The following is a 119,010-nucleotide window of genomic DNA, read 5'->3' on the forward strand; positions in this document are numbered from 1 at the left end:
AAACAAATGGAGGTCTTTTAATGCTGTAAAATAATTATAGTTGTTTGTTGGGGAAAACGAGAGACCCCTACTTAATACTTGTAACTGAGTAGGTGTCAGTACATGATCAGACAGGTTACCTGCAGTAGTCTTGTGGGTAGTTGGGACGGGATGTTATCGGTGAAGCACAATAAACAAATATTACCAGGAGCTGGTGCCGCTTAAACATCGGTGTTAGGTGATGAGTCTTATGATTTATTAATGGTACCATTTCGGTGCAGATACGATCTTTTGATGAATTTGTATTGCAGCACAAGCTTCCGGATGCTAAAAATAATAAACTCAGTAATACTCGGCCTCCCCAGATTCAGCGATGGCTCTCAGACGCTCGGACCTTTGTTGACTTGTTGCAGGGGTTAGGTCAGGCTGCCATAGTACATGTCACTATTACCGCCAATAACTGGGCTAGCAGTAATCCTGAAGTAGACACAAACTTGTGCCCACCAACTGGTAGAACAGGCCAGTGCCCTGTAGTTGTGACATTTCCACTGCAAACCATCAACAAACACTGGAGCTCCAGTGGAGAGTAATCACTGGACCCAGGTAGGGTGAGTATTACTGTAGTTATTCTCAATATTTTTAAGCTTATGCTGCAATTAAAATATATCCTAGACAATCTGTTTAAACCATTCTTTTTAAAAATGTCAGGGTTTTTTGATCCCACTGTAGGACATAACTGTGCAATGGTTTGTTCGCTAATATACATTGCAATACTTGTATAGTGTATTTTTATCTGATGTTTCTTCCTGCTATGTGCAGATGCCTGTGATAACCCCTTAGGGACCACCAATATCACTTAAATCTGACCTGAGATATAAGTGAATGACATCCCCAAATGGGTGAAAATGCAGCCGCTGTCAGTTGTACACTAGAACGAAAAAGGAGAAAAAAGGAGCGTTACAAAAGCGATAAGCACAGCTGTATACAGGTATAACAATTTTATTTGGGACAATATATACACAACATTTAAAACCCAAGTTTGCCTCGAACACTGACATAGAAAGGCTACAATAATGCCCGTATACTTTTGGCATTATTATAGCCCTCATATCTTGGGGTTTCAGGCAAATTTTGGTTTTAAAGGTGGTATCTGAGACTTTTGAAAAAAAGTAAGCACTAACAGGCAGGCAATGGCAGCTTACCTGTCTGTTGTGCATGGTGCCGTTCTCTCCCGGCACAGAGTGGTCACAGACCACTCCTGCCGGGGATTCAGCTGCCTCTGCTGACGCGAAGGGTGCAAGACTTCCAAGGTCATTTTGATTGACAGCCGACTCCACCAGTTAGGCAGCGGGGAACTAGCTGTCAATCAGAATGACCTTGGAATTCATGCCCCATCTACAGAGCTGAGCAGAAAATAAGCCTCCGTTCTGTAGATGTGAAGTCAGCAGAGGCTTCTGAATACCCAGCAGGATTGGTGTGTGAGAAGAACAGCTCCATGCACAACAGTAAGTTGCAATTACCTGCCTGTTAGTGCTTGGATACATTTTTTGTAAAGTCCCGGATATCCTTTTTAAATGTTGTACATATATTGTTCCAAATAAAATTGTTGTACCCATATACAGCTGTGCTTAGCGCTTTTGTAACACTCCTTTTTCTCCCTTTTCATTATGCATGCATTTTTCTTACTAATTAAACACCCATTTTATTGTGGCTGTGCAACTTTGTCATTTGTCAGCTGTACACTATAACTGACACCCTGCTGCATCAGCCACATGGAGTGATGGCACCGACCATGGCCATTTAACCCCTTAGATGCTGCTGTCACTAGTGACAACAGCATATAGATGGTGAACAAAGTGTGAGTTCCTTCTACAACCCCAACGACACCCCGAGATCATGATTGTGTTGTGCTGATTGTTGTCATCGCAATCAATGGACAATTTCAGAGAATAGTAACACTTAGGGCTCTATCACTTTTACGATAATCGGATTGTACTTAGCTCAGTGTTACTTTATAGGGCAGCTCACATCTGCGATAGTCTTTACATGCTTAATCGGCATGAAAAAATAATCGCAGCATGCTGCAATTGGCAGGGAGAATCGGATAGCATGCACCCATATAAGTCTATGGGTGCATGTGAAACATCACACTGCACTCGGATATCCGCACCCCTGTGCTCTGATTCTCAGGGAAGAAGATATCTGAAAGTTGGTGATATAATAATCTTTAAAAAGACCTAACACAACCCACAACCAGCTCCTAATATGAGCTCATCAAGTGGCATGTGGGTGTAACCGATAATAAAAAACAGAGTTTGGATTTTTTTACTTTGTCAGTCCTGGAAGGTACAGTTTGCTGTTCGTATTCTTAAGGAGTACCTCCCTCCGCTAAGCTCTGAGCCATTTCCGTGACACAAGTTTAGTACCTTTTTTGTTATCAGTTTTATTTTATCTAATTGGATATAACGTATTTGTGGGGGCACAGCATTCTATCTTAATTAACCAGGCATTATTTTCAGCAAGCCAGGGGGAATAGACTTATCTATATGTTGACTTTTGAATGTAAGCGTTTTTTTCTTCAATTGGGCAAGAGTCTGAAATGTTGGCTCTTCTTTCATACAGGGTCATTAAACAATGATGTTTGCTGATATGTTAATTACACATTGTCCAGGCCAACTAGTTTGTTAACTTGCAAAACAGAGGGGGGAAAAACAAACAGATTACCATTTTTCCCCTTTACCTGTGATCTACTGGATGAAGGACAGTTGTTAACTATAAAAATAAGTTATATGCCTCTGTAACATGAGACATACAGAGATACCTCCAGCCAGCCATGAGATCCAGACATCTAAAGAACCAGAGACACTCTACAGGACAGCAGCCAAGACATCATGGCTCCATCATGAAGGACACAGATTTGTCATTCTACAGAATGTCAGCCTATGAGACCACGGCCCCAGCTGGAAGAATATATATCTGCTTCATTGACCATCACTGAACCATGGATATGTTTGTGAAAGACAGAAATGAGACACACCGGTCACCTGGCTCCATGGAGATGTTCTGAGAAGCCAGGTTATGACCCTCCGCTCAACTGGCCTTGTATCTGAATGGACTGTCATCTTCCTAAGCTTGTTATCTTTGCTCTGTGCGTGCCACAGGTAGGTAGTCGGTCCTGGAAGCTCTGAAATAAAAGCTCCAGGGAATCATAAGAATTTTTTTTTTCTTACAACCCAACCCTAACTTATACTTCACATCAACTTTGTCCTTGACTTGTTTGGAGAGCTCCTTGGTCTTTGTGGTGTAGTTTGGTTAGTGGGGGCCTGTCTTAAAGCGAACCTGTCAGCAGGGTTTTGCTAAGTAAATTACCACAAAGTGTGGTTGGCAGTATTACACTGATAAAAATATCTGGGCTGAAGAAATCCGTCTTCTGGTTCTTGTGTAATCAGTGTTAGAAGTTTTCAGTTAGGACAGCGTTACACTTAATGTATGGAAAATCGGTCCGAGCATCCCTGCCGAGAGCCGCACGAGTGTAATGCAAGTGTCATGGAAGTACAATCCGATTTCTCACACCTAGCATCCGATTTGCATCCGAATGCAGTGCGATTGCTATCCAATTGCAATGCGATTTTAACATGAGCTTACATACAGCAATTCTGTATGTCATTTACACATAGTTTGCAAAGGAAACACCAAGGTTACTTACCGGTAGCTGTTTTTTCTGGAACCCATCACAGCACACCTGAGAGAGGGGGATCCACCCAGTCAGGACAGGAACCCTACTGAAAATAAAAGGGCGGTACCTCTTCCTCCCTTCTGTTGGTTTACAGAGCATGAGAGGCCCCCCTGGTTAGTACACATGGCAAAACCATCACCACATATCAACTAAAAACACCCAAACTATAGTGCACACCAAAGGAGTGATAAAGGGGGGGAATATACGGGTGCAGTCATGGGTTCCAGAAAAAAAAACGGCTACCGGTAAGTAACCTTGGTGTTTTCCTATCCCCCATGACAGCACACCTAAGAGACTTTTGTAGAATGAAACACCTTAGGGAGGGACCACCACTTGCAGCACCCTTCTACCAAAGGTTAGGTCAACAGAGGAGGATAGATCTAGCCGGTAGTGTTTGAAGAAGGTTGAGGGTGAGAACCAGGTCTAGGCCTTACAAATCTGATCAATTGATACCTCAGCCTTCTCTGCCCAGGAGGTAGCCACGGCTCTGGTGGAGTGAGCCTTGATGCCTTCAGAAACCGGAGCACCACTCGCAGAGTAGGATAAACTAATGGCCTCCCTGTTCCATCTGGCAATGGTACTTTCAGCTACCCCGTACCCCTTTTTGCTACCCTGGAAGGCTACAAATAGGGACTGATCTTTCTTCTACTGATTAGTTATGGACATGTATTGTTATATGGACCTCCTCACGTCTAACGTATGGAACCTGCCTGTAGAAATTGTAGGATAGGCCCCTCCGGCGCAACATCCCCTAATGGTTCCCCCAGGATGTCTAGGAACTTCTTCTATGTTCTACCGTATATTCTGGATGTGATAGGTTTTCTACTTTTCAACAGGGTGGAGACTAACCCTGGTGAGAATCCGTGGCGACTCAGTAGTGCCCTCTCAAATTCCAGGCTGCCAGATGGAAGCCCTTCACTTGAGAACGGCTCACTGGTCCCTGGGTCCCTGGGTAAGCAGGTCCGGAACTTCTGGCAAAATCCATGAACCTGTAATTGTATTAGAAGGGAGAACCATGGCCTCTTCAGCCAAAACGGAGCTATGAGGATTACCCTCGCTTGATCCTCTCTGATCTTCATGACTTCTGTCGGAATCATTGCCAATGGGGGGGAAACACGTAGGCCAGGGAGAATTTCCAGGGTATTTGTAGGGCAGCTACAGTGAATGGATGTTCCCTTGGATTTAGGAAGCAGAACTTCCTGACGTTTTTGTTGTGTGAGGTTTGCCCCAAGTCTGCACTATTTGTTAGAAAACCTGAGGATTTCAGAACCATTCCCCCTGTCTCAAATCTCTGCGACTCAGGAAGTCTGCTTGTGTATTTTCGACGCCCCTTATATGTAGTGCCATGAGAGATAACAGGTATTGTTCCGCTAATTGAAATAGTAGATCTGACTAGTGATAAGCAAATATACTCGTTGCTCGGGTAATCTCTGAGTATTTGTTAGTGTTCGGAGATTTAGTTTTCATCGCGGCAGCTGAATGATTTATTTCTATTAGCCAGCTTGATTACATGTGGGGATTCCCTAGCAACCAGGCAACCCCCACATGTACTCAGCCTGGCTAGTAGCTGTAAATCATTCAGCTGAGGCGATGAAAACTAAATCTCTGAACACTAACAAATACTCGGAGACCACCCGAGCGTGCTCGGGAAAACCCGAGCAACGAGCATACTCGCTCATCACCAGATCTGACACCTCCATGAGACCCCGGTACCTCGTCTCTCTTGGTGGTTGATTATAAGCCACCACTGCTCAATTGTCCGACATGACTCGAGTATGGCGACCCCGAAGCAAGGGGAGAAAATGTCTCAAGGCCTGTTCCACTGCCCAGTTCTTTCACATTCGATCCGTGACTCCTTTCTAGTGAGGACCAGGTTCCTTGTACGGAGTGGAATCGCAGGTGTGCTCCCCAACCTGTACCACTTGCATCGGTTGTAATAATGTCCTCGACTGGTTTTTGCCAAAGGACCCCCAATGTCAGATGCTCCTTTACAGTCCACCAGATTAGGGAATCTCTTACACCCAAGTAAAAAGATATAGTTTTCCTTCTAAATGTCCTTTCAATCATTTCTGCGCTGACAGAACTTCCCACCGCAGCTGTCTTAGGTGAAACTGTGCCAACCCTACAGCTGGTATGCATGATGTTACTGAGCCTAGTAGGGACATTACATTCCTTTTCTTGATTACCTTGTTCTCTGGCAGGAGGCAGAGCTGTCGCTCGAAGTCCAGTATTAAAGGGAATCTGTCACCCCATTTTAGGCCTATAAGCTAAGGCCACCGCCATCAGGGTCTTATCTACAGCATTCTATAATGCTGTAGATAAGCCCCCGATGTATCCTGAAAGACGAGAAAAAGAGGTTATATTATACTCACCCAGGGGCGATCCCGCTGCGGTCCGGTCCGATGGGCGTCGCGGTCCGGTCCGGGGCCTCCCATCTTCTTACGATGACTTCCTATTCTTGTCTTTACGCTTCGGCGCAGGTGTACTTTGTCTGCCCTGTTGAGGGCAGAGCAAAGAACTGCAGTGCGCAGGCGCCGGGCCTCTCTGACCTTTCCCGGCGGGCTTTCATATGTCTTGCACTGAGGAGAGGCTTCCATCTGACCACTCTGCCATAAAGGCAGAAAGATAACAAAAACAAGTTAGTTAGATTATACTCACCCAGGGGTGGTCCCGGTTCGGTCCGATGGGCGTCGCAGTCCGGTGCCTCCCAACTTCGTATGATGATGTCCTCTTCTTTGCTTCCTGCCACTGCTCCTGCACAGGCATACTTTGTCTGCCCTGCTGAGGGCAGAGCAAAGTACTGCAGTGCACAGGCGCCAGGCCTCTCTGACCTTTCCCGGCGCCTGCGCACTGCCGTACTTTGCTCTGCCCTCAACAGAGCAGACAAAGTAGGAGCCGTGGCAGGAAGCAAAAAAGAAGACATCATTGTATGAAGATGGGAGGTGCCGAACCCAGACCGCGACGCCCATCATACCAGACCGCACCGGAACCTGTCATGATCTCCATGGCCAGAGAACTAGCATAAGCCTCAATAGGAACAAGCTCTTGGAAGATGTAACTATACTGACCATGAACTAAACCTACCGCATCATCTAGAAGTAGCCAGGTAGCATGTCCTACTTTTTATCCCTATATGCCCAGCGCCGGCCGGAGAACTAAATAATGCTAGCAGAGGGAAATATAAGACCTGACTCACCTCTAGAGAAATGCCCAAAAAGGAGACAGAAGCCCCCCACATATATTGGCGGTGATATGAGATGAAACAACAAACGCAGCAGGAAAATAGTTTTAGCAAATTTGAGGTCCGCTTTCTAGATAGCAGAAGACAGAAAGCATACTTTCATGGTCAGTAGAAAACCCTAACAAAACACATCCAGAAATTACTTTAGGACTCTGGCATTAACTCATAATACCAGAGTGGCAATTCCTGATCAACAAGAGCTTTCCAGACACAGTAACGAAACTGCAGCTGTGAACTGGAACCAAAATACAAAAACAAAACATGGACGAATGTCCAACTTATCTAGTAGATGTCTGGGAGCAGGAACAAGCACAGAGAGGCTTCTGATAACATTGTTGACCGGCAAGCATCTAACAGAGAAGCCAGGTTATATAGCGACACCCAGATCTAATCAGAACAGGTGAACAGGGAAGATGATGTCACAAGTTCAATTCCACCAGTAGCCACCGGGGGAGCCCAGAATCCAAATTCACAACAGTACCCCCCCCTCAAGGAGGGGGCACCGAACCCTCACCAGAACCACCAGGGCGATCAGGATGGGCCCTATGAAAGGCACGAACCAGATCAGAGGCATGAACATCAGATGCAGTGACCCAAGAATTATCCTCCTGGCCGTATCCCTTCCACTTGACCAGATACTGGAGTCTCCGTCTGGAAACACGGGAGTCTAGGATTTTTTCCACAACGTACTCCAACTCACCCTCAACCAACACCGGAGCAGGAGGCTCAACGGAAGGCACAACCGGTGCCTCATACCTGCGCAATAACGACCGATGAAAAACGTTATGAATAGAAAAGGATGCAGGGAGGTCCAAACGGAAGGAAACAGGGTTAAGAATCTCCAATATTTTATACGGACCGATGAACCGAGGCTTAAACTTAGGAGATGAGACCCTCATAGGGACAAAACGAGAAGACAACCACACCAAATCTCCAACACAAAGCCGAGGACCAACACGACGGCGACGGTTGGCAAAAAGCTGAGTCTTCTCCTGGGACAACTTTAAATTGTCCATCACCTGCCCCCAGATATGATGCAATCTCTCCACCACCGCATCCACTCCAGGACAATCCGAGGATTCCATCTGACCGGAGGAAAATCGAGGGTGGAACCCCGAATTACAGAAAAACGGGGACACCAAAGTGGCAGAGCTGGCCCGATTATTGAGGGCGAACTCCGCCAATGGCAAAAAAGCAACCCAATCATCCTGGTCAGCAGACACAAAACACCTCAGATATGTCTCCAGGGTCTGATTAGTCCGCTCGGTCTGGCCATTAGTCTGAGGGTGAAAAGCAGACGAAAAAGACAAATCTATGCCCATCCTAGCACAGAATGCCCGCCAAAATCTAGACACAAATTGGGTTCCTCTGTCAGAAACGATATTCTCAGGAATACCATGCAAACGAACAACATTTTGAAAAAACAGGGGCACCAACTCGGAAGAAGAAGGCAATTTGGGCAGGGGAACCAAATGGACCATCTTAGAAAAACGGTCACACACCACCCAGACGACAGACATCTTCTGAGAAACAGGCAGATCTGAAATAAAATCCATCGAGATGTGTGTCCAAGGCCTCTTAGGAATAGGCAAGGGCAACAACAATCCACTAGCCCGAGAACAACAAGGCTTGGCCCGAGCACAAACGTCACAAGACTGCACAAAGCCTCGCACATCTCGTGACAGGGAAGGCCACCAGAAGGATCTTGCCACCAAATCCCTGGTACCAAAAATTCCAGGATGACCTGCCAATGCAGAAGAATGTACCTCAGAGATGACTCTACTGGTCCAATCATCAGGAACAAACAACCTATCAGGCGGACAACGATCCGGTCTATCCGCCTGAAACTCCTGCAAGGCCCGCCGCAGGTCTGGAGAAACGGCTGACAAGATAACTCCCTCCTTAAGAATACCTGTGGGGTCAGAGTTGCCGGGTGAATCAGGCTCAAAACTCCTAGAAAGGGCATCCGCCTTAACATTCTTAGAACCCGGTAGGTACGATACCACAAAATTAAACCGAGAGAAAAATAATGACCAGCGCGCCTGTCTAGGATTCAGGCGCCTGGCGGTCTCAAGATAGATCAAATTTTTGTGGTCAGTCAATACCACCACCTGATGTCTGGCCCCCTCGAGCCAATGGCGCCACTCCTCAAACGCCCACTTCATGGCCAAAAGCTCCCGATTCCCAACATCATAATTCCGCTCAGCGGGCGAAAATTTACGGGAAAAGAAGGCACAAGGCCTCATCACGGCGCAGTCAGAACTTTTCTGCGACAACACTGCCCCAGCCCCGATCTCAGAAGCGTCGACCTCAACCTGAAAAGGAAGAGTCACATCAGGCTGACGCAACACAGGGGCAGAAGAAAAACGGCGCTTAAGCTCCTGAAAGGCCTCCACAGCATCAGGGGACCAATTAGCAACATCAGCACCCTGTCTAGTCAAATCGGTCAATGGCTTAACGACATCCGAAAAACCAGAAATAAATCGACGATAAAAGTTGGCAAAGCCCAAAAATTTCTGAAGACTTTTAAGAGAAGAGGGCTGCGTCCAATCACAAATAGCTTGAACCTTGACAGGATCCATCTCAATGGAAGAGGGAGAAAAAATATATCCCAAAAAGGAAATTCTCTGAACCCCAAAAACGCACTTAGAACCCTTGACACACAGAGAATTAGACCGCAAAACCTGAAAAACCCTCTTAACTTGCCGGACATGAGAGTCCCAATCATCCGAAAAAATCAGAATATCATCCAGATACACTATCATAAATTTATCCAAAAAATCGCGGAAAATATCATGCATAAAGGACTGGAAGACTGAAGGGGCATTAGAAAGACCAAAAGGCATCACCAAATACTCAAAGTGGCCCTCGGGCGTATTAAATGCGGTTTTCCACTCATCCCCCTGCCTGATCCGCACCAAATTATACGCCCCACGGAGATCAATCTTAGAGAACCACTTGGCCCCCTTTATGCGAGCAAACAAATCAGTCAGCAACGGCAATGGGTATTGATATTTAACCGTGATTTTATTCAAAAGCCGATAATCAATACATGGTCTCAAAGAGCCGTCTTTTTTTGACACAAAGAAAAAACCGGCTCCTAAGGGAGATGACGATGGACGAATATGTCCCTTTTCCAAGGACTCCTTTATATATTCTCGCATAGCAGTATGTTCAGGCACAGACAGATTAAATAAACGACCCTTTGGGTATTTACTACCCGGAATTAAATCTATAGCACAATCGCACTCACGGTGCGGAGGTAGTGAACCCAGCTTGGGTTCTTCAAAGACGTCACGATAATCAGACAGGAACTCAGGGATTTCAGAGGGAATAGATGATGAAATGGAAACCACAGGTACATCCCCATGAGCCCCCTTACATCCCCAGCTCAACACAGACATAGCTCTCCAGTCGAGGACTGGGTTGTGAGACTGCAGCCATGGCAATCCCAGCACCAAATCATCATGTAGATTATACAGCACCAGAAAACGAATAGTCTCCTGGTGATCCGGATTAATACACATAGTCACTTGTGTCCAGTATTGTGGTTTATTATTAGCCAATGGGGTGGAGTCAATCCCCTTCAGAGGAATAAGAGTCTCCAAAGGCTCTAAATCATACCCACAACGATTGGCAAAGGACCAATCCATAAGACTCAAAGCGGCGCCAGAGTCGATATAGGCGTCCGTAGTAATAGATGACAAAGAGCAAATCAGGGTCACAGACAAAATAAATTTAGACTGTAAAGTGCCAATGGGAACGGATTTATCAAGCTTTTTAGTACGCTTAAAGCATGCTGATATAACATGAGTAGAATCCCCACAATAGAAACACAACCCATTTTTCCGTCTAAAATTCTGCCGCTCGCTTCTGGACAGAATTCTATCACACTGCATGTTTTCTGGCGTCTTCTCAGTGGACACCGCCAGATGGTGCACTGGTTTGCGCTCCCGCAGACGCCTATCGATCTGAATGGCCATTGTCATGGACTCATTCAGACTTGCAGGCACAGGGAACCCCACCATAACATCCTTAATGGCATCAGAAAGACCCTCTCTGAAAGTAGCCGCCAAGGCACACTCATTCCACTGAGTAAGCACAGACCATTTACGGAATTTTTGGCAGTAAATTTCAGCTTCATCTTGCCCCTGCGATAGGGACATCAAAGTTTTTTCTGCCTGAAGTTCCAAATGAGGTTCCTCATACAGCAAGCCCAAGGCCAGAAAAAACGCATCCACATTGCGCAACGCAGGATCCCCTGGTGCCAATGCAAAAGCCCAATCTTGAGGGTCGCCGCGGAGCAAGGAAATCACAATCCCAACCTGCTGTGCAGGGTCTCCAGCAGAACGAGATTTCAGGGACAAAAATAACTTACAATTATTTCTAAAATTCTGAAAGCTAGATCTATTCCCTGAGAAGAATTCCGGCAAAGGAATTCTCGGCTCTGATACCGGAGCATGAACAACAAAATCTTGCAAACTTTGTACTTTCGTGGCGAGATTATTCAAACCTGCAGTTACACTCTGTAGATCCATTATAGACAGGTGAACATAGAGCCATTCAAAGATTAGAAGGAGAGAGAAAAAAAAGAAAGACTGCAGCATAGACAGACTGGCAAGTGATCCAATTAAGAGCACACTAACTACTAGAGAAAAAAAAAAAAAAAAAAAAATTTTCAGCAGACTTCTTATTTCTCTCCTTTCTCAGCCAAGGATTTTAACCCTTTAGTGGGCCGGTCAAACTGTCATGATCTCCATGGCCAGAGAACTAGCATAAGCCTCAATAGGAACAAGCTCTTGGAAGATGTAACTATACTGACCATGAACTAAACCTACCGCATCATCTAGAAGTAGCCAGGTAGCATGTCCTACTTTTTATCCCTATATGCCCAGCGCCGGCCGGAGAACTAAATAATGCTAGCAGAGGGAAATATAAGACCTGACTCACCTCTAGAGAAATGCCCAAAAAGGAGACAGAAGCCCCCCACATATATTGGCGGTGATATGAGATGAAACAACAAACGCAGCAGGAAAATAGTTTTAGCAAATTTGAGGTCCGCTTTCTAGATAGCAGAAGACAGAAAGCATACTTTCATGGTCAGTAGAAAACCCTAACAAAACACATCCAGAAATTACTTTAGGACTCTGGCATTAACTCATAATACCAGAGTGGCAATTCCTGATCAACAAGAGCTTTCCAGACACAGTAACGAAACTGCAGCTGTGAACTGGAACCAAAATACAAAAACAAAACATGGACGAATGTCCAACTTATCTAGTAGATGTCTGGGAGCAGGAACAAGCACAGAGAGGCTTCTGATAACATTGTTGACCGGCAAGCATCTAACAGAGAAGCCAGGTTATATAGCGACACCCAGATCTAATCAGAACAGGTGAACAGGGAAGATGATGTCACAAGTTCAATTCCACCAGTAGCCACCGGGGGAGCCCAGAATCCAAATTCACAACAGGAACCGCCCCTGAGTGAGTATAATCTAACTTGTTTTTCTTATCTTTCAGGTTACATTGGGGGCTTATCTACAGCATTATAGAATGCTGTAGATAAACCCCTGATGGCGGTGGCCTGAGCTTATAAGTGCAGCGCCCCAGAGTCCTGGTCGTTGCAGTACTGTTGCTCCGCCACTAAGGGGAGTGATGGTATGTCTGATGGCACTTAAGGAGTTCACCTGACCAGGTATCACAGTCACACTTTACACTTCACATTCTGGCCACCAGGGGGAGCAAAGGGTTCTATGTATTAGGCCACTCCTCACAATCTGGTAAAACTGGGGGCTGGATTGGAAGTTAGTCAGAAGCTGACTGGGTTGGAACCAAGCAACATCCTGTGACAGGGGGTGTTGCAGGGGAAGATTCAGGGGGGTCTCTGTCAGGGGTGGGATCCTGACAGTGGCCTAGCGAACTGAACAGAACGTTACGGAGCCGCGCCTGCACCTGTTGCAGCGGCATCCTAAGAAAGGAAAAGAAGCAAGGTTTACTGTGGAGAAGTGAGAAACAAGATCGCAGCAAAAAGGAGATAAAGCCAGTAAGAGTCGTGCCGTAAGATCGAGGCAACATCCTACTGAGGCGGGTAGCCGGTGGCCGGAACGCCGAGGAAGTATTAGGCTCCAAGCAATACTTTAAACAGCGGCAGGACAGTTAATATTAGGTTGGCTGTCTCACCTAAAAAGACATAGGGGGCAATTGTGGGAGAGGGGCGATGCTAGGGTCCCGGAAGAACTCCAGGCCTACCCGTCATACGGGTGCGTCCTATCCATATCATCTGGGGGATGGAGAAGAACATCAGAATAGATACGAGTTGTGAGAGAAGAACATCAGAAACAGACACAACAGTTGTGAGGACTATCCCATGATGCTCAGCAGGGAGGTACTACAACACACAGGCGCTAGAAGGTAGGCACTGATTTCCACCTGCAAAGGGAACTCTGGATGTGCCTTCGGACCGGCCGGTCTCAGCCAGCCCTGTTAGCAGTACTCTGGATTGAGGATCCTGAAGCCTTCATTAAAGAGGTAAAGAGACTGCAACCCTGTGTCCTCATTATTCATCGTGACCTGCACCACGCACCATCATCTCATCTTTCATTGGACGCCCCTTAGCAGGGTCACGGACCGGGTCTAGCCACCGTGACAACCCCAGGACTGAGACCGAGAGGCCCGGTACCGAGTACCCCGCGGCCCTGCGTCTGGGGGCGCTCCAACTTGGCGTCATGAACAGGATCTACTTAAGCCTGAAGAATCAGGTCATGTGTGCCTTGGAACTGTGTCTGAATTGTGTTTGAACTGTGATTTATTGCAAAGACTGTGTATTGCCATTTCCCACCAAAACCGCCAACATTACAGCGCTAAGAGGAGCGCAGGAGAAGAAGGGCGTGGAAGTGGGCGTAGACAAGCTGAAGAGCGTGAAAGACAATGGCCACCCAGTCTAAGTATTGCTGTATCTTGAGGACGTGTCCGTCAGCGGCTGAGGTCCGCCTTCTCATTCTCTTCGGAGTGTGGAGACCATGGAGACGGGGCCGCCCACAAAAGAGAACGCGGGAAGACGACCTAAAAAAAGGGACAGACATGGCGGCCTCCAAGCAGCCATGTGGGGACGACCCGACCCAGCACCAGCCCGCATCGGTGGGAGCAAGCCAGGACTCACCGTTACAGCAGGCGCTGACAGCTGCGGAACTGCTCGCGAGAGGAGGACCCAGCAGCCGCTCACCGGACGAATGGGTGGCTGCGGCCGAGGCCCGGCAGGAGAAGCGGTGCCGAGAAGCCCACGCCCGGGTGAGTTCCTGGCTGGTCCACTCTGCGGAGATTCGCCTGTCCCCTGCGTTCCCTTCTTCACCCGACCCGACCGCAGAGGACTCACGGACCCCGTCACCGGGCCGTGAACCGCAGGAGCAGGATCTGAAGCTGATGCCATGGATGGAGCACCGGCGGCGCCTGGTGGCCGCGTGGCGGAAGGAAAAGGAGAGCGAAGCCCAACCTGTGGCCGTGATCGACTTGAGAGCCGAAGTGCAGGATCCTCCGCCAAAGTGGGGTGTAGTGATCACCTTCAACTCCCAGGAAGGACGAGGAGTTATTCAGGAGATCGGGGAGCCGCTGAAGGTACATGTCGCCCGGGGCGAGGTGGTACCCTGCCATGGAGAGATTGACGCAGACCACGATCTGCAGCCTGGAGATGCCGTAGTCTACACCCGGTGGCAGCGAGGGACTGGTTGGAGGGCTCAGGATGTCCAGCGGTGCTCAGCTCTTCCGGCCGCCCCTGAGGCCCAGGAGACCGGACCCCTCGTTGAAGGGCCGATTACCGCCTGCGTTATGGATCATCCGGCGGTCTTGACCCAACGTGTGACCTTGAGTCCCACCCGTCCTCGGCTGAGAGGGGTGGACTTGGGGCCAAGCTTACCTAAGCCCCAGAGGGCTACCTGTGAGGTAAGGCCCTGGTGGAAGCCACCTCCTGATTTATGAGCCTAAGCTGCTGAAACTGTAAATAGTTAACTGTTCGTCTTCTGTGTCTTTTGCTACTGATACCCGATCAGGGTTGTTCTTAAAGGGATCCCTTCGTTTACCCGGGATCCCTATTGCTTTTTTTATTTTTGATTTTGTTTTTATTTTTGCTTTTGTTCCACAATGTTACAAAGACTGCCGAATCATGGACGGTGAATGGTTCACAAACTGTATTGTAAATAGTTCGCACCTTCTTAAAGGTGCCTCTTACTGGTTTTACAAGAAGGGGAGCTTTGTGAAGAGACTGTTCCTGAGTACAGCATGGAAGCTCTTACCTTAACTCGACTTGCAGATGAAGGGAGTCTGCATTACCTCAAAGAGACTTAGTTCCCTCTTAAAGGGAACGTTCACTAGTTGCACTTGAAGTATAATGTTGTCTTAAAAGAGAGTAGATGGTAATAATGTTTTACATAGGAGTAATATGTAGTTAGCTAGATAGTTATGGAGAATGTTTAATAATGTTACTAGAGAATGAGGACAGGAAACAGTTGAAAGCCGAGTTTCAATAGAGTAAACCCGTAGGGGTTAGTTAGTGAAGTCCTCCTGAGAGCCATAGAGAGATGGTTAAATGATCCTGTACTAAGAAAAGAGGCAGTAGGCCTGGGCAGATAGACAGGCGGTCCTGCATATGAAAAATCAGAGAGTAAAAAGAAAATGTTGCACTTAGAAGAGAAAAATAAAGAAAGACTTAATTTATATTTTAGAGTTTTATAGTAAGCCTTTAGTGGGTTCAGCCTATACGCCCTTAAAGGAAAAGTTAAATTATTGTTCAGAATTTGCACTTAGTAGAATACCCAGCTGGGTAATAGAAGTTATCTATAGAATGTTATTTAAAATATTTAACCATGTTTTGTTTGTAACGTTCAAGAGTCCTCACCTCCCATAAAGGGAAGCACTGTTATAATTACTTGTTCATTGCATTTTCAAAATTTGTATGTCTTTTGCTGACATGTATTGTTGTTTTCTTCCCAGTTCGGGAGTACTGGATTTAACCGGGGGGGGGGGGGGAGTGCAGTGCCCCAGAGTCCTGGTCGTTGCAGTACTGTTGCTCTGCCACTAAGGGGAGTGATGGTATGTCTGATGGCACTTAAGGAGTTCACCTGACCAGGTATCACAGTCACACTTTACACTTCACATTCTGGTCAGTAGGGGGAGCAAAGGGTTCTATGTATTAGGCCACTCCTCACAATCTGGTAAAACTGGGGGCTGGATAGGAAGTTAGTCAGAAGCTGACTGGGTTGGAACCAGGCAACATCCTGTGGCAGGGGGTGTTGCAGGGGAAGATTCAAGGGGGTCTGTCAGGGGTGGGATCCTGACAGTGGCCTAGCGAACAGAACAGAACGTTACGGAGCCGCGCCTGTACCCGTTGCGGCGGCATCCTAAGAAAGGAAAAGAAGCGAGGTTTACTGTGGAGAAGTGAGAAATGACATCGCAGCAAAAAGGAGATAAAGCCAGTAGGAGTTGTGCTGTAAGATCGAGGCAACATCCTACTGAGGCGCGTAGCCGGTGGCCGGAATGCCGAGGAAGTATTAGGCTCCAGGCAATACTTTAAACAGCGGCAGGACAGTTAATTTTAGGTTGGCTGTCTCACCTAAATCACCTAAGAAGACATAGGGGGCAATTGTGGGAGAGGGGCGACGCTAGGGTCCCGGAAGAACTCCAGGCCTACCCGTCATACGGGTGCGTCCTATCCATATCATCTGGGGGACGGAGAAGAACATCAGAATAGATACGAGTTGTGAGAGAAGAACATCAGAAACAGACACAACAGTTGTGAGGACTATCCCGTGGTGCTCAGCAGGGAGGTACTACAACACACAGGTGCTAGAAGGTAGGCACTGATTTCCACCTGCAAAGGGAACTCTGGATGTGCCTTTGGACCGGCCGGTCTCAGCCAGCCCTGTTAGCAGTACTCTGGATTGAGGATCCTGAAGCCTTCAGTAAAGAGGTAAAGAGACTGCAACCCTGTGTCCTCGTTATTCATCGCGACCTGCACCACGCACCATCATCTCATCTTTCATTGGACGCCCCTTAGCAGGGTCACGGACCAGGTCTAGCCACTGTGACAACCCCAGGACTGAGACCGAGAGGCCCGGTACCGAGTACCCCGCGGCCCTGCGTCTCGGGGCGCTCCATAGGCCTAAAATGGGGTGACATTCCCTCTAACCCTAGGAAGGACTGCACTTTTTCTGGTGCCAATCTTGACTTGGGGGTATTTATTATCCATCCTAACTCAGAGGTGACGTCACTTCTCTTACTTGGTGGGTGCAGTGGGTCTCCGACCTCCGTACCACAAGGAAGTCGTCCAGGTAAGGGACAATCATTATGTTCCAGGATCGAAGGTAGGACATTACTTCGGCCATTACTTTAGTGAAGACCCTGGGAGCTGCAGACAGGCCAAATGGAAGGGCTGTATACTGGTAATGTTTGACCTGACCTTGGACAGAGTGCTACACTCAGGTACTTCTGATACTCCCGATGTATTGGGATATGGTAATAGGCATCTTTTAAGTCTATCACTGCCATGAAGCAGTGTTGGAACAAGAATTTTGCGGTCGTGTTGATATACTCCATCTTGAAGGAGCAATTCTCTACCGACTGATTGAGCTTCTTCAGGTTGACTATGGTTCTCCAGGAACCATCCGGTTTTTATATCAAAAAGAGGGGGAAGTAAAATCCCCTTCCTTCCTCTTGAATCGGGACTTCCTGTAGAACTTGTTTCAGAACAAGTCCCAAGACCTCTGTTTCCAGAGCCGATTGTTCCTGCTGGGACTTCCTTTGGGGTGTCAATATAAAACTTTAGCTGGGTGGATGGATTAATTTTATTTTTAAATTGTCTTTGATTATGTTTAATACCCACAAACTCTGGGAGATGTTTACCCAGGCAGGGAGGAAGAGAGCCTTCCCCTTACCTCCGCCCTTTGAACATGTAGCCCGACCCTCTTTTTTCTTTAAAGTTCCAATTTCTCCTATCTCCTGGGGACAACCTCTATTAATTCTTTCCTCCTAAAGGAAGGCTTTTTGGACTCTACAGGAAAACGGGGAAAGCAATTCTTTCAATCCCCTGCTTGATCCAAAATTTCTTCCAATTTTTTTGGAATTGTCCATCAGACGGGATGGAGCACAGTCTATGTTTGTATGGTAAATCCCCCGGACACCCTTTGAGCCACAGGGCTCATCTTGCCGCATTGCACAAGCCCGCTGCTCTGGCTGTTAATCTTCCAGAATCCACTGAGGAATCCGCTAAGAAAGCTGCTGCTCCATGCACTAAGGTCATATTTGCTAGGATATCGTCTCTTGGCACTTTATTCCTCAGCTGATCCTCTATCTGCTGTAGCCAGATCATGAGAGCACGGGCCGTACATGTTCCAGCTATTGCTGGTTTTAATCCCCCTGCAATTGCTTCCCAAGACGTATCTTAAAAAGCCGTCAGCCTTTTTATCTAGTGGGTCCTTTAGTACGCCCAAGTCCTCTAATGGTAGGGATGATTTTTTTTAAGGATCTAGCCACGACACCATAGATTTTAGGGATTTTTTCCCAAGCTTCGGAGTCAATTTCCTCAAACGGGTACCTCCTTTTTGATGAAGAAGGTAAAGTACCGATTCTCTCAGGCCTTTTCCATTCTTTATCAATGCCTTTATTTTCGCATTGACAGGGAACGTGCATTTCCTTTTTTCCTCCAACCCACCAAACATGACATCCTCTAAAGGCCTAGGTGTTTTCTCTCCCTTTAGGCCCATTGGAGACCTGACTGCTTTGACCAGTCTTTCTACATCCTCACGGGAAACATGGTCGGCCCCCTATATCACAGTTCGAGGAGGATTCTGAGAACTGGGGAGAGGAGGCGGCAGAGGGAGACAGGGAACTTTCCCAACATTCCTGCTCTAAAGAGGCCTCCGAATCCGTAGGCACCTTACGGCTTTTTCCCGCTATTTTAAGGGCTGCTTTTAAGGAGCCTTTTACCTCTTCCTGAATTATATCCCTAAGGCTAGTGGCGAAATCAGAGGTCTCTTCCTGTATGGTCTTATTAATACAGTAAGCACATAGATTTTTCTGCCACTGAACTGCCAGTGGTCTTTTGCAAAGGGCACATTCTCTGTTCTTTGTTTTACCGCTAGACTTTCTCGACCCCTAGTGATCAAGCAGAAAAAAAAATGGACCCTGTTACCATAAGGACGCTATTCACGAAGATCACTCACCACCAGTCAAGGGTACCGGTTTCGGAGGCTGGTCAGATGCACGTACGTCCCTTCTGGACATCAAGGAGTCTTGCCTGACAGGATAACTGCCACTTCTACCACTTGAGCGGCTACTCTTCCTGGTATGCTGGTGGCTCGGCAAGGCATCTGGTGAGAGCTCCTGCTGTAATGGCAGCGGCTGCTGCCCTTGCCCTACTTCTATGATGAAGTTCTGGGCATGAGTGCATCTTCTGTGGTCATACCTCTTTCTGACGTCAGCTCGAGTGCCATGGGATATTTTCCCATGGCACTCGCGCCAACGTCACATAGGTAGGGCCGGCGTTAGGGGCAGGCAGACCAGGCCCTCGCTCCCCCAGCTAGCGGCAAAGCACGCAGCCGTTATGGGGCCCCTGTGAGGCAGGAGGGCCCGCCTGCGCTGACTCCCCCGCCACATTGAATTATACCGGCATCTGCTGGTACAGTTCAATGCAATGATAGAGGAGAGAGCGTCACTTGACGCTACCTCTCCCATCATTCCCAGCTCTGCCTCTGACACTGCGGTTGCGGGTGCACTCACTGTGTCCCAGGCAGTGCAGCGGCAGCCGCCGAGACAGGAGCAGGGAGCACCGCGGGCACCTGTGGAGAGGTGAGGAGCTTGTGTTTTTTTTTTATTTACTGGACTGTGGAGCCATTCTCGGGAGGGTAGGGGGATGTGGGCTGTGCCTGTGCTGTATACTACTGTGTGGGCAGTGCTGTATACTACTGTGTGGGCAGTGCTGTATACTACTGTGTAGGCTGTGCAGTATACTACTGTGTGGGCTGTGCTGTATACTACTGTGTGCACAGTGCTGTATACTACTGTGTGGGCAGTGCTTTATACTACTGTGTGGGCTGTTCTATATACTGTGTGGGCTGTGCTATATACTACTGTGTGGGCTGTTCTATATACTACTGTGTGGGCTGTGCTATATACTACTGTATGGGCTGTGCTATATACTACGTGAGAGAAACCAAAGCTCCCAGCATAAAAGACCCGAACCAATGAGAAGGTAGGTAGGAATAGATATAATTAAACATAATGAGAGAAGTGGGAAGGTAAGTACATCTCTAGCACAGCTGGAAACAAAATGGATTTGGCTATTGGATACAGTGTCACCTAATGGCCTTAATGAAAATCTAAGTTTTGCTCCATTTTTATGATACTATTTTTAGTAACTTTTACGTAATTCTTCTAGTATTGTATACCTTTTAAAATTAATTTTTATTAATTTAATCATTTTTTAATCTATTTTTATTGGTATGGTTATCTATTTAATATTATCTTGCTTTTATAGATAGTTACATATATCTACTTAATATGTGATCATTGTATGACCAATATTGATAAATGATGTATTTAATTTGTATTAATTATTGTGCTTATACCATCTTAGGCATTCTTTAATAACGTACCTTTGTGGATGTATACTGCATGTTGGGTCTTCACGTGAAGTCAGGAACCAGGGACCAGCCTTCTTTATTTTGGGTTCCCCTTATATTCCGGTTCTATTTGAAGTGAACATCTGCCCACATTGGACCCAGGAGGACTAGATAAAGAAAAAACATCATATATATTATAACTATTCTTTGCTATATGCTGTTTATCTCCTCTGCATAAGCTGTATTCAGCCCCCTCTTAAGGGATTTAATGTGGGTTTGCGATATATACTGTCCAAAATATTATATACTTTGTACTATTGTATTGGGATACTATTATTTTTCTCTAGTATAGTTTTCTGATGTCGTACTCACACTGATCTGACCCAAAATATTTACTTATTTATTTATTTTTTCTTTATTACTATTATTATTAGTTATTATTATCATTTTTATAATATTTTATTATATATATATATTTTTTCACTAATAATCTTCCTTACACCTTCCATTCACATTTTTATCACATAGTTAGCATAAACATTTCCTTATAATTATTGTTCACCACACAGCACATAGCCATTGTTAATATATGACATGAATATTCAGACACAATGTCTGTAATGTCGCGGCGTTACATTATACAGCATCAATGGCAATTTCTACATTGGCACTATAGTATTTAATTATTATTTTCATCACTTTGCCCTATTTCACGAGCACAATTAGAGATCCTCTTTTCTTCGCTCATGTAGTCCCTGCTGTTGTGCGCATGAGCGCTCGGCGGTCTGGTGTCGGGGCCACGGCGTCTTTGTGTCCTTGGCAACGCCATGATCTTACCATGTGCGTCCGGTCACGTGACGCTGTGTCCCGGACTTCCGGTCTGTACGAGCGGCGCATGCGCCGCACAAGCGGCGGGGATTCACATCAGCGTCCCCTGATACGGATAGTATATAAACACCTTTGGTCATGCTATGATACATTCCCCCTGACGAAGGACTGCGGGTCTGAAACGCGCGTCGGGGTGCACATTATTCAGCCGCAGGCAGCCCGGGACCATTCACCCGATTCCCTATAGTAAGTAATTGGCATTCCCATTGCATTGGCACTTAGCACTTTTCAATCAACTAGCCTCTTTGGCTGTTTCTTCTGCACTAGATGCTCTCTGGTGGTAACTAACTTGTTGCACGTAGCACTTTATACATTGTTTTATATTGTCACCATGATTCTTTGAGATTGATTTTTTACTGATTTTCTATCAATTTTGCGATTTTTTTAGTGATTTTTTTCACTGGCACATATGGATTTTTGTTCTTTTATATATATATATCTAGTGTACATATGGGATAAATTGCCATGTGTAGTATATGTTGAGGATTTGGCAAACTTATAATTCTGCGGCTTTTTACTGTGCACATATTTTGGAATTCATTTATATATGTATTTTTATAATAATTTTTAAACAGTAATCTTTTTATGTTTGTCACTATTGCTATTAATAAATGAATAAATAAAATAATTTAATACTACCAATATTCCCTGTCATGTTCTCATTGGTTCGGGTCTTTTATGCTGGGAGCTTTGGTTTCTCTCTCTAGTGGTTCCCCACTAAAACTGTTGCACAGGTGTGATCTATCAACTACAAGTGTATATTTATTTTAATAATATAAATTTATTTTCAATATTTATTATCCTAATATCACTACTGTGTTTTCTTACTTATATACTACGTGGCAGTGCTATATACTACTATGTGGGGCTGGAGATTTTTAACTTCTGTGAACGGCACACTTTCCTTTCTGCTGGTAATCAGGTAAATTGCATCTTTGGATGTGCATTTTAAATGATCATATATTTCCCTTAATCTATCAAGCCATAATTTAGTGCGTTATTATGATGTGACACTTGACACGTCTGAAGATATGATGTAAATTAGGTATGGTCGGTGTATGAGGACAGATATAAAAGGGAACAATTGAATCATTAGATATTCGTTAAAGTGTATGCCGGTCCTGGTATTTCAAGCTTTATTTTTCTAATTTGGCTAACTATATAAATAATGTGATAGCACCATCTAGTGGATATGTAAAAAATTACACAGATCGTACTTTATTTATTTATTTCTCTTTTCTGTGTATATAAATATTAATAAACACTTTTACTATTATATAGCCTTAATATTAGATTTGTAGTATGTTATTGAAACAAAAATACAGATAATGGTTCAAGTAATCTCCATTTTTTCCAGTATCATTGTTCCTGTAAAGAAGTTTTTATTGAATTTGAAAGAATTAATAAAGTATTTTTTATAATTATTTATCTGGTCACTTCAACTTTTTTGTGTCAAAAAACAAAAGAAAGGGGATTTCTGGAGGGACATACAAAGAAACTATGTGGCATACTACTATGTGGGCTGTGCTATATACTATGGGGTATATTATATTCTATGGTGAGGCTGTTATATACTATGTGACTGTTATATATTTGGGGGGTACATTATACATTATATTCTATGGGGGGGCTGTATTATATTTATATTCTATGAGGGGCGATTGCATCATACTCTGAGGGGGCTACAATATACTATATGGGGGGCTGCATTATATTCTGTGGGGGTTGCATTATACTCTGTGGGGTGGCTGCATTATACTCTGTGGGGTGGCTGCATTATACTCTATGTGGGCTGCATTATACTGTATCGAGGACTATGGGGAATACATTATACTATATGAAGAACTATGGGGTGCATTATACTATGGGAAGTAAATTGTACTACATGGATGACTATAGCGGTGCATTATACTATATGGAGCACGTGAGGAGTGTATTATGCTATATGGAGGACTGAGGAGTGTATTTTAATATATGGAGGACTATGAGGAGTGTATTATACTATATGGAGGACTATGGGAAGTGTATAATACTATGTGGAGAATTATGAGGAGTGTATTATACTATATGGAGGACTATGGGGCACATTATATTATATGGAGGACTATGGGGTGTGCATTTTACAATATGGAGGACTGTGATGCACATTATAATATATGGAGGAGTATGTGGTGTATTATATTAAACAAGCAAAATGCTGCATATTCATTGGGTGATTGGATTATTTATGCCGGAATAAAAATCATTGTTCTCAGCAGGACATCGCCGGTGTAAACTGTAGATGTGCTGCTGACAACATGATACTGTATGGTGATCTGTTACTGAACTATTAGTGATGGTTCTGTCCCATCATTCTTTCTCAGACGGTGGAAAGAGGCCGGGAAACAAGCGTCCAACGACTTCAGTATTGTCAATCACACTCGTTTAGCGGCCTGAACTCAGGGAATGTAAATACAACCGAAATGCTTCTGTGTGATGTGCAATGTTAGCATTTGGGGCCCCATTTTAAACTTTGCCTAGGGCCCCACTTTGCCTAAAACCGGCCCTGCACATAGGTGAAGTGAGTTCATTGGCCGTGAACTCGCAGGACCTGTCAGACGGCACCGTGCGCAGGAGAACGTTCTCACGCTCGCAGTGCCAGATAGGCAATACATAGCAATATATCCTGGACTTCCTGCTAAAAGGTTTTGACAAAGGTCTCCATCTGAATACTATAAGAGCCCAGATATCTGCCCTGTCACCAGCACAGGGGAAAAAAATGTCCAAAGATCCACTTATCTAGAGTTTATGAAAATCGTCCAAAGAATTTGGCCTACTCTCAGACAGTCCCGAAATGGGATCTGAACCTTGTCTTGGAGCAACTACACTCCTTTTGAACCTCAGGAATCATTAGATATAAATTATTTATCCCTCAAAACATGTTTTCTTGTGGCCATTATGTCTGCAAGGAGTGCGAGATTCAAGCTCTGGCTTCCAGAAAGCCATATCTTTTGTTTCTAAAGCTTTCAGTCCTTTTTAGAACACTCCCTCTTCCTTTCCCCCTTATCTAATATAAACTAGTAAATAAAGATGCCTGTCTTTTCCCTGGATCCCTCTTCTGATGGAGAGAATCGTACACTACCTGGATGTTGGCAAGCCTCTAAAAAAGGCGTATGTGGGCCACAATAAACAGTATAGCAAGTAGGAACATCTCTTCCTTTGCTTCTCAGAGAAGAACAGGGGTCAGAAGGTATCAACGGTCTCCTCATCCAGATGTTGGGGCAAACTATTACTATTCCCTATGCACAAGTGAAGCTTCGCAGACTATAAAAGCCCACTCACCTAGGGCTATGTCCACATCATGGGCAGAAAGAAGCTGCATACCAATTAATCAGATCTGCTTATTGAAGCTCGGACTGGACTTTTGTGAAACATTAAAGGGAACCTGTCACCCCCAAAATCGATGGTGAGGTAATCCCACAGTCATTAGGGGCTTATCTACAGCATTCGGTAATGCTGTAGATAAGCCCCTGATGTTACCTAAAAGAGGAGAAAAAGAGGTTAGATTATACTCACCCAGGGGCGGGCCCGCTGCGGTCCGGTCCGATGGGCGTCTCAGGTCCGGTCCGGAGCCTCCCCCCTTCATTCCATGACGTCCTCTTCTGGTTTTCACACCGCGGCGCAGGCGTACTTTGTCTGCCCTGTTGAGGGCAGAGCAAAGTACTGCAGTGCGCAGGCGTCGGGACTAGGGTTGAGCGAAACGGGTCGTTCATTTTCAAAAGTCGCCGACTTTTGGCAAAGTCGGGTTTCATGAAACCCGATCCGACCCCTGTGCGGGGTCGGCCATGCGGTACGCGACTTTCGCGCCAAAGTCGCGTTTCAATGACGCGAAAAGCGCCATTTCTCAGCCAATGAAGGTGAACGCAGAGTGTGGGCAGCGTGATGACATAGGTCCTGGTCCCCACCATCTTAGAGAAGGGCATTGCAGTGATTGGCTTGCTGTCTGCGGCGTCACAGGGGCTATAAAGGGGCGTTCCCGCCGACCGCCATCTCACTGCTGCTGATCTGAGCTTAGGGAGAGGTTGCTGCCGCTTCGTCAGAAGCAGGGAGAGTGTTAGGCAGGGTCCATTAACCACCAAACCGCTTGTGCTGTAGCGATTTCCACTGTCCAACACCACCTTCGGTGTGCAGGGACAGTGGAAGCTACATTTTTTTTTTTTTCTCTCAGCGCTGTAGCTCATTGGGCTGCCCTAGAAGGCTCCCTGATAGCTGTATTGCTGTGTGTACGCCACTGTGCAAACCAACTGCTTTTTTCAAAGCACATATCCTCTTGTTCCTTCCTTTCTGCACAGCTATCTTTTTTGTTTGTCCACACTTTTTATTTAATTTGTGCATCAGTCCACTCCTTATTGCTGCCTGCCATACCTGGCTGAGATTACTGCAGGGAGATAGTAATTGTAGGACAGTCCCTGTTTTTTTTTTTTTTGTTGGAGATTAAGATTGGCATTTCTGCTAGAGTGCCATCCCTGTGTGTGCCATCTCTCACTCAGTGGGCCATAGAAAGCCTATTTATTTTTTTGCTTGATTTGGGTTCTAAAATCTACCTGAAAAAAAATCACTACATCAATCAGTGGGAGAAAAATATTGGCCTCAGTCAGGGCTTGTGTGCCACTCCTGACTCCTGTGTGTGCCATCTCTCACTCAGTGGGCCATAGAAAGCCTATTTATTTTTTTGCTTGATTTGGGTTCTAAAATCTACCTTAAAAAAAATCACTACATCAATCAGTGGGAGAAAAATATTGGCCTCAGTCAGGGCTTGTGTGCCACTCCTGACTCCTGTGTGTGCCATCTCTCACTCAGTGGGCCATAGAACGCCTTTTTTTTTTTTTTAATTATTATTTGGTTTCTAAATTGTCCCTGAAAAAATCATTTTATCTTATTTGGTTTCTAAAGTCTCCCTGAGAAAAAAAAAAAAAATAGGTGGGAGATTAATATTGACATTTGTGCTTGAGTGACAGTCCTGCGTGTGTGGCATCTCTGTGATTTGGTGCCACAGAAAACAGAGTGTGTAACATTGTGCCTGATTTTCCTTGTGGTCTCACCAACCTGTTAAGGGATATTGAAATCATACTGAAGTTATAGCTCACCGTGTAAGTTGTTTGACAGCAACAAATAAAGTTACTTTGGTTAAGTTTTTAAAACAATGAGGAAGTCTGGTGCAAGAGGTCGTGGCCGTGGGCGTTCATTGTCAGCTGGTAATGATGGTAGTGGTAGTGGAGCATCAGGTGGTCGTGGGGATAAAAATATTCCACCTAAGTCTGGAGCTGTGGAGCCAGTTTCGTCGTCTGGCTACACAAGGCCTCGAAAGCTCTCTTTTCTGGGAGTAGGAAAACCGCTTTTAAAGCCGGAGCAGCAACAGCCAGTTTTGGCTTACATTGCAGACTCAGCCTCTAGCTCTTTTGCCTCCTCTTCTGAAACTGGTAAATGTAAAAGCAGCGCGTCGCTTGTGGATGTTCACGGTCAGGGACAAGTCGCTTCCTTGTCCTCTTCAGCAAAAACTACAACAAGAGAGAAGGATGCAGCAGGCGACACAATGGGTTACTCCATGGAGCTCTTTACACATACCGTCCCTGGCTTAGAAAGTGAAACACTTAACAGGCCATGCCCATTACAAGTAGATTCTGACGTGGAGTGCACTGATGCACAGCCACAGCCAGAGTACTATGCTGCTCCTTTGACTCAGACCACAACATTGCCCTCTCAGGGTACTGATCCACAATCAGACCCTGATGAGACTATGTTGCCCCGCCACGAACGCTATACCACCGACCGACACAGTGACACAGACGAAGTTGCACACGAGCTCGAAGAGCAGGTAATAGATGACCCAGTTGTTGACCCCGATTGGCAGCCATTGGGGGAACAGGGTGCCGGCGGCAGTAGTTCAGAAGCGGAGGTGGAGGAGGGGCCGCAGCAGGCATCAACATCGCAACAGGTTCCATCTGCCGGGCCCGTATCTGGCCCAAAACGCGTGTCAAAGCCAAAACCTGTTGGAGGACAGCGTGGCCATCCGGTTAAAGCTCAGTCTGCCATCCCTGAAAAGGGATCCAATGCTAGGAAGAGTGCAGTCTGGCATTTTTTTAAACAACATCCAATTGATCAGCGCAAAGTCATCTGTCAAAAATGTTCAACTAGCTTAAGCAGAGGTCAGAATCTGAAAAGTCTCAATACTAGTTGCATGCATAGACACTTAACCACCATGCATTTTCAAGCCTGGACTAACTACCAAACGTCCCTTAAGGTTGTAGCACCCTCGGCCAATGAAGCTAGTCAGCAACGCAACATCCCTTCCGTCACTGTAAAGCCACCATTTTCCCCACCACCGATAGTATCTGTGCAGGTTTCTTTGCCAGCCAAAAGCAGTCAGGGTCAGGGAATCACCAGTTTTGTAGGAGGAAATATTGCATCTAGGGCACCGGCAGAAACAATACCGTCTCCAACCGTCTCTCAGTCTGCCATGTCCACCGGCACACCCGAAAGTTCCACGATCTCCAGCTCTCCAGTCCAGCTCACACTACATGAGACTCTGGTTAGAAAAAGGAAGTACTTATCCTCGCATCCGCGTACACAGGGTTTTAACGCCCACATAGCTAGACTAATCTCGTTAGAGATGATGCCCTACCGGTTAGTTGAAAGTGAAGCTTTCAAAGCCCTGATGGAGTACGCTGAACCACGATACGAGCTACCCAGTCGACACTTTTGTTTTCCAGAAAAGCCATCCCAGCCCTGCACCAGCATGTTAAACAGCGCATCATCCATGCACTCAGGCAATCTGTGAGTACAAAGGTGCACCTGACTACAGATGCATGGACCAGTAGGCATGGCCAGGGACGTTACATGTCCATCACGGCACACTGGGTGAATGTGGTGGATGCAGGGTCCACAGGGGACATCAATTTCGGGACAGTTGTGCCTAGCCCACGGTCTAGGAAACAGTTGGCTGTAGGCGTTCGCACCCCCTCCTCCTCGTCCTCCTGCAGAAGCTACAGCTCTTCCACAGACCGCAGTCGGCCAACCACTCCATCGGCAGATGACACTGTTGCACACCAGTTGTCCCATTATGGGCCAGCTACTGGCAAGCGTCAGCAGGCTGTATTGGCTATGAAGTGTTTGGGCGACAACAGACACACCGCGGAAGTTCTGTCCAAGTTCTTGCAACAAGAAATGCAGTCGTGGCTGGGCACAGTAGATCTTGAGGCAGGCAAGGTAGTGAGTGATAACGGAAGGAATTTCATGGCTGCCATCTCCCTTTCCCAACTGAAACACATTCCTTGCCTGGCTCACACCTTAAACCTGGTGGTGCAGTGCTTATTGAAAACTTATCCTGGGTTCTCCGACCTGCTCCTCAAAGTGCGTGGACTTTGCTCACATATCCGACGTTTGCCTGTACACTCCAGCCGTATGCAGACCTATCAGCGGTCTTTGAACCTTCCCCAGCATCGCCTAATCATAGACGTTGCAACGAGGTGGAACTCAACACTGCACATGCTTCAGAGACTGTGCCAACAGAGGCGGGCTGTTATGTTTTTGTGGGAGGATACACATACACGGGCAGGCAGTAGGATGGCAGACATGGAGTTGTCAGGTGTGCAGCGGTCGAAGATACAAGACATGTGTCAAGTCCTTCAGTGTTTTGAGGAATGCACACGGCTGGTTAGTGCAGACAACGCCATAATAAGCATGAGCATCCCCCTAATGTGTCTGCTGATGCAAAGTTTGACGCACATAAAGGATCAGGCGTCTGCACCAGAGGAAAAGGAAAGCCTTGATGACAGTCAGCCATTGTCTGGTCAGGGCAGTGTACAGGACGAGGTAGCGGGCGAAGAGGAGGTGGAGGATGAGGAGGATGATGGGGATGAGTATATTTTTAATGCGGAAGCTTTCCCGGGGGCACTGGAAATTGGTTGCGTGGCAAGGCCGGGTTCTGGTTTTTTGAGGGACACAAGTGACGTAGATTTGCCTGAAACTGCCCCTGAACCAATCACAACCGGAGATTTGACAACTGGAACTTTGGCCCACATGGCGGATTATGCCTTACGTATCCTAAAAAGGGACACACGCATTACGAAAATGATGAACGATGACGATTACTGGTTGGCCTGCCTCCTTGATCCACGCTATAAAGGCAAATTGCAAAATATTATGCCACATGAGAACTTGGAACTAATATTAGCAACCAAACAATCAACTCTTGTTGACCGTTTGCTTCAGGCATTCCCAGCACACAGCGCACGTGATCGTTCTCACACGAGCTCCAGGGGGCAGCAGACTAGGAGTGTTAGGGGTGCACACATCAGAAGTGGCGTTGGACAGAGGGGTTTTCTGACCAGGTTGTGGAGTGATTTTGCTATGACCGCAGACAGGACAGGTACTGCTGCATCAATTGAAAGTGACAGGAGACAACATTTGTCCAGTATGGTTACTAACTATTTTTCATCCCTTATCGATGTTCTCCCTCAACCGTCATTCCCATTTGATTACTGGGCATCAAAATTAGACACCTGGCCAGAATTGGCAGAATATGCATTGCAGGAGCTTGCTTGCCCGGCAGCAAGTGTCCTATCAGAAAGAGTATTCAGTGCTGCAGGTTCAATATTAACCGAAAAAAGGACTCGTCTGGCTACCCAAAATGTTGACGATCTAACATTCATTAAAATGAACCACAACTGGATTTCGAAATCTTTTGCCCCACCTTGCCCGGCCGACACCTAGCTTTCCTATGAAAAGCTCTTGCCTGTGGACTACTGTGAATTACTTTTCTAATGTCTAATTTGCTGCAGCTGATTGTCCAGCATACGACATGTTTACACCTCCCTAAATGGCCAAACTCCCCACACGGGGCCGTGGTATCGCGACTTGGCGCAAGCACCCATGAGACTGCTGTTTGTCTGAAGAGGTGGGTGTGCTCGCTTTTGGTCGACGGCATTGCTACTGGGTCCCTCATAGTACAATAAAGTGTCTCTGGCGGTGGTGGTGCGCACCCAACGTCAGACACACTGTTGTAACATGAGGGGCCCTGGGCCTGTACCGCCGGCCACAAGAGAGTTCACCCACCCCCAGGTCAAACATTGCTCTACCACTTCCACAGTTATCTCTCACACTTCCACCAATGTTTAGTCTATGCGCTGACATCCTTCCATACCTGCCACTGACAATACCATTGTGTTGACATGTATGATGGTACTTAACATAGTCAGGGGCAGTGTCCTCTATTTACCACAGTAAATACTTTGCGCTAAATTAGTAGGTCTGAAAAAACGCAGAGGATCCCACCCCTGAACCTAATGATTGCACCCTTTAGTGTTTTTGTTTTGTTTTAATGCGAGACATTCACATTTATTTGTTGTTTTTGACTACTAACTGGCAGACACTCATTACAATCGGCCTCCGTTGACCAGACCACTGCTGCCCGTGTACCCCTGGAACCTATTTTACAGTGCCTACAGCCAGCCCATTTTATTATGTTAGGCCTTCGAAGCCTGTCTGCGGTCCCTCCTTCCACTAGGCCTCCACTGACCAGACCACTGCTGCCCGTGTACCCCTGGAACCAATTATAAAGTGCCTACAGCCAGCCCATTTTATAATGTTAGGCCTTCGAAGCCTGTCTGCGGTCCCTCCTTCCACTAGGCCTCCACTGACCAGACCACTGCTGCCCGTGTACCCCTGGAACCAATTATAAAGTGCCTACAGCCAGCCCATTTTATAATGTTAGGCCTTCGAAGCCTGTCTGCGGTCCCTCCTTCCACTAGGCCTCCACTGACCAGACCACTGCTGCCCGTGTACCCCTGGAACCAATTATAAAGTGCCTACAGCCAGCCCATTTTATGTTAGGCCTTCGAAGCCTGTCTGCGGTCCCTCCTTCCACTAGGCCTCCACTGACCAGACCACTGCTGCCCGTGTACCCCTGGAACCAATTATAAAGTGCCTACAGCCAGCCCATTTTATAATGTTAGGCCTTCGAAGCCTGTCTGCGGTCCCTCCTTCCACTAGGCCTCCACTGACCAGACCACTGCTGCCCGTGTACCCCTGGAACCAATTATAAAGTGCCTACAGCCAGCCCATTTTATTATGTTAGGCCTTCGAAGCCTGTCTGCGGTCCCTCCTTCCACTAGGCCTCCACTGACCAGACCACTGCTGCCCGTGTACCCCTGGAACCAATTATAAAGTGCCTACAGCCAGCCCATTTCATAATGTTAGGCCTTCGAAGCCTGTCTGCGGTCCCTCCTTCCACTAGGCCTCCACTGACCAGACCACTGCTGCCCGTGTACCCCTGGAACCAATTATAAAGTGCCTACAGCCAGCCCATTTTGTAATGTTAGGCCTTCGAAGCCTGTCTGCGGTCCCTCCTTCCACTAGGCCTCCACTGACCAGACCACTGCTGCCCATGTACCCCTGGAACCAATTATAAAGTGCCTACAGCCAGCCCATTTTATAATGTTAGGCCTTCGAAGCCTGTCTGCAGTCCCTCCTTCCACTAGGCCTCCACTGACCAGACCACTGCTGCCCGTGTACCCCTGGAACCAATTATAAAGTGCCTACAGCCAGCCCATTTTATAATGTTAGGCCTTCGAAGCCTGTCTGCGGTCCTTCCTTCCACTAGGCCTCCACTGACCAGACCACTGCTGCCCGTGTACCCCTGGAACCTATTTTACAGTGCATAGAGCCTATTTTTTAATTTTATTTAATATTAATAAAGCCATGATGGACTACGCTGTACCACGCTATGAGCTACCCAGTTGACAATTCTTTTGCGAGAAAAGCCATCCCACCCCTCCACCAGCATGTTAAAGACCACATTGTCCTTTCATTCTGTCAATCTGTGAGTCCAAAGGTACACCTGACAACAGACACATGGAGCGGTAGGCATGGCCACGGAAGGTTACGTGTCCTTTGTGGCGCAATGGGTTAATGTATTGGATGCATGGTCCACACAGGGGACAGCCTGGTAAGTCTGTCTGCAGTCCCTAATTCAAGTTGTCCTCAAATGAATAAATATGAGCTTCCACCTTCTGGCTCTGATTAACTGCTGTTTTTTAAAGAATTGGTGGTTCCGGCCTACTAACGGTGTCTGCCCCTCCCTGGTGTTGTCCTCAACTAAATAAAGCTGAGCTTCTACCTTCTGGCTCTGATTAACTGCTGTTTTTAAAAAAATTGGTGGTTCCGGTCTACTAACGGTGTCTGCCCCTCCCTGGTGTTGTCCTCAACTGAATAAAGCTGAGCTTCTACCTTCTGGCTCTGATTAACTGCTGTTTTTTAAAAAATTGGTGGTTCCGGCCTACTAACGGTGTCTGCCCCTCCCTGGTGTTGTCCTCAACTGAATAAAGCTGAGCTTCTACCTTCTGGCTCTGATTAACTGCTGTTTTTTAAAAAATTGGTGGTTCCGGCCTACTAACGGTGTCTGCCCCTGCCTGGTGTTGTCCTCAACTGAATAAAGCTGAGCTTCTACCTTCTGGCTCTGATTAACTGCTGTTTTTAAAAAAAATTGATGGTTCCGGCCTACTAACGGTGTCTGCCCCTCCCTGGTGTTGTCCTCAACTGAACAAAGCTGAGCTTCCACCTTCTGGCTCTGATTAACTGCTGTTTTTTAAAAAATTGGTGGTTCCGGCCTACTAACGGTGTCTGCCCCTGCCTGGTGTTGTCCTCAACTGAATAAAGCTGAGCTTCTACCTTCTGGCTCTGATTAACTGCTGTTTTTTAAAAAATTGGTGGTTCCGGCCTACTAACGGTGTCTGCCCCTGCCTGGTGTTGTCCTCAACTGAATAAAGCTGAGCTTCTACCTTCTGGCTCTGATTAACTGCTGTTTTTTAAAAAATTGGTGGTTCCGGCCTACTAACGGTGTCTGCCCCTCCCTGGTGTTGTCCTCAACTGAACAAAGCTGAGCTTCCACCTTCTGGCTTTCGGCCTATACTATTAGATATTAAACTGCATTTGGCCTACTAGTGTGGTTAGGCCCTTGAAACAGTGTCTGCTGCTCTTGGGTTTGCTACTCCACTGAACAAAGCAATGCCGCCTGTTTAGTCCTGTTACTAATTTTGAACTGCATTTAGCCTACTTTATTCTTTGGCCCTATATCTGTTTCCTCCTCATCCTGCCCATTGCCCAGCCACTGCTAGATGAGTCTGCTGGTACATTGATCTAGACCACTACATTCCCCTTGCACTCTACACAGCCAGAATCTGACCCTGCTGAAAGTAAGGTTCCCCTTCCCGCATGTTATACCACCTTACACAGGGACAAAGAGGAAGGTGCAGATGAAAGTGCAGGTTCCTTCATCAGGTGGGGGGGGGGAATACTCGTTGGCGACGTCACTGGCACAGGGCCCCTCAGAGTACGCAAAAGTGTCGCTGCTGGTGGGAGGCGCCCCCCGCCATGCAAACACACCGCCGTACTTTGAGGGGCCCTGTGCCAGTGCCAATGCGAACGAGTGGACCCCCCCTGCTTGCTCAGGATCACAGCACTTGCAACGTTGAAATACTTACCTCTCCCTGCTCCACCGCCGTGACGTAGTCCGCATTTCCTGGGCCCACGAAAAACTTGAGCCAGCCTTACTCCCCCCACAACTTTTGCCAAATGACCCCCAATTTCCTATGCCCAACTATTATTATAAAGTTAATTAAGATTGACAAGCTTCAGAAACAAGAATGGATGTTTTTGGCATTAAAATGGGCACTGTAGGTGTTTTCCTGGCCTCCACTCACTGCCGACTATGCTTCCCCATTGACTTGCATTGGGTTTCGTGTTTCGGTCGATCCCCGACTTTTAGCGATAATCGGCCGACTGCACTCGACTCAACTCTGGACAAAATCGGGTCTCCCAAAACCCGACTCGATATTAAAAAAATGAAAGTCGCTCAACCCTAGTCGGGACAGGTCAAAGAGGCCTGGCGCCTGCGCACTGCAGTACTTTGCTCTGCCCACAACAGGGCAGACAAAGTACGCCTGCGCCGCGGTGTGAAAACCAGAAGAGGACGTCATGGAATGAAGGGGGGGGAGGCACCCCCTCACACAATAAAACTATTTTTCTGCAGTTTTTGATGTAAAGTCACATGAATTTCACAACATTCACAAATTCACAACAATTAGTCAAGTTAATTTTTTTTTGCCAACACCTGTCCTTTGTTCCAAGACGATAAATCTCCATTGGTGCTGCTGCTTCGAACTAAAGTAAAGAAAATTTACGTTTAGGCTACATTCAGATGTTCAGCGTTAATAAAAAAAAAAAATAAATCAATTTAAATCAACTTTTGTCGAGGTTAAAAAAAAAAAACTGTCTGCACAACTTTTTTATCACTGAATTCTATCGAAAACAGATCCGTTAATTAGCCATTCGTTTTGTTCCATTTGAAACTGATCTAATATGCAGAAAACAGTTCCTTTTCAAGTGAAAAAAAAAACAAATGGCTAGTTAACAGATCCACTTTCCAAAGACTTCAATGTAAAAAAAATATATATATATCCAGTTGAAATTTGTTTTTCTCTTTTAGCTGGACAACTTTTTGGCTAACGGATTGCTGCAGGATTCGTTCCAACTGATGATTACTGGACATAGCCTAAGATATTACACCCTTTTCCACAGTACTGTATGATATACATACATACATACATATACACACATGCATTCATCCGTGAGATGAGCTCCACTTCAGGAAAAAGAATTTTATTTTATAAGAATGAAAAAAAAAAAAAATGCAACTCAACCACTCTCTATGTTACAATGTATGCTATTCATTGCACAGCATACATTCTGCACGGTTGCTGCATATTAGAGTGTGGGCCCACCACTACATACAATTACTTCATGGTGCACAAAGGAATTAAAATCTGAATTCTTTCATGAAATCTCAGCTCAGGAATATCAGTGTGGTAGAAGATCAGATAAATATGTATGCAGGAACCAGAAGGGCTTTAATTAACATATTATTGGTATAGATAGCATAGTCAAATAAAAGAAAGACCAAACTCAATTCTACATGTGTCCAAATGTCATTTAATCTTTCTGAATGAAAGATTTTCACAGTATAAAAAAAGTAAATAATAAAAAACTAAAAACAAAAAAAGAAAAAAAAAAAACACAGCAAAGCCAATATACACTTGGCAAACAGAACATTAATAAAATCCAATGTCGAATCCGGAGGACCTGCTTATCCAACAAGGCCAAAGTCCTACAGTTTATTCGAGCATAGCACCAGCTGTCGGGTAAAAATAACGTGATAGAAAACAAATACAGAGGGGGAAAAAATACATTATTTGTGTTTCATTCTACTGAAGCTAGATACATTATTTTGGTTGGTAGAAAGAGATGCAAGGGGAATACACATAGCAAAGGATTAGGGGCTGTCAAAGGGGTGCTCTAGTGAGTCAAGTACATCCCTTACATCCTTTTGAAGGTGTCACACAAGATGCAAAGTGAGGGGGGAAAAAGGTGATACAAGTGCTTGAGAAAGAGATACTTTAGTGTTTATGGAAAGCCATACCGCACAGTTGTGGCTTCCGAGAATTCTATTATTTTAACTTTAAAAACAGGATCATTACTAATTCCTAACCAGAGATCTCATCTTGCCTTGGTAACTTTATTAAGTCCGATTACATGACCTCTGAGACAAGGCAGGATGGGGAGAAAAGATCACCAGTACTGCGATCCTGCTTGTGAGGAGGAGGCAGGTACATTAATCCGTAACAGTTCCCAGTACATCGAGGTTTATTATCTGATCGATGTTATAAAATAGAACATCACATGCTGGTAATGGGCATGTGCCAATTTACACTTATTTACACAATGGAAATCAAGTCAATGAATTAAAAAAGTAGACATAAAAAAGGCTGATTAAAAACGGAACGGTTGACACTTTGCGTCCAATACCGATCTGTAGTTACTAAGAGTTCCTTGGCTGTGTTCTTGGGTTACCAGAAAAATATAATGATTGGAAGTTTAAAGAACTTGATTTGAAATCGAACTTCTACATAATCGGTCAGTCTGTACACATTATATTATTGCCTAGGTCCTAGGATGATCTACGTTAGAATTCTGGTGACTCAGAAGTAAAAGAATGTAGGTAAGAAAGTGGTTAGAAACAGTCGTGGCAAAAAAGAAGTGTGAAAAGGTAAAGTTCATTACTTGCATCCCAAGAATGAAAAAATAAAATAAAAGAGTAAAAGCACGGGAAAGGTTACTTCTCTTTTTCAATAAGAAAATTGCCGAAGACTGTTACATCATTAAAATCCCTCAAACGTTTGTGACAGTGCAAAATAGAGAAGCGGGGAACTAGAAGTCAGTTATATGGGCTAAAAGTTTATTGGCGAGTCAGAGAAGAAGGAAAACGTTGGAAAGTGCAGGCATCACTGTGCCACATTGAAAGTGGTTTTCTTCAGGCTAAAATTGGTCCAATTTACGGCCACTTTCTGACGTGTTTGTTTGGCAGAATCCAGACAGAACCTGAAAGGGAACAAGAATTCGTGAGGACAAAAAATAATTTACCTCTTCCCATAGTCTGGAAGAGCTCATTTACATAAAGTGATTAAGGATGACTTCTCAACGAGACATCTGATATAGGCTCACAGGTAGGACTTTTCCCAGCAGTATATAGCCTGTATGGTCATATTAATGTGGAGACCGATTCCCTTTAAACATCCCCCCCACCCCAAACCTGTTTTCTCCTTCCTGACCAGGCCAATTTTTACAATTCTGACCACTGTCACTTTATGTGGTTATAACACAAATGCTTCAACAGATCCCACTGATTCGGAGACTGTTTTTTCACGACATTGTACTCCATATCAAACTAATTTTACCACTATCATGACTTGCATTTGTGAAAAAAATGGAATTTTGGCAAAAACGTTTAAGTTTTTAAACATAATGTTTATGCCCTTAAATCAGAGTTATGTCAAACAAAATAGTTAAAAGGAACCTGTCACCCCCAAAATCAAAGATGAGCTAAGCCCACCAGCATCAGGGGCTTAGCTACAGCATTCTGTAATGCTGTAGATAAGCCCCCGATGCATCCTGGAAGATGAGAGAAAGAGATTAGATTATACTCACCCAGGGGCGGTCCCGCTGCGGTCCAGTCCGATGGGCATCGCGGTCCGGGGCCTCCCATCTTCTTACGATGACGGCCTCTTCTTGTCTTCGTGCTGCGGCTCCGGCGTACTTTGTCTGCCCTGTTGAGGGCAGAGCAAAGTACTGCAGTGCACAGGGAAAGGTCAGAGAGGCCCAGCGCCTGCGCACTGCAGTACTTTGCTCTGCCCTCAACAGGGAGATAAAGTACGCCTGCGCCGGAGCCACAGCGTGAAGACAAGAAGACAATGTTATCCTATGAAGATAGGAGGCCCTGGACCGGACCGCCCCTGGGTGAGTATAATCCAACGTCTTTTTCTCATCTTTCAGGATACATCGGGGGCTTATATACAGCATTACAGAATGCTGTAGATAAGCCCCTGATGCTGGTGGGCTTAGTTCATCTTCGATTTTGGGGGTGACAGGTTCCCTTTAATAAATAACATTTCCCACATGCCAACTTTCTTTACATAAGCACAATTTTTAAAACTTTTTTTGGTTAGGAAGTTAGAAAGGTTAAAAGTTGACCAGTGACTTCACATTTTTCCAACAAAATTTCCAAAGCCTTTTTTATGGTATTACAGAAAATACCTAAAAGTGACAACATTATAGAAACTGCACTCTTCAAGGTGCTCAAAACCACACCAAAGAAGTTTATTAACCCTTCAGGTGCTTCACAGAACTGAAGCAATGTGGAAGGAAAAAAAAGTACACAACTTTTTTTTCTTAAGGGTAACAGGAGAAAACGAACCTCAAAATTTGTTGTGCAATTTTTCCTGAGTATGCCGATACCCCAACTAATAGGTACGTCCAAGGTTGTGAAGGGGTTAACAGGCATACGTGTGACACAGCTCTGGCCAGGCAGTTTGCAGGAAGGGAGCACAGCATAGCGGACAGTGCTATGAAAGGAAGAGAGCTGATAGAAGGGTTTGTAATGTGACACAGAAACTCAACTGTGCTGCCCCTTCCCCACATAGACCCTAATTGAAAGGTGTTACATCAGTGCTCCAATCTCCCAGTACTTTCTAATCATGTACGATGTTAGACCATGAAAATAGAGCTGTATTACATCTCACACACTGAGAAACCTAAGCTATTGTGGGGGAGAGGGGTGGGGTTCTTTTTTGCTGTCTTGTTGCCTGCTTATGATTGGGCAACCCATACAGGAGGAAAAAGTACACGCCCCCAGTAAAAAAAAAATTATATCAATAATATTTGTCAAATCCAAGTGGGTGTTAAATTATTTGGCACCTAAAGAGTTGATTGCTAATATCTCGCAACGAAATGTAAAAAAAACCCAAAGCAAATAGAAATGTTTTATTCTGCTTTGCAACCACTATTACATTGTGTGGCCAAGTTCAACAGAAAAAAATGGTGAAAGGTCCTCTTTAAGAATGTCTTTAAAGATAGTGTTTAGATCAATAAAGCAAAGTTGTTGTTTTTTTAGGTCAAGACCTTGCCCAGACGATCCTTAAAGTCAATATGGAACCATTATCACTTTACAAAAGACAGTGATATTTTTCATATTTGCTTTTGTTGTGATTTTGGTCCAATGCATCTTTTTCAAAATGCAGCATATGCAGCATACTTTGGGTCTGGCATTATTTCATAGGATAAAAATGATAGTAATTCATAGTGGTTGGTTTGTTTACAAGCAAATAAAGTGTATGTCTGTGTGTTTAGAATAAAAGGGTTGTCCCAACACCTATTTGGAGAGGAGGGAATGACCCATTTCTAATAGCCAGAGTGAAAAAAGCATAGCCTAGAGTGACCATGCGCTCTGCCAGTGTGACCTCAACTCGCTTTATGTTAATAGGATTTTCTAATTCTTTGACACACAGTGATACTCACCTTTTAAAATACTCTACTTCTCTGTCAATTTCATCCATTTCCTTGCCATCTAAATCTTTTGGAAGAAACACGTCGTCTACAAGAAAAGGAAGAATAATTAACAGTTAATTCACACTGAGTTTTCTACTGCATTTCTCCTTCCTACTCTCTTCATGTAATCTAAAAGAAACTGACACTAAAGAACTAGCGGGAACAATACAGCGAACATATTAAAGAAATATCAAATAAAAAAATGAAAACAATGCACATCCTTTACTTTCAATCTCTAGGCCACAGATGAAGCCTAACCTGTCCTGGACCATATAGAAGCCAACAGGATATTGCCGCTGACAGGTGAACTATTTCATTTGTGTTTGCCAACTGGCTCATCCTGGCATTACTCTGTAACCAAGTTGTCAAGGGCAAACCGCTCTTTTGTTACCACCTAGATAACAAGCATAAATTACGCTTAAAGAAGCACTCCGGCAGTTTTTTGCACATACAATGCTCACCATAACTATTATCTCATTTTCATTGATTTCAGTTAAATCTATACATCCCCACCTTCATTATAAGGTCATGTGATCCCCAGTCTGACAACCCATCCAGTACGTGCAATAATGTGTAGACAGGAAGTCAGTCTGACTTCCTGTGAACTACAGGATGACATCATCATCTGGCTGTTCTCAGACGGGTCCTCTCGTCACAAAGCTGTGCCCTACTTGTCCCTATGTCCTTCCAAGCAGCAACAGATATAGGTGAAGAAATGGTCTAAGGCTGGAGTCTCACGAGCATGTAACATCTGATCTGAGAGCATCCTACCCAATATGCTATTGACCCCCGGCTCCTGCTCTGCTGCGAGCATGTAACATCTGATCTGAGAGCATCCTACCCAATATGCTATTGACCCCCGGCTCCTGCTCTGCTGCGAGCATGTAACATCTGATCTGAGAGCATCCTACCCAATATGCTATTGACCCCCGGCTCCTGCTCTGCTGCGAGCATGTAACATCTGATCTGAGAGCATCCTACCCAATATGCTATTGACCCCCGGGCTCCTGCTCTGCTGCGAGCATGTAACATCTGATCTGAGAGCATCCTACCCAATATGCTATTGACCCCCGGGCTCCTGCTCTGCTGCGAGCATGTAACATCTGATCTGAGAGCATCCTACCCAATATGCTATTGACCCCCGGCTCCTGCTCTGCTGCGAGCATGTAACATCTGATCTGAGAGCATCCTACCCAATATGCTATTGACCCCCGGCTCCTGCTCTGCTGCGAGCATGTAACATCTGATCTGAGAGCATCCTACCCAATATGCTATTGACCCCCAGGCTCCTGCTCTGCTGCGAGCGTGTAACATCTGATCTGAGAGCATCCTACCCAATATGCTATTGACCCCCAGGCTCCTGCTCTGCTGCGAGCATGTAACATCTGATCTGAGAGCATCCTACCCAATATGCTATTGACCCCCGGCTCCTGCTCTGCTGCGAGCGTGTAACATCTGATCTGAGAGCATCCTACCCAATATGCTATTGACCCCCAGGCTCCTGCTCTGCTGCGAGCATGTAACATCTGATCTGAGAGCATCCTACCCAATATGCTATTGACCCCCAGGCTCCTGCTCTGCTGCGAGCATGTAACATCTGATCTGAGAGCATCCTACCCAATATGCTATTGACCCCCGGGCTCCTGCTCTGCTGCGAGCGTGTAACATCTGATCTGAGAGCATCCTACCCAATATGCTATTGACCCCCGGCTCCTGCTCTGCTGCGAGCATGTAACATCTGATCTGAGAGCATCCTACCCAATATGCTATTGACCCCCGGCTCCTGCTCTGCTGCGAGCATGTAACATCTGATCTGAGAGCATCCTACCCAATATGCTATTGACCCCCGGGCTCCTGCTCTGCTGCGAGCATGTAACATCTGATCTGAGAGCATCCTACCCAATATGCTATTGACCCCCAGGCTCCTGCTCTGCTGCGAGCATGTAACATCTGATCTGAGAGCATCCTACCCAATATGCTATTGACCCCCAGGCTCCTGCTCTGCTGCGAGCATGTAACATCTGATCTGAGAGCATCCTATCCAATATGCTATTGACCCCCGGCTCCTGCTCTGCTGCGAGCATGTAACATCTGATCTGAGAGCATCCTATCCAATATGCTATTGACCCCCGGGCTCCTGCTCTGCTGCGAGCGTGTAACATCTGATCTGAGAGCATCCTATCCAATATGCTATTGACCCCCGGCTCCTGCTCTGCTGCGAGCATGTAACATCTGATCTGAGAGCATCCTACCCAATATGCTATTGACCCCCAGGCTCCTGCTCTGCTGCGAGCATGTAACATCTGATCTGAGAGCATCCTACCCAATATGCTATTGACCCCCGGCTCCTGCTCTGCTGCGAGCATGTAACATCTGATCTGAGAGCATCCTATCCAATATGCTATTGACCCCCGGGCTCCTGCTCTGCTGCGAGCGTGTAACATCTGATCTGAGAGCATCCTACCCAATATGCTATTGACCCCCGGCTCCTACTCTGCTGCGAGCATGTAACATCTGATCTGAGAGCATCCTACCCAATATGCTATTGACCCCCGGCTCCTGCTCTGCTGCGAGCGTGTAACATCTGATCTGAGAGCATCCTACCCAATATGCTATTGACCCCCGGCTCCTGCTCTGCTGCGAGCGTGTAACATCTGATCTGAGAGCATCCTACCCAATATGCTATTGACCCCCGGCTCCTGCTCTGCTGCGAGCGTGTAACATCTGATCTGAGAGCATCCTACCCAATATGCTATTGACCCCCGGCTCCTGCTCTGCTGCGAGCGTGTAACATCTGATCTGAGAGCATCCTACCCAACATGCTACTGACCAGGAATGCCACAGCTCATCATGAATTAGACAAGCTGGGGTGTCATACCCCAGTTCCAGCACCGCACATTTTGGCAGAGCTGGCCAAAACCGACGTAAAGACGCCAAAAGGCACAACATTTTTGCACAATTCCGCACTGTGCAAGAGTTATTCAAATTTTCTAAGCGATCTATGCCAGAATTCGGTCACAATCACATTGATAAATTAGGGTGTAAATGATCAGAATTTTCAACTCCCCCACAAAAATTAAATTATCAGAAATAAAGAACATAAAATATTAACCCCTTCATGACCTTGGGATTTTTCGTTTTTCCGTGTTCGTTTTTCACTCCCCTCCTTTCCAGAGCCATAACTTTTTTATTTTTCCGTCAATTTGGCCATGTGAGGGCTTATTTTTTGCGGGACGAGTTGTACTTTTGAACGATATCATTGGTTTTACCATGTCGTGTACTAGAAAACGGGAAAAAAATTCCAAGTGCGGTGAAATTGCAAAAAAAGTGCAATCCCACACTTGTTTTTTGCTTGGCTTTTTTGCTCGGTTCACTAAATGCTAAAACTGACCTGCCATTATGATTCTCCAGGTCAGTACGAGTTCATAGACACCTAACATGACTAGGTTAATTTTTACCTAAGTGGTGAAAAAAATTCCAAACTTTGCTAAAAAAAATAAATAAAATTGCGCCATTTTCCGATACCCGTAGCGTCTCCGTTTTTCATGATCTGAGGTCGGTTGAGAGCTTATTTTTTGCGTGCCGAGCTGGCGTTATTAATGATAGCATTTTGGTGCAGATACGTTCTTTTGATCGCCCGTTATTGCATTTTAATAGAAATGTCGCGGCGACAAAAAAAAGTAATTCTGGCGTTTCGAATTTTTTTCCCGCTACGCCGTTTAGCGATCAGGTTAATGCTTTTTTTTATTGATAGATCGGGCGATTCAGAACGCGGCGATACCAAATATGTGTAGATTTGATTTTTTTTTAATTGATTTATTTTGAATGGGGCGAAAGGGGGGTGATTTAAACTTTTATATTTTTTTTTTTATTTTTTTCACATTTTTTTAACTTTTTTATTTTTTACCTTTGCCATGCTTCTATAGCCTCCATAGGAGGCTAGAAGAAGGCACAACCCGATCGCCTCTGCTACATAGCAGCGATCTAATGTTCGCTGCTATGCAGCAGAATTGCAGGTGTGCTGTGAGCGCCAGCCACAGGGTGGCGCTCACAGCTACCGGCGATCAGTAACCATAGAGGTCTCAAGGACCTCTATGGTTACTATTCTGAAGCATCGCCGACCTCCTATCATGTGACGGGGGTCGGCGATGCGCTCATATCCGGCCGCCCGGCCGAATGCGGTAGTTAAATGCCACTGTCTGCATTTGACAGCGGCATTTAACTAGTTAATAGCGGCGGGTGAATCGCGATTTCACCCGCCGCTATTGCGGGCACATGTCAGCTGTTCAAAACAGCTGACATGTCCCGGCTTTGATGCGGGCTCACCGCGGAGCCCTGCATCAAAGCAGGGGAGCTGACCTCGGACGTACTATCCCGTCCGAGGTCAGTAAGGGGTCAACATATTGAAAAAAAAAAAGTTTTTTTAAAAATACATTAAATCTGAAAGATCAATAAATGGGAAAATACTACAACGCACCAACTAAGCTACCGGGTTTATCTGCCTTGTTTCTGCTTCTTCTGGCTTTGCTTTTATGACTACTACTGGATTTGACATCAGTCCTCTCACATCCACTTGGTTCAATCTTATCTTTTTCAGGCCTAAAATTAACACAGTTCACAGTGTCTGGTCCTTGTCTTGAAATGTCCTCATTTTTTTCAAGGAGGAACGTTTGTTGGGCTTTTGCTCCTTGTGCAGGTGTCTTGGCCTCTTCACTCTGAGACTCACATTTTCGTGTCTGGAGGCTTTGCTTTTTGCTCTTCTTCACACGACTTCCAGTTACTGACTGACCCTGAAGTCTCTGATTCTCGGAGCTGGAAAGAACCGTGTCTTGAGAAGATCCAGATGTTTTGTCCGGACTTTGTACCAATGCAGAGTTCATTTGAGACTGAACCCAGATCATGCGGGAAAGATTCGGTACAGCACTTAATCTCTTAACTATACCATTTTCTGCAGGTTGTGAAGAAAGGTTGTCTTCTTCTTCTGACAGTTTTGCTTCTTTTCCCTTTGAGACACTGAGCGTAAGAGGTGTCAGATCCAGGTCAATCTCTTGGAAATCAGAAGAACCATTAAGGTGTGACAGCAGGTTTTTCTGCTCCAGCACAGCTGCTTTTTTTGGGAAGTCATTGACATCAAGGTTCAGATCATAGACACTAAAGCTGGCTCTAATAGAATCTTTGATGGTATTCTTGATCTCTTCAAGACGACTGGTCAGAAAGCTGTTCACCCTTTCCAACTCAAGCTGAGGCCATTGGAGTAACTTTTCCCCAGAGGATGGAGCATCTGCTTCTTCAACATTCGAACAATGAAGATCAGTTGATTTCTGGCCACTAGCCTCCTGAAGGGCTTTCGCCTATAAAAAGTGTAGAGAATCAGTAAATAGATTTTTATTAAATGTCACCAATGGCCTTCAATTACCCAAAAACAGACCCCCACTCACTTCACAAATGCTTCTGGGGTATGTAGTGAATGCCCATAGTGAGAAGAACTCTCACCAGTGAGAGGAGATCTATTCACTGGTAGCTTTCTTGCATTATACATAATTACTATCCACAATACATCAGATGGGTATAATAGACTACCACTACCACTACTACTACTACTATACACTATATATATATATACTATATACTATATATACTACTATACACTACCACTAGTTCATTTAGACAGCCCTTATAACACTGAATTTTTCATTCTGTTAAATGCAAACACTGGAAATACTCCTAATGTGTATACTTAACACATTATATACACATATTATATATGTATACATACATACACACACATACATACACAGACACACCCCTACACGCAGAGAAACAAACGTTTCCATATAACAGTCATAGCAGCTTGCACCTGTTCACAGCTGCTTTACTCTTTTGGAGATGCTGGGCAGAGAGAGATCTCCCTGTCTCTATACACACACTTTGATACTAGATGACACATTATGGAATAGTGCAATCAGAAAGTGTTTCCATACCGCCAAAAAAAACCCCAAAGACCCCATGGCAGGACTCCATCATATTAATGGGGGAGGGTGTGAGTCGATCAATCCATTTAACCCCTTAGTGACGGAGTTAATTTTGACCTTAAATAATGACCAGGCCAATTAATTTTTTTTTTTTTTAAATCTGACCAGAGTCACTTTCTGTGGTAACTCTGGAACGCTTAACCGGTTCCCAGTGTTTCTGACGGATTTCTTGTGACATATTGTACTTTGTGTTAGTGGAAAATTTGGTCGATATGATTTGCGTAAATTTAAGAAAATATTGAACATTTGACAAAAAAAAAAAAAAATTGGCAAATTTGAAACTTTAAAGAGGTTGTCCACTACTTGGAAAAGTTCTTCCCGTACCCCTCGCTTGGCCCCGATAACATAATAAAGCTTAAACCCATCTAACTTGAGATTCAGTTGAAAATATTTATTCATTAAATAAAACATAAAAATGATCATTCTAAATCAAAATTAATATCCAACAGAGATCTGGATTTAGAATGATACTTAAAATCAAAATGGAAAACTAAATTACAGGCTGATCCAACTACAGAGAAAATGTCTCAAGACATTTGGCCTCCACATGCCTATATGACCTACCTACAACGCCTGGGCATGCTCCTGATGAGGCGGCGGATGTTCTGAGCGATCTCCTCCCAGACCTGGACTAAAGAATCAGGCAACTTCTGGACAGTCTGTGGTGCAAATTGGCATTGGAAGAAGAAACAAGACATGATGTCCCAGATGCGTTCAATCAGATTCAGGTCTGAGGAACGGGTGGCCCAGTCCATAGCTTCAATGCCTTCATCATGCAGGAACTGATGCCACACTTCAGCCACATGAGGCCTAGCATGGTCATGCATCAGAAGGAACCCAGAGACTGCGTCTGGTCTCACGATGGGTCTAAAGATCTCTTCCTGGTACCTAATGGCAGTCAGGGTACCTATGGTTAGCACACGGATGGCTGTGCGGCCCTCCAAACAAATGCCTCCCATACCATTACTGAACCACTTCCAAACCGGCCACGCTGGGGAATGTTGTAGGCAGCAGAACGTTCTTCACTGCGTCTCCAGACTCTGTCACGTCTGTCACATGTGCTCAGTGTGAACCTGTTCTCATCCGTAAACAGCACATGCCACCAATGTTGAATATGGCAATCTTGTTATTCTCTGGCAAATGTCATTCGCCCTGAACAGTGTTGGGCTATAAGCAGAACACCCACTTGTGGATGTTGGTCCCTCATACCACCCTCATGGAGTGTTTCTGATAGTTTGATACAGGAAAGATATAGATCTTGATACAGTGTTAGCCAGTGGATAGTAAAATATTTAGAATGAAGAGTCCTCAGTAGTTGATACCTTTTAATGGCTAACTGAAAAGATGGTAACAAATTGCAAGCTTTCGAGATTACACAGGTCTCTATCAGGCATAGACTAAAAGAAATTCTGAATAATCACATTTATGCACAACACATCACAGAAAAAAAAAAAACTGAAAAAAACATGGATAAGACAGGTGACATGAAGCAGAATTACCATGAGTGATAAACAGTTATGTCCATAAATATTGGACCAGTTCTTAGATAAGGAGTGTTTTATTGTCCTCTGATTGGGGTCTGGTTCTGTTGTGATGACCCCACATGGTCTGAGGGGCAAATTCCTTAGTTCCTTAGTTGATGTAAAAAGACAAATCCATGCGACACATTCATTCCTGAACTAAGGTCATTATCAGTTTATATTCCCATATTCTTCTGTATCTGAGATTTGAAGCTACCTTTTAATACAAGTAATTTCATGTCCATAATGTTATGATCTGGGAGACAGAAATGGGAGACAGAAATGTATTGCCACAGGTAGGCCCATTCTTTTTTCTTTTATTGTATGGCGATGAGAGTTCATCCTTGTTCTCAGTTTCTGCCCTATCTCCCCTACATACAGACCCCCAGATGGACATTTAGTACAAATGATTAGGTACACCATATTAGAAGTGAAGCAGCTGAAAGTAGCTGGTATCTTGTAGTCCTGATGTGAATTGGGGATCTTTATCTTGTCCGTGGTCATTCTAAATGGACAGATTTTAAATTTTTTGTCATTGCAAGGAAAAATGATAATTACTTACGGGTAATTTGATTTTCCAGAACCATGACAGCACCGTACGTGAGAGACGGCATCCGCCCCAGGAACAGGAAACCTGCAGCAGGGATAAAAGAATGGGGCGGCCCCTCTCTCCTCATTTTTTTTTTTCAGAGTATGGCAGATGACCGCTTTGTTAGTACACACTTGTATATTATATTCATTTTGTATAGCTCCTTCATTAGTTTCTATATACACATATATCCTTTATATATATTTTTACTCATATGTGTTAAAGGGGTTTTGTTTTTTTGTGTGTGTCACACAACCATCACCAAGATAGGGCGGGAATTAATGCGGTGCTGTCATGGTTCTGGAAAATCAAATTACCCGTAAGTAATTATCATTTTTTCCCTTCACTATGACAGCACAGTACGTGAGAGGAAGAAATAGAAAGACTCCTAGGGTGGGACAACAGCAGATAGAACCTTTCTCCCGAAAGACAAGTTTGATAGACCCAAGTCTAACCTATAATATCGGAAGAAGGTGGAGGGTGAAGACCATACTGCCGCCCTACAAATCTGTTCCACCGAAGCGTTAGCCCTTTCCGCCCAGGATGTGGCAACCGCACGCGTGGAGCGAGCCTTAACACCCTGTGGGGGAACTTGGCCAGAAGAGGAATATGAAAGTGAAATAGCACGCAACCACCGTGCAATAGTTGCCTTTGAGGCCTTTTTTCCCCGGTTTGTCCCCTGGAAGGCGACAAAAAGGGCTGATGACTAACGCCAAGATTTTGTAGCTTCTACAGGTCCTTCTCAAAAAATTAGCATATAGTGTTAAATTTCATTATTTACCATAATGTAATGATTACAATTAAACTTTCATATATTATAGATTCATTATCCACCAACTGAAATTTGTCAGGTCTTTTATTGTTTTAATACTGATGATTTTGGCATACAACTCCTGATAACCCAAAAAACCTGTCTCAATAAATTAGCATATCAAGAAAAGGTTCTCTAAATGACCTATTACCCTAATCAACTAATTAACTCTAAACACATGCAAAAGATACCTGAGGCTTTTAAAAACTCCCTGCCTGGTTCATTACTCAAAACCCCCATCATGGGTAAGACTAGCGACCTGACAGATGTCAAGAAGGCCATCATTGACACCCTCAAGCAAGAGGGTAAGACCCAGAAAGAAATTTCTCAACAAATAGGCTGTTCCCAGAGTGCTGTATCAAGGCACCTCAATGGTAAGTCTGTTGGAAGGAAACAATGTGGCAGAAAACGCTGTACAACAAGAAGAGGTGACCGGACCCTGAGGAAGATTGTGGAGAAGGACCGATTCCAGACCTTGGGGAACCTGAGGAAGCAGTGGACTGAGTCTGGTGTGGAAACATCCAGAGCCACCGTGCACAGGCGTGTGCAGGAAATGGGCTACAGGTGCCGCATTCCCCAGGTAAAGCCACTTTTGAACCATAAACGGCGGCAGAAGCGCCTGACCTGGGCTACAGAGAAGCAGCACTGGACTGTTGCCAAGTGGTCCCAAGTACTTTTTTCTGATGAAAGCAAATTTTGCATGTCATTCGGAAATCAAGGTGCCAGAGTCTGGAGGAAGACTGGGCAGAAGGAAATGCCAAAATGCCTGAAGTCCAGTGTCAAGTACCCACAGTCAGTGATGGTGTGGGGTGCCATGTCAGCTGCTGGTGTTGGTCCACTGTGTTTCATCAAGGGCAGGGTCAATGCAGCTAGCTATCAGGAGATTTTGGAGCACTTCATGCTTCCATCGGCTGAAATGCTTTATGGAGATGAAGATTACATTTTTCAGCACGACCTGGCACATGCTCAAAGTGCCAAAACCACTGGTAAATGGTTTACTGACCATGGTATTACTGTGCTCAATTGGCCTGCCAACTCTCCTGACCTGAACCCCATAGAGAATCTGTGGGATATTGTGAAGAGAAAGTTGAGAGACGCAAGACCCAACACTCTGGATGAGCTTAAGGCCGCTATTGAAGCATCCTGGGCCTCCATAACATCTCAGCAGTGTCACAGGCTGATTGCCTCCATGCCACGCCGCATTGAAGCAGTCATTTCTGCCAAAGGATTCCCGACCAAGTATTGAGTGCATAACTGAACATTATTATTTGATGGTTTTTTTGTTTGTTATTAAAAAACACTTTTTTGATTGGACGGGTGAAATATGCTAATTTATTGAGACAGGTTTTTTGGGTTATCAGGAGTTGTATGCCAAAATCATCAGTATTAAAACAATAAAAGACCTGACAAATTTCAGTTGGTGGATAATGAATCTATAATATATGAAAGTTTAATTGTAATCATTACATTATGGTAAATAATGAAATTTAACACTATATGCTAATTTTTTGAGAAGGACCTGTATGTATTGAAGCAGGCAGCGTCTGACATCAAGACAATGGAAGGTTTGTTCTCCCTGGGATTTTGGTTGAGGAAAAAATTAGGGCAAAATTATTTCCTGGTCTCTATGAAATTTTGAGTTGACCTTTGGAAGGAAGGCCGGGTCAGTTTTAATAACCACTTTATCATCCTGAAAGGTAGTGTAAGGGGGGTTCACTGAAATAGCTTGCAGCTCGCAGGTATGTCTGGCTGAAGTTAAAGCAACCAGGAGGACCGTTTTCAGGGTTAAGGCTTTTATTGAAATGGAAGCCAGAGGCTCAAAGGGGGAAACAGTTAGGGCATTTAAAACTAGATTAAGATCCCAGGGAGCCACCTTAGGTAACAATTTTGAGGGTCTGGATGTAAAGGAGGCTCGGATGAACCTATAGACCCAAGGGTGATCAGCAAGGTTTTGATCAAACAGCGCACTCAGGGCGGAGACTTGCACCTTTAAGGTGCTAGTAGAGAGCCCCCTCTCTAACCCTTTTTGAAGAAATTCTAGAATTTCTTTTACCGCAATTTCTTGGCTCAATTCAGACAATTGTCGCCCCGAGAATTCCAGGAATTTCTGCCAGATTTTTGGGTATTTTTGTGAAGTGACCTTTTTTCTGCTAGCGAGCAATGTGGTCACTATAGGGTTTGAGAATCCTTTTGCTAACAGGAGCCCCCTCTCAAGTTCCAGGCGGTGAGATGTAGCCTGTGTACTTGGGGGTGTTGCACTGGTCCCTGGTGTAGGAGATCCAACGTATCCGGAAGGATCCACGGGTCCGAGATAGACATGCGTCTGAGCCACGTGAACCATGCCCTTTTTGGCCAAAAGGGCGCTTATAAGGATTACTCGTGCCTTGTATTCCCGAATTTTCTTGAGGACTGTCGGGATTAACGGTATCGGGGGAAATGCATATGCTAGATGAAAGTTCCATCGGTACAGAAGCGCATCTACTCCCTCCGGGTTTTCCCTTGGGTTCAGAGAATAGAACTTTTTCACCTTCCGATTTTCTTTTGTGGCAAATAAGTCTATTTCTGGAATGCCCCAGCTGGCACAGATTTTCCCAAATATTCCCTGGTTCAGGGACCACTCTCCTTGGTGTAATATGGGACGGCTTAAGAAATCGGCTATTTGATTCTCTGACCCTCTTAAGTATGTTCCTGCTAAGGAAAGAAGGTTGTTCTCGGCCCACATGAACAGTTCTTTGGCCTCTGCCGTAAGGGATGCTGATCTTGTGCCCCCTTGCCGATTTATGTAAGCTATTGCTGTGTTGTCGGACAACACTACCACATGTCTTCCTCGTATCCTTTCTCCTATGTGTAGAAGTGCTTGCCTCACTGCCGTCAGTTCTTTTAGATTTGAAGATGCTGCTCTCATTGAGGCCCCCCATTGACCTTGTAGGACCTGACCCTCCAGATGTGCTGCCCACCCCCATGGGCTCGCATCGGTAGTTAGGATTACTGGATTCCGTACTAACCAAGGCACCGCTTTGCTTAAATTTTCCACTCTCAGCCACCATTCTAATGAGTCTTGAACCCTTGAAGATAGAAGAATTTTCCGATTCAGGTTGTATGGATTCTTCGTTTGCTCGGCTAGTATCTGCCATTGTAATTCTCTTGTGTGGCTTTGTGCCCACCGGGTCGCCAGAATCGTTGACGTTAGGACACCTAAGAGCGACATTGCATTCCGCAGTGAAATGGGCTGTCCTAGTTAGAACAGCTGTATCTTCTGTTGTATAGCTTGGATTTTCCTCTGTGGGAGGATTTTCCTCCTGCTTGACCGAATCCAATAGAATCCCCAGGAATTCTTGAGTTTGAGCTGGGATCAGTTTTGATTTCTTTAGGTTTATAATCCAGCCTAGCTTGGTCAGTACCTCCAGTACTCTTGCGACTGCTTTTTTGCAATTTTCTTCGCTGTTTGCCACTACCAAAAAATCGTCCAGATTGGGTACTAGTATTATGTCTTCCTTTCTGATGAAAGATGCTACTTCGGAAAATGATTATTGTAAAAATACAGGGAGCTATAATTACCCCGAAGGGAAGGCATTGATATAGCAGATAGGTGGGAACTTTTGCAATGTTCACTAGTCTTAGGTATTGTTGGTGTTGGCCAGCAATTGGCACACGGTAGTAAGCATCTGTTAGATCTATTACTGCCATGTAACAGTCCGGGTCGAGAACTTTTATTGCCGTTCTTAGAGTCTCCATTTTGAAACTTTCCACTTGAATATAGCGGTTTAGTGCTTTCAAGTTGAAAATTGTTCTTAACGAGCCATCTGGCTTTGGCATAAGGAACAAGGTGCTGTAGAAACCTTTCTCTATGTCCTGATGGGGTACTCTTATTAGGACTCCTTTTTGCATGAGGAGATGAATCTCTCTCTCTAGTTTGGCCTGATTTTTTCCCAACACTTGGGTCATTTTCATGAGATTCAGTGGGGGGCTGGAGAATTTGAAATTTAGGCCTTCCGATACTAGGCTGATTACCCAATGAGACGCTGGTAATGCTGCCCAGTGATGGACAAACCATCGGAGTCTTCCCCCCACTGGGATCCTGGCGTCATTGATGTTTGGGGTCAGGTGTGGGGGGAGGTTTATTGAAGAGGAATCCTCTCTCTTTACAAGGTCTACCCCGTACCGACCTATCTTCTGAACGGCCACGGCCTCCTCTGTATCCGTACCTACGAAAGGATGAACGAGAGGTCTCCCATCGGCGCCTAGGAAAGGAAGGAGGCGGAAAACGTTTTTTTCTTATCCAATGCTTTTTCTAGAATCTCATCCAAGGATTTACCAAACAGATATTGTCCTTCACAGGGTACTCCACAGAGTTTAACTTTAGATTGGAAGTCAGCCATCCAATTCTTCAGCCATAATGCTCTACGTCCTGAATTGGATAAAGCACATGCACGGACGGCACCTCTGACAGAATCAATCGAAGCATCGGCTAGGAATCTTGCTGCGCCCTGTAGGGAGGGTAATGCTTCAAGTAGTCTCTCTCTCTCGGGCATTTGTTTATATTCTGAACACTCAGTTCCTCCAACCACGTAACCATAGCACGTGCTGTGCAAGTGGTGGCCACCCCGGGTTTAAACGACCATATCGCTGCCTCCCAAGCAGACTTCAGGAAAGCATCCGCTTTCTTGTCAAGGGGATCTTTTAGGGGTCCCATGTCCTCAAATGGTAACGCCACTCCCTTAGAGGTGCTAGCAATGGCTGCATCCAATTTAGGAGCCTTTTCCCACTTCTCACAGACCTCTTCATCAAAGGGATATTTGCGCTTCAATGCCTGAGGGATAGATATCTTTTTATTGGGTTTTTTCCATTCTCTTTTGATTAGATTTAAGCTATCATGGAAAGGAAAAAAAATTACGCTTTTTCCCTTCCAAATTGCTGAACATAGTGTCCTGGATTGATCGCGGATCTTTAGGGGTTTCTACCCCCATGGTCGCCCTAACAAGTTTAAGCAGTTTCCCGATATCTTCAGATTGAAAATAGGAGTGGCCATACTCCTCATCCGAGGAGTCCAGATTAGAGGCATCAGAAGGGGTTAATTCTCCCGGTTCTTCTGCTGAATCTATATCGGACCCTTGTACACTTGTTGGGGAAGGGGGGAGGCGGGACTCCTTTTGTATGGTGTTTTAACTGTTCTTTAACAGTTGTTTTATCTTCCTCCCGTATAATCAATTTTATATTTTGTAACAGGGAAGAAGACTCCTCTGCCATCGTTTTATCAATACAGGGCTGGCAGATTTTTCTTGCTGTACAGCCTAGGGAGAGTTTCTTTGCATAGCGCACAAACCCTATTCTTCTGTTTGGAGGTGGCTTTTCTTCCCTAAAAGACATAGTGTAAAGGACATCAGAATGTGTGGTTCGCCTTACAAAGGCACTCACCCCTCCAGGACCCTGGGTACCCCGGTAGCTTGTGCCTCCTCACTCATCCTGGGTGCAGGCACCGCTGGCGTATCAGGATCCACCGGCTCAGCCATTTCAGCAGGCAGTGTTTAGAGGGCACACCGATGTCCAGCAGTAAAGGCTTTGCTACAGCGGTGGGACTTTCACTTTCCGCTTGTTATATGGTAGGAGCGGTGTGCACGCCTCTGGAGCAACTTCCGCCCGGAAGTGTCCAGCACACCGGCTCCCCCGGCGTGTGACGTCACTCCCGAGCGACCGGAAGTCGTCACCTTCCACTTCGGCGCCAGCGTCAGTGAAGGACACGCCCCTTTTTCCCCCGCACCAGCCTCCTGCCCAGAGCAGACGCCGGGGAGTCCAGCAGGGGGATGAGGCGCGGCACGCAGCAGCCTTCACCCCGACAGCACCGTACGAGATGCCGCCGAGTACGGCCACCCCCCGCCGCGGACCTCAGCCTCCGGACTGGTAATCATCAGAGGGAGATCCCTCCGCAGGTAAGAGCTCTGCCGCAGGCATCCACCTGCAGGAACAGGAAACCAAAAACTGAGGAGAGAGGGGCCGCCCCATTCTTTTATCTCAAAATGCAGGTTTCCTGTTCCTGGGGCGGATGCCATCTCTCAAGTACGGTGCTGTCATGGTGAAGGGAAAAGGTACCTGCAGGTGTTGGAGAGGACAGGGAGCTTTTGACAATGATGCTTGTTAGATTTGGGGGCTGCCTAAAACACAGTAGTGGGGGGTCTGGAAAAATGTATTGTAAGCGGGCATCTTTTTGTAGTAAAGGTTGTAATTTCTGTGCAGCTCCCCTTAGCACCTCCAGATTTGGATTGTAGGTGACCACTAGAGGCACCCGGTTGTTTTCTTCTTTAGCTTTGTAATGTAGGAGGTGATTCCTTGATATTCTGGTGGCTCTTGTAATCTTGTTTTGAATTGTTCTTGGATGGTAGCCCTGATTCAAAAAGGTCTTTCTAAGGAGACCAAGGTGTTCATCTCTATCCATTGGGTTGGAACATATACGATTGTATCTGATGGCTTGGCTGTAGACAATGGAGTTTTTTATGTGTTTTGGATGGAAACTGCCCCATTTAAGGTATGTTGGATAGTCGATTGGCTTCTGATACAGGGATGTTTCTATTTCATTGTTCTGCAGCTTAATGATGGTGTCCAAAAAGTTAATTTCAGTGCAGGTGTAGTTGAGTGTCAAGTTGATGGTAGGATGAAATTGATTAAACTGTTCATGGAACGTCTTTAGCTGTGGCTCAGACTCCATCCAGATGATTAAAATATCATCAATGTAGCGGTAGTAGGCCAGGGGCCTGATGGGACATGAGGACAAAAAGTCGCTTTCAAGTTTGGCCATGAAAAGATTTGCATACTGTGGCGTTATTTTACTTCCCATTTCTGTGCCGGTCTTCTGTAGATATATCTTGTTGTCAAATTCAAAGTAATTGAGGGTGGAGATTAATTTTATGAGTTTCAGCACAGGATCAGCATCAGTCCCTGTTTTCCAGGAAGAATTTGCAGGCATTTAATTCATCCTGGTGTGGGATATTGGAGTACAAAGATTCCACATCCATGGTGGCCAGGATGGTTCCTTCTGGTAGAGGACCTATTGCTGATAGTTTATTCAGTAGGTCAGTTGTGTCCTGAATGAAGCTGGGTGTATCTCTTACCAGTGGTTTAAGAATACCTTCTACACATCCAGATACCTGCTCAGTAAGGGTGCCCACACATGAAATAATTGGTCTTCCTGGATTTCCAGATTTGTGGATTTTGGGAAGCATGTAGAATGTCCCTGTTCTTGGACTTCCTGGTATCAGGTCATCGGCTCTTATGGATTCTTCGGGCAGACAAGATACTAACTTGTTTAGTTCCTTGTAATAATCCTGTGTAGGATCCAACTCCAATTTTTTGTAGTAGCGTGACCATAAGTTGTCTGTTTGCTTCCTTCATGTATAGTCTGATGTGTTCATGAATACATTTCTGTCTACCGGATCATAACATTAAAACAGAACCAGACCCCAATCAGAGGACAATAAAACACTCCTTATCTAAGAACTGGTCCAATATTTATGGACACAACTGTTTATCACTCATGGTAATTCTGCTTCATGCCACCTGTCTTATCCATGTTTTTTTCAGTTTTTTTTTGTGTGATGTGTTGTGCATAAATATGTGATTCTCCAGAATTTCTTTTAGTCTGTGCCTGATGAAGAGACCTGTGTAGCCTCGAAAGCTTGCAATTTGTTACCATCTTTTCAGTTAGCCATTAAATGGTATCAACTACTGAGGACTCAATTCTAAATATTTTTCTGATAGTTTGAGCAGACACATGGATGTTAGTGGCCTGCTGAAGGCCATTTTGCAGTGTGCTGGTCCTGAAGCTGGGTTGTTGCCCTCCTACGGCCCCCTCCACGTCTCCTAGTATCTGCTCCATGCTCTGGACCCTGTGCTGAAAAACAGCTACCCTTCTTGCCACAGCTCGCATTATTGTGCCATCCTGGATGAGCTGCACTACCTGAGCAACTTGTGGGTTGTAGACGCCACCTCACGCTACTGTACCTTTAGGGGTGAGAGCAATGCCAAAATGCAAAAGTGACCAAAACAAAAGTCAAAAAGGATGAGAACAGAGGAATTGTCTGTGGTCACCACCTGCTGAACCACCGCTTTATAGGGATGTCTTGCTAATTGCCTATCATTTCTCCCTGTTGTCTGTTTGATTTGCACAACAACATGATACATTGATTCACAATCAGTGTTGCTTCCTAAATGGATAGGTTGATTTCACAGATGTGTGATTGACAGGTACATTGTGTTGTTTAAGTGTTCCCTTTATTTTTTGAGCAGTGTAGATTTAAAGGGCCCCTAAGGCGCCTAAACAGCAACTGTCCCCATTTTGGAAACTACACCCCCTCAAGGATTTTGTTCAGGGGTATAGTGAGCATTTTGAACCCAAAAGGTACTACATAATTTGATAACATTAGGTCGTCATATTGAATATTTCATTAGGTGTTGAGCGCAAGTGCTTGGTACTTGAGTTGGCACTGGGTGCTCCGCTATTCACAGAGTATCGTGGGTGCTCGAGCGACATGCTTGTGTCTCCGCCCCGCATGTTTTGCAGCCGTTAGACACCCAAAAAAACATGTGGGGATTGCCTGTGTAAGGCAGGCAACACCCGCATGTTTTTTCAGCTGTCTAACAGCCACAAATATGCGGGGCGGAGACTCGAGCACCTGCGACACTTGGTGCATGCACTAGCACCTGATGTAAACTCGAGTAGCAAGCACTTGCGCTTAACACTAGTCATAGTCATTTTTTTACTTTTGAAAACTCCCAAGCCCCAACCCTAATGGCAAAGAAGGAAAGAGATAAAAATTATAAAATCAATTTAAAAAAAAAATAATCTGACTAAGGGGATGACACACTAATTATTGGCTTTTGATCACCGATAGACCCTATCATAGTGATCAAAAGAAACAAATAGGAAAAATATCTGCTGCTGCCGGCCAATCGCAGCAGGCGCACTACGCCTGCCATCTTTTTCCAGGAAGAGGAAGCGGAGAGCCGGGAGGATGTAGCAGAAGGGCCCGTGGGATAGCAGAGCTTGGGGACATCATTTCTCTCTCCTCTGACATATATATCATGTCAGAAGAGAGAAAAAATTATTTTAATAGCAGACAATTTAAAAAAAAAAAAAACGTGATCACAGTTATTCATGGAATACATGATCAGGAACGGAAAAATCTGGTCCTAATCATGTCCTCCAAAGTCTCAGCTACCCCGGTAGCTGAGACCCCAGAGATTTTTGGACTCTGTAGGGTGTTGTACACTTATTCCCGATCACAGTTTAAAAAAAAACGATGACTGAATGAGGCCCCTTAGCAGCTGTCATTTTAATGCACATCGGTGATCATTAAAAGGTTAATGTATGTGCAGTGAAAAATAAAAAAGATGCAGTGTGAAGTTACCATATACTTTTTTTTTTCCTTTTTACAAGACAACCATTTGGAATCTTTAAAAAGGGAACCTGCCAGCAAGTTTTTGCCACCTAGTCTGAGAGAAGCATAATGTAGGGACAGAGACCCCCCGATTCCAGTGATGTATTATTTATTGGTCTACTCAGTGTGGCTTTGATAAAATCGCTGATTTATCAGCAGGAGATCATCATTAGAGGACTAGTAAACCTGCTGACAGGTAATACTTTATATTCATGAGCTCTGTGTAACCGCACCCACACCACCGATTGGCAGCTTTGTGTGTACACTGTGCATAGGCAGAAATCTGCCAGTGATGAGGGTGGGGTTATACAGCGCTCCGCATTAGAGAATTGCGAGATCTGAAGCAGATAAAACAGGGCTTTTCTTAAAAAAAAAAAAAAAAAAAAACCAGCCCAGTAAGAGACATCACTGCAATCAGGGTCTCTTTCTACATTATGCTCCTACCAACCGGGGACAATGTTCTAGTCATTGTCCCTACAGTGCAAGTAGCATGCTGAAGACCATTTGTTGAGAGCTGAGGGTTAACATCCAAATGCATACAGATCTCTAAGAACAGGACATAACTAGTACACCAGTCAATAAAAGGGCAGAAGTCAAGTCATTGGTTTCCAGTTCTAAGAATGTTAAGTAACGCTGCGCTCTTATATGAGCCCTTCTTCGCTCCTTTACCTTTTTCTTTAACTTGTGTCGCGCTCTCTTGGCTGCTTTGTTGCTGCTAACGTTCTTCGGTTCGGTGCGGTTGATAAAATCTAGGAGTTCATCTACGTCACGATGGTCCACGGCCTGCTCCCCAGCAAGATGCCTTTTCTGTGGTACCTCTTCTTTCCTCTTGGTTAGACGGGATCGAAGTTTCTCACGCATCTCTGGGTAATTTCGACTAGTTGGGGCTGGAGGAGGCTTAAAAGGACAGCAAGAAATTAATACATTAATAGGATTTTCAGTTTGTACATCTTTTCACATTTACAGCTCACCCAGGTCACTAGGTTCACTTCAAACTGTATATATTCAAAGAAATGGTGAAAGCAAGGGTCCTGTCTAACTTTGGCGGGAGATCGTAGCAAGCTGCAGGTGTAGGTTGCATCCACAGACTATTAATTTTGTTTTCTGAAGACTGGTTTGTGGGTCTTTAACCTTAACCCCTTCTTGACTGTCAGGTATGGGTGTATGGAGCGGGCCCAGGAACAGAGCCTGCACTATACCCAGTAGATGCCAGCTTAGCCAAATAGTCGACAACTGCCTGTATCAGCAGCGACAAGAGATAGCTTCAATCGCTGCCGTTCAACCATCTCAACGGTAATCGCGGTTTTCATTTTTTACTTCCTAAATCAATAGCACTCGTGAAAATAAGAAACCGAGCAAAATATCGTATTAGAGAAATCTGCTTCTCTCTCAGTCAGGACTGATCTCATTCATTATCAAAATTATCAATGTTCGGAAAAAAATAATCTGTATTCAGTGAACACAAAGTTACCTTACTGACATAGGACCTTATCAGCACCAACTGCCTTCTCATGTGGGAGGGGGAGGAGGAAGGAGGAGCCTGGCCTCTAGCCCCTCCCCCTCATCTTCCTCTTTAGACAGAACTTTATGAGCAGCAACAGCCATGTTCGATCTCAGTGATGGGAAAGTCGGTCTTCACTGAATAGATTTTACCTGAGAATTCTGCAAGCAAATGATCAATCCTGACTAAGAAAGAAGCAGAAATATCTGATAAGATTCATTACAAAGTGGCTTATTTTCAGATATACTATTGATTTATGAAATAAAAGTTAAAATGATGGTTACTCTTTAACCCTTTCCCGACTTTGGACGTACTCAGTACGTCATGGTCTGGTAATTACGGACCTTGGAAGTACTGAGTACGTCCAAGCGATTCTGCACGCACAGAAGCAGTGCGCATGCGATTGCCGCTGGGTCAGCTGATTCTGACACTTTAACAGTCATTGTGTGGGCCAAATTGATGCCATGACATCATCAGTCACCAGGCTACGGCAAGCCCCTCAGTCCATGCGCAGAGCACAGTCTAAGGGGCTTGTGCCTGGGAAAGACCCATAGTAGGATAGTAGGACAAAGTAAAGAATTTAAAAAAAAAAAAAAAGTAATATAAACTTGTGTATGAGAGATCTATCTAACTGATGTACTTTATTCTTATGTAACAAATAAAAGTTTATGTGTGGGACGACCTGCCACATTAAACTGTCTGTCCCACTAGTTAACCCCTTTAGTGAACACCGTAACAAAAAAAAAATTTAAAAACAGGGCAAGAAATTATGCTTTTTCATCATATCACTGAACAAACAGTGGACTAAAAACACAAAAAGAGTGCCATACAGCTCCATCAGCAGGAAAAAAGTTTTATCTTTCAGAATAAGGAGATGAAAAAAATAATTATTTTTGCTATAAAATAGTTTATACTGTGTTAAAGTGCCAAAACATTAAAACATTATATAAATGAGGTTTCGCTCATATATTGCTGATTTTTGTTCATTCTGCCACCCGAAAAACAGAATAGAAAGATCAAGAAAACGCAATGTAACCGAAAATGCTACCAAGAAAAAAAAATCGTCAACTCGTCCAGCAAAAAGTAAGCAGTCACAAGGTTTTCGGCAGAAAATAGGTATTAAGCTTACCGTTAATTATGTTTCCAGGAGTCCATCCTGACAGCACTATGGAGGACGTCCTCCTCCCCCTTGCTGGGACAGGAAACACACGAGAGTTCAAAAGGTCCGGTCCCACCCCCATTCCTCAGTGTTGTAACAAGAACCGCCTCAAGGGAGATGCAAAAAAATAATATTTTAATGGTAAAGAAACATAACACCATATATTAGGAACATATTACATCATATGTTAGAAACATACTACAGGCATGTCAGGTTCATATTACAAAGCATAGTTATATTAACAGGGAGGGAATTACCCGTGCTGTCAGGATGGACTCCTGGAAACATAATTAACGGTAAGCTTAATACCTATTTTCCAGGACGTCAGCCTGACAGCACTATGGAGAGTACCAAAGCACCTCCTCAGGGTGGGATTACCGCTTGGAGAACTTTTCTCCCGAATGCAGTATGCTGACCGGACATCGAGTTTATAATGCCTACAGAAGGTATTTGCACTAGCCCATGTAGCGGCCTTACAAATCTGCTCTAGAGAGGCGCCTGCCCTCTCAGCCCAAGAAGTAGCCATCCCTCTAGTAGAGTGTGCATGAAGACCCTTTGGAGGAGGGATGCCCTCCGACTGATAGGCCTCGGAGATCACAGATGTGATCCATCGAGCAATGGAGGCCTTAGAGGCCTTTTTTCCCCTATTTTTACCACCAAACAAAATAAACAAATTTGGATCAATGCGCCATGAGTTGGTGGCTGACAGGTAGTCAATGACCGCCTGTCTGACATCAAGGGAATGCAGAGCTTCCTCTTTAGAATTAGAAGGGTTACAGCAAAAGGATGGTAACACTATCTCCTGGTTTCTATTTTTTAGAGTTCCCACTTTTGGAATGAACGAGGGATCTAGTTTAAGGACCACGCTATCGTCCCTAATCTGGAGGTACGGGTCCCTTGTGCACAGGGCTTGGATTACCCCACCCTCTTAGCCGTGGTGATCGCCACCAGGAATTCCGTTTTACGTGTCAGGGCCGAAATGGACATGTTATCTGACGATGCGTAATTATTTTTGCAGAGGAATTTCAGGACCAGGTTAAGGTCCCAGGGAGGAGATAACTGTCTAATGGTGGGGCGCAATCTTTGGGTGGCTCTAATAAATTTAACTATCCAAGGGTGAGTTGCCAGAGGATAGTCTAGGAAGGAGCTAAGTGCCGAGATCTGCACCTTCAAGGTGCTTGGCCTGAGCCCCTTATCGAACCCAGCTTGCAGAAAATGCAGAATTCTGGGTAAGTCGGGAGTGCCTGCCGCAACCTCAGACCTGCCACCCTCCAGACAGAAACGCCTCCAGATCTTCAAGTAGATTGTTGACGTGACCGGCTTCCTGCTAGCCTTGATAGTGGTTATGACCATGTCAGACAGGCCTCTTGCCTTCAGGATGTTCCTTTCAGGATCCAGGCTGAGAGATGTAGCTTCTCTGGGTCCGGATGGTACACTGGGCCCTGGTGGATTACGTCTGGTCTGTGAGGGAGCTCCACTGGACTCTCGATCGCCAGGTCTACCAGAAGGGAGAACCAACTCCTTGGCCAGTATGGAACTACCAAAATTACTCGAGCCTGTTCTTCCTTGATCTTCCTGAGAACAGCCGGGATTAATGCTAGAGGAGGGAATGCATATGAGAGGGGCTCCGTCCAAGCTTGACTTAGACCATCTATCTCTTCTGGCAGATCCCGCGGGTTCAGCGAGAAGAACCTTGAGACCTTCGAGTTTCTCCTGTTTGCGAAGAGGTCTATACTGGGGGTGCCCCAACGCCGGCACAGTTCCTGGAAGATGTCCTGGTTGAGCTCCCACTCTGTTGCAAACACTCTTCTCCTGCTCAAGTAATCTGCTATGACATTCTGGGAGCCTTCTAGATGGACTGCAGAGATGGAAAGGACCGACCTTTCTGCCCAGCGAAATATTCTCCCCGCCAGCTCCTGGAGAAGATGGTGCCTTGGGCCTCCTTGGTGTTTTAGGAAGGAAACAGTTGTCACGTTGTCGGACAATATCCTGACATGATGATTCTCCAGAGTGTGACGATTCCTTCTCAGGGCTTCCCAGACAGCATACAGCTCTCTTAAGTTGGATGAGTTGCCGGCGATGTCTGGAGGCCATCGTCCCTGGAGGAACCTTCCTTCTAAGTGAGCTCCCCAGCCCCAGGCGCTGGCGTCTGTAGTAACTACTACATAGGGAACGATAGTCCATAGTACCCCAATTCTTAGATTCTTTGGGTCTGTCCACCAAAGGAGAGATCTTCGCACTGGATCTGGTAGATATAAAGTACTGTCCAGAGAAGATTGACGACGGTCCCACCTGGAGAGGATTAAGCTCTGCAGTGGTCTTGAATGGAACTGTGCCCATCTCACGCATGGTATGCATGCCGTCATTAGGCCTAGCACTCTCATGGCCATCCTTATTGAGACTCTGCGTTCTAGTAGGAGTGTGATCTGAATCTGTAGTGTCTCCAGCTTGGATTCGGGAAGTAGGGATATTCTGTTTGCAGAATCCAGACAGACACCCAGGAAGACCTTTTTGTGTTCCGGAATCAGGTCGGATTTCTGCCAGTTGATGATCCATCCCAAGTGTTCCATTACCGTGATGGTCCGGTTCCTGTGATCCGATAGGATCTCTGGCGTTCTTGCTATCAGAAGAAAGTCGTCGAGATAAGGGACTATTATAATCCCTTGGTTTCTTAGGAAAGCCACTATCTCTGACACCAGCTTTGTAAACAAGCGAGGTGCTGAGGCAAGTCCAAACGGCAGGCACTGGAACTGGTAGTGACAGGTCCCGGACGGCAGAACTACCGCGAACCTCAGAAGCCTCTGAGATAGATGGTGGATAGGGACCTGGTAATAGGCACTCTTCAAATCGAGAGTGCACATTACCGCGTTCTGATCTATGAGGAGGATTGCAGAACGGATCGACACCATACGAAACCTCTTGTATTTGACCCAGGCATTCAGAGGTTTCAAATTTATGATTGTGCGTGAGTCGCCTGACGGTTTTGCTATGGAGAACAGGGAGGAGTAGTGACCCTGGCCTACTTCTATCGGTGGTACTGGTATTATGACTTTTGAGGAAAGCATGTCCATTGAGTCTTTTAACATGGGAGAGTCTTGCATGAACACCGTGGGTACGATGTACCTGTCTGGTGGAGGGGAGTAGAACTCTATACTGTAGCCCTCTGACACCGTGCGAAGGACCCATTGATTCTGCGTGACTCTGCTCCAGTTTACCGCGAAGTGGCGAAGCCTTCCCCCTATAAGAGTGGCGTCATTGTGATTTAGACTTAGAGGAGGGGCTGAAGAAGAAACTTTTGTTCTTACTGCCGTGGAACCCCTATTAAAGCCTCTATTGGACCTCCCCCCTCTGAAGTCGGACCTGTAGTCGGACTGTCTTCTAAAGGGAAACCCTCTCTGAAAGGACTGAGGCCTCTTAGGCTTGTCCTCTGGGAACCCTTTTTTCTCATCCGAAGCCGACTCTAATATAGTGTCGAGGGAAGGCCCAAACACCCTTGCGCCTGAGAAGGGAATTGAGCATAATTTAGTTTTGGACGCGTTATCCCCCGACCAAGACCTTAGCCAGACTGCCCTTCTAGCCGCATTAGACAATGATCCGTTTCTGGCTGAAAATCTGACTGACTCAGCAGTCATGTCAGATAGAAAGGCAGTAGCCGATTTCATTATGGGGAGGGAGTTTAGGATCTCTGACCTTGGGGTCTTATTAGAAAGATGCTCCTCTAATTGACCCATCCAAAGGTGCATAGACCGGGCTACCGAGGTAGCCGCAATGTTGGTCTTAATTAGAGCCGCCGAGGACTCCCAGGCTCTTTTTAGCAATATGTCCGCCTTTCTATCCATCGGATCGCGCAAGCTTGATGAGTCCTCGAATGGAATAGCTGTCTTCTTTGCGACCTTTGCCACCGGGACATCCACCTTGGGTATCTCATCCCATAGTTTTACATCATCCGGCTCAAAGGGTAGGCGCGCCTTAAAGTCTTTAGACAGAGTCAGCCGACATTCTGCCTCCTTCCATTCTTCAAGTACCATACCCTTGATATGTTCGCTCACTGGGAAGACGGTCTGCCGACGCGACATAAGTCCCCCAAACATCAGGTCCTGCCTGGATTGCGGCTTAGATGACTCCTCTACTTGCATGGTGCATCGCACCGCCTGCACCAGCTCGTTCGTGTCCTCCGCCTGGAACAGGTACTTCCTTTGATGCTCCTGGCTTCCAGATGGAAGCTCGCCCTCCTCTTCAGAGACAAGGTCTTCAGAGTCAGACCTGTCGACAGAACTATAATCCAGCTCCCGTCTGGCCCTTTTTCGGCTGGGCATAGGGCTGGACTTTTCCACCATGGTGGCCAGAGAAGCTTGGACCTCTTCTCTTATTAAGGACCTCATCTCAGACAATAGGGAGGGCTGCTCTTCTCTCATAACCTTAGATGTGCAATCTGCACATAAGGTCTTGCCATGAGTGTCCGGGAGCTTTGTACTGCATAACGGACATCTACTGGACTTCCCAGAAGCCTTTCCAGACTTCTTAACTTGACAAGGGGGGACCGCTGGAGTTCCCTTATCCTTAAACAATATAAGATAGGGAAAATAACAGGGTGGTTCTTACTACCAGGGTGCAGGGTGAGTTTGCGCTCTGCGCACTTACCCCATCCTCAGGTGGCATGCCTTCCATGGCTCCGGATTATCGGTGCTCCTTGCGGCTGTCAGCGTTCTGCTGAGCGCTGCAATTCCTGAGTTCCTGCTGGAGCGCACGCCTCCCCTGTATCTCCAGTGTTACCGGAAGTGCCGGCAACGAATGGCGCAAACCGGAAGTGACGCGGACCCCGGAACTTCCGCCGGAAGAGTCAGAGCCCGGCGTACCACGCCGTATGGAGGCTGCCGACCTCGGGGACCGCGTCCGCAGCCGAGAGCCCTCCCACCGGGAGGAGCGGCCGCTGGTCTTTGGAGCAGAGGGACCCCCCTCTGGAGGGTTTCTGCCCTGAGCCTCTTGACAGGGGGAAGGATCTGGCAAGCCGCACGATCCCCCTGAGCTCCGGTAAGCCGCGCAGCTTCTCTCATGTGTCCCTTGCAGGGACAGGAAAAACACTGAGGAATGGGGGTGGGACCGGACCTTTTGAACTCTCGTGTGTTTCCTGTCCCAGCAAGGGGGAGGAGGACGTCCTCCATAGTGCTGTCAGGATGACGTCCTGGAAATATGGAAAAATTATAGCTCTCAAAATATGGTGAAGCAAAAACTAGTTGTTGCAATAAAGAGAGTCTTAGTGTGTGACAGCAGCCACATATAAAAACCCAATATAAATCTGATATTTCTGTGATAGAACCGATCCGAAGCATAAAGTCGTATAATCACTTATACCGCACAAGAAAAGGCGTAAAAACTAACTAAAATAAATCCAATTCTTCAACTGTTGTTGATTTTTTCATTCTGCCTCCTAAAGATTGCAGTAAGGCTCAGCTCACACTTATCCTGCACTTTATGATGAGCGCTTACACCGGGGTTTCCGTGTAAGGCCTCATTAACACTTCCGTCTTTCTTTTTCCGTCACAATCCGTCGTTTTGTGAAAAAAAAACAGATCCAGCAAATGGTGCTGCTGGATCGTTTTTTTCTCATAGACTTGTATTAGTGACGGATTGCCACATGTTTCATCCGTCGTGCGCTGGATCAGTCGTAAAATTGCTGTCCGTTGGGCAGAGAAAACGTACAGAGGAACGTTTTTTTCTGCACGTAGGAAAATCGCTCAGCGACGGATCCGGCGCTGCCCTTCGTTGGCTATATTGGAAGCCTATGGGCGAAGGATCCGTCGCTGTGAAAAGCAGGAATCCAGCAACGGATGCAGTCTTTTCAAACTGAGCATGTGCTCTCTCTCGCTCTTTTTACTATTGATGCTGCCTATGCAGCATCAATAGTAAAAAGATATAATGTTAAAAATAATTTTAAAAAAGAAATAAAAAAATCGTGATATTCTTACCTTCCAGTGTCCCGCGCGGCCCCCGCAGCCTTCCCGCCCCCCCCCCTGATGCTCGCGATGCTGCCGGCAGCTCCTGTTCCCAGTGACACGAGACCGCTACATCGTCACAGGTCATTGTCACGCTATGCATCACTGGGAACTGGAGCTGCCGGCGGCATCACGATCATTGGGAAGGCTGCAGGGGCTGCGCGGGATACCGGAAGGTAAGAATATCACGATTTTTTTTTTTTTATCATGGGTTGTGTTGTGTATGCGTTTTGGCAGCGAAAAACCGCGGCGAAGACGCATACACAATGTGTGCACATAGCCTTCTTGGATGCACTGGAATCGTCAAAAAAACTGCTCCAGTGCATCCGTTTTTTACAATCAGCACAGGATCAGTCTTTTCAACATTTTGACGGATCCGGTGGAGATTGTATAAACGGAAGTGAGACAGAGGCCTAAATCTCTGAAATAGGTGATTCAGAAGGAACCCTCGGTGGAAGATTCCTTATAATGAGACAGATGGAGACACTGGACTGTTTGGCCTATCTGGCGTTGTCTGTCTTTTTAGAAGTGCATAAAAGCGAGGTCTGCTACAGTTTTATGCACCTCTGAAAAGAAGAAAACTGCTGAACAGAGGCCAGAGGGAGTCCAGAGTAACTCTGCTGCCTCATTATAGTGAATGAATCCATCGGGGGTTTCATCTGTCATGTCACTCGGAGATTTAGATGGAAAGCCCAAACTAAGTGCTCAGATACACTCTTGACACACTGATAGCAACGCCGCAGAAGACATGCTAGCACAGGCTTCCAGTATCCATTGTTTCAGATGAAGGGGTCATCTGAAGGCAATTGTCTATGCTGCGAAGGTGCGAGATGTGCAGCATCTGAAACAACGGATACTGTAAGCCTGCGCTAGCATTTCTTCTGCAGTGTTGCTATCAGTGTCTCAAGAGTAGGAGAAGAGGGTTGCACTGACACTCCAACACAATGAGCAGCATTTTGAACACATTTTATAAGTGGTCATAAACATGTAAATAACTCATGAAAGAATAAAGTTACGTTAAAACCAAGCACACCATTGTTTTTCTTGTGAAATTCTTAATAAGTTTGATGTGTCACATGACCCTCTTCCCATTGAAAAAAATAAAGTTGGATCCAAAATGGCCAACTTCAAAATGGCCGCCATGGTCACCACCCATCTTGAAAAGTTTCCCCCCCATCCATATACTAATGTGCCACAAACAGGAAGTTGATATCACCAACCATTCCCATTTTATTTAGGTGTATCCATATAAATGGCCCACCCTGTAGAATAATTGGTTTATTTCTTAAATCTCTATTTTTAAAGGGGTGAAAAAAAATGATGGATTTGAGTTTTGTGTTTTTCTTTTAATACTTTGAAAAATTAAAATGTTTTAAATACTTATTTGAGAATAAGTAATAAGATGCTGCAACATCTGGCCGCTGCGGGCTTGACGCTGCGGATGAACGCAGCGTCAAACCCGCAGAGTTTTCAGAATTTGGAAACAAACCCTTAGCCATAAGGCGAGACTCAAGAGGGACGGAGAGCTATTTGCCTCCTGGCGCACATATTTTCTTAGAATAGTTTGCAGACTCCATAAACGGGGCAAATCTGCTATGGCAGTGCCAATACATTGTAGGGCCCAGTACGTTATGTCTGGCTCGTGCTTCTGGGGACATGCACCCATAAATTAGGTGGGCTCTCAATGCTACAGAAATGCCAAACATGTGAACTCTAAATGTGATTTAGACACACTGTGCGGCGAGAAGCCATAGCACTTTTCCAGAGCCTTTGTACAACCAGTAACGTGAACGCCCCCTATATTTCTGTTAACACATGACGGACCTGAGTGGGGGACTTGCTTTTGTTGCTGGGAACATTTAACATAATAACTGGGATCACATTTATCCGATACTCTACACCGGGGTTTCCATCTAAATCTCAGAGTGACGTGATTGAGATAAAACCCTCAAGGAATCAACTCACTATAATGAGGCAGCATAGTTACTCTGGACTCCGTCTGGCCTCTGTTCAGCATTCTCCTTTTCAGAAATGCACAAAACTAAGGTTGACAGCACTTTACGCACACCTAATAAGACAGAAACTGCAGGATCATTGGCCGGATGGAGTCTACAGTGCCTCAATCTGCCTCATTACAGGGAATCTTCCATCACGTATTTCAAAGATTTAAATGGAAACCCTGGTATAAGCAATCAGCGCTGGATAAATGTGAGCCGAGCCTTAATGCTATTTTTGGGAGGCAGAATGAACAAATCAACAGCAGGTGAGGAATTGGTTTTATTTTTTAAGCCATTCCTCGCACGGTATAAGTGACTTTATTCCGATTGGTGCAGTTACAGATTTATATTGTTTATGTTTGGCAGCGGTCACACACTACAAGATGCTTTTTTTGAGAGCTATAATTTTTTATACCTCTGCTGATAGTCATGTGAGGGCTTGGTTTTTGCAGGACGATGTGACGTTTTTATGAGTACATTTTCGAGCACATGACTTTTTATCGCTTTCTATTACAATTTCTGGGAGGCAGAATGAACAAAAAATGGCAATTCAGGGATCTTTTTATGCTGCTGTGTGTAAGGTAAAATTTATGAGGCAGCTTAATTCTTTGGGTTAATTACAGCGATACACATTTATATTTTTGTGTTTTGGCACTTTTACAGAATAAAAAACTTTCATAGGAAAAATAATTGTTTTTGCATTGCTTTACTAGAGGTTTTTTTGAGGGACAACATGCCGTTTTCAGCGGTACCACTTACTTGCATTTGTCTCTGTGATCGCGTTCTGTTCTAACTTTTTGTTTGGTGGTGTGATGGAAAAACATCACTTTTTGCCCAGTTTTTTTTTTTTTTTTTTTTTTTTTACGGTGTTCACTTAAGAGGTTAACTAGTAAGACAGTCATAGGTAACGTGTACTTTTTGTTAAATAAGTTTATGGAAAAATAAAAATGTATGGTTACAAATATTTTATTAGATTTAAAAAAATATGTACTGTATATTTTAACAATTTTTGGGGACTTTTTCTTTCAGCACTCTGCAGCTATAAAAACATAGATATGCAGGAGCATTGCACTGTGCATGATCTAACTAACTTGTTCACCCTGGTGACTCAATGTCGTCAAGACAACGTTGGGTCACCAGGGCAACAATTGGCCCCTCGCGATGGCGTCGCGCTCCCTTGATCAGAGGGCAGAAGGAGCGCCCTCTCCTTGCCTTCTAAATGCGGAGATAGTCATATCAACCTAGTGGAGATCGCACAGCACTTGTGCGTGCAAAAATGCGTCACACTCATATGTCCAAGGTCAGGAAGTACCTCCCAACCTAACGTATGGATACTTCTAAGGTCGTGAAGAAGTTTAACATGTCAATTTTTCTTGTGGGCACGCCGTAAATTTTTGGACTCTGGGGAGCGCTATACACTTATTCCTGATAGCGGTTTTAAAATGACGATTAGGGAATAAGGCCGTCGTTTTAATGCATATTGGTGGTCGTTAAGGGGGTTAAAACAGGACATACTAACAAGAAACAGCTTCAAAAGCTAAATGTAAAAACACAAGTACCTTTATTCACTTAATAGCTGAAGAAAATCTACTACATCAAAAACGCACCAAATACTCATGAGCACGAATACAAATTAACAATTTTATTTCCAGTACTTATAACAAGAATGAAAGAAAAGTGTGTATTTTTGTGATAAGACTTTTGGCAATACTTTTTTTTTGTGAAATATCTATAGAAACCATATTACCAAATAAGCAATATAAAAGTTTCAATTTGGGGAAAAATTGTATGCAAATACTTAATGTACATACAGAACAACGGTTTCTCGATTAAAACAGGCAAAAAAAACCCACAAGAAAACCCCCCAAAACTACAACAAAGCGACCCAGCGTCATGATGCCAATTTGGACCGATTCTATCTACAGGCATAGGGGGAGCGCAATAATGTAGGCTGTTAAATTGGTGTTTCCATCTCCGACATCTCAGGCGTATCCAGGGAATATGCCATAAATATCTCAGAATAACGATTTCCAGAATTCGGGCAAGAATTCACTTCTGACTAGAATGAAGGGATCAATACTCCATTCATGGCTTCATTCTCAAGATATCAGACCTGCATCCATCCCATTTATTGCACATTTTGTGTATATTGCAATAATATTAGATTACCCCTTTACCCCCAAGGGTGGTTTGCACGTTAATGGCCGGGCCAATTTTCACAATTCTGACCACTGTCCCTTTATGAGGTTATAACTCTGGAACGCTTCAACGGATCTTGGCGATTCTGACATTGTTTTCTCGTGACATATTGTACTTCATGATAGTGGTAAAATTTATTCGATATAACTTGGGTTTATTTGTGAAAAAAACGGAAATTTGGCGAAAATTTTGAAAGTTTCACAATTTTCCAACTTTGAATTTTTATGCCCTTAAATCACAGAGATATGTCACACAAAATACTTAATAAGTAACATTTCCCACATGTCTACTTTACATCAGCACAATTTAGGAACCAAAATTTTTTTTTGTCAGGGAGTTATAAGGGTTAAAATTTGACCAGCAATTTCTCATTTTTACAACACCATTTATTTTTTAGGGACTACATCTCATTTGAAGTCATTTTGAGGGGTCTATACGATAGAAAATACCCAAGTGTGACACCATTCTAAAAACTGCACCCCTCAAGGTGCTCAAAACCACATTCAAGAAGTTTATTAACCCTTCAGGTGTTTCACAGGAATTTTTGGAATGTTTAAATAAAAATGAACATTTAACTTTTTTTTCACACAAAATTTATTTCAGCTCCAATTTGTTTTATTTTACCAAGGGTAACAGGAGAAAATGGACCCCAAAAGTTGTTGTACAATTTGTGCTGAGTACGCTGATACCCTATATGTGGGGGTAAACCACTGTTTGGGCGCATGGCAGAGCTCGGAAGGGAAGGAGCGCCATTTGACTTTTCAATGCAAAATTGACTGGAATTGAGATGGAACACCATGTTGCGTTTGGAGAGCCCCTGATGTGCCTAAACATTGAAACCCCACACAAGTGACACCATTTTGGAAAGTAGACCCCCTAAGGAACTTATCTAGATGTGTTTTGAGAGCTTTGATCCCCCAAGTGTTTCACTACAGTTTAGAACGCAGAGCCGTGAAAATAAAAAAACTCTTTTTTTTTTCTTCACAAAAATGATTTTTTTAGCTCCCAGTTTTGTATATTCACAAGGGTAACAGGATAAATTGGACCACAAAAGTTGTTGTCCAATTTGTCCTGAGTACGCTGATACCCCATATGTGGGGAAGGGGGGGGACCACTGTTTGGGTGCATGGCAGAGCTCGGGAGGGAAGGAGCGCCATTTGGAATGCAGACTTAGATGGATTGGTTTGCAGGCGTCACGTTGCATTTGCAGAGCCCCTGATGTACCCAAACAGTAGAAACCCCCCATAAGTGACCCCATATTGGAAACTAGACCTCCCAAGGAACTTATCTAGATGTGTTGTGAGAACTTTGAACCCCCAAGTGTTTCATTACAGTTTACAACGCAGAGCCGTGAAAATAAAAAATCTTTTTTTTTTCCCCACAAAAATGATTTTTAGCCCCCCAAATTTATATTTTCCCAAGGGTTACAAGAGAACTTAGACCCCAAAAGTTGTTGTCCAATTTGTCCCGAGTACGCTGATGCCCCATATGTTGGGGTAAACCCCTGTTTGGGTGCACGGGAAAGCTCGGAAGGGAAGGAGCACTGTTTTACTTTTTCAATGCAGAATTGGCTGGAGTTGAGATCGGACGCCTTGTCGCGTTTGGAGCGCCCCTGATGTGCCTAAACAGTGGAAACCTGCCAATTCTAACTGAAACCCTAATCCAAACACACCCATAACCCTAATCCCAACGGTAACCCTAACCACACCCCTAACCCTGACACACCCCTAACTCTAATCCCAACCCTAATCCCAACCGTAAATGTAATCCAAACCCTAACCCTAACTTTAGCCCCAACCCTAACCTAACTTTAGCCCCAACCCTAGCCCTAACCCTAATGGGAAAATATAAATAAATCTATTAGTTTTAATTTTATTATTTTTCCCTAACTAAGGGGGTGATGAAGGGGGGTTTGATTTACTTTTATAGCATTTTTTACAGCGGATTTTTATGATTGGCAGCTGTCACACACTAAAAGATGCTTTTTATAGCAAAAAAGTTTTTGCGTCTCCACATTTTGAGACCTATAATTTTTCCATATTTTGGTCCACAGAGTCATGTGAGGTCTTGTTTTTTGCGGGACGATTAGACGTTTTTATTGGTAACATTTTCGGACACATGACAGTTTTTGATCGCTTTTTATTCCGATTTTTGTGAGGCAGAATGACAAAAAAACAGTTATTCATGAATTTCTTTTGGGGGAGGCGTTTATACCGTTCCACGTTTGGTAAAATTGATAAAGCAGTTTTATTCTTCGGGTCAGTACGATTACAGCGATACCTCATTTATATCATTTTTTATGTTTTGGCGCTTTTATACGATAAAAACTATTTTATAGAATAAATAATTATTTTGGCATCGCTTTATTCTGAGGACTATAACTTTTTGATTTTTTCTTTGATGACGCTGTATGGCGGCTCGTTTTTTCCGGGACAAGATGACGTTTTCAGCGGTACCATGGTTATTTATATCCGTCTTTTTTTTTTTTTTTATTCGTTTATTAACAACAAAATAGTAGTGTTACAAACATTTTGCATCCAAGAATGTCGAACATAAAATATAATACATATAAACTGCGTATTATTAAGCTTCAAATAAAATACAGCTCTCATCTATAACCAACGTTATATTATGATTATTAAAGCTGTTGGATCAATAGTAACACATGAAATTGTGTAAATAGAAAAAACTTAGAAAACCAGAACACTTGAATTAGAGCTGTATCTACGCTAACTACTAATTCGCCGCCGTACCTCGAGTCTGACCTCCACGCGATATCCCCACTCCACAACAAGTCTATATCCGTTTTTTTGATCGCGTGTTATTCCACTTTTTGTTCGGCGGTATGATAATAAAGCGTTGTTTTTTGCCTCTGCTTTTTTTGCCTACGGTGTTCACTGAAGGGGCTAACTAGTGGGACAGTTTTATAGGTTGGGTCGTTACGGACGCGGCGATACTAAATATGTGTACTTTTATTATTATTATTTTTTTATTTAGATAAAGACGGCAGTTAAGGGTACTTCTTCCTCAGCGCTGAGAAATAAGAGTATAGCGCACCCCAGCATTGGAATTTCTCCAGGGTCTCTGCTACCAGGGGTAGCGGAGACCCCAGAGAACATGATTGCGGTCGGTTTTTAATGACCCCAGTGTTGCGATCGCCGTTATTAACGTAATAACGGCAACCGCAAAAAAAAGTCTGATTTCCCCATTTAATTTGTCTCTCCTCTGATGTGATCGCACATCAGAGGAGAGAGAAATGGGGTCCCCTGATTCCTCCCCGGTACCTCCAGTGTCCCTGTATCCACCCGTGACGTGCCCCAGCCAGCAGCATCTTCTTCTGGGAAGAAAATGGCGGGCGCATGTGCAGAGATCTGCCGGCCAGCACCCAGCAACAATAGGACATTTTTCCTATTGGTTCATTTTGATCACTGTGATAGACCGTATCACAATGATCAAAATAAAAAATAGTAAATCAACCCTCCCTTTATCACCCCCTTAGTTAGGTATATCAATAAATAAAATAAAAAAATGTACCGTGTTTATTTCCATTTTTCCATTAGGGTTGGGCTAAAGTGGTTAGGGTTGGGATTAGAGTTAGGCTATGTTCACACTTTGCGGTTTTTGCTGCGGATCCGTAGCGGCTTTGACGCTGCGGATCCGCAGCAGTTTTCCATGCAGGGTACAGTACAATGTTACCCTATGGAAAACAAAAACCGCTGTGCCCACATTGCGGAAAATCCCTTTAAAAACCGCGCGGAATTTCTGCGGAAAAAAAGAAGGAGCATGTCACTTCTTTCTGCGGATTCCGCAGCGGTTTTCAACATGCACCAATAGGAAAGTGCTGTTGAAAACCCGCAGAGGAATCCGCAGAAGAAACCGCAGGAAAATCCGCAGTGAAAACCGCAGCGGTTTTGCACTGCGGTTTTTCTAAATCCGCTGCGGAAAAATCCGCAGCAAAATCTGCAAAGTGTGAACAAGCCCTTAGGGTTGGGATTAGAGTTAGGGTTGGGATTAGAGTTAGGGTTGGGATTAGAGTTGGGGTTGGGATTAGAGTTGGGGTTGGGATTACGGTTAGGTTATGGTTGGGATTATGGTTAGGCTTCTGATTAGGGTTGGGATTACGGGTGTGTTAGGGTTGGAGTTAGAATTGGGAGGTTCCACTGTTTAGGTACATCAGGCCACCACAGATTCCAACCAATTTTGTGTTCAAAAAGTCAAACGGTGCTCCCTCCCTTCTGAGCCCTGCCATGCACCCAAACAGTGGCTTTCCCCACATGCAGGGTTTTGGCGTACTCGAAATTGCACAACATATTTTGTGGTCCATTTTCTCCTGATACCCTTGTCAAAATAAAAAATGTGGTTCAAAGTAAATTTTTTGTGATAAGTAAAATGTTCATTTTTTCCTTCCACATTGCTTTAGCTTTCATGAAACACCTGAAGGGTTAATAAACTTTTTGATTGTGGTTTTGCGTACCTTGAGGGGTGCAGTTTTTCAAATGGTGTCACTTTAGGGTATTTTCTGTTATATTGACCCCCAAGAAGAAAATAAAATGGTTTTGTAAATTTAGTTGGAAAAATGAGAAATCGTTGGTAAACCTTTAACCCTTATAACTTCCTAACAAAAAAAGATGTTTCCAAAATTGTGCTGATGTAAATTTGACGTTTGGGAAATGTTATTAATTAACCATTTTGTGTGACACCAGTCTCTGATTTAAGGGCACAAAAATTAAAAGTTTGAAAATTTCAAAATTTTCAAACTTTTTGCCAAATTACGGTTTATTTCATAAACTGAAGTCACATCTTAGAAATGTTACCACTAACATGACGCACAATATGTGAATAAGGCCTAAGTGCACATCCATCTAAAACTGCATAACCCAAGTGGAGGGAAAAGAATTAGAATTTTGCATAATTTTATCTTAATAAGGAGAAATAACAAATGTGTATCTTTCTTACTGTGTTGTGGCCAAAAAACTCGCAGTAGCAGCAGTCACAGAATTTGCCGTCTCTCTGGTTTGTGGAGGAAGAAGTGCATGAACTGCGCTCTGAACCACTGTCTTCGTCTTCACCTAGCCCCTCGTCCGCTTCACAGGGTTGCGTGGCCAAACAGTTTGACACATTCGAACATTTGTGTCCTCTGCATGTTGTGTCTCTAAAACATGAAGGATAAAATCTTCAGTGAAACAGAACCACTGTTTTTTCCCCCATTCAGCTCAGGCCATGTTCACATTTGCGCTTTGGCCGCCACTTAGAAGGAAAGCAATACGCTTTTGGTGGGAAAAATAGGTGTTTTATGTATTTCATGTAAAATTTTAAGAAATCTGCAATGCAGATGTCTTTAACACAGATGTGAACAGCACAATAATAAATGAAAAACACAATTTTTTTAGTGGAGTTTATTAATTTATAAAGAGTGTGTGTATGGTTCATCACATTGAATATCACAAGTGTGAGTACACATATATAAAGGTAGCATTCACAAGGTCGATTTTGTGTACCCTTCACCAATATACCTGTTAGTGGTCCCCGGGGAGTTTCCTTGAAGTGCATTTGTGCCACTACAATGCCCATTGCAGGGATGGCTACAGGCAGATAGTGGTGGTGGAGGTGGATTGACTTTCGGAAGAGATGGACTGGACTCTGTTAAGTGACTACCTCTGTGAGCTCCGGACGTGGCGGAGACAGTGGCTTTAGATGGTGGTGTATGAAAAGAGAGGCCTGTTGTTGAGGAAGGAGCTGAAGAGTTACTTGATGAAAGGTGTGGAGGCGGAGGAATGTGAGATGTTGGCTGCTGTGACGAGAGCTCCGTTGGGCTGTTTGGAGGAGCACTGGGGTCAGAATAGCAATGAGGATCGGAAGAATAAGATTCCCCTGTAAGGAAAAGGTTTGTAAGATTTAGCTGGGTGAGAAAGTGAGGGCCCAACATTTACATCCACATAGACATGCTCTCTAACCTGGGGATAGCGGTCTATGGCACATGGTTTTAAACTGCTTCGGAGATTTACAGAAATTGAGTGAGGTAGGGAGTGTTCCTGTGCTGGCTCCAGAAGGACTATATGGACAAACCTTCAGACCAGAGAGCTTTGATGTCTTGCTGACATGTTCTGGCGATACGTAGAGAGCGCTGCCTTTGTCCCCTGAAACACATAAGTGATTTTAGATAACCATTTTATTACAACTAATGAATGGGACGGGCTGACAAATTACCAGATACAAACAGGAGGAGATGAAAATGTTAAACTGAATATTAAATACCCGATAAAAATGCTGAATAACACATGCAAAGTCGGCCAAAGAGCCATAACTTATTTTTTCATTGATCTAGCCATGTCATGGCTTCAGTTTCACAGGCAGAATTGTACTTTTGAATGACAATTCAGTGTATCAGATGACGTGCTAGAAAAGCAGGAAAAATGCAAGAGCAACAAAATAAAAACAAAAAACGCATTTCCACAGTTTTTTTTTATTTTTTTATTTACAACATTCATTTTATCGTAAAAATTACCTGATAATATGATTCTCCAGGTCATGTCTGCATAGTTTTATTTCAATCAAGTGGTTATAAAAAAATAATTCGCTTGTGTCACCATTTTCCACCAGCCATGACTTTTTCAATTTTTGGGATATGGAACCGTGTGAGGGATTGTTTTTGCATACTGAGATGACATTTTTTATTGACATCACTTTGGGGTAGTTATGTTTTGAGCACCTATTGCATTTTGCGTTGTTGCGGTGACCGAAAAACAGGGATTTTTGTGTACTCACTGTAAAATCCTTTTCTCCGAGCTACTCATTGAGGGACACAGACCATGGTTTGTATGCTGCTTGCCACTAGGAGGCTGACACTAAGTTACACAAAAAAGTTAGCTCCTCCTCTGCATTATACACCCTCACCCTGGCTCCCAAAGACAGTTCGGCGCAAAAGCAGTAGGAACAAATAGTAACAACATAGAAGAGCACAACATGTCAACTTAAAAAGAACAGGCAAAAGCCATATAAACCTATAGGCTGACAGGGTGGGTGCTGTGTCCCCCAATGAGTGGCTCGGAGAAAAGGATTTTACAGTGAGTACATAAAAATCCCTTTATCCCCTTCGCCTCATTGGGGATGGGGGGGGACACAGACCATGGGACGTCCCAAAGCAGTTCCTGGGTGGGAAAACACCACAAAAGATTAGGCTTCATGCAACAACTGCCTAAATGTGCACCACCGCTGCCTGCAGAATTCTTCTACCCAGATTCGCATCCGCTGAAGCCTGAAAGTGAATATTATAGTGCTTTGCGGTATGTAGACTGGACCAAGTCACAGCTTTACAGACCTGCTCCGCTGTCGCCCGATGCTGAATGGCCCAAGAAGCCCCCATCGCCTGAGTGGAGTGTGCTGTGATCCCCGCTGGGATGGGCTGTCTTCTGAGTCGGTGTGACTCCTGGATGGTGAAACGAATCCACCTGGCTATCGTGGCCTTAGAAGCGGCAAGACCCTTCCTGTGACCTTCCAGGAGAACGAACAAAGCATCTGTTCTTCTGAAAGATGCCATCCTTGAGACGTACCTTCGCAGAGCTCTGACCAGGTCCAGAGTGTGGAGAGCTCTTTCAACTCTGTGAATAGGAGCCGGACAAAAGGAAGTAAGAACAATGTCCTCAAGATGGAATGACGAAATGACCTTTGGCAAAAAGGACGGGGACGGCCCGAGGACAACCTTGTCCTGATGGAAGAGAAGGAAAGGCACACAGCAGGATAAGGCGGCTGATTCCAAAACCATTCTGATCAATGTGATCACCACAAGGAAGGCAACTTTCCAGGACAGAAATACCAGCGAAATGTCCTGAAGCGGCCCCAAGGCTCTAAAGGCATGCAATAGGGAGGAGCGACATGTGACACTCCCTGAAGAAAAGTCTTAACCTGAAGTCTTGAAGCGATGAGTCTCTGAAATTAGATCGATAGAGCGGAGATTTGGCCTTTGAGAGAGCAGAGTGCCAGCCTGGAGTCCAGACCGGCCTGTAGGAACTCTAAAATGGTGGGAACTGAAGACAAGAGGAGAAAGACCATGATCCTAGCACCAAGCAAAAAATGTCTTCCAGGTACGATGATAGATGCGTACCGATGAAGGTTTACGGGCACTATCCATGGTGGAAATTACCTGTTGGGAAAACCCTGCCTGGATTAAGACCCAGGGTTCAACGGCCACACCGTTAAACTCAGGGCCCCTGAGTTCTGGTGGTAGATGGGGCCCTGGGAAAGCAGATCTGGCAGTCTCCATGGTATGTCGACAACGAGGCGTACCAGCTCTGCGAACCACGCGTGGCGAGGCCAATCGGGAGCTGCCACGATCACTGGTACTCCTTCCGCCTTGATTTTCCTGATTACTCTAGGGCAGGGGTCCCCAACCTGTAGCTCGGGAGCCACATGTGGCTCGCGGTCCCATGAATTGTGGCTCGCAGCTGTCTGTCAGCTTGGTGAATTAGCTCCAACTCTAGCAAACAGGTATGAAGAGCAAATCTGAAAATGGTGAATTTTGTGAGCAGCCCTGCACAGAAGAGCAGATCTGGACGCACATATACTGGTCTTAGGGGTTTTGAGATGATTTAAGTATGGTACGCTGGAGACACGATGATACCACCTGTCAGAGGAGATGTTTGAAGCTGGATGTGACAGTGTCTTGGGAGTGCTTTATAGGAGAATACTGAATGGGGTATTGTGGGAACCCCAGGATCTTAGTATACTGCTTTGGCGTGATTTTTGTGGAAAAGCTTTGGTTAACCATTATGCCAGTAATGGGGGCTTTGGTTGCCACTATTGTGAGGGGGGTGGGAGCTGAATGTGGCTCACGACCCTCTCTCAAGGCTGGATGTGGCTCTCAAGGTCAGAAACATAGGGGACCTCTGCTCTAGGGAGTAACAGTAGAGGAGGAAAAATGAACAGAAGGTGGAATTGGCGCCATGAAAGAACCAGAGAGACGACACCGATGGCTCTTGGATCTCAAGACCTCGCTATAAACTGGGGTACCTTGGCATTCAGTCTGAACGCCATGAGGTCCACATCTGGGATCCACCAGCTAAGACAGATCTGGGAGAAGACTTCCGGATGGATATCCCACTCCCCCGAAGTGAGACCCTGGCGGCTGTGGAAGTCCGCTGTCCAGTTTTCCACTCCTGGAATGTGCACTGCTGAGATCACCGAGTGCTTGTTCTCTGCCCATCGAAGGATGCGAGTTACCTCGGACATGGCCACCCTTCTGCGGGTACCCCCCTGATGATTGATGTATGCCGCAGCCGTGGCGTTGTCTGACTGGATACAGATGTGGTGACCTGCCAGAAGATGATGGAAGTGCTGCAGGGCCAGTCGAATAGCACAGATCTCCAGAACGTTGATCGGTAGCTTCGATTCCTGAATTGACCAGCAGCCCTGGGCAGTGTGGTGGCGGAAGACTGCTCCCCAGCCCGAAAGACTGGCATCGGTAGTCACTACTAGCCATAGAACGGGTAGAAAAGACTTTCCCCGGTTGAGGGAAGGGTTCAATGTCCACCACCTGAGAGTCTGTCTGACCTGCAGGGATAAGCGGATAAATGTTTCTGTCCCAAACTGCCAGAAGGGCATGTTGTAGGGGACGAAGGTGCAGTTGCGAAAAGGGAACTGCTTCCATCGCAGCCACCATCTTTCCTTGTACCCTCATTGCAAACCGGATGGAGTGAGGGCAAGACTGACGAAGCGCTCAGGCTCCTCGTTGAATGGCTAAGACTTCGTCTGGAGGGAGAGTTACCAACCCCTGAGACGAATCCAGAAACATTCCAACAAACTAAATCTACTGGGCTGGGACCGGGGAGGATTTGCTTAAGTTTATCAGCCAGCCCAGGCGAGAAAGGGTATCGCAAGTAATCGAAACGGACTCCGCGCAGTCGTGGAAGGACGGACCTTTGATCGACAGGTCGTCCAGATAGGGCAAGAAGACCACACCCCGAGAGTGCAGGATGGACATGACGGCCGCCATGACCTTTGTGAACACTCTGGGGGCAGTAGCAAGGCCGAAGGGCACGGCCGTGAATTGGAAATGATGGTCGCGAATGGCGAAGCGCAAGAATCTCTGGTGAGGGGGAAAAATTGGAATGTACAAGCGTCTCGGATGTCGATTGAGGACAAGAATTCCCCTTCTGCCAGGGAAGTGTTAATTGAATGCAGAAATTCCATGTGGAAATGGCGGACCTTGACAAACTTGTTAAGAAGTTTGAGGTCTAGTATAGGTCTCACTTTTCTGTCCGTCTTTGGGATGACAAAAAGGTTTGAATACAAACCGTGAAACCTTTTGCTTTCTAGGACGGGGACAATGACGCCATTGTGACGCAATGCGTCTATGGTCCGGGAGAAAGCATGACAAGAGGGAAAGAAACGTGAAGGGGGGCACGCAGCAAAGTCGATTTTGTATCCGGATGACACCAGATCTCTGACTCACTCGTTGGGAGATGAAGGAAAGCCATACCTGACGAAAGAAGTAGGCGGCCGCCTACTCTGCCGATGTCAATCGGATAGCGGTGATAATCAGCGTGAGGAAGATCTCTGGGACCTAGGTCCTTTAGGTCTTGACTAGGTCGAGACTACCAATGGTGGTTAGGTCTGGACGAGACCCGAGTACCTCCATCTCTTCGTGGAGAATGTCCTTTACTGAATGAAGAAGTGGTAGTGGCCTAGCTTGGAGTGGAGAGAAACGGAAACGGATTTGTTGCTGTCTCCGAAAGGGACATCTAAGTCTCTGTTGGGGAAGGAATTTACGCTTTTCTCCCACAGTATCGAAAATGATCTGATCCAGCTTTTCCCAATAAGCGGCTGCTTTGATAAGGAAGGGACGTGAGAGCGAGAGACTTTCTGAAGCAGAGTCCACCTTCCACTCTCTGAGCCATAATGACCTTCTGATAGAGATGGCATTGGCTGCTGACTGAGCAGCACATCCGGCTGCATCCAAGGATGCATGTACCAGGTAATCGCCTGCCTGGTTGGCAAGGTGTGCCACTTCTGGAGGAAGGTTACTGTTCCGAAGTGAATTAGCTAAGGTCTCTAACCAGAAGACCATAGCCTTAGCTACCCATGCTGCGGCAAAGGATGGATAGAGAGCGGAACTTGAGGCTTCAAAGACAGAGCGAGCCAAACTTTCTATCTGACGGTCCGCGGGATTTTTGATTAATGAGCCATCCGGCACGGACAGGAGAGTTTTGGATGCTAGGCGGGATACTGGGGGGGGGATCTACTGCCGGAGATTCAGCCCAATTTTGTTTTCAGATCAGCTGAAAAGGGATACTTGGCTTCAAGAGGCTTTTGTCATGTGAAGCGCTTATCCGGGCACTCTCTGTGCCTATAAACTATGGCTCTAAATTCGGGGTGAATAGCAAATGCCTTATGAGAGCGTTGAGTTCTCTTAAAGGACACGGTCTGATCCGGAGCGGAGCCGTAATCTTCCTCAACCTTTACAGCCTGGTTGACTGCCTCAATAAGCGAATCCACTGTCTTCTGAAAGTCTGGCAAACCCGGATCTATGGAAACATCAGATTCGCAGTCAGTTTCGTGTTCACTACTGAACTCTGGAGAGAGAGAGAAATGGAGCTGTGAGGCGACAAGGCATGTGTGTGCTCAGGAGACGTGCTACGGATCCGTTTTCTAGGTGCCTGATGGCTTCTAGAGCCCTTTCGGCCCCTGATAACCGACTGCTCCCGGCTTGGGGAGGGTCCGTCTACCTCAGTCCTGCAAACGCTTTGGCCAGCGAAGCAATGGATTGAGACAGTGACGAAGCCCACTCAGGGGGGGACTAGGTACACTGGGCTCGGTGGCGGCGGAGAGCTTCTGAGCGCAGTTGGGGTCACAGGCATTGCACAGCGGCAAACTCTGAGCCTTAGGAAACGCAGATTGGCAGGAGGAGCATGAAGTAAAAAATATAGCCATAGTTTTGTTAGACATTTTTAATGCCTTAGGCTGGGACATGATGTACCCTTCTATGTGACTCTATAATATTAGGGGCTGCTGAGAAAAGGTACTGCTGAGAAAAGAAGGGGATACAGCAGGGAAGAGGATCCCGGAGTGATTCAATCTGTAAAATGCAGCGCTCCCTTACCCATGTCTGTGTCCGACTGCGTGGACCCTGCGCAACACTTGCTACCTCCGTCCTGATGGCAGATAGAGTCTGTGCTGAGGCTGGTTTGGACAGTGCAGGGATAAGGGGTAAAACCCTCAATCCACCATCCCTCTAGGAGGGAAGTGGAGAGGGACCGTCCACCTCCTTGTATCATTCACTTTAACAGTGGTAGTGCAGTGGGGGCTGCTCAGACGCCACGAGGTGGGCCTCTGTATATCCAAGAGGTTAATCCCCTAGGAAGGGACAGGGATGAATGTCCGGCAATAGGCCTAGCTGCGGAAGAGGATACGTGGAGGTGACACCATGTGCTCGTCCGTCGAAGGTGTGGGGAGATCGGTGCCCTTGAAGGGACCCATCGCCCCTAAGAATCAGCTCAGGCTTGGCATCCCAAGTCGCAGGAGAGAATAAGGAGAGGCAACACTCTCCGTGCTTGCCTGTTAATGGTTCAGGGAGATCGGAGGCTTGAAAGGATCCGTCGCCCCTTCGTCCATTGTGAAAAATAAAATAAAAAAAAAAACAAAAAACGTAAAAATTGTTAAAATAAAAACAATAAAAAAAAGTTTGGGGTCTGAATAGCAGACCAATCCATGTGCCTCCTACGGACACTAAGCAAGAACTGGGTCTCTGGGAGCCATCAGGAGGGTGTATACTGCAGAGGAGGAGCTAACTTTTTTGTTAGCTTAATGTCAGCTTCCTAGTGGCAGCAGCATACACCACGGTCTGTGTTCCCCAATGAGGCGAAGGAGAAAACGCAACTCTGGTGTTTTGATTTGTTTTCTCATGCCAATTACCAATCAGATTAATTTGTTTATATTTTGATAGACTGGAATTTTTTAAAAATATTTTAAAAACATTTTGCTTTTCCACTATACGTGCTAGTCCTTGAACTATCGCTTGTGCTCTACACAGCTATGCCACAGCATTACTGTACACCATGTTCCAAGTTACTATGCAAATGCTATTTTCTCTCAGATATTCCTAAATGGTTGATGCAAATGAGTCAGTACATTGTTCACATCAACCGTAAGATTATAAATCAAATTTTATCTGACAAACCTCCCAGTGATTTTTTACTTTTTATTTTTTTATTATTATTTATTTATATAGCACCATTGATTCCATGGTGCTGTACATGAGAAGGGGTTACATACAAGTTACAGATATCACAGTAAGTAAACTAACAATGACAGACTATTACAGAGGGGCGAGGACCCTGCCTTTGCGGGCTTACATTCTACAGGATTATGGGGAAGGAGACAATAGGTTGAGGGTTGTAGGAGCTCCGGTGTTGGTGAGGCGGTAGCTCCGGTAGTGGTGAGGAGGCAGCGGGGTCAGTGCAGGCTATAAGCTTTCCTGAAGAGATGGGTTTTCAGGTTCCGTTTGAGGGATCCGAATGTGGTTGATAGTCGGATGTGTTGGGGCAAAGAATTCCAGAGGATGGGGGATATTCAGGAGAAGTCTTGGAGGCGGTTGGGTGAGGAGCGGATAAGTGTGGAGGAGAGAAGGAGGTCTCGGGAGGACCAGAGATTACGTGAGGGAAGATATCGGGAGATTCAGAGGAGACAGGTTATGGATGGCTTTGTAGGTCAGTGTTAGTAATTTGAACTGGATACGCTGAGGGAATGGGAGCCAGTGAAGAGATTTGCAGAGAGGGGAAGCGGAGGAGTAGCGAGGAGAGAGATGGATTAGTCGGGCAGCAGAGTTAAGGATGGACTGGAGAGGTGCAAGGGTGTTAGCAGGGAGGCCACAGAAAAGGATGTTGCAGTAGTCAAGGTGGGAGATGATGAGGGCATGCACAAGCATTTTAGTAGATTGACGGTTGAGCAAAGGACGGATTCTGGAGGTATTTTTGAGCTGGAGGCAACAGGAGGTAGAAAGAGCTTGGATGTGTGGTTTGAAGGACAGGGCAGAGTCAAGGGTTACTCTGAGGTTACGGACTTCCGGTACTGGGGACAGCGTGATGTCGTTAATTGCGAGATAGGTCAGGTTTGGAAGATCTATGAGATGGAGGAAAGATGATGAGTTCAGATTTGTCCACATTGAGTTTGAGGAAGCGAGAGGAGGAGAAGGAGGAGGATATGGCTGATAGACACTCCGGGATTCTGGACAGCAGAGAAGTGATGTCTGGGCCAGAGAGGTAGATCTGAGTGTCATCAGCATAGAGGTGGTACTAGAATCCATGGGACTTTATGAGTTGTCCCAGGCCAAGTGTATAGACTGAGAAGAGTAGTTGTCCTAGGACAGAGCCTTGGGGTACTCCAACAGAGAGACAGTGGGATGAGGAGGTAGTGTGGGAGTGGGAGACGCTGAAAGTGCGGTTGGAAAGGTATGAGGAGATCCAGGATAGGGCGAGGGCTTTGATGCCAAAGGAGGAGAGGATCTGTAGTAGGAGGCAGTGTTCAACTGTGTCAAAAGCAGAGAACAGGTCTAGAAGGAGGAGAACAGAGTATTGTCCGTTAGCTTTGGCTGTAAGTAGGTAGTTAGTGATTTTGGTCAGGGCTGTCTCAGTTGAGTGATTTGGGTGGAAACCAGATTGTAGATTGTCAAAGAACAAGTTAGATGAGAGGTGGGAGGAAAGTTCAGCGTGGACGTGCTGCTCCAGGAGTTTGGAAGCGAATGGGAGTAGTGATTTTGGGCGATAGCTGGACATAGCAGATGGATCGAGGGATGGCTTTTTAAGGATAGGCATGATTGTGGCATGTTTGAAAGCAGAAGGGAAGGTGCCAGAAGTTATTGATAGGTTGAAGAGGTGGGTTAGGGATGGGATAAGTGTGGTGGGGAGGAGGTGGGATGGGATGGGGTCAAGCGCATAGGTGGTGAGGTGCGATCTGGAGAGGAGACAATTAAGCCCCCCCTTCAGTGATCTTGGAGAGGGAGGTTATGGGGTTTGGGCATCACATGCACCGTTTTCTGCTGCATCAGAGATTTTTAGAAAAGGGTTCATCTACACAGTATGGAGAAAAGTACAGTCATATGAAAAAGTTTGGGCACCCCTATTAATCTTAAGCTTAATGTTTTATAAAAATGGTTTATTTTGCAACAGCTATTTCAGTTTCATATATCTAATAACTGTTGGACACAGTAATGCTTCTGCCGTGAAATGAGGTTTATTGTACTAACAGAAAATGTGCAATCTGCATTCAAACAAAATTTGACAGGTGCATAAGTATGGGCACCCTTATCATTTTCTTGTTTTAAATACTCCTACCTACTTTTTACTGACTTACTAAAGCACTTTTTTTTGGTTTTGTAACCTCATCGAGCTTTGAACTTCATAGCTAGGTGTATGCGATCATGAGAAAAGCTACTTAAAGTGGCCACTTGTAAGTTGTTCTCCTGTTTGAATCTCCTCTGAAGAGTGGCATCCTGGGCTCCTCAAAACAACTGTCAAATGATCTGAAAACAAAGATTATTCAACATAGTTGTCCAGGGGAAGGATACAAAAAGCTGTCTCAGAGATTTAACCTGTCAATTTCTACTGTGAGGAACATAGTAAGGAAATGGAAGAACACAGGTACAGTTCTTGTTAAGGTCAGAAGTGGCAGGCCAAGAAAAACATCAGAAAGGCAGAGAAGAAGAATGGCGAGATCAGTCAAGGACAATCCTCAGACCATCTCCAGAGAGCTGCAGCATCAACTTGCTGCAGATGGTGCCACTGTTGCAAAAAAAACCATTTTTATAAAACATTAAGCTTAAGATTAATAGGGGTGCCCAAACTTTTTCATATGACTGTATTTGCCCCGTCCACATTACAAATACAAGAGTTTTCCTGACCTCCCATTCTCCATCCATAGACATTATTATGGAGTTGGCCCCTCTGCAGATATAACGGCTCCCGCTCTTCTGGGGAGCAAGATTTTGGAGGAGTCTGTGGGAATTGTTGTCCCTTCATCCAGAAAAGCATTTATGAGGTCAGATAGTGATGACGTTGAGAGGCCGGGCTCACAATCTCCATTTTTGGTGTTGGACGCGGTTTAGGTTTTGCTGCTGTTCGGCCGATCAATTTCTTCTACCAGACTACCCCTCATTGCCTTTATGGACATTGTACATAGTCATGGGGAACAGAAAAGAGCCTTCCTCAAACTGTTCCAAAAAAGCTGGAAGCTACAGTTGTCCACAATGTTTTGTGCTCAATCATTAAGATTTACACCACTCCATCCGACGCTCGGCATTGTTCTTGGTGATGTATGGCTGCATGCAGCTGCTTAGCCATGAAGCTCCCGCCAGGGGCGCAGCTTTTGTGATGCTGTTAATACCAGAGAAGGTCTGGACTCTGCAGTTATGGGGTCAGCAGAGCATTGGTGAATTTTCTGCCCTCTGCTCCTTATCACTCGGACTCCCGCTATGTAACATTACGGGGTCGGGGTCTCCACTTTGTGGCTGAGTTGCTGCGATTCTCTCAACTTCTCAATAATATCACTGAGTGTTGTCAGAGAGGCAGAATTAGTGGTCGGTTATTTCACAAAGACGGCAGTTTTCATAATCAGCACAAGCACATGTTGTCATGTATGATATTCCAGACACCGCTAATCCTGGTGAGGAGGATCCTCGAAGGTCTTGGTCCGGATAAGCAGTTGTGATGCAGCACGGACAGGTGACATTGGTGCAGCAATGAGATCCAGATGGAACAATGGAAGCTGTGCTGGAAGAACGGCACCTCAGCTTCTTGTAGCCCCTTGTTTTGAAAAACTGAAAATGCACTGTTCCAAATTATTACGCACAAGAGTTTCCAAAAATCTTATATGTTGTATAGAACTTAAAATGATCATATGGTGAATTTTCAGCATTAAGTCACATTTATTGAAATCAAAAGCATCTTAACAGGCCAAGTTACTTGTTAACATAGGACTCCTCCTTTGATATCACCTTCACAACTCTCGCATCCAATGAACTTATGATATTTGGATAGTTGAATTTCTTTGCATGATGTCAGGACTGCCTCCTGGAGTTGCTGTTTTGATGTAAACTGCCCCCTACCCTCATATCTTATGCCTGATACTTCAAAGGTTCTCAATCGGGTTGAGTTGAGGGGAATGGAGGGTGGCCACACTATGAGCTTCTTTTCTTTTAGCCCGTGACTCAGGCATTCTTTGCAGCATGAGATGTGCATTGGCATGCATGAAGATTTGGCTACTGATGGTGCGGTTCTTTTTGTACCAACCCGGTCTGTTGGGCTCTCCGTGCATGTATTGTGACAGTGACACAGCCGTGACACATGCAGCTGCAGAGCCGAACAGCTGATCGGCCGAACCCTCCATGTATCCGGGGTCCCTCTGCAGCTTATTTGGCAAGTGCTATAGCATAATAATCCTTATTTATATGAAGATCTATAAGATAGATATATATATATATATATTATATATATATATATATATATATATATATATATATATATATATATACATACAGGTCCTTCTCAAAAAATTAGCATATAGTGTTAAATTTCATTATTTACCATAATGTAATGATTACAATTAAACTTTCATATATTATAGATTCATTATCCACCAACTGAAATTTGTCAGGTCTTTTATTGTTTTAATACTGATGATTTTGGCCTACAACTCCTGATAACCCAAAAAACCTGTCTCAATAAATTAGCATATCAAGAAAAGGTTCTCTAAATGACCTATTACCCTAATCTTCTGAATCAACTAATTAACTCTAAACACATGCAAAAGATACCTGAGGCTTTTAAAAACTCCCTGCCTGGTTCATTACTCAAAACCCCCATCATGGGTAAGACTAGCGACCTGACAGATGTCAAGAAGGCCATCATTGACACCCTCAAGCAAGAGGGTAAGACCCAGAAAGAAATTTCTCAACAAATAGGCTGTTCCCAGAGTGCTGTATCAAGGCACCTCAATGGTAAGTCTGTTGGAAGGAAACAATGTGGCAGAAAACGCTGTACAACAAGAAGAGGTGACCGGACCCTGAGGAAGATTGTGGAGAAGGACCGATTCCAGACCTTGGGGAACCTGAGGAAGCAGTGGACTGAGTCTGGTGTGTGCAGGAAATGGGCTACAGGTGCCGCATTCCCCAGGTAAAGCCACTTTTGAACCATAAACAGCGGCAGAAGCGCCTGACCTGGGCTACAGAGAAGCAGCACTGGACTGTTGCTAAGTGGTCCCAAGTACTTTTTTCTGATGAAAGCAAATTTTGCATGTCATTCGGAAATCAAGGTGCCAGAGTCTGGAGGAAGACTGGGGAGAAGGAAATGCCAAAATGCCTGAAGTCCAGTGTCAAGTACCCACAGTCAGTGATGGTGTGGGGTGCCATGTCAGCTGCTGGTGTTGGTCCACTGTGTTTCGTCAAGGGCAGGGTCAATGCAGCTAGCTATCAGGAGATTTTGGAGCACTTCATGCTTCCATCGGCTGAAATGCTTTATGGAGATGAAGATTTCATTTTTCAGCACGACCTGGCACCTGCTCACAGTGCCAAAACCACTGGTAAATGGTTTACTGACCATGGTATTACTGTGCTCAATTGGCCTGCCAACTCTCCTGACCTGAACCCCATAGAGAATCTGTGGGATATTGTGAAGAGAAAGTTGAGAGACGCAAGACCCAACACTCTGGATGAGCTTAAGGCCGCTATTGAAGCATCCTGGGCCTCCATAACATCTCAGCAGTGTCACAGGCTGATTGCCTCCATGCCACGCCGCATTGAAGCAGTCATTTCTGCCAAAGGATTCCCGACCAAGTATTGAGTGCATAACTGAACATTATTATTTGATGGTTTTTTTGTTTGTTATTAAAAAACACTTTTATTTGATTGGACGGGTGAAATATGCTAATTTATTGAGACAGGTTTTTTGGGTTATCAGGAGTTGTATGCCAAAATCATCAGTATTAAAACAATAAAAGACCTGACAAATTTCAGTTGGTGGATAATGAATCTATAATATATGAAAGTTTAATTGTAATCATTACATTATGGTAAATAATGAAATTTAACACTATATGCTAATTTTTTGAGAAGGACCTGTATATATATATATATATATATATATATATATATATATATATATATATATATATATATATATATATATATATATATATATATATATATATATATATATATATAATCATTTTTATTTTTTATTAGATTATATATTTTTCAATATTTATTTTTATTTTTTTATTTTTCAATAAAAAGAAAACCAAATATTTTAGTTGTAGGAATGTTCACATGAACTGATGTAAACCCTCAAAAAAAAAAAAACTGTGACATTCCAGATTGCGATGCAGCAAAACACAAAAAATGCCAAGATGGTGAATACTTTTGCAAGCCACCATGTCAGGGCCCACGGTTACATTTTCTGCTTGTGAGCAGAGTTTAGCAGTGGCCCGAGTAGCAGGTTTATGCACAACTGCAAGCACTTTGGAGGATCCTACAACATGTTTTGAGGGACTTTAGAGGCACCGGCAGCTTCAAATACCAGTTTGCTGCTCTGTAATGGTATTTTTAACAGCTGCTTTATTAATCCAATTATTATCGTTAAGAAACCTTCCTCATAATGACTATCTACAAAAACCCATCTATGCTCTGTTTCAGCCATAAATATCTTCAAAGTACGTTCAACCTGAAAGGAGATTTCCTGTGAATAAGGGTACCGTCACACAGTGGCATTTTCATCGCTACGACGGCACGATTCGGGACGTTCTAGCGATATCGTTACGATCTCGCAGAGTCTGACACGCAGCAGCGATCAGGGACCCTGCTGAGAATCGTACGTCGTAGCAGATCGTTTGAAACTTTCTTTCGTCGCTGGATCTCCCGCTGTCATCGCTGGATCGTTGTGTGTGACAGCGATCCAGCGATGCGTTCGCTGGTAACCAGGGTAAACATCGGGTTACTAAGCGCAGGGCCGCGCTTAGTAACCCGATGTTTACCGTGGTTACCAGCGTAAAAGTAAAAAAAAACAAACCGTACATACTCACCATCTGATGTCCGTCAGGTCCCTTGCCGTCCGCTTCCCGCTCTGACTGTCTGCCGGCCGGAAAGTGAGAGCAGATCACAGCGGTGACGTCACCGCTGCGCTCTGCTCTCACTGTACGGCGGCACTCAGTCAGAGCGGGAAGCGGACGGCAAGGGACCTGACGGCTGGCTATTAATATCTGCCCTCAGTCACTGGCTTTACCATTCTGGCGGAGAAAATTGCGCGGGAGCCCACGCCAATTTTTTCCGCCATTTAACCCTTTATTTCAGCAGCTACAGCGCTGAAATTTTGCACATACACACTACTAACATTAGTAGTGTAGAATATGCAAAAAAAAAGGGGATATGAGATGGTTTACTGTATGAAAACCATGTCTCATATCCTGTCGGGTTTGTGCAGGAGAAATGCAAAGCCGGCAATTGAATTACCGACTTTTCAATAACACCGCTGCGTATTTCTCGCAAGTCACACTGCTGGTCCATGTGGAATACGTATTTTTCTCGCCCCCATAGACTTTCATTGGCGATTTTTTTGCGCAATACGCTGACAAACGCAGCATGCTGCGATTTTGTACGGCCATAGAAAGCCATATAATACTGAACCGTAATATACGGCTAATAGGAGCAGCCCCATTGAGAATAATTGTGCCGTATGTTATGCAAGTTTTACGGACGTAGTTTCTGCGCACTTTTGTCCGTAAAACTCGCATGTGTGACCCCGGCCTTATTATTATTCCAAGATCTAGTGATTAAGATCAAGATTTATTCGTAGGAAAACCCTTTTAACCCCTGGAGGTATTTTCGTTTTTTGCATTTTTTGCTCCCCTTCTTCCCAAAGCCATAACTTTTTTATTTTTTAGGTCAACATGGCCATGTGAGGGCTTGTTTTTTGTCGGACAAGTTGTACTTTTGAACGACATCATTGGTTTTACCATGTCATGTACTGGAAAAAGGGAAAAAAAATTCCATGTGCGGTGAAATTGCAAAAAAAAAAAAAAAAAGCAATCCCACACTTTTTTTTCGTTTTGCTTTTTTACCATGTTGACTAAATGCTAAAACTGACCTGCCATTATGATTCTCCAGGTCATTACGAGTCCATAGAGACCAAAACATGTCTAGGTTCTTTTTTATGTAAGTAGTGAAAAAAAATTCCAAACTTCGTGAAAAAAAAAAACAAACCGCCATTTTCCTTTACCCGTAGAGTCTCCATTTTTCGTGATCTCGGGTTGGGTGAGGGCTTATTTTTTGCGTGCCGAGCTGACGCTTTTAATGATACCATTTTTGTGCGGATATGATCTTTTGATCGCCCGTTATCGCATTTTAATGCAATATGGCACAACTAAAAAAAGTACTTCTGGTGTTTTTGACTTAGCGATCAGGTTAATCCTTATTTTTTATTGGTAGATCGGGCAATTCTGAATGCGGCAATATCAAATATGTGCAAGTTTGAGTTTTAGTTATTGTTTTATTTTGAATGGGGTGAAAGGGGGGTGATTTGATCTTTATTTTATTTAATTTTTTTAAACGTTTTTTTTTTTTTTACTTTTGGCATGCTTCAATAGTCTCCATGGGAGGCTAGAAGCTGCTATAACCAGATCGGCTCTGCTACTTAGAGGCGATGATCAGTTCGCCTATATGTAGCTGAATTACTTGTTATAAGCGGCGACCACTGGGCGGCGCTCAATGCAAGCCAGTAGTGACAACCATGGAGGTCTGCAGGAGACCTCTGGTTGTCATGACAACCTATCGGTGACCCACGATCACATTACGAGGGTCACCGGTGGGCGGATTTCCAACACAATTGCCAGAAGCGCATGTTAAATGATGCTGTCAGCGTTTGACAGCAGCATTAAACAGGTTAATAGATGCGGGAGGATCGAGATTCCACTCCAGGCACTTGTCAGCTATTCAAAACAGCTCAGATAGGGCCGACACCCGCACCCGATGGCAGCAGCGCTCAGAGTAAGCCCGCGCGATGGCGGCACCCTAAATGTACTGCGGCTTGCTGGAATCCAGATGCCAACACTAAGCTTTATCCACATTTACAAACCATCCGACGTTTCCAGATAATAGCAGGCACGGTAAGCATTCCTTTCTAGACTGACAGGCCAGTAAGTCATTACCTGCAGGTCCAGCTCCGTGGGGTCCATTGGAGTGCTGCGAATTCCAGAGTCCCGATAGCTTGTGAGCAGACAGGAAGGAACTAGGGTCCCAGTCCCCAGAGTTTCCTTGGCAGGAAGATGAAGACGAAGAGGAGGAGGAAGAAGATGATGTGGAGGATGAAGAGGAGGATGACGAGGATGATGAGGAGTGTGAGCCACCACCACAAGTTTGGGACTTGCAGGATGTGTGTGACAAGGAGACCTGCAATAGTAGCAAATTACGGTGTTAATAGCACTGTATAAGAAAGCCAGCACCACAGTTCACACACGGCATACAATTTCAGGTTCCTTAGACCTGAGGAGGTGGATGTACTTGCTTTGAAATTCCATGTCAGAATGCAGATATTAAAATGAGAATAGAATGAAATAGCCCAACTATTTTGGAATTGGGGTTGTAAAACTACCGTACTTTCTTTTGAAAATGTCACAGTTGCTCAGCTACCTAACTTTAAAGGGCCACTGTCACCCCCCCCCCAGGCGTTATAAACTAAAAGAGCCACCTTGTGCAGCAGTAATGCTGCAGTCTAACAAGGTGGCTCTTTTAGTTTTTGATTAAGTTATTACCGCAATAAAACGTTTTAAAAATTGGCCAAACGTACCAGCGATTGTACCGGGAGGCGGTCCGAAGCGTCCTCTATGAATCTTCAAACTGCCGTCACTCTTCTCTTCAGGGCCGATGGTACCCGCCCCCTTCGCGTTGTTGCTTCAAATCCGGCGCCTGCGCTGTGCGTGCCTGCCTGGGGCCTGCGCAGTCTTCTTTGGCCGTCATCACTCACACGCAGGGTGCCTGACTGCGTCTGTGCGGGCAGTGCGGCCGCCCTGTTACTGAATCCCCCCGCCCCGCACTGTGTTATTCATTATGCACACTGCGGGGCTGGCATTCCTGGGCATGCGCACTGCACTGCGCTGTTCAGGCCCTCCCCCATCTCGGACGTTCTCCCTTGTCTGACGTTGCCCCTGCTCCCCCGCCTTCCGGCATTATTTTCGGCTGCCAGATTCCAAAATCTGGTGAGGATTAGTGTATATGGCGGCAAGCTGCTGTGTGCTTTGTCTCTCTCTATGTGTTTGTATGTTTTAATGCAAATGCATATTTACACCAGCAGCAATGAAAATTAGGTACTTGTGTGGGTGGCCATAAATTACAAAGCACTGATGATCAATACTGTTTTTTTGGGGAGCATTATAGGTTTACATTGCGTTCGGGCAATACGTTTTGCGAATATAGCTAGCGTATTGCACCAGCGCAATGTCTTTAGCGGGATTGCTTTTGCCGATCCCGCTATCGCAGATCCACAATCTGCGCTAGCGAGGAACGGAGCTGGGACGCTGAAAGCAGCATCTGAGGTCCGACTGAAAATAACGGCACATCGCAAGGGCGTGCCTAAAAAATGGCATGCGCTAGCGATGCGATCCAGATCCTAAACACATTGCCGTCAATGGGTGCGCTAACGGACCCGTTGCATGGCGTAACTTGCGACAATCACGCCATGCAGCGTACTCCTTTAGCGTTAACCCATTAACGCTTAGTGAACCTATTCGTAACGCACTGAACATCACTAAAGGAGGAGGGGTCTGCATTATACCACATCAAAGAACAATAAACGTTGAGGGGTGACCATTATTACACCGTACTGCAGATCAATGCACGGTCAGGCGTCTGCATTATTATACCGCACTGATCATCAATAAACGGTGAGGGGGGATCATTATTATTCCGCACTATAGATCTATAAACGGTCATGGTGGAGCATTGAGTGGAGCACTTAAATACGTGGCACTGAAATACGTGGCACTGAAATACGTGGCACGTGGCACTGAAATACGTGGCACGTGGCACTGAAATACGTGGCACGTGGCACTGAAATACGTGGCACTGAAATACGTGACACGTGGCACTGAAATACGTGGCACTGAAATACGTGACACGTGGCACTGAAATACGTGGTACTGAAATACGTGGCACTGAAATACGTGGTACGTGGCACTGATATACGTGGCACGTGGCACTGAAATACGTGGCACTGAAATACGTGGCACTGAAATACGTGGCACTGAAATACGTGGCACGTGGCACTGAAATACGTGGCACGTGGCACTGAAATACGTGGCACTGAAATACGTGGCACGTGGCACTGAAATACGTGGCACGTGGCACTGAAATACGTGGCACTGAAATACGTGGCACTGAAATACGTGACACGTGGCACTGAAATACGTGGCACGTGGCACTGAAATACGTGGCACTGAAATACGTGGCACTGAAATACGTGGCACGTGGCACTGAAATACGTGGCACGTGGCACTGAAATACGTGGCACGTGGCACTGAAATACGTGGCACTGAAATACGTGACACGTGGCACTGAAATACGTGGCACTGAAATACGTGACACGTGGCACTGAAATACGTGGCACTGAAATACGTGACACGTGGCACTGAAATACGTGGTACTGAAATACGTGGCACTGAAATACGTGGTACGTGGCACTGAAATACGTGGCACTGAAATACGTGGCACGTGGCACTGAAATACGTGACACGTGGCACTGAAATACGTGGCACTGAAATACGTGACACGTGGCACTGAAATACGTGGTACTGAAATACGTGGCACTGAAATACGTGGCACGTGGCACTGAAATACGTGGCACTGAAATACGTGACACGTGGCACTGAAATACGTGGCACTGAGTGCCACGTGCCACGTCAGTGCCACGTGCCACGAATTTCAGTGCCACGTCAGTGCCACGTGCCACGTATTTCAGTGCCACGTGCCACGTATTTCAGTGCCACGTGCCACGTATTTCAGTGCCACGTATTTCAGTGCCACGTACCACGTATTTCAGTGCCACGTATTTCAGTGCCACGTATTTCAGTGCCACGTATTTCAGTGCCACGTATTTCAGTGCCACGTACCACGTATTTCAGTGCCACGTGCCACGTATTTCAGTGCCACGTATTTCAGTGCCACGTATTTCAGTGCCACGTGCCACGTATTTCAGTGCCACGTGCCACGTATTTCAGTGCCACGTATTTCAGTGCCACGTGCCACGTATTTCAGTGCCACGTGCCACGTATTTCAGTGCCACGTATTTCAGTGCCACGTGTCCCGTATTTCAGTGCCACGTGCCACGTATTTCAGTGCCACGTATTTCAGTGCCACGTGCCACGTATTTCAGTGCCACGTGCCACGTATTTCAGTGCCACGTATTTCAGTGCCACGTGTCACGTATTTCAGTGCCACGTGCCACGTATTTCAGTGCCACGTATTTCAGTGCCACGTATTTCAGTGCCACGTATTTCAGTGCCACGTATTTCAGTGCCACGTATTTAAGTGCTCCACTCAATGCTCCACCATGACCGTTTATAGATCTATAGTGCGGAATAATAATGATCCCCCTCACCGTTTATTGATGATCAGTGCGGTATAATAATGCAGATGCCTGACCGTGCATTGATCTGCAGTACGGTGTAATAATGGTCACCCCTCAACGTTTATTGTTCTTTGATGTGGTATAATGCAGACCCCTCCTCCTTTAGTGATGTTCAGTGCGTTACGAATAGGTTCTCTAAGCGTTAATGGGTTAACGCTAAAGGAGTACGCTGCATGGCGTGATTGTCGCAAGTTACGCCATGCAACGGGTCCGTTAGCGCACCCATTGACGGCAATGTGTTTAGGATCTGGATCGCATCGCTAGCGCATGCCATTTTTTAGGCACGCCCTTGCGATGTGCCGTTATTTTCAGTCGGACCTCAGATGCTGCTTTCAGCGTCCCAGCTCCGTTCCTCGCTAGCGCAGATTGTGGATCTGCGATAGCGGGATCGGCAAAAGCAATCCCGCTAAAGACATTGCGCTGGTGCAATACGCTAGCTATATTCGCAAAACGTATTGCCCGAACGCAATGTAAACCTATAATGCTCCCCAAAAAAACAGTATTGATCATCAGTGCTTTGTAATTTATGGCCACCCACACAAGTACCAAATTTTCATTGCTGCTGGTGTAAATATGCATTTGCATTAAAACATACAAACACAGAGAGAGACAAAGCACACAGCAGCTTGCCGCCATATACACTAATCCTCACCAGATTTTGGAATCTGGCAGCCGAAAATAATGCCGGAAGGCGGGGGAGCAGGGGCAACGTCAGACAAGGGAGAACGTCCGAGATGGGGGAGGGCCTGAACAGCGCAGTGCAGTGCGCATGCCCAGGAATGCCAGCCCCGCAGTGTGCATAATGAATAACACAGTGCGGGGCGGGGATTCAGTAACAGGGCGGCCGCACTGCCCGCACAGACGCAGTCAGGCACCCTGCGTGTGAGTGATGACGGCCAAAGAAGACTGCGCAGGCCCCAGGCAGGCACGCACAGCGCAGGCGCCGGATTTGAAGCAACAACGCGAAGGGGGCGGGTACCATCGGCCCTGAAGAGAAGAGTGACGGCAGTTTGAAGATTCATAGAGGACGCTTCGGACCGCCTCCCGGTACAATCGCTGGTACGTTTGGCCAATTTTTAAAACGTTTTATTGCGGTAATAACTTAATCAAAAACTAAAAGAGCCACCTTGTTAGACTGCAGCATTACTGCTGCACAAGGTGGCTCTTTTAGTTTATAACGCCTGGGGGGGGGTGACAGTGGCCCTTTAATAACATTTTATTGATACAGAAACAGTTGGATTACATGCATTTTTACTGCGTTTACGTGGCAGAACTGCATTCAAATTATACAAGGAGTCCTATTTAATTTGTGGATTTTCCTCATCTCATTTAAGTTCATGGAGATAATCCACAAATTTAAAAAAACAAAAAAAAACAAAAAAAAAAACAACAACACACATTTACTATAGGAGAAACTGACATCTTACAGCTTTCAGAATTATACCTTAGGCTGGTTTCTGCACATGGGCAAGAGAGGTTATTTTAATATATATAAATCCCATACATTTTGCTGGAACTGTAATATGCATATTAAAAGCACAAAGATATGCAGCAGAATAAACTCTATAAATGCAGCCTTAGGGTATGTGTCCACGGTCAGGTTTGCTTCAGGCTTTGGTCAGGATTTTATGCAGGTAAAATCCTGACCAAAAATGCACCTGAGGTCACTGGCAGGTCACCTGCGGTGTTCCTGCGTGTTTTGCTCATTGTAGCAACATGCTGCGTTCTGAAAAAATGCAACGCATGTGCGTTTTTGCGGGAAAAACGCATGCGTTTATTAATGCACAGTGGAGACAAGATTTCATTAAATCCCCTCCACTATGCTGTAACATCTGGACGCTGCGTTTTTGACGCTGCGGCTCAACGCTGCGTCAAAAACGCAGCGTTTCCTGAACGTGGACACATACCCTAACAGGCCACATAGCAACATGAAAGACGCGGCAGACTGGTTGTCGAAATGTCTGTGACTGAAAATTATTCCCACCCATCTAAACGTTTTCTTATACAGCAGATTTTTTGTAAACCCCATGCAAAAGTATGGCGAAACGTATAAAGGTCTCATGTGCCAACTTTGTAACAGAAATAAATATAAGGTTAGTGGCAGGTTTGCTTAACCTCTGATTACATGATCGTTCATTTCCATTAAGATCTTAAAAGGGAATCGGTCACTAGGATTTTGCTACCCTACCTGAGAGCAGCATGATGTAGGGGCAGAGACGCTGATACCAGAGATGTGTCACTTACTGGGCTACTTGCTGTCATTTTGATAAAATCACTTATCTGCTGTACATGTAACAGTTCTCTCAATGCTGAGCTCTGTAAAACTCCGCCCACACCACTGATTGGCAGCTTTCTGCCTATGCACTGTGAACACAACTGCCAATCAGTGATGGGGCGGGGTTTATACACAGCTTATGAATATGCAGGTATACTAGTCCTCTAATGAATCTCCTGATGGAAGATTTTATCAAAACTACAGCAAGCAGCCCAGTAAGTGACTGAGACCCTGATTCCAAGGTTACGTTATTCTCAGATTAGGTGGCCAAAATCTGGCGACAAGATTTCCTTTCCTTTAAAGATTTCTAATCTTCTAACAAGTAAAAACGGGAACCAGTACTTTCTTTTGGTATTACTGAGACTAGTTACGTTATTTCAAGTTTGTGTTTTTTTCGATTATAAAATGCAAAAATTGTATTTTTTGTAATTGAGTGTGATCTGATTAAGGAAAGGCAAACCCATCATACATCACTTGGGAGATAAATGGCTCTAAGCACTGGCAGCTTTACCCAGTGACAAACTTGGGATCAGCTTATCCTCAGCTGGTCAATCAGGAGTATTACCGCTAATGGCTGCTCTGGGGCGGCCTGTCTTTCTTCTTCCTCTACACTCTTCCGGCAACTCTGGCAAATCCACAGTGGCATTTCACCCAGAAGGTTCTGTGCTAAGGAGGGCATGAAAGAGGCCGGAATTTCATCCACAGGTGACAGCAGTCCATTGTGCGGGGCCGCACTCAGCCAATCTTTCTTCTCCCGATGACACAGCAGGCAGCATGTCTGTACAAATTCACTCGAAGACGGCAATACCTGGACAGAAGATCGCACAATCACAAAGATGCACAAGGAGGAAAGCAGCACGAACTAATTGAACATAAAAAGCAAAGAATATATTCAATTAATGCACAAGTTTATTCCAAACCATGTCCCCATCAGGTCGTAACTCACTGAATCTCTCAGACAAAATACAGAATGGCCAGAGGGGGCGACAGTATTATGCCCACAGGTCACCAAAGATGGGCGATCTGATTCCTCATGATCCTGAGAGCACGAGAGGGAGGCAAGTTATGTCCTCCCATAATAAGTTACAGTAGGTCTAACTGATAGGAATAGCCTATGTAACACATGCACTTAGTAACTAACAGGATCTGTCATTCTCCAGCAGGTTGGGCAGAAATCTGCTCACAAAAAAATGGAAAACCTAATTTATGCAGCTTCTCACCGAGCCGATAGTTCCAATGTAAATCTGTCAAATTCAAATATATTTGATCAAAAATGTGTTCTCTATGGAAAGTTGGCATGTGAACTTCTGTGAGGCGGATGAGGGAGGGAGAGGGGGTAATGATTTTAGGGTTTTTTTGTACACAGCAGTAATTGTGAAGTCTCGTGGCCTGGGAAGAACTCTTCTATTCTAGAAATTCACTTCGAATCTTGTTTGCCATATGAAGGGGCTATCCAACTATTGAGTAAAAAAACGGAAACACCGGGGTCTATACACTTCCAGTAAAGACTGGGAGAACGCCCTTGCTGTGCTTACAAGTGGTCAGCAAGGAACTGCTGCAGCCAATCAGTGACTGCAAAGGTCATGTGACGTACCACTGGATGTCATGCAGGACAGGAGCACATGACCACTGAGGCTACTGATTGGCTACAGCAGTCACATGTTAGCTGCTTGAAAACAAATACATTGGATCTCCAGGGCATCAGCACTGAATCGTCAAGAAAAAGATGAGAGGAGCAGAGTTATTTCTTTTGTTTGAAAATAAAAATTTGCTGGCATTTTTTAATAAAAAATAATTTAAAGGGAATCCATTACGTAAAACAACACTATTAACCTGCAGATATGAGGGTTAATCCGCAGGTTAATAGTGTTCTGAACCTGCCCAGAGCCCGTACTTGGACCCCCGGGAGGAAGTGATCTTTATTCCCTCTGGCAGCCCCGCGCTTTCATTCACAGGACTGGCGTCAGAACGGTTGCCCCTTCTTCGTGTATAGTGAGGGGCAGCTGTAACTGCACCCGACCCCAATAGTGCTGAGCATGCTGTCAGTCAGGGTCGGAGATGTGGTTACAGCCGCTGCTCACTACGCATACACCACTACCAGGACAGCGACGGGGGCACGCATGCCAGAACAGCCACAGGGAGGAGCCACACATACCAGGACAGCCACAGGGAGGGGGGAGCCACACATACCAGGACAGCAACAGGGAGGGGGGGAAGCCACACATACCAGGACAGCAACAGGGAGGGGGGGGAAGCCACACATACCAGGACAGCAACAGGGAGGGGGGGGGGGGAAGCCACACATACCAGGACAGCAACAGGGAGGGGGGGGAAGCCACACATACCAGGACAGCAACAGGGAGGGGGGGGAAGCCACACATACCAGGACAGCAACAGGGAGGGGGGGAAGCCACACATACCAGGACAGCAACAGGGAGGGGGAAAGCCACACATACCAGGACAGCAACAGGGAGGGGGGGGGGAAGCCACACATACCAGGACAGCAACAGGGAGGGGGAAAGCCACACATACCAGGACAGCAACAGGGAGGGGGAAAGCCACACATACCAGGACAGCAACAGGGAGGGGGGAAAGCCACACATACCAGGACAGCAACAGGGAGGGGGGAAGCCACACATACCAGGACAGCAACAGGAGGGGGGAAGCCACACATACCAGGACAGCAACAGGGAGGGGGGGGAAGCCACACATACCAGGACAGCAACAGGGAGGGGGGGGGGAAGCCACACATACCAGGACAGCAACAGGGAGGGGGAAAGCCACACATACCAGGACAGCAACAGGGAGGGGGAAAGCCACACATACCAGGACAGCAACAGGGAGGGGGGAAAGCCACACATACCAGGACAGCAACAGAGAGGGGGGAAGCCACACATACCAGGACAGCAACAGGGAGGGGGGAAGCCACACATACCAAGGACAGCAACAGGGAGGGGGGAAGCCACACATACCAGGGCAGCAACAGGGAGAGGGGAAGCCACACATACCAGGACAGCAACAGGGAGGGGGGAGCCACACATACCAGGGCAGCAACAGGGAGGGGGAAGCCACACATACCAGGACAGCAACAGGGAGGGGGAAGCCACACATACTAGGATACTAGGACAGCAACAGGGAGGGGGGAGCCACACATACCAGGACAGCAACAGGGAGGGGGGAAGCCACACATACCAGGACAGCAACAGGGAGGGGGAAGCCACACATACCAGGACAGCAACAGGGAGGGGGAAGCCACACATACCAGGACAGCAACAGGGAGGGGGGAGCCACACATACCAGGGCAGCAACAGGGAGGGGGAAGCCACACATACCAGGACAGCAACCGGGGAAGGGGGGGGGGCTAGAAGCCATGCATACCAAGACAGCGACGTCGGGATCCACGCATAAAAACAAACATGACAGGGATGAGGGGACAATACGTACCAGGCTTATACTCGAGTCGATAAGCTTACCCAGTTTTCCGTGGCAAAATTAGATGCCTCGGCTTATACTCGAGTATATACAGTAACTACAATTATTAATAGTTTCCTATAAGCATCAACAGTCTTCTTGCACCTCTCAACTGGAATTTTGGACCATGTTTCTTTTACCAACTGCTCCAGGTCTCTCATATTTGAAGAGTGCCTTCTCCCAATAGCAATTTTAAGATCTGTCCACGGGTGTTCAATGGGATTTAGATTCAGACTCATTGGTGGCCACTTCAGAACTCTTCAGCTCTTTGTTTCTATCCATTTCTTGGAAGTATGTTTTAGGTCATTGTCCTACTGGATGAAAACCCCGTTCAACATTTTGTCAAACTGTAGTAAAGGTTTTTACATTTTTATGTCAGTAGCGGGGTCCTCATGGGTCTCCTGACATAGTGTTTCACTTCATTAAAATGTAGTTTGCGTGGACACTGATGCACCCTGAGCCTGCAGGAAAGCTAGAATTTCTTGGGAACTTAATTTGGGGCTGCCTGTCCACCACCCAGACTATCCTGCATTGCAACCTTTCATCAATGATTACCTACAGTGCCATGGGTTGTAAAGTTCTTGATTGCATTGCGCACCGTGGACAAAGGAAAATCAAGATCAGTGTGGCACACAGTGCAAAGATTGAGTAAACTTTTTTGCTATGTGTGCACGTTGAGTATTTGCTTACAAAAATTTCTGCAAGGTTTCTGCATCTCTTGGCAGGAAAATGATGCGAAAAAAACAACACCACATTTTTGGTGTGTTTTTTGCCACTTTTTTGTATGCGCTTTTGAGCTAAAGATTTTTTTTAAAGTTTTGTGATGTAATTTCTTGGTTTAACACCACCTTTTTCATATCTGTTATCAGTGACAGCAGACGTAGCCCGATGGGAGCAGTAGTCTCATCAGTCCATGCCTGCGGGTCACAGTCACAGCTGATCTGCCAGCATGATCTCACAGCGCTCTGACCAACGGTCTTACCGGCAGTTGCGTTACCGCCAATAAGAACCAGGTGACAGCCTGGGAAACATCATAGGAAGACGGTAAAAAGCAAAAAAAAAAAATCTGCAAATCCGCAAATATATTTATACCCGCGTTTTCATACCTGCGGATTCGACCGACTCAATTGAAGTCAATGGGTGCAGAAACACAAAAAGAATTGACATGCTGCAGAAAAAAAACACTGCAAATACACACAGAAATTTACTGATCTTCAACAACAATTGATTTACAACACTTCAGGATTGTCAATGAATAAGCTTGCGTAAGGATTCCATAGCGTTTTTGGCCCATTTCTGTGCGGAAAAAATGCTGCAAAAACGCAGAAAAATCGCACTGTGTGCACATAGCCTTTATCTGGTTTCAGGTGTGATTTTCATATTGCCTACAGCTGAGTCTGAATGAACATCACATGCTTGAAACAAAAGTTGTCACCCCACATTACTGGGAAGGTCCCAATAATTTACTCCATCAAATAGTTAACATCCAGCGCCTCTTTGGACAAACAATCCCAGAAAATCCAAGGTTTCTTAAAACATTTATTTCTTCAAAATAAAAACAGGTAACAAAAAAAAAAAAAGGTCAGGCAGTTTGGATACACTCATGATTTTTAAAAAAAGGCATAGAAACCAACATGTTTAGACCCAAGCAGGTCTTAGGCTATGTGCACACGTTACAGAATTATCACGGAAATGTCTGCGGCAATTCTGCAACTCCCTGCTGCAGTTATATCGCATGCGTTTTCCCGCTAAACACTATCGTTTTCCAAGCGTAATCGCTTGGAAAACTGATTGACAGGTTGGTCACACTTCTCAAACATAGTGTTTGACAAGTGTGACCAACTTTTTACTATTAACCCCTTTACCCCCAAGGGTGGTTTGCACGTTAATGACCGGGCCAATTTTTACAATTCTGACCACTGTCCCTTTATGAGGTTATAACTCTGGAACGCTTCAACGGATCCCAGTGATTCTGACATTGTTTTCTCGTGACATATTGTACTTCATGATAGTGGTAAAATTTCTTTGATATTACCTGCGTTTATTTGTGAAAAAAATGGAAATTTGGTGAAAATTTTGAAAATTTTGCAATTTTCCAACTTTGTATTTTTATGCAATTAAATCACAGAGCTATGTCACACAAAATACTTAAGTAACATTTCCCACATGTCTACTTTACATCAGCACAATTTTGGAACCAACATTTTTTTGTTAGGGAGTTATAAGGGTTAAAAGTTGACCAGCAATTTCTCATTTTTACAACACCATTTTATTTTTTAGGGACCACATCTCATTTGAAGTCATTTTGAGGGGTCTATATGATAGAAAATACCCAAGTGTGACACCATTCTAAAAACTGCACCCTTCAAGGTGCTCAAAACCACATTCAAGAAGTTTATTAACCCTTCAGGTGTTTCACAGGAATTTTTGGAATGTTTAAATAAAAATGAACATTTAACTTTTTTTCACAAAAAATTTACTTCAGCTCCAATTTGTTTTATTTTACCAAGGGTAACAGGAGAAATTGGACCCCAAAAGTTGTTGTACAATTTGTCCTCAGTACGCCGATACCCCATATGTGGGAGTAAACCACTGTTTGGGCGCATGACAGAGCTCGGAAGCGAAGGAGCGCCATTTGACTTTTCAATGCAAAATTGACTGGAATTCAGATGGGACGCCATGTTGCGTTTGGAGAGCCACTGATGTGCCTAAACATTGAAACCTCCCACAAGTGACACCATTTTGGAAAGTAGACCCCCTAAGGAACTTATCTAGAGGTGTGGTGAGCACTTTGACCCACCAAGTGCTTCACAGAAGTTTATAATGCAGAACCGTAAAAATATAAAAATCATATTTTTTCACAAAAATTATCTTTTCGCCCCCAATTATTTATTTTCCCAAGGGTAAGAGGACAAATTGTACAACATCTTTTGGGGTTCAATTTCTTCTGAGTACGCTGATACCCCATATGTGGGGGTAAACCACTGTTTGGGCACATGGGAGAGCTCGGAAAGGAAGGAGCGCCGTTTAACTTTTCAATGCAAAATTGACAGGAATTGAGATGGGACGCCATGTTGCGTTTGGAGAGCCACTGGTGTGCCTAAACATTGAAACCCCCCACAAGTGACACCATTTTGGAAAGTAGACCCCCTAAGGAACTTATCTAGAGGTGTGGTGAGCACTTTGACCCACCAAGGGCTTCACAGAAGATTATAATGCAGAGCCGTAAAAATAAAACAAAAATTTTTTCCCACAAAAATTTTTTAGCCCCCAGTTTTGTATTTTCCCGAGGGTAACAGGAGAAATTGGACCCCAAAAGTTGTTGTCCAATTTGTCCTGAGTACGCTGATACCCCATATGTGGGGGGGAACCACCGTTTGGGCGCATGGGAGGGCTCGGAAGGGAAGGAGCGATATTTGGAATGCAGACTTAGATGGAATGGTCTGCAGGAGTCACACTGCGTTTGCAGAGCCCCTAATGCACCTAAACAGTAGAAACACCCCACAAGTGACACAATTTTGCAAAGTAAACTCCCTAAGGAACTCATCTAGATGTGCTGTGAGAGCCTTGAACCCCCAAGTGTTTCACTACAGTTTATAACGCAGAGCCGTGCAAATAAAAAATATTTTTGTTTTCCACAAAAATTATTTTTTAGCCCCCAGTTTTGTATTTTCCCAAGGGTAACAGGAGAAATTGGACCCCAAAAGTTGTTGTCCAATTTGTCCTGAGTACGCTGATACCCCATATGTTGGGGAAAACCCCTGTTTGGGCACACGAGAGAGCTCGGAAAGGAGGGAGCACTGTTTTACTTTTTCAAAGCAGAATTGGCTGGAATTGAGATCGGACGCCATGTCGCGTTTGGAGAGCCCCTGATGTGCCTAAACAGTGGAAACCCCCCAATTATAACTGAAACCCTAATCCAAACACATCCCTAACCCTAATCCCAACGGTAACCCTAACCACACCTCTATCCCAGACACACCCCTAACCCTAATCCCAACCCTATTCCCAACCGTAAATGTAATCCAAACCCTAACTTTAGCCCCAACCCTAACCATAACTTTAGCCCCAACCCTAACTGTAGCCTTAACCCTAGCCCCAACCCTAGCCCCAACCCTAACCCCAGCCCTAACCCTAGCCCTAACCGGAAAATGGAAATAAATACATTTTTTTTTTAATTTTTCCCTAACTAAGGGGGTGATGAAGGGGGGTTTGATTTACTTTTATAGCGGGATTTTTTTAGCGGATTTTTATGATTGGCAGCCGTCACACACTGAAAGACGCTTTTTATTGCAAAAAATATTTTTTGCGTTACCACATTTTGAGAGCTATAATTTTTCCATATTTGAGTCCACAGAGTCATGTGAGGTCTTGTTTTTTGCGGGACGAGTTGACGTTTTTATTGGTAACATTTTCGGGCACGTGACATTTTTTGATCGCTTTTTATTCCGATTTTTGTGAGGCAGAATGACCAAAAACCAGTTATTCATGAATTTCTTTTGGGGGAGGCATTTATACCGTTCCGCGTTTGGTAAAATTGATAAAGCAGTTTTATTCTTCGGGTCAGTACGATTACAGCGATACCTCATTTGTATCATTTTTTTATGTTTTGGCGCTTTTATACGATAAAAACTATTTTATAGAAAAAATAATTATTTTTGCATCGCTTTATTCTGAGGACTATAACTTTTTTATTTTTTTGCTGATGATGCTGTATGGCGGCTCGTTTTTTTGCGGCACAAGATGACTTTTTCAGCGGTACCATGGTTATTTATATTCGTCTTTTTGATCGCGTGTTATTCCACTTTTTGTTTGGCGGTATGAGAACAAAGCGTTTTTTGCCTCTTTTTTTTTTTTTTTACGGTGTTCACTGAAGGGGTTAACTAGTGATATAGTTTTATAGGTGGGGTTGTTACGGACGTGGCAATTCTAAATGTGTACTTTTATTGTTTGTTTTTTTATTTAGATTAAGAAATGTATTTATAGGAACAATTTTTTTTTTTTACACTATAACATTGCTCCAGGGGGGGCATCATGTTATAGTGTAAGATCGGTGATCTGACACTTTGCTGTGCACGGTGTCAGATCACCGATCTGACGTGCACTTTTTCTATGCTTCCCGGCGCCTGCTGAGCAGGCGCAGTGAAGCCACCTCCCTGCAGGACCCGGATGCCGCGGCCATCTTGGATCCGGGCCTGCAAGGAGGAGGAGGTAAGAGACCCTCGCAGCAACGCGATCACATCGCGTTGCTCCGGGGGTCTCAGGGAAGCCAGCAGGGAGCCCCCTCCCTGCGCGATGCTTCCCTATACCGCCGGCACACCGCGATCATGTTTGATCGCGGTGTGCCGGGGGTTAATGTGCCGGGGGCGGTCCGTTACCGCTCCTGGCACATAGTGCCGGATGTCAGCTACGATAGGCAGCTGACACCCGGGCCGCGCTCCCTCCGTGAGCGCGGCCGATCGCTCTGGCCGTACTATCCCGTCGGTGGTCATACGGGCCCACCCCACCTCGACGGGATAGTACGTCCAATGTCAGAAAGGGGATAATGCTGCCTATGCAGCATCAATAGTAAGAGATAGAGTGTTAAAAATAATAAAAAGATAAATAAATAAAAAAAAATATTTATTCTCACCTTCTGACGGCCCCCGATCTCCTCAGCGGCGCTCCTGGTGGCTTCCGTTCCCAGGGATGCAAAGTGTGAAGGACCTTTGTGACGTCACGGTCACGTGACTGCAACATTATCCCAGGTCCCAGGAAGCCGCCGAGTGCACCGCCGAGAGGCAGGAGGACTCCGGGGGTCATCGGAGGGCAAGTACCGTATATACTCGAGTATAAGCCGAGATTTTCAGCCCATTTTTGGGGGCTGAAAGTCCCCCTCTCGACTTATACTCGAGTCATACCCAGGGGTCTGCAGAGGAGGGGAGTCTAATAATACTCACCTGCTCCCGGCGTGGTCCCCGATTCTACCGGCGCCGCAGCTTCTTCCTGTACTGAGCGGACACATGGTACCGCTCATTACAGTAATGAATATGGACCCGACTCTACTCCCATAGGGGTGGAGCCGCATATTTTTTACTGTAATGAGCGGTAACTGACCGCTCAGTACAGGAAGAAGCTGCGGCGCCGGAGAACCTGGTACCACGCCAGGAGCAGGTGAGTATAATGGGGAGGAGCGCTGCGCGATATTCACCTCTCCTCGTTCCGGGCGCCGCTCCGTCTTCTGCAGTGACGCTCAGGTCAGAGGGCGCGATGACGTGGTTAGTGCGCGCTCTCTGCCTGAACGTCAGTGCAGAAGACGCTGAAGACGGAGCGGCGCCCGGAACGAAGAGAGGTGAATATTGAAAGTGCTGGGGGCCTGAGAGACGAGAGGCGAGTATGTGATTTTTTTTTATCGCAGCAACAGCATATACGGCATAATCTATGGAGCATCTTATGGGGCCATATTCAACATTTGTGCAGCACTATATGGGGCAAATGTGTCTGTATGGAGCATCTTATGGGGCCACAATCAACGTTTGTGCAGCACTGTATGGGGCAACTATCTTTATGGAGCATCTTATGGGGCCATAATCAACATTTGTGCAGCATTATATTGGGCAAATGTGTCTATGGAGCATCTTATGGGGCCATTATTAACCTTTATGCAGGATTATATGGGGCATAGTTTAATATGGAGCATCTTATGGGGCCCATCATGAACTGTATGGAGCATCTTATGGGGCCCATGATAAACTGTATGGAGCATTATATGGGGCTCCTGATTCAATATGGAAATTCAAAAACACAACCTACTGATGTCTCAGTTAATTTTACTTTTATTGGTATCTATTTTTACTTTTGAAACTTACCAGTAGCTGCTGCATTTCCCACCCTAGGCTTGTACTCGAGACATTAAGTTTTCCCAGTTTTTTTGTGGCAAAATTAGGGGTCTCGGCTTATACTCGAGTTTCTTTTTTCTTTTTTTTTTTTTTACAGAAATATGGTTCCCAAGGGCCTGGAGGAGAGTCTCCTCTCCTCCAGATCCGGGTACCACCGCACATGATCCGCGGAAAGTAAGTGGATCAATGCATTCCTATGTGTGCGGAATTGCCGCGATTCCGCACACAGAATGAGCATGCTGCGTATTTTTCCAAGATGCGATTCCGCTGCGGAGAAATACGCAGCATTAGCACAGCATTGTGGAATCCCATTGAATTCAATGGGCTGTGTCGTGCATGCGTTTTCGCGGCGATAAAACACTGCAAAAACGCATACAATCTGCAATGTGTGCACATAGCCTTAATATTAATTTACTCTTGCCCATTTTGGGAATTTTGGGTGAAATTATGTTTAATATGCCTTTTTTTCCTCTATTTTTTTGTGTCTTGTTCCAATACACACAAAGGAAATAAACATGTGTATAACAAAACGTGTGTAATTTTAATAGTTTTCTCGGACAATTTCTCGTGTGCCCACACTTTCAGCCATAACTGTACATGTACATAGCAGTATATAGTAGGTGAGGTATGCACTACACAGATATAGCAGTATATAGTAGGGGAGGGGTGTATTACACAGATATAGCAGTATATAAAGACATACTGATAGGGAATTTAGATTGTGAGCCCATTGGGGACAGCGATGATAATGTCTGTAAAGCGCTGCGGAATTTGTTAGCGCTATATAAAAATAAAGATTATTATTATATAGTAGGGGAGGGTGCACAGCACACAGCAGTATATAGTAGGGGAGGGTGCACAGCACACAGCAGTATATAGTAGGGGAGGGTGCACAGCACACAGCAGTATATAGTAGGGGAGGGTGCACAGCACACAGCAGTATATAGTAGGGGAGGGTGCACAGCACACAGCAGTATATAGTAGGGGAGGGTGCACAGCACACAGCAGTATATAGTAGGGGAGGGTGCACAGCACACAGCAGTATATAGTAGGGGAGGGTGCACAGCACACAGCAGTATATAGTAGGGGAGGGTGCACAGCACACAGCAGTATATAGTAGGGGAGGGTGCACAGCACACAGCAGTATATAGTAGGGGAGGGTGCACAGCACACAGCAGTATATAGTAGGGGAGGGTGCACAGCACACAGCAGTATATAGTAGGGGAGGGTGCACAGCACACAGCAGTATATAGTAGGGGAGGGTGCACAGCACACAGCAGTATATAGTAGGGGAGGGTGCACAGCACACAGCAGTATATAGTAGGGGAGGGTGCACAGCACACAGCAGTATATAGTAGGGGAGGGTGCACAGCACACAGCAGTATATAGTAGGGGAGGGTGCACAGCACACAGCAGTATATAGTAGGGGAGGGTGCACAGCACACAGCAGTATATAGTAGGGGAGGGTGCACAGCACACAGCAGTATATAGTAGGGGAGGGTGCACAGCACACAGCAGTATATAGTAGGGGAGGGTGCACAGCACACAGCAGTATATAGTAGGGGAGGGTGCACAGCACACAGCAGTATATAGTAGGGGAGGGTGCACAGCACACAGCAGTATATAGTAGGGGAGGGTGCACAGCACACAGCAGTATATAGTAGGGGAGGGTGCACAGCACACAGCAGTATATAGTAGGGGAGGGTGCACAGCACACAGCAGTATATAGTAGGGGAGGGTGCACAGCACACAGCAGTATATAGTAGGGGAGGGTGCACAGCACACAGCAGTATATAGTAGGGGAGGGTGCACAGCACACAGCAGTATATAGTAGGGGAGGGTGCACAGCACACAGCAGTATATAGTAGGGGAGGGTGCACAGCACACAGCAGTATATAGTAGGGGAGGGTGCACAGCACACAGCAGTATATAGTAGGGGAGGGTGCACAGCACACAGCAGTATATAGTAGGGGAGGGTGCACAGCACACACAGTATATAGTAGGGGAGGGTGCACAGCACACACAGTATATAGTAGGGGAGGGTGCACAGCACACACAGTATATAGTAGGGGAGGGTGCACAGCACACACAGTATATAGTAGGGGAGGGTGCACAGCACACACAGTATATAGTAGGGGAGGGTGCACAGCACACACAGTATATAGTAGGGGAGGGTGCACAGCACACACAGTATATAGTAGGGGAGGGTGCACAGTACACACAGTATATAGTAGGGGAGGGTGCACAGTACACACAGTATATAGTAGGGGAGGGTGCACAGTACACACAGTATATAGTAGGGGAGGGTGCACAGTACACACAGTATATAGTAGGGGAGGGTGCACAGTACACACAGTATATAGTAGGGGAGGGTGCACAGTACACACAGTATATAGTAGGGGAGGGTGCACAGTACACACAGTATATAGTAGGGGAGGGTGCACAGTACACACAGTATATAGTAGGGGAGGGTGCACAGTACACACAGTATATAGTAGGGGAGGGTGCACAGTACACACAGTATATAGTAGGGGAGGGTGCACAGTACACACAGTATATAGTAGGGGAGGGTGCACAGTACACACAGTATATAGTAGGGGAGGGTGCACAGTACACACAGTATATAGTAGGGGAGGGTGCACAGTACACACAGTATATAGTAGGGGAGGGTGCACAGTACACACAGTATATAGTAGGGGAGGGTGCACAGTACACACAGTATATAGTAGGGGAGGGTGCACAGTACACACAGTATATAGTAGGGGAGGGTGCACAGTACACACAGTATATAGTAGGGGAGGGTGCACAGTACACACAGTATATAGTAGGGGAGGGTGCACAGTACACACAGTATATAGTAGGGGAGGGTGCACAGTACACAGTATATAGTATATAGTAGGGGAGGGTGCACAGTATATAGTAGGGGAGGGTGCACAGTACACAGTATATAGTAGGGGAGGGTGCACAGTACACTATATAGTATATAGTAGGGGAGGGTGCACAGTACACACAGTATATAGTAGGGGAGGGTGCACAGTATATAGTAGGGGAGGGTGCACAGTACACAGTATATAGTAGGGGAGGGTGCACAGTACACTATATAGTATATAGTAGGGGAGGGTGCACAGTACACACAGTATATAGTAGGGGAGGGTGCACAGTACACTATATAGTATATAGTAGGGGAGGGTGCACAGTACACAGTATATAGTAGGGGAGGGTGCACAGTATATAGTAGGGGAGGGTGCACAGTATATAGTAGGGGAGGGTACACAGTATATAGTAGGGGAGGGTGCACAGTATATAGTAGGGGAGGGTACACAGTATATAGTAGGGGAGGGTACACAGTATATAGTAGGGGAGGGTGCACAGTATATAGTAGGGGAGGGTGCACAGTACACAGTATATAGTAGGGGAGGGTGCACAGTACACTATATAGTATATAGTAGGGGAGGGTGCACAGTACACACAGTATATAGTAGGGGAGGGTGCACAGTACACTATATAGTATATAGTAGGGGAGGGTGCACAGTACACACAGTATATAGTAGGGGAGGGTGCACAGTACACACAGTATATAGTAGGGGAGGGTGCACAGTACACACAGTATATAGTAGGGGAGGGTGCACAGTACACACAGTATATAGTAGGGGAGGGTGCACAGTACACACAGTATATAGTAGGGGAGGGTGCACAGTACACACAGTATATAGTAGGGGAGGGTGCACAGTACACACAGTATATAGTAGGGGAGGGTGCACAGTACACACAGTATATAGTAGGGGAGGGTGCACAGTACACACAGTATATAGTAGGGGAGGGTGCACAGTACACACAGTATATAGTAGGGGAGGGTGCACAGTACACACAGTATATAGTAGGGGAGGGTGCACAGTACACACAGTATATAGTAGGGGAGGGTGCACAGTACACACAGTATATAGTAGGGGAGGGTGCACAGTACACACAGTATATAGTAGGGGAGGGTGCACAGTACACACAGTATATAGTAGGGGAGGGTGCACAGTACACACAGTATATAGTAGGGGAGGGTGCACAGTACACACAGTATATAGTAGGGGAGGGTGCACAGTACACACAGTATATAGTAGGGGAGGGTGCACAGTACACACAGTATATAGTAGGGGAGGGTGCACAGTACACACAGTATATAGTAGGGGAGGGTGCACAGTACACACAGTATATAGTAGGGGAGGGTGCACAGTACACACAGTATATAGTAGGGGAGGGTGCACAGTACACACAGTATATAGTAGGGGAGGGTGCACAGTATATAGTAGGGGAGGGTGCACAGTACACAGTATATAGTAGGGGAGGGTGCACAGTACACTATATAGTATATAGTAGGGGAGGGTGCACAGTACACAGTATATAGTAGGGGAGGGTGCACAGTATATAGTAGGGGAGGTGCACAGTATATAGTAGGGGAGGGTACACAGTATATAGTAGGGGAGGGTGCACAGTATATAGTAGGGGAGGGTGCACAGTATATAGTAGGGGAGGGTGCACAGTACACAGTATATAGTAGGGGAGGGTGCACAGTACACTATATAGTATATAGTAGGGGAGGGTGCACAGTACACAGTATATAGTAGGGGAGGGTGCACAGTATATAGTAGGGGAGGTGCACAGTATATAGTAGGGGAGGGTACACAGTATATAGTAGGGGAGGGTGCACAGTATATAGTAGGGGAGGGTGCACAGTATATAGTAGGGGAGGGTGCACAGTATATAGTAGGGGAGGGTGCACAGTATATAGTAGGGGAGGGTGCACAGTACACAGTATATAGTATATAGTAGGGGAGGGTGCACAGTACACAGTATATAGTAGGGGAGGGTGCACAGTACACAGTATATAGTAGGGGAGGGTGCACAGTATATAGTAGGGGAGGGTGCACAGTATATAGTAGGGGAGGGTGCACAGTATATAGTAGGGGAGGGTGCACAGTATATAGTAGGGGAGGGTGCACAGTACACAGTATATAGTATATAGTAGGGGAGGGTGCACAGTATATAGTAGGGGAGGGTGCACAGACACAGACCAGCATCTCCCAGTGGACGGTGTGAGCCTCCACACTCCACGTGATGTGGTATTATTACACAGGGTCGCAGCTGGCACGTTACCTGCCCCCCTGTGCCCATCTCGTCAGGACTCTCTCTGGCATCTGTCTCTGGTCCATCAGGAGAAGGGGACCCTTTCCCCGGCCTCTGCTGCCCCACCGCTCGCTCTCTCTTGCTGCTTCCCTGCTTGTTCCGCCTCCTGGTCATTGCTTGCTCCGTCACTCGGCCTCCTGGATCCGCACACTTCGTTCCGACACCAAATGTAATTTGCAAAGACAACGCTCCAGACTATACCCCTTAGACAGGACAACAGGCAATATGGCGGCTTGCTGGGGAACATTACCACGCCCCTTGCCAACAGGGTAAAGGTTACAGCGCAGCTGGCATCTAGCGTGTACATTGATGTCAATGCCGCCATTTTTACTAATGGTAAATTCACAGCTAGACGCAAATAAAACATAAGGCGACGCCATCTTTATTGTGGGCAGTCCAGCGCTTGTGTCTGAGCACTAGGGTACATGCTGGCGCTAGTACTAGAAGTAGCGAGGGGCGGGTGACCAGTGGCAGCCGGTGTAGCCGGGACGGAGTGAGGCTTCTGCATGTGGTGCTGAGGAGGGCATACAGGTGAGGCATCAGGTGGTCTAGGCGCCATCAGGCTGGGGGGAACAGACGGCAACTCGTTGGTTCCAGAGGAAGCCGGGCTACACCTGTGCTGACATCTACAGCCTGGGCAGATAACTGTATATAGTCTACGAGAGCCCTGGGTATACACTCCTCGCCATGGAGGAAAAGCAGGAATTCCAGCAATCGCAGGAGGGGTGATAGCGTAGTGATTTGCAAATGATGGAAAAATGAGAACAAAACATCGCTATTTATTCAGTATGGAGTATGAGGCGTCACATAGAGAAGTACACACATACACCTTGGCACGCTATCAGTGACGTTATTCACTTCTGTCTGAGGAACGTTCTGCCACACTAAATGCACCTCTGCAAATCATCAAGATCTGTTGCTGGCAGCTCCCTTTGCAATTGCCGACCAATGATGCCCCAGATGGACTATGAGTCGAGATGCTGTAGGGCATGGTACCAAGCTTATACCTTAGGTTACACATGTATTGAACTAGATGGACTTAAAGTCTTCATTCAACCTTAATAACTGTTACTATGTTAAATTTAAAAAAACTGACCGTCACATCCAAACATAGACTAAGTGTGAACAGGTGCTGAACCTAGAGTCATATACAGTCAAATAAATAAGGCAGCACACTGTAGCGCCAAAACTTGTGAACATGAAATTTGTAAATTGAATTGCATTACTGCGCTAGAAATATGAAAAATTGAGAAAGTTTAGCACATAAATTGGCCAATTCATGTGTACCTAGTAGCCACAATAAGGTATTTCTCGTTTACCAGGACCTATCAATGGCATCCTTTCTGAGAATAAAGTCTTCATCTGAATGGGAACCTAATGTGAGTCCTCTCTTAGGGTATGTTTCCACGGTAAGTAAACGCTGCTTGTTTGACGCTGCAGCGTCAAACAAGCAGCGTCCAGATGTTCCAGCATAGTGGAGGGGATTTTATGAAATCCCATCTCCACTATGTGTGGAAACCCGCACGCGGCGGCCCTGCGACTCCGGACATGCTGCGCGTCTTTTCAGATCGCAGCATGTCTGTACACCTTGCAGGGACGCAGCGTCCCCGCAAGGCATATCACAGGGCCCTATGGCGAGGGGTGCGATGATCCCAGATGTGTACTGTACACATCCGGCACCATCGCGTCCCATTAAGGGGGCGGGGCTTAGCGCCGAGCGGCTTCGCCGCTGCGGCGATACCGCCGCCCATCCGTAACGTGGAAACATACCCTTAGACTAAAATTTCTCTCTCTGTGAAGGGGTAGTGGTCCTGCCAGGTGTTTTTAATCCCAGCAGGACCACTACCCCTCCACAGAGAGAGATATTTTAGTCTAAGAGAGGACTCACATAAGGTTCCCATTCAGATGAGGACTTTATTCTCAGAGAGGATGGCATTGATAGGTCCTGGTAAACGAGAAATGCCTTATCAATCATGGATACCAGGTACACATGAATTGGCCAATTTATGTGCTAAACTTTCTCAATTTTTCATATTTCTAGTGCAATTCAATTTTCATATTTAATGTTTGCAAGTTTTGGCGCTAGTGTGCTGCCTTATTTATTTGTATGTTACTACATTACACAAGCTACGCACAATAGCATGAGCAACATGGGGCTGGTGTGTTGAGAAATAGCTAATGGGACGCCTTTGCGTTCCCTCATGAAGGCCTTTCATGGCCTTGCCCATGTGGTCTACAGCCTGATCTTCAGCTGTCGTTGTCTCCGATAAAAGCGGGACTCGTAGCTTAGGATAAACCTGGATTTCAGCTTCCATTGCCGTCCATCACAATAGAACGGGTGGCTTTAGGTCCATGGCACAGCTGTGCTTGGACGTCTGGCCTGTAGCCCAATTTTATAAAAAAATCTTGTGTTGGTTTGAGAAGACATTGACACTCTGTATGTCATATTTACTTTCATTTGCAGTACAGAATTGATCAGCCGTGAAACCACTGGTACGGTCATTTCATCAAGTACCCCAGGAGACATTTCTCAACAAGATAACCCCAGTCTGCATGTTGCTTGTGCTACTGCAAGCAGGCTGCTTGGTCAAACTTAGCTACCATGATATGTAGCATCTCCAGACTTGTCTCCCATCGAGCACAACTGGGACATCATTGGACAGCAATTACAAAGAGAGCTGCCAGCAGCAGATCTTGATGATTTCCGGGCTGAAGTGCATTCAGCATTGCAGAACATTCCCAGGCACCCATTAATAACCTGATAGCAGCCAAGGCGTGTAAGTGCGCATAGTTTTGCGCATGGTGTTCATACTCAATACTGAATAAATCAAGATGCTTTAACCCCTTAAAAACCCGGTGTATTTTTGGTTTTGCATTTTCGCTCCCCTTCTTCCCAGAGCCATAACTTTTTAATTTTTTCCATCAATATGGCAATGTGAGGGCTTGCTTTTTGCGGGACAAGTTGTCCTTTTGAACGACACCCTTGGTTTTAGCATGTCATTTACTAGAAAATGGGAAAAAAATTCCAATTGCGGTGAAATTGCAAAAAAGTGCAATCCCACACTTGTTTTTTGTTTGGCTTTTTTGCTAGGTTCACAAAATGATAAAACTGACCTGCCATTATGATTCTCCAGGTCATGATGAGTTCATAGACACCTAACATGTCTAGGTTCTTTTTTATCTAAGTAGTGAAAAAAAATTCTAAAAAAAAAAAAAATAGTTCTATTTTCCGATACCCGTAGTGTCTCAGTTTTTTCATGATCTGGGGTCCAGTGAGGGCTTATGCCACCTGCTCTGCAACATAATCGCATGGTTAGTGTGGCAATAATATATTTTCTTGATGTTATCCAGCTAGGGAAAAATAACATTGGAACTGGCACCACCTGCGCAGTAGCAGCTTTCTGTGTATAAATTCATTTGGAGACTCATTTGATTAATAAAAGTATGAGTTATCATGGAAAACACAAAATTGTATGGGTGACCCGAAACTTTGGAACGGTAGAGTATGTATGTATGTATGTATGTACACCGCACCAAAAAATAAAGGGAACACTAAAATCCCACATCCAAAATATCACCGAATGAAATTTTCCTGTTGTAAATCTTTATTCATTACATAGTGGAATGTGTTGAGAACAATAAAACTTAAAAATGATCAACGTAAATTACAACTAATATCCCAAGGAGGTCTGGATTTGGAATGATGCTCAAAATCAAAGTGGAAAATGAAGTTACAGGCTGATCCAACTTCAGTGGAAATGCCTCAAGACAAGGAAATGATGCTCCGTAGTGTGTGTGGCCTTCACGTGCCTGTATGCCCTCCCTACAATGCCTGGGCATGCTCCTGATGAGGCGGCGGATGGTCTCCTGAGGGATCTCCTCCCAGACCTGGACTAAAGCATCCGCCAACTCCTGGACAGTCTGTTGTGCAACGTGACGTTGGTGGATGGTACGAGACATTTTGTCCCAGATGTGTTCAATCAGATTCAGGTCTGGGGAATGAATGAATGTATGTATGACACACACACACACACACACACACACACACACACACACACACACACACACACACACACACACACACACACACACACTACAGACCAAAAGTTTGGACACACCTCATTTAAAGATTTTTCTGTATTTTCATGACTATGAAAATTGTACATTCACACTGAAGGCATCAAGACTGTGAATTAACACGTGGAATTATATACTTAACAAAAAAGTGTGAAACAACTGAAAATATGTCTTATATTCTAGGTTCTTCAAAGTAGCCACCTTTTGCTTTGATGACTGCTTTGCACACTCTTGATGAGCTTCAAGAGGTAGTCACCGGGAATGGTCTTCCAACAATCTTGAAGGCGTTCCCAGAGATGCTTAGCACTTGTTGGCCCCTTTGCCTTCACTCTGCGGTCCAGCTCACTCCAAACTATCTCGACTGGGTTCAGGTTTAGTGACTGTGGAGGCCAGGTCATCTGGCGTAGCACCTCATCACTCTCCTTCTTGGTCAACTATCCCTTACACAGCCTGGTGGTGTGTTTGGGGTCATTGTCCTGTTGAAAAATAGATGATGGTCCAACTAAACGCAAACCGGATATACAGTAATAGCGTGCCGCTGCAAGATGCTTTTGTAGCCATGCTGGTTCAGTATGCCTTCAACTTGGAATAAATCCCTAAGTGTCACCAGCAAAGCACCCCCACACCATCACACCTCCTCCTCCATGCTTCACGGTGGGATCCAGGCATGTAGAGTCCATCCGTTCACCTTTTCTGCGTCGCACAAAGACATGGTGGTTGGAACCAAAGATCTCAAATTTGGACTCATCAGACCAAAGCACAGATTTTCACTGGTCTAATGTCCATTCCTTGTGTTTTTTAGCCCAAACAAGTCTCTTCTGCTT

At 45.4% G+C, this 119,010-nt stretch overlaps 1 protein-coding gene across 1 annotated transcript; it reads right to left on the reverse strand.

Moving 5' to 3' along the window:
• Positions 1-36,760: 36,760 nt before the first annotated feature.
• Positions 36,761-114,465, reverse strand: FAM193B (family with sequence similarity 193 member B). Its single transcript, XM_077265945.1, has 10 exons — positions 114,080-114,465; positions 99,151-99,393; positions 92,838-93,078; positions 76,610-76,792; positions 76,169-76,526; positions 75,612-75,807; positions 58,476-58,703; positions 43,904-44,777; positions 39,397-39,472; positions 36,761-36,924 (listed from the first exon to the last, which is right to left on the reverse strand). The coding sequence occupies exons 1-10, from the start codon at positions 114,221-114,223 to the stop codon at positions 36,828-36,830; spliced, it is 2,640 nt and encodes an 879-aa protein (XP_077122060.1). The 5' UTR covers positions 114,224-114,465; the 3' UTR covers positions 36,761-36,827.
• Between the last annotated feature and the right edge of the window lie 4,545 nt (positions 114,466-119,010).

This window comes from Ranitomeya variabilis, chromosome 5 (genome assembly GCF_051348905.1).
Source record: "Ranitomeya variabilis isolate aRanVar5 chromosome 5, aRanVar5.hap1, whole genome shotgun sequence".
Taxonomy (NCBI): domain Eukaryota; kingdom Metazoa; phylum Chordata; class Amphibia; order Anura; family Dendrobatidae; genus Ranitomeya; species Ranitomeya variabilis.

Coding starts and splice junctions, on each gene's coding strand:
- FAM193B (XM_077265945.1), bottom strand. CDS start 114,223: ATGACCAGGAGGCGGAACAAGCAGGGAAGCAGCAAGAGAGAGCGAGCG. Junction 76,793..92,837: donor CCACGGAGCTGGACCTGCAG/GTAATGACTTAC, acceptor TATGTGTTTCAG/GGGACAAAGGCAGCGCTCTC. Junction 76,527..76,609: donor CCATAGACCGCTATCCCCAG/GTTAGAGAGCAT, acceptor TTTTCCTTACAG/GGGAATCTTATTCTTCCGAT.